This window comes from Peromyscus californicus, unplaced genomic scaffold (assembly GCF_007827085.1).
Source record: "Peromyscus californicus insignis strain IS unplaced genomic scaffold, ASM782708v3 Scaffold_13__1_contigs__length_99412109, whole genome shotgun sequence".
Lineage (NCBI taxonomy): Eukaryota > Metazoa > Chordata > Mammalia > Rodentia > Cricetidae > Peromyscus > Peromyscus californicus.
Window position 1 is genome coordinate 68544715 of NW_026294424.1, and position 144179 is coordinate 68688893.

The 144179-nt window shown below is 44.6% G+C and overlaps 3 protein-coding genes, 1 long non-coding RNA gene and 1 pseudogene across 9 annotated transcripts; 4 read left to right on the forward strand and 1 right to left on the reverse strand.

The window, feature by feature from the left end:
• The first annotated feature begins 25090 nt into the window (after window positions 1-25090).
• On the forward strand, window positions 25091-48932 carry LOC128108536 (uncharacterized). 6 transcript variants are annotated; one of them, XR_008217505.1, is made up of 6 exons: window positions 28123-28406; window positions 29042-29275; window positions 30636-30810; window positions 35601-35676; window positions 36046-36292; window positions 39754-48932. It is a non-coding gene; the product is annotated as an uncharacterized LOC128108536 (long non-coding RNA). The 6 variants fall into 6 exon arrangements; XR_008217503.1 differs by lacking the exon at window positions 39754-48932 and having other exon boundaries at window positions 28125-28406; window positions 36046-36469; XR_008217504.1 differs by lacking the exon at window positions 39754-48932 and having other exon boundaries at window positions 28125-28406; window positions 36049-36469.
• A 6930-nt stretch (window positions 48933-55862) lies between these two features.
• Window positions 55863-106358, reverse strand: Chic2 (cysteine rich hydrophobic domain 2). Its single transcript, XM_052735176.1, has 6 exons — window positions 106233-106358; window positions 85913-85967; window positions 85491-85646; window positions 68701-68757; window positions 68479-68538; window positions 55863-60636 (listed from the first exon to the last, which is right to left on the reverse strand). The coding sequence occupies exons 1-6, from the start codon at window positions 106349-106351 to the stop codon at window positions 60586-60588; spliced, it is 498 nt and encodes a 165-aa protein (XP_052591136.1). The 5' UTR covers window positions 106352-106358; the 3' UTR covers window positions 55863-60585.
• Window positions 92080-93362, forward strand: LOC128108534 (60S ribosomal protein L29-like). Its single transcript, XM_052735175.1, has one exon. The coding sequence runs from the start codon at window positions 92753-92755 to the stop codon at window positions 93299-93301; it is 549 nt and encodes a 182-aa protein (XP_052591135.1). The 5' UTR covers window positions 92080-92752; the 3' UTR covers window positions 93302-93362.
• A 201-nt stretch (window positions 106359-106559) lies between the features above and the next one.
• LOC128108767 (histone-binding protein RBBP4-like) lies at window positions 106560-112124 on the forward strand (annotated as a pseudogene).
• Window positions 112125-137010: 24886 nt separating this feature from the next.
• Gsx2 (GS homeobox 2) lies at window positions 137011-139061 on the forward strand. The gene is made up of 2 exons (XM_052735174.1): window positions 137011-137590; window positions 138235-139061. Exons 1-2 carry the CDS (start codon window positions 137011-137013, stop codon window positions 138573-138575), a joined length of 921 nt encoding a protein of 306 aa, XP_052591134.1. The 3' UTR covers window positions 138576-139061.
• The last annotated feature ends 5118 nt before the right edge of the window (window positions 139062-144179 follow it).

Below are 144179 nucleotides of genomic sequence, written 5' to 3' on the forward strand. Positions count from 1 at the left end.
TCACACCCACTCTTCGGAGCTCAGCACCGAGCAAGCGTCGGGAAAGGGTGTCTGGCGCAAAGGGGCAGCCTTGGATAAGTTCAGATATTTGTGACACCAAAATAAAAATGTTCCACGTCTCCGAGACCTGGTAGTGTCACAGAGAAACCAGGGAGATGGAAAGGCGTGCCAGGGCTCTCTCAGCGGCTCTAACCCTCCTCTGCCTGCCGGGACTGTGCAGAAGCCGCAGAGGCCCAAACGGACGAAAGAGGGCGGTGTTCGCTGTGGCTTTTGTCCTTCTCTTGGCTCTAACACAATGCAAGTGAGCCAAGAGAGAGCTATGCCCAGCATTTCATAACACAGGAAGTGGGGAGGAGATTAGATACCGGGCGCCGCGGTCCCCAGGAGGGAGCAGAGAGAGACTCTGTAAAAGTCACTCTTTTCCCCATACGAAAACCATTGCGGAGTTTTTCGTTTGGGTACCTCTTTTGGTCTGATTGGCTGAACTTCTCAGAGGACTTAATAAAATGAATAGTGTTTTCAAACCATCACAGGTCCAATGGATGGGCCCTTTAGTTGAAACCATTCCTTCTGCAGATGAGGGCCAGATTTCTCCATTTATCATCCGTTTCCCTTTGTGCTCAGATTTTATCGCTATGTGAGGAGGGAGAGGCAGATTTCCCTACAGAAGGTATTTAGAGAATTTGCAGTCATTTCAAAATAAGACACACACACACACACACACACACACACACACACACACACACACACACACCACAAGGTCCCAGCAAAGGAGCCCTAGCCCCGAACCCTGTGTGTCATCAAACTTTGAAAGATTTTATTCATGTTCTGTCTGGATGTATTCTATCAGGTTCTATCCATAACATCTGTCTGTGTCACTGTACACAATAAAGAACTGAAACCCGAGCAGCCGAGAGGTATCCATTTTGCCAAGGTACCTGTCTAGTCTGAGCTGCGATCTTCTCTGTTGAAGTAGAGAAGTAGAGACTAGCCAGCTTCAGAGTAATTCCTACCTACAAATGTTTGAACCCCAGCTCTGTAAGCTTATTTTGTTTTTGTTTTTGTTTTTTGAGGCATGGTCTAATACTCCCTGTGTAGCCCAAGCTGACCTCAAACTCCTGCGAGTCCTCCTGCCTCAGTTTCCCAAGTCCTGGGATTACAGGAGTCAGTCACCAACACTGGCTCAATGCACAGGACACAAAAAGCTGATGAGGACATAGTGTTAGCCTTGAGGAAAGGAAGCATCAGGTAAGACGTAGGGCTGGGTTATAACTCAGTAGTAGAGCTCAATCAAGGTCACCGGTTCCATCCCAAGCACAGCCAAGAGCTTTGTAAAAGAAAAACCAGACAAAACTATTAATGGTCACAGTACAAGGCAGAGCAGAGTCCCCTCGGGAAAATATTAACTGCAAGAGAAGAGATTGCCTGCATCTGGACTAGACAACTGAAGGAAGGAAGACACATGGAGGGAGACTTCTACTTGAGCTCTGAAGAACCAGAGGGCTTTAGGAGACTCACGCATGGTGGGGGAAGAGGTTCCAAGGCTGAGAGGAAGCCAGGTTTCAAAAGTCAAGCTCGATAATGACTCCTTATAAACCCAGCACTCCAGAAGCTAAGACGGGAAGATTCAAAGGTCAAGGCTAGCCTTGCCTGCACAGAGGGACCCTATCTCCAAAGGAAGTCAAGCTTTAGAAGAGTGTGGACTATTGAAGAGTCAGCAGGGAAGTGGAAATGTCTGTTGCTGGTGCTAAAGGGAGGTGAAGGGGCTGGAAAAGCTCGCTATGACTTCTCTCCAGACACTGCAACTGATCAGCGGATGTGATCCAAGAGCCACGGCTAGAAACGCATTGGGGTGTTTGGGGAGGGTTTGGGGGACAAGCGCCAAAGAAGACAGAGGAGAGGAGGAGGCACAGTGATTTGGCAGCCAAGTGAATGCTGAGAAGTGACAGTGGAGGGCAGGAAGTGTCACCAGTACAAGGCAAAGGGGAAGTAAGGGGAAGCAAGGCAGGGGTTCGGGCATTGAAGTGTTGACTTGGATGCTACCACAGAGGGTCAATATGGATTGGCCCAAAGGACAGCTGAGAACCAGGGCTGGCACTCCAGAAGGAAGGTCCGGAAAGGGAGGGACACGTTTGAGATGAAGCCTGATGCACCTGAAGATGACCCCTCAGGAGGGTCATCTTGCCTCCCAGTTCCCCATCCGTGCTCCAGGTCCTGGGCTGCAGAGCTGGGCATGTGGCTTGCCTGGACCTTGCTTGCTTGCCACTGATTTGACCCCTGACCCAAGAAGGCTGACATCAAAGTAAGGAGTGATGTGAAGGTGAGTGAGTCCTGGGAGGAGGGAGAGAGATTTCTCTTTTGCTGTGTACAGGGATTATTCTCGTAAAAACATTTCATCACAGAGCCCTGTTGAAGGCATACAAAGTTGAATGGGGTGCCGAGGGGCTCAGGATGCTGAGACAAGGAGATCTCAAGTTCAAGGTCAGCTATGGGCATGTGATTCCAGACCCTGTCTCAAGAAGTCGAAACACAGACTCCGAAGACATTTTTAAAAACATGATCTGGCTTATAGATAATCAGTTGAAACAGCTTTCTGCACAAACTTCTATTGAAGAACAAGGTATGGAAAGGAAGGAAGGAAGGAAGGAAGGAAGGAAGGAAGGAAGGAAGGAAGGAAGGAAGGAAGGAAGGAAGGAAGGAAGGGAGGGAAGGAGGGAGGGAGGGAGGAAGGAAGGAAGGAAAAGAAAAAAAAGGCATGTTTCAATACATAAGTCAATTGTTACTGCAAGAAAAAAAAATGGCAGAACTATGGAGTATTGGAAAGATCTGGAACGAAGTTTGAATCCAGTTGTACTCTAATAACCTGTGTGAGCACGGATCTGTCACTTCTGAGCCACAATTTCCGTGCCTGTACAAGAAAGTGATAGAATGTTCTTTCCAAAAATATCTTATGACAGAGTTTCGTGAATACTGCTCTACATGGCTCTCAGCACAGAGCAGCTTCTGGAGACCTCGGTTTCCCCACTGTGGGCCACTCTGGCCCTCTATGGTCTCTGATGAACCCCTCCACCTTGGCATCATCCTGTGTGAGTGGCAAGGGGCCCCCGTGTCCACAGGTCCTGGTCTGTTCTCACAGCTCTGTTCTCTGGCCAGTATTATTTATCCACAGCACATCTTGACCATCAGAAACATGGGCTCTTAACCAAAAGGCAAGCATTTCAGACTCCAGTCAACCCCACCACCTCCAGGCGATTCTGAGTCCCAGAGAATAACCCATCCTTCCTCCCAGCACTCCAGAACTAGATGGTGCCATTCCTGGCTCAGAGCCTCTTGGCTGTAGGGAAATGTCACACAGTCGTCCAATAATGACATCATTGAGCACAGTCCATCTGTATAGCACTCCTCCCTGTCCTTCTTTCTTTCATCCCCACCCCCCAAGACAAAGCTTTGGGTAAACGATGAGGCAGTTACAGGCACAGATCGAGCGGCTCCACATCTCAACTCCGTCACTCGGCAGCTGTGGCAGCTAGGCAATGACTCAGGCTCTCTGTGCCTCAGCTGCTTCCTCTGCAAAATGGGACAGCAGCACCAGCTTCCCAAATGCGATCCCAGAGCTCCCTTAATATGCCAGACTGTGAGGACTCCAAGAACGCGATGCACAGCTCTCAAGGGTTGCACGAATCCTAATTGGCCTTATAATAAAACCTGGACCTAGATATTGGGATAAACGCTGAAAGATCAGAGGAAACAAGCCACAGCCACTTCTCACCTCGCCAGCTTCTCAGCTGGCAGGATCTTGTCTCCACGAATCCTCAGACCGAATGCCCCTGCGTCCTCAGCCGAAAGGGCCGCCAAACTCCTGTCTCCTCCCGCCTTATACTCCTTTCTCTGCCCAGCCATACCACTTCCTGTCTCAACCTTCCCAGTGCTGGGATTAAAGGCATGTGACTCCCAAGTACTGGGATTAAAGATGTGTGTCACCACTCAAATATTTTTTTTCCTGGGATGGAACTCTGAACCTTGTGCATACTAAGCACACAGTCTCTCACAGGGCCACACGCACCCCACCCCGATCCACAAGCATCCCACCCCGATCCATAGCCAACACTTGAAATGTCCTCTACCTACCCATGCTCTTCTAATTGACACACTGAGGCTCAAAAGGGTGAGCTCAAGGGCACACACACCTCTGAAAAGACAGAGCAAGTGTTTAAATGGGGGACTAGATCCATGACCAGGTCACACATAAACAGATCAAGACAGCCTCCTTTTCCCTCCATAAAAAAAGAAAAAAAAATCGGGCTGGAGAGATGGCTCAGAGGTTAAGAGCACTGCTTGCTCTTCCAAAGGTCCTGAGTTCAATTCCCAGCAACCACATGGTGGCTCACAACCATCTGTAATGAGATCCGGCGCCCTCTTCTGGCCTGCAGGGATATGTGCAGACAGAACACTGTATACATAATAAATAAATCTTTAAAAAAAAAAATCCCCATGAAGACCACCACTGTCTAGTTCAGTCCACTCTTCCCTTTCACCTCACCAAAGGTTAAAGGTCAGGTCGTGTATTGGGTCAGTCTGGGGTTTCCTACCCTGCCCTGCTGAATCCCTGAGCTGAATCATTCTGTGCAGGACTCATTCCCCTTCAGCTAAGTGCCCTGATCTGTTTAGCAAATAGTGATGAGTCGACATCCTATCAGCAAACTAGATGAAAAGTAAGTCCCCTCCCCTCCCGGGAGGTCATGTGTCCATGCAGAGTAACTGAGTTGTCAAGGGAAATTACAGAAGGAGCTCCCCTTCAGAAACAGGAGGGCTTCTTCATCCTGCTCAGTCTGCCTAACGTACCTGCAAAACAAGAGAGAAGAGGTGTGAGGCACTCACATCTGCTGGGGAGGGAGGCTGCCCCCCCCAACCCCCCACTTCCCCCACCCTATAGTTTAGCTCCTGACCAAGAACAGAGCCCAGAAGTCTCTACCTCCTTCCAGATAAAGCGACCCACAGCAAGGCAGGGATGAGTCCAGGTCTGCAGCCCAGCTCTGCCCCATGGAGGGTGGGTGCAAAGTGGGTCATGTCCTTGGAACTCTCTGCTTCTGTGGACATGCAAAGGAGACTTGAGTTTGGATGCTGAAGGCCACAGTGGAGGACACTTAACACACAGTCTGCCATAGCAGAGACTTTCTCAGGGACATAACAGATTGAAGGTGCATTTGCCTCAGTTCCTGGGGAGGACTCCAGCAGGCCATGCCCACCTTTGTTGTTCTGAGGGAGCTCTGATGTGCTGAGGCACAGTTCCAGAAAGTTGGAGCCAGACTTGGAGATGCTTACTGGTCAACCCAGTCGTCCACCTCTAAATCGGCATTTGCAAGAACTTCCTGCCCTACTGATTTGCCCCCTACCGTCCAGTCCTCACACCATTTCAAAGAGAACTACAGATGCAGGTATCCTCAGCCCTGGGAATTCCAATGATCAATCACTGGTTCTCACAGAATAATTGAAAGCTATTAAATTCTAAAAGAGAGCTTGTCACTCACCTAAAAACATGCTCCCTCTCCAAGCAGATGAAATTCTGCATCAAGGATGCAAAGCTTGCTAAGCACAAGCATCCTTGTGCAGTGAGCAGTCTGCAACTGGACCCTTCCACATGGCCGCCTCATCTCTTCCTGCATCTCCATGTCCTTGCTGATCCAACTGCACTGGAGTTGTCTGTTCAACCCTCGGCAGCTTCTAGCTCAGGGCCTTTCCTCCTAACATCTCCAGTCTGGAAGTCTCGTCCCTGGTGACCCTTTTTCCTTCACTTCATTTTCCTCTCTGGTTTCCTATCATGTTTGAGTGACGGACTCACCCACCTCTGAGCTCAAAATTTCAGTACGTCCCATGGATGTGGCCATGGTGTTTTGCAGTTCTGGGAATTGAGCTCAAAGCTTTACAGGTGCTTAGACAAGTGGACTGTCTAAATGGGCTAAGCCGGCTCATCAGTCTTAGTTCATGCTCTCCACAGCACTTACCACCAACTAGCATAACACCCCGCGTGCATACATTGTGCTTATTTTACAGTCGGCAAACTGCAGAAGGCAGGAACATTACACTGTTGTTCCCTGATTCGTCCCTAGTGCCTGGCCACCGTAGCTGGGGAGAATTAGATAAGTGAATGAACTTCCCAGCAGCCACGGACACTCTCTGTCCAGTAGCTGTAGATGCCAGCTTTCTCCTTGTGAATAAAACCACACCCATGTGACAGCTAGCCGCTGTGAACACAGGAGAGATGGACCCTGCTGTGTCACTGAGACTCAAACATAAAGCTGGCGGTCCCCAGAAGCACCAGGCCAGAGAGGCTGTGCCTGGTTAGTAGGCCTCCAGCAGGCCCTGGCACATGGCAGGTGCTCAGAGGCCATGGGAATGATGTGTGGTCTTGTGTTCCTGTTGTTGACCACACAGACATCTGAATAACAGGAGGGGTCTCCAGGAACAGGGCAGCAGAAGGCGTGGTCTCAAGTCCACTGTCTGCTCCTCATTCCTAGTTCTTGTTGGTTGAATCACCTAACTGGAGTGCTAAGATTTCATGAATAAGATGGAAAGTGTTAGACCTAGAGTCCTGGTGTCACAAAGATTCTATTACAACACAGTGCCATGAGGAATCAGTGGCCACAATGCTTGATCTCTCTCAATAGTCAATCTCCACTTCTTCCATAATAGTACAGTTGTAAACTGGGCTTGGTAGTGCCCACCTGGAGTCCCAGAACTTGAGAAACAGAGGCTGGAGGTTCTCTACAAGTTGAAGATCACCCTGCTCTACATAGCAAGTTCCCGGCCAGTCAAGGATACTTGTCTAGACCTTTTCTCCAATTATCACCACCACCACCACCACCACCACCACCATCACCACCATCACCACCACCACCACCACCATCATATTAATAAAGCTGTAATCTGGATACACCACTCCTCTCAGTGGGAGTGTATTTCTCAGTCCCGTTGGCTTCAAGAAATGACTATATGACTAAGCTCTAGCCAATGGGACATCAGCTGAAGTGACCTAATTTCAAGTCCTACTCTTAAAAGAATTCCCGACTTCCTGGGTCCTGGAAAGCAGAAAAGCTAATGGGTCACCTCTAGCTACAGAAAAAGACACACACTTCATGAAGCCAAGTGCATATAAGTTGAGATTTAGATGTAAGGAAAAAATGACATTTCTGTTAATAACAGCCACTTTTATTTGGGGTCTTTGTCACATGTGGATAAAAGCAGATCTTCAAGACTGGAGATACACCCCAGCTGGTACACTGCTCACCTAGCATGCACAAGTCCTGGCCTAAGTCCCCATCACTGCATAAACTAAGCTACCACGGTCACCCCCGTAATCCCAACACTTGAGAGATGAAGACATAGGGCCCCGAAGTTAACAGTTATTCTCAGCTACATAGTTATAAAAGGGCAGCCTGGGATCCATGAGACTCTGACTCAGAAATAGAAAAGAAAGAGAGAGTGAGACATTTTCATCTTCATCTCCGTTCCTCATTGACACAAAGAGCATTTTATTGAGCATGTTTTGTATACTTGACAAATAGTAGATGTTGAAGGTAACATAGCAACTGGTTGTTGCCCTTGTGGAGGAGGACACAGCACATCTGAGTCATTCCAATATGATGAAGGCGCATACAAAGTACTCCAGGCCCCAGAGGAAAGTATAACTATGTAAGTTCAACATCCCACTGGCATTCATCTGGACATTTATTGAGCACTTCCCAGTACCAGACACTGTCCTAGACAGTGGGAATTCAATAGTGAAGAAGACACAGAAGATCTGCTCTCAAAGATCTCAAAAACCACACTCACCAAAAGAAATTAACTTCAAAGATCTTGATTGGCTTTATATTCAGCTCTAGACTCAGGCAACACTTCATTGCATAAAACAGTAGAACGTGTTTCTAATGGGGCAAGAAGAAGAGGTGGGTTTTATGTAGGGCTGGGAGGGGAATGCAAACAGATCCAGAAGTTCTTTCCTTGTAAGGCTGGGACAGAGGGGGGTGGAAAACGAACTGTTTGGTTGGTGTCCTTTCCGCACAGACAGAAGCATCATCACTGACATGCAGTTGAAGCAGGCCGCTACTGTACTGCTCTGACTTCTAGGAAGATCAGAGAACAGCTTCATGTGGTTGTAGAAACTTGTGGCCTCAGCATGAGTGACTCCCAGTCACTACTCTTGCTCCTCTTTCCTCAGAGCAGTGGCCACAGAGCAGTCACTGAAGTCAGTCGGAGTCCCAAATCTGACTGTGATAACTGTGTCATCTCCCTGCTGAGAGACATCCAGACATCCTCAGGGAAGAAACCTCATCATCCCTGACGAGAGCTCTCTCCTGACTTCATCTCATGTCCATCAGTACACTTCAGACTCGAGCCACACTGACCTTCAGACCACAGGGCCTTTGCATCACACATGGCTCTGCCCTCTACACAAACCACTATTCCTCCAGTATTTGCATTGCTTCAGTAGGATCCTAAAAGGTCTCCAGGCTTTGCAGGACTGTCTAGTCCAACACAGGTGCTTGTTCCCAGCAAACCCATCATTCCTTAGTTTCCAGACCATGTCACAAATTATTTTAGTTTTAGATACAAAGATGAGTCATTGACATCTTTGTTAATATATATGTCATGTTAAATAAAACTACAGGAAGCCATTGTTTTGGACTGAGTTCCTGTGCCTGGCCCCAACAAACCAGATTGAAAAACAAAATGGAGTCACTCATGCCAACTACATTACCAAACTGAAGAAACTGAGTTTCTGATCTGTCAAGACACCAGGCAATGAAGATTTAATAATGAAATTCCCTGAAAAGGCCAATTTTAGTTGGCATGATAATAACATTCCCTCTTCAATCCTCGTTTATTTAATTTTTTTAAAAAAAAATTTATTTGAGAAAGGAGTTGAGATAGGGTCTCACACTGTAGCTCCACTCTGGCTTTGAACTCACTATGTGTTCCAAACTGGCCTCAAACTCCAGGCAATCCACTTGTCTTCAGCTTCCAGAGTGCTGGGGTTACAGACACCATGCCCAATTATTTTTCTTTTATCTGTTTCCCTGATCTGATTTTTACCGGGAAAGGGACCCTTTGTTCTCTGTTTCTGCCCTCAGGGGGTCTTCCACAAAACCATCCCGGCCCATTCTTATGCTATTTAATGGGAGAAAGGGTTGCCAAATCCTAGAATCTCAAAATAAAACCAATTGAAATCTTTAGAAGAGCAGGGCATGATGGCACACATCTGTGATATCAGCACTCAGGGGGCTGAGGCAGGGGGTTGCTGCTAAGGTGGAAGCCTGCCTGTGATCCATAGAGAAACCTTATTTTGAAAGAAAAGGTCCTTGGAGGAAATCGCTGTAGGTTTGTCCTCCGATGCCTGAAGATGGGAATGGAGGGCATGTCTGACCTGTTTGGACTGGGCTTGAGATCCAGAGCTAGGGTTTCAACAAGATGGAAATTTGGGGAAACCAAGGGTGAGGACTTCTGCTATACTTCAAATATTCTAGGAAGCTTCTGGAAGCCTCTGTCACTCCCATCGAGCCCTCTAGCCCTGGCCTCTGCAGCCCAAGTCTTCCCCGTGGGGCTCCCCTTGCTCTCTGGTGGTACGCCTGCCGCTTCACAACACTTTCGGCCTGGCACCCACCTGGAAGTGGTCCACTGCCTACTCTCCATGGGTGGGGCCTGCTCACCACTCAGCATCTCCCCCTCCCCCTCCTTTCAGCTTCTTAAAGTTTTGACCAAATGTCCAGAAAAGACCTGTTACAAACGACTGAAGTCAGTAGTTGTGCTGGGGGTGTGGGTTAGTGGTAGAGCCCTTGCCTGTCATGTGGTAAGGCTGCAGGTTCGATCTCTAACGCCACCAAAAAGGTAATGTTGTACAGCTATTTCCTCAGAATTGAAACTTCTCCTTCTGGAAGGAGGCCATTAAGACTCAGGGGACCAATGGAGCTAACTGAATTTTATCCTGCCTTTCCACCACCGCTTTTGGAGATAGTGTCTCATGTAGCCAAGGCTGGCCTCAGCTACTACTATGTGGCCAGGGCTGTCCTTGAACCTCCCGCCTTTAATCTCCCTGATGCTGGAATTACAGGTGTGCGGCACAATCAACTCTTGGCTTCTTCTCATTTTATAGCTGATAATATTATAAGCATGTGCCGCAGGTTATCCATTCATCTGTTGCATCAGCCTGGCGGCTACCGTGAGTAGTGTGAAGTGCCCACTTCCTAAATGTGAGGGAAATAAAGGGACGTTCGGGATCCTATACTGATGACTAGACGTTTCCCTGCCTCCACAGGATCCCACGTAGAAGTTACAGTCTCAGGATGATTCAGCTTCCCAGATCTGTGCTCATCTAAGGTCCCGCCCCTACACACAGAAGAGACAAACACAATGGGCCTTGCCCTACCCTACTTGTGTGGCTGGCTAACGAGCTAGGCCCTCACTAGGTGAGTCTCTGTCTGCCCCACGTTCTCTCTAGGAAAACCAGGACACTACCAAGCCTCGCTGAATCTTGGGCTCTTACAAAGACTCAGTTTTCTCGGGGGTCAAATGGGGGGAGGGAGTAGGGGTGACTCACTGTCCTAGGTTACCTGGGATTCCAGGTATGTGTCACCCTGCCAGAACTTAGTTGTTCTCTTTAAAATGGTCTAGTTTATAACAGATAAATTTCATCTCAACCTTTTATTTTTTAAGCCCGTGAATGTGCTTGTTTGTGTGATCGTCACATGAATGTGTAAGGTGGATGCTGAGATTGCCTGCTTGCGGGATAACTGAGCCCAGAGATGCCAAGGGCCTGGCCAGAGCCACACAGCTATATATGAGACTCAAAGGGAGGCTCAAGTTGACCCCAAAGCCTTGTGGTCTCTGAGGCACCAGTCACTGGGCCCAGGAAGTCAGGTCTGAAGAACCTTGGAGTTCTGTTCCTCTGGGGACTGAGGGACAGTGAGGTTGCTAAAGAGTGAAGACGGGGGCGGGGACAAAGTCAAAGCGGAAAGCGTTTGCGCAGTTTCAGTATCCCACCTCAGTGTAAGCGCAACTCAGCCTGAAGCCTTTGGGCGGTCCTCCAGTCCTCCAGCGGGATCAACCTCTCCATCCCTTCTCTCCGAGAGCATCCAAAGACATGGATAAAGGGTGAGGGTAAATAGCAGGCATGCAAAGAGAGTCAGTAGGCCAGCCTTTAGTTCCAGCACTCAGGAGGCAGAGGCAGGCAGATCTCTGAGTTGGAGGCCAGCCTGGTCTACAGAGAGGGTTCTAGGACAGCCAGGACCTCACAGAGGAAATCTGGGGGGGAAAAAACAAAGAAGAAAGAAAGGGAGAAAGGGAGGGAGGGAGGGAGGGAGGGAGGGAGAGAGGGAGGGAGGGAGGGAGGAAGAAAAGAAAGGAAGGAAGAAAGGAAAGGGAAGGGGAGGGGAAGGGAGGGAAGGGGAGGGGAGGGGAGGGGAGGGGAGGGGAAGGGAGGGGAGGGGAGGGGAGGGGAGGGGAGGGGAAGGGAGGGAAGGGGAGGGGAGGGGAGGGGAGGGGAGGGGAGGGAAGGGAAGGGGAGGGAAGGGAAGGGAAGGGAAGAAAGGAAAGACAGTTGGAAAACCCCAGCATACCAGCCCACGGGCCCTCCAATACATAACCATCTCTTCCATTGCTTTGGCTTCGAAGCCCTGACTGACTTGAATGAAAACATGTTTTGAAGGAAGAGCCTGTTCTAGGGCGTGTCTCTGTGGAAGATGTGGAGGTGTCATCATTCAGCTTGAGGCAGGCACTGGTGGGCAGACAGAGACAGAGAAGGATGAGATCGAGGGCGGCAGGGTGACACAGGAGCAGCGTGATGCATTCAACATTTCAAAAGCTTGGCGGCTCCCAGGAGACAGGCTCCAGCAGCGGGAGGCAGAAGACATCCATCCACCCCTGCAGCTTCTGCTCTTCCATGGCATCCCATCTTTCCTTTCAAAGCTTAACACCTCTGGAAGATGTTGCCACCTTAGCGGGGACATGAGACCATGACAGAGAAGCCAGCAAACTGGGCTCCAGGGAGCTCAGCTGCCTAGAGGGTGCTGCTATGTTGCTAAAAAGCATCCCCGGATCCTCACATGCCAGAGCAACTGCACTCAAATGCTGCCACTCCCTTCCTGTCTGGCTGCTGCCTAGGTGAGCACACGTGGAAGCCATTCAGAGCTGTCCTCACCTATTGCCCGCTGAGGACCGAGCCTGTATTTCTAGCCCAGGCATGTGGAGCGCTCATTTCCACTCAGATAAGGAAGGCTGGGCCAAGGGAAGACGCGGAGCAAAAGGTCTCATTCTCTCTAGGCTCCGTAAACTCGGGGTGTCAGAGAAGATGAAAGAGGTCAAAGGGACCAGGGCCAAATGTGCCAGTCCCCCATGCTGGCAGCTTTAGATGAGGATCCGAAGTTGTCTGTGAAGGCTCCGAAGGCCCCGGTCTTGGTGCAGTTCCAACCGGCTCTGAACCTCTAAGAATCCACTCCCCAAGACACGGAGGCAACTGACATCTGGGGAGAAATTGCGTTCAGCTGTGAGATAAAGACATCGTACAGGGGTTTGCTTCAGAGATGTTCCGTGCATCGCCTTTGAAGGGCTTTCTGTGGCCTGGTGTTTTAAATACAGTATTAAATATGAGTAAAATATTTATTGGGGAAAAAAAAAGATAAAAAGAATTGGAATTACGTGGACCAGCAGCAGATGTGCCTGGAAGAAAGGATGATGGGGTGTGTGGAAAGTGGGTCATAAAGGAGGGGAAGGGTCTTTTGGATTCGCTGATGTCCTCCCGTCTGCCTTCCTGTGAGCTCTTTCCCAATCCGTGGTCAAAAGGTCTGGCAGTGGAGGTAAAGGTTCAAACTTCGACTCTGTCCTTACACTGAGTGACAGAGGACAAAGACGGAGCCTCTCTGAGTTTTACTGATCTCCTCAGTGAAAAGCGGATACTGTAATTATGCATTCGATACCAGCTTCAAAGGTTGGGCACCGACCTTGGCCAAGAAAACTGGCTATGTAGTCCAGGGCTCTCCAAGGGCTTTTGCTTGAATTTTTGTTCTTTAAAAATACAAAATACAGCCGGGCGGTGGTGGCGCACGCCTTTAATCCCAGTACTCGGGAGGCAGAGCCAGGCGGATCTCTGTGAGTTCGAGGCCAGCCTGGGCTACCAAGTGAGTCCCAGGAAAGGCGCAAAGCTACACAGAGAAACCCTGTCTCGAAAAACCAAAAAAAAAAACAAAACAAAACAAAAAAAAACAAAATACAAAATACATACATAAGTAAATATATAAATACATAAAAAATAAAAAATACTGCCAGCCTTGGTGCATATGCCAATAAACTCAGTACCCAAGAATGGCTGAGGTCGAAGGATCAGGAGTTCAAGCCCAACCTGGCTACATAGAGAGGCCTTATATAAAAAAAAGAAATGAACTAAAGTAATAAATTACTTCTCTCTAGGAAAGCTGTTTTATGCCTTGAATACCTAAGCACCTGCCTGGGTAGGTCTTTTCAGCCCTTCCTTAGACACTGACTGTTCCCCTACAGAAACAGTTGGCTCCTTCTGAGTCTTTGGGCTGCAGTAGAAAGGTAGCCATGGAGGCAAGCTTGGTGTTCCATACCTGTAGTCCTACCACTGGAGAGGTCATGAGTTCTAGGCCATACTGAGTCCCGATCCTAAAAAGAAAAGCATCCGCAGTGTTGTCCTTGTATTGTCTGTGACAGTTTACAGGCGATTGATTTTCACACAATTCCATGTTTAGTCCCAAATACTGACCTGGGAAAACCTGCTCATGTTTACGTAGAAGTGATAGATTCTGAAACCTCTTGCTAGTTTGTTACTCCCAGCAGGAAGGCACCGTACTACGTATCCTGAGATGAATCACCAGGAACCGCATGGCTGCTCTTTTCTAGGCCCAATTCACCACAGGCTCCACGCTACATTGGCTTACGTAAGTCTCCCCGCACACACCTCCACTCCTAGCATCCCTAGAGGTGTTTAACAGATGAGGAAATGGGCTCTGAGTCAAACTAGGGTCCCAGCCAGTATCATCTGGCTGCAGGGTAGCCATTCCATCCAGACCACAGGGTATCCAAATTTCCTTGCCTGTAATTTCGGAGACCTGCAGCCATGCTTTCGGGAACTTAACCATTTGTCAGGAAGTTCTCGGTAGTTCTAAATCTCAGCAGCTGCACCTTCCGCCTCTCCCTGCACACTCGACACCTCCCAACACCGTTGTGCTTGATCCCACAACGTATTCTTCGCCCTAAACCACTGTGGTTTAGATGTGTCTCCTAAAAAACTGGAAACAAGGAGACAGGGTTCAGTGTGCCTGTGCTCCCTGGAAATGCTGTCTGTACCTATGCTGCATGGAGGGCAGCAGAGCCTGCCAGGGTCTGTGGCTTTGAGCTATGTAGTATATCCACATCTGGTCGTGTGCAGAGAGGGAAGGGGAGAATAGCCCACCAATAGCCAGACTTGGTAAGTCCATCTTAGTGCAGGCCGCCAAGTGACCTCTTCCTGAAATGCCACCATTGTTCAAATTGTTCAGAGAAGCCACTCTCAGACCACAGAGGTCACACCGCCAAAGAAAAGCCCAAAGCTTCCAAGTCACATCTTGCACTCCACACCAGCCTCAGCAGGCTTGGGGGCTTCCCAGGTGTCCTGGGGAGCTCCTACCACAGGGGCACTCCAGTCAGGAACACAGCACAAGCGAAGTCCCTACACAGGACATCTAAAGACCACCCTGAAGGGCAGGTCATCCTGGGAACCCAGATAATCAGTCCAGAGACCCCAGGACTGCTAAGGAGAGAATTGCAGGTTCAATCTGCACCTGAAGGCAACCAGGAGGCTACCCACAGAACCATGCTCCGGAAACCTTGTAATTCTGCAAACCCGGAGGGAACTGGACCCATGGTAGGCCTCGTCCTTTCTCTTAGAGCACAGTTACAGGACATGGGTGAAAATCCTGAGCTCGTGAGGGACGTTAGGCTTGTCACCAAACTGTACGGAGCCTTTCTCATTGGTAAAGTTAACATGGTAACATGAGAGTGGTGTTTCTGCAGAGGGTTAAACAAACTGTTGTATGCAAAGCACTGGCAATAATACTTTCCATTGAAATTAGTGGGCACTGTTATTACTTTTTAATTCGTGTGTGTGTGTGTGTGTGTGTGTGTGTGTGTGTGAAGAGCAGGCACACATGTGCCACAGCACGCAGGTAGAGGCCAGGGGACGACTCTCGGGAGTCAGTTCTCTCTTCTGCCACGCAGTTCCTAGCCATCAAACTCAGACCATCAATCTTGTTGAGGAGTGACTTTCCCCAGCTCGTCTCCACGTTCTGAAATTGTGTTATTGTGATCAAAGCAGCACATTGACTGACATATCACAGAATTAGGGGCTGAGGGTATAGCTCAGTCTGTAGAATGTAAAAAGAAGGGGAAACAGGATTACCAAAGGATTGATAAATTGACCTGGGTTCAATTCCCAGCACCCATATGGCAGCTCACGACTGTCTGTCACTCCAGTTCCAGGGGATCTGACACCCTAACACAGACATGCATGTAGGCCCAAACACCAATGCACATAAAAAATTATACTTTAAAAAAGAGAAACAAGAAAAAAGAAAGGAAGAAAGGGAGAATGAACACGACTTGGCTCTAGGTTCGATTTGAAAATCTTAGGTGATCCTGTGGGACTCAAGATGCTGGGAGTCCTCCTACTGGGTCGGCTTGGGCTGGGGTGCAGCTCAGGATGCTGGAGAACATGCTTAATATATGCCAGGCCAGCTCGAAACAAAAAAACAAAAGCAGCAAAGGTTCCATTTTTTTAAAGATTTTTGTTTTTTATTTGCCTGTGTCTGGGGGTGGGGGCAGTCCCTGTGGAAGCCAGAAAGGGGCATTGAATCTCCTGGAGCTGGAGTTACAGACAGTTGTTAGACACCTAATGTGGGTTCTGGAAAGCAATTGATATCCTTTGGAAGAGGAAGAGCAGCAAGCACTCTTCATCAGTGGGCCACTTCACCAGCCCCAAAGATTTTAAAAAGCTACTAGTGAACAAGAGACATAAAAAAAAAAAAAAATCCAAACATTCTTCTTTTCAAAACAAGAGATAAGCATTTATTAAGCACCTACTATTTGCAAATGCATTGGTCATGCTCTCTTTAGAGACATTAGAGATTTTGGAGGCACACATTCCCTTGGAAATTTGAGCATTGTATTAACCCTTTAATGGAGGAATCAAGAGCGGGATCCCATTTGGGGGTGCTACTGCTCCTGGACTCCAGTTTCGGTGTATCCATCTAGGCTGTAACAGCAAAGCAGCCTGGGTATGAGCCACAAACATCATCTGGCTTGGCAGCCACACCCTCCCCCACTTAGGACCGCTTTCTAGCAGTGACCAAAGGCTTCTGATAAAGGGGGAGCTGCCCAACTATTAGACCTGCAGAGCTCCCAGGTAGATTTCCACAGGCAGAGGAGAGAGAGCGAGCCTGTTTTGTCTGTGTGGGAGAGAGCAAATGTAGCAAAGTGAAACATGAATCCAGCATCACAGCGGCGCCGGCTCCTCGTCGAGCCAGCTCTGAAGGGTCCTGGTGATGACTCTGTCTCGGCAGTTTGACCCCTCCCTACCTGGGAGCCTCTGCTCTTCCACCCTGGGCGGAATGGAAGGCAGAGGGGGTTTAGAAACCGAGACATTCAGCGCCACCTCCGCGGAACCAGTCTTCTTTTCTACATCTGCCTCTTCTCTCTTTGGTTTTTGATGATCTCATCCTGGGGTTTGTTCCCGCCATTCCTCTGTTACTAGGTAGCTGGTGAGCCGGGTCATCCTGGAGGCTCGTCCGTCTCTCCACCCTTCTTCCACATGGTCAGGGGCCTTCCTTAATGACCGCCCTTGAGAATCACCTGCCTGCTGCTTCACAAGACAGCCGGCGTTTGCTTTGTGCTCCCTGGAGTTGTGTTTCAAAACCTTAAACTGTCCCCTCGTCTGCAGACTTCCATCTCTTTACGTTACTAGGACACCCATCCCTTCTTAGCGAGCCCTGGCTTTTCAGTGGGTGTCTGTGGATACAGTCCTTGGGAGTGGCTCTCACACCACAGGCTTGCAGCTTCGCCTGACAGATCAAAGGACATTTCCCCCGATCCTGTTCAGCCATTATAAGCCGGGCGTTCACAGAACCACCCGGGGCACAGCTAGATGGCGCTCACGCCCACGCATTTCTGAGGAACGATGTGCCAAGAAAGATGTTTTCCATTAGTCTCCCATCTTGAGCTTACAGACTTGGGGGGAGGGGGGCTCGAGCACGTGAAATAGCTGCAAAGAAACCGCAATGCGTGCGTTTTCTAAACAAACTGATGTTTTAGTGGGCACAGCACGTTAGATGCAGTTCTAAGTCCCCAACAGTACCCCACCCCCTACCCCAGACAGGTACTAAAAAAAAAAAAAAAAAGCACTAACAGACTTGGTAAATTTGCCTAGGGCACAGGCAGAAGTCAACTCAGGCATCTTGTACCAAAACCACACTTAATAACAATGGACTGGTTGGAGGACAGGACCAAGAGAAGACACTGAAATGGACAGCTGGGATGAGGGTGTTGAGAAAGTATAATGCTGACCATCTCCACACATCTTTGTACTGCCTAAAATGATTTCACAGGCATAAACTACCAGGTGCATTTTGAATATTCAATCATTTTTTTCTAGGGGCACTAACTAAAGCTCTCGGTGGGAGAGTACTGGCCTGTACATGCAAGGCTCTTGTGTTCAAGCCCCTACACCATAAAACATTACAGTAATAATAGTTGTAATAGCTGGGTGTGGCAGTGAGCATTTGTAATCCCATCACACAAGAGTCAGGAGAATCAAGAGTTCAAGGTCAGCCTGGGCTACGCAGGGAGACAGTATCTCAAAACAATAATAGCAATAATTTTTATGAGACGGAGTGCATAGAACAAAGCGCAACGATGATCAAGGCTGGATTTGGCACACATGGGTCTCGAACTTTATATATGGGGGGGGGCGCTAAGAAAAAGACCTTAAAATAGCAATGTGAGAGTACAAAATCAAGCACGAACACAAAGTGTTTGGTGTTCTTTTCTGAAACAGAATGTTTCCCAGGTTGTCCTCAAACTCCTGGGCGACAATGGGTCTCTTGCCCCAGCTCCCTAGGAACCAGTGACAGTTAGCTGTATGTCACTGGACCCAGCTAGTAGATATTGTTTAGATTGAAAATGAAATCACAACAAATTACACCTTTTTAAAAATGTGGCAAATACCAAAGACATAAGATCCTGGAAATTTACATACTTACACCTGTGTTGTCCTATTTTCCCTATTTTATTTATTTATTTATTTATTGCTGCATAACTTTCGTTTGGTCATTTCTTCAATTTCATAATATAATTCTCATGGAGAGAAAAGAAAGCAATCTAAACATGTTTTTAAATGCCATGATACGAAAGCAATACAATAGTAAAGAAAATGATGTTATATAGGATTGAACTGTATAATTGTTCGGTGGAATTGCTCTTACTCTATCGATAGTAGCGTGCAGATGGGTATTTTGTCACATTCACTTACTTTGAATGTCAGTTTTTCCGGTATCACCAGATTCCATCAGGAGAAGGTGTATCAGATACACTGAGATTGATTCAGTACGTGAGAAGACATAACAAAGCAGTCTGGCATGTCAAAGAACACTACTTCACAGTTAACGGAATTGTTCTGGCTGTGGGCTCCACAAACACAAGGATTCTAGTCAATTCTATTTTTGCTTTGATTCCCATTTTTAAAGTACCACGGTGTGGTGTGTGGTGGTTGTGTACATTTACATGTTAAACAAACTAGGCCAGACTCAGAAAGACAAATATCATTTTCCCCTCATGTGCAGAATTTGCATTAAAAACAAAAAGAAGGAAAGGCATGAAAGTAGGAAGGGGGAAGAGGAGGTGAGCAGTAGGAGGAGAAAGTGAAGTGTATTCATGTAGGAAATGTCATAATGAATCCATTCTCTTATCCAATTAGTATATGCTAATAAAAGAAACTAAAAGTAATCATTTTATGCATTGAAATAGTGGATATTTTTTCAGAGATAATTTCTGTCTTGACATCAATGAGAGCTAAATAATCCACTCACAATTTCATGCAGTTGATGTATGAAAGAACAGCCATCGTTTTAACTCTTGTTTCCACCCCATTACCTGCCACTTCCAGAGTCAAGCTTTGTGAGACATACTGGACCCATAATAGGAGCCAGGATGCCACCGAGGATGCTGCTGAGGCCGTTTCTACCCTAAAAAGACTAGCAACTTATTTAGTATGAATGAAAGTAAGTGTGGACCGCATATGAAGAGCCTGCAGATCCCAAATAAATGAATCTTGGATTCCGCTCCTACTGGCTCCCCTGAAGGCCTCCTCGCCGCCTCTCCATCATCCCATGCCTCCTTAGGGGAAATACTAGAAAGGAACCCAGTGGGAAGAGACAATATCCCTACCCTATCTCAGGTAAAACCTAACTTCCAATGTTGCTAAAGGCTTATAGGTTAGGTGACCACTTATAAAGCCTCTTTCAGAACCTTAGACGCTGCCCTTACCGCTAACGAGTTCTGTCCTTCACTCTTCTTTACTGGAGTGCTCTGGCTGCAGTAAAGATGATCACTGCATGGTAGTGCCCATTCAAGCTCCTTATAGGAGACGGCACTGCGCTGCACCCTGAGGCATTGGAGGATCTAGTACGCAGAGATGTGGGAAGGGCCAAAGCCACTGCGTTTCTGCTGTCTGCCAAAAAGTAGACACGCATGCATGTAGATGCTGAATGTGTTCTCTTGCCAACAAAAACATTTCTACATCCCCAGCTTAGCTACTACTTCATGTGAGCCAATTGCAAGGCGTTTGCACATCACTAAAGAATGAGAAGGGGACTTTCTCCCCAGCCCCTTCCGCACAGCCCAATCAGCACAAAGTCTCTCCCAAGCCAGGACAGAGCAGAGCCACAGGCATGTGGAGCACATGTGTGCACTGCCTGCTTCCTTGCAACCTGAAGATCCAAGAATCGGGCACAAAGGCAGGGGGGTCAAGAAGTGGTCTGAAACTCAGTTATCTAGTAGACCAGGAAGTATAGCCCGGAGATAGCCTGCTCATCTGGTTGAACGGAGGAAGACCCACGTTCCATTCTCAACCCCTTTTTCTGTTGTAGCATTGAGAAGGAAATCTCTGCCAGAGGGAGCAGCCGCCCCCCATCTGGAAGCCTTAAAGTTGATCTTGGCTGTGTTCTTTTGCTGGTGTCTGACAAGCTACATTTGACCCTCAGTGTTCTGGAGTATCAGAGAAAGTCTCCCCTCCAGTGAGAGTGCTCTTAGAGGCTGCTTAAGGAACCCCAAGGTCAGAGCTGTGTCATGGACAACAGCCCTGGCCCATCATGAGTAGCAGCAATGTGTAAAGTCACTTTAGTCCTTCAGAATTCGTCAAGAACATTCTTCGAGCTAAAATAATGAGGAAGGTTGAGTTCCCAAATGACTTCTTTCCTTCCAGACCATGAATGTGACTGCTTCCTGTAACTTTGTATCTAAGCTGTTTGTAATCTATTGTTTACCCAAATTCCACATCAACCCTAGAACTCAGCCATACTAGTTCTAGGTGATTGGATGCGTTGGAGACGACTCCTGCCCACACTTGTCACTGGGCTGGCCTCCTGCTGAAGAAACAGTTGTGTGGGGCCTGAGCAGGACCCAGGGGGTGTGCAGGTGGAGAAAGGTGCACAAGGAGCGTTAACCCTGGCCAGACTGAATCCCTCGCTGGCTGTGGGGTGAAGGTTTAGCCACTGGACAGTTTCCCGAATCTTAACTGTTGCAGCGACACCACTAATTGACTAGCTCCTGCTCTCCTTTTGGGATACTCACAGGACCCGTGTTGGATCACGGCCCGCCCAGAGCTGGGGATGAAACTTGATGTTAAAGAATTTTTCTGTCATGTATGAGATCCTGCGTTGTGCCACATCATGCTGCTCTATAAAGAGTGGGATCCTAAATCCCACCGTAATCTCTCTCCACTTTGACCCTCTTCTCTGAAAAACAAAAGAAGGACATGATCCCACACTTCCTTGAGGAATTCATATTTTCATACTCTCCAGAGACAAGCTATATCTCTGCTCTCGGAATAGGTGAAGAGTTCTCAGCTAGGACTTGTTACAGTAACAAGTTCAAATAGAACGGAAAAGTTGTTACCAACCAAGTTCTCTATGAAAAGCTCCTGTTCTTTTAAATGGCTTTTATTAAAACGGCTTGAGCTTCTCCAGGGTGAGAGAAACAGACAGACAGAAAGAGAAAGACGCGCACACACACACACACACACACACACACACACACACACACACATACACACACATACACACACACACACACACACACACACACACATACACACACACACATGGGGTGGGGAGGGAGGGAGAGGGAGAGACAGAGCAGAGAGACAGAGAGAGAGACAGAGAGAGAGAGAGAGAGAGAGAGAGAGAGAGAGAGAGAGAGAGAGAGAGAAATTGTTTCATAATTCTTTTCTTCTTTTCAAGCTGGCCTAATTCAAATTGTGTCAAGTAAAACTCAACACTGGAGACTGGAGAAACAGCTCAGCAGTTAAGAGCTGGCTGTTCTTGCAGAGAGAACCCAAGTTCTTGCCAGCCACCACACCCTGCCAGATGTAATGGCTTTAGACACTGTGGTTGATATATTGTGCACCCCAATAAAATTATCTGGGGGTCAGAAAACAGAACAGCCACTGTATTAAACATAGGTTTAGGCAGTGGTAGCACATGACTTTAATCTTGGCATTCTGGAGGCAGAGATCTGTCTGGATCTCTGTGAGTTCAAAGCCATACTGGAAACAGCCAGGCATGGTGACACAGGCCTTTAATTCCAGGAAGTGATGGCAGGGAGCAAAAAGGTATATAAGGCATGAGGACCAGGAACTAGAGCCTTTTTTAAGCTTTTAGCTTTTAGCGGCAGTCCAGCTGAGATTCATTCAGATGAGGACACAGAGGCTTCCGGTTTGAGGAAACAGGATCAGCTGAGAAGTTGGCAAGGTGAGGTTGGATGTGGCTTGTTCTGTTTCTCTGATCATTCAGAGTTCACCCCAATACCTGGCTCCCAGTTATTTCATTTATAAGACCGTCTAGCAATTCGTGTTACAAGACACTATCTCAAATGTGTCATGGTTGACTGTACCAACACAGGCCTTCCTCTTGTAGTATAACAGGAGACGTGCTTGCTGAAGCACTCTGATAAGTGCGTTCCCTATTTACACTGATTAATCCTCACAAACCTCCATGAGATGGTTTCTGTTTTGCAGATGAAGAAACAGGCTGAGAGGTTCTTTCATTTGTCCAAGGTTCCAGAGTTGAGTGGCAAATCAAATGCATAAGTCCCACTTCAATTCTTTTCTGTTTTTTTTTTTTTTTTTTTTGGTTTTTCGAGACAGGGTTTCTCTGTGTAGCTTTGCGCCTTTCCTGGAACTTGCTTTGGAGACCAGGCTGGCCTCGAACTCACAGAGATCCGCCTGGCTCTGCCTCCCGAGTGCTGGGATTAAAGGCGTGCGCCACCACCGCCCGGCTCTGTTTATTTTTTTAACAGAATTAAATTATTTGTATTTTTTAATTAAACTAAAACAGAATTGATTATGTGTATGTGTGGGGGAGGTATACATGCCTGTGGGGATTCTCAAAGAGGCCAGAGACCCTCTCGAACTGGAGTTACAGGAGGATGTGAGCTGCCTGACATGGATACTGGGAACCAAATTTGGGTCCTCCCTTAACCATTGAGCCATCTCCCCAGCCTCTCACTCCCAATTCTTAATTTTGCTACCCTAGGAAGCAACTGAAATTTCAAAGACACAATTACCACTCTTTTTTCGAGACAGGGTTTCTCTGTGTACTTTTGGAGCCTTTCCTGGAACTCACTCTGTAGCCCAGGCTGGCCTCGAACTCACAGAGATCCGCCTGGCTCTGCCTCCCGAGTTCTGGGATTAAAGGCGTGCACCACCACCGCCTGGCTTACCACTCTTTAAGCACATGTATAAAACTCCACTGACCTGCAGAATAAAGCATTTCCCTGCTGGCCCTCCTCAAACCCTACCAGGACTCACCAGGGGACAGCAGCAATGTCCTAGAGATCTTCACAGGGACACACAGACCCTCTAGCTAACTCAGTCTACCTGAACAGGAATTTTCCGGAACCTGTCAAATTTTGATAAATTTATTGTGCATTTATTATTATCCTGGGTTCCCAAAGACACCCTCCAAAAACTCCCATTTCCTAGCTGGACTAGTTTGGTACTAACTCATCTACTTATCGAATGACATAACTTAAACTCTCTATCTGGTAGACGTCCTGCCGACTTTTTTCTCTGCTTTGGATAAAGTGGTGGGCATGAGTCTTGAGGTCTTTGTACAGGACACAGAAGGCCTGGTTCCCCAGAAGTGTTATGAAGAGCTAAAGAAACGCTCTGCAGACTTGGATGATGTCCAAGATCTTAACACAGATCTCCTCCTCTTGTTCTTGGGATGCCATCGTCTAAGAGGAGCTTAGGAATGTGTTAATAATTCTCTAGAGAAATCGGCCAGGATTACCTACTCATGCCTAATGAAGCTGTCATCCTCTGTTCCTCCCCGCTGTTCACTAAAGTCTCCCAAAGACTGGCTCATGAAGATGGATAGCGCTGTAAGCAGCACCCCAAAATTGGCACACCGTCAACCTAAGCAGACGCCAGCTTGTTCTGCATGCTACTCCACTTTTCATTATACTTCACAATAACGTGTTATTAAATGAAAATGAACTTGCCATTAAGGACCAGATACTACTTAATAAACATTCAGCAATGTCCCATGATTTAATTTTTAGTTTTTTGTTTTGTTTTTTTGTTTTTGTTTTGGGTTTTTTGTTTGTTTGGTTTTTGGTTTTTTGCTTTTATAGCTAGTACAGCAGCCATCTGAGTACATGTCACTCTGAATTAGATGGGATGGATTTTCTAGAACAGTCCTAAGTGGAATATATTCAGTAACACTTGATGTGTTTTAAAGTTCAATTTGAAAAATTCTGACTTTGAATTTATCTTTTGAAATTATCAATAAAATTAGGGACTGGGGATAGAGTGTCATTGGGAGACTGCCTAGCCAGCATGCAGGAGGACCTGAGGCAATCTCCAGCGCCACACGAATATTTATGCCAAATAAATGGGTGGTGGTACACACTGGTAATCCCAACACTCAGGAGGAGGAGGCAGCAGGAGGATTGGAAGTTCAAGGTCATCTTTGATACACAGTGAGTCTGAGGAAATTAGGTAAAATTGGAGTAGCCCCTCTCCTTTCCATAAGCTGAAGAATGAAATGAAATGGAAATTAAAGAGAGACTTGGGGTTGGTTTTTGCTATTCGTTTGTTGTTAGAGATTTGTTTTGCTTTTATTTATGTGTGTGTGCACCTATGTGTACAGGTGCCCTTGGAGGCCAGGAGGGGGCGCTGGATCCCCTATTTGGTGCTACAGGTGATTATGAGCTGTCTAATACAGGTGCTGGGAAGTGAATTCCAGTCCTCTGCAAGAGCAACAAGTGTTGACTGCTGAATCCTCTCACCAGCCCCCACTGGTTTATCTTTGTTTCAGTTTTTGAAAATGCATTCCTTTTTGATGTGTATGGGTGTTTTGCCTGCATGTCTGTCTGTGCACCGTGTGCATGCCTGGTGCTCTCAGAGACCAGATGTGCCAGATTCCCTGAGACTGCAGTTATAGAGGGTTGTGAGCTGCCATGTGGATGCTCGGAAATTGAATCTGGGTCCTCTGCAAGAACAGCCAGTGCTCTTTACCAACGAGCTTTCTCTCTGAGACATGGTCTTGCTGAGAAGCCAGCTCAGGCTGGTCTCAAACTCACAACCCACTTGCCTGGAATTACAGGTATGTGATACCCAACTCAACTGCTCTAGCGATTACTGATAATTCAAAATATCCCTCACTACAGTCTCTTGCTGTGGATATCGCTCTGTATAAATAAAATACTGATTGGCCAGTAGCCAGGCAGGAAGTATAGGTGGGACAAGCAGAGAAGAGAATTCTGGGAACAGGAAGGCTGAGTCAGAGAGACGCTGCCAGCCGCCGCCATGACAAGCGAGATGTAAGGTACCGGTAAGCCACAAGCCACATGGCAACTTATAGACTAATAGAAATGGGTTAATTTAAGATATAAGAACAGCTAGCAAGAAGCCTGCCACGGCCATACAGTTTGTAAATAATATAAGTCTCTGTGTGTTTACTTGGTTGGGTCCGAGCGGCTGCGGGACTGGCGGGTGAGAGATTTGTCCTGACCTTGGGCCAGGCAGGACCAGGAAAACTATAGCAACAGTCTCTTCATCTCCTTCTGTTTTCTTTTTGGAATAAAATAAAATAAAATATAAAATGAAGCCAGAAAACATACAGAAGAACATTTGTTACTATTAACCAAGACAGACATTGTAACATGGTTGCCTCTGCCTCAGATTGAGACGTAATAGAACAGATGGATGTCAAGTCTCTTATGGGTCCCCAGCCCACTCCACTCCGCCCACCCAGGGCTCGCCACCGACATGAATTTAACATGGAGAGTTCCAGGATACATTTTAAGACTGCTTCATCTGTTATTGTCTATAAATAATGTCTGGGTTTTCAGTCTTTTCGAGTCACTTACTACTCTCACAGATGAATTTAGAATCATCTTGTCCAAATCCCTGTAGAGTCCTTCCTCAGATTTTTATTGGAGATGCATTAAAGGAATGTATTACTTTGGGGAGAACTGACATCTTTATATTATTTGGTTTTCCCTCCAGGGACAAAGTATGTTTTTCATTTATGCAGGCTTTCATTATAGTGCATCCCTTTGTAAAATATTGTTACTTCTTTCTTGTAGATCCAGCACAAATTTTACTGTTATCTCTAGATAATTTATAGTTTGTGTTGATGTTGAAAAGAGGATTTCACTTTTGTATTGTATTATGATTTCTTTTGTTGTTATCATTACTTTTTTTGTTTAGCTTTTGAAACAAGTCTCATGTAGCATAGGCTAGCCTCAATGTCAATATGTAGCAGAGGATGGCCTTGAACTCCTGATCTTTCTGCCACTTCCCCAGTGTTAGGATCACAGATAAGCACTGCTATACCCAGCTCTACATTATAACTTGTGAGTCATTATTATTGATGTGCTAAAAAGACAGAAAAATTTAAAATACATATTCTGCATTTGGTCATATCACTAGATTCTTTCTATGTCTAAAATGAAAATTTTTCAATTGATTCCTTTCTGTTTTCTCTGTCTCTCTCAGTTTTATGAGACTGGGTTCCTCTGTGTAACAGCCCTGGCTGTCCTGGAACTCGCTCTGTAGCCGAGGCTAGCCTCTAACTCACAGAGATCTTTCCTATCAGGCCTCAGTTTTCTCATCTATAGAATGGGAAAACAGGGTTGGGCGGTGGTAGCACACACCTTTAATCTCAGCACTCGGGTGGCGGAGGCAGGTGGATCTCTGTGAGTTCAAGGCCAGCCTGGTCTACAGAGCGAGTTCCAGGACAGGCTCCAAAGCTACACAGAGAAACCCTCTCTCAGAAAGAAAGAAAGAAAGAAAGAAAGAAAGAAAGAAAGAAAGAAAGAAAGAAAGAAAGAAAGAAAGAAAGAAAGAAAGAAAGAAAGAAAGAAAGAAAGGAAGAAAGGAAGAAAGGAAGGAGAGAGAGAGAGAAGAACGGGAAAACAGATTATATTGACTTCATGGCATTGTTATAAGTAATGATGATTAGGTTGTATTATAAGTAAAGTGCTGTTTTTAGTACATCATGAATATTTGATAGGGAGTAACCATTGTTTTTAAGACTTTAGCCATGATATGTGCATGGTAGAGTATGTATGCCTGTAATCCAAGAAGTTGGGAGGCAGAGGCAGGCGGATCAAGGATTCAAGGTCCTTCTCAGTGCAAGAAACCCTGTCTCAAGAAAACAAAGCAGGAAGGGCTGGAGAGATGGCTTGGCCATTAAGAATGATGGCTGCTTTTCCAGAGGACCCAGGTTCAATTGCCAACACCCACATGGTAACTCACAGCTATTTGCAACTCCCGTTCCAAGGGATCCAAGCCACCTTTTGATGAGTGCATGCACATGGTATGCAGACATACATGCAGGTAAAACACTCCTACACACAGAATAACAAAGAAAACATGAAACAGACAAACAACCCTGACATTGCCAAGGCACTTGCCACACAAACCAGATGACCTAGAGCACTGGAATTACAGGCATGAGCCACCAGGCCTGACTTCAGCCTGGGCCTTTTTATTTATTTATTTGTTTGTTTGTTTGTTTTTCTGAGACAGCTTTTCTCTGTGTAGTTTTGGTGCCTGTCCTGGATCTCGCTCTGTAGCCCAGGCTGGCCTCGAACTCACAGAGATCCACGTGACTGCCTCTCCAGTGCTGGGATTAAAGGCATGCGCCGCCGCCCCCGCCTCCGCCGCCGCTGCCACCACCGCCACCACCACCACCACCTGGCAGGTTTTTAACTGTCTTTAGTCCTGTCCAGTTATTAGATGTGTCTGACTTTGTAAAACTAAGTAAATAATGTTTTCATTAAGATAGGGCTGGGTGTAGTGGTGCACACCTTCAATCCTGGCACTCAGAGGCAGAGGCAGGTGGATCCCTGTGAGTTTGAGGTCAGCCAGAGCTGCAAAGTGAGATCCTGTCTCCAAAAAAAAGCAGATTGATTTAGTCTTTATTGGTGGAAATATTAGGGCCACTCCACGTAGTTAAAAGGGAGGTTTATTTTGTAGGGTAACTTACAAGTGAAGGGACAGGTTACATGGTCCAGGAAAGACGTAGTACAGTCTGGCGGTGTTCTGGAAAACTCTGCTGGGTCTACCTCCAGAGTCCAGGGTCCAGGAACCAAGAGAGCCGGCACATCCAGATCTCGGATCTTCAGGGTTCTGTCTCGGCCCTGCCTCGTAGCCGTGACAGTTACCAGAAGCCTCAATGGAAGTAGTACTTCCAGGTCAAAGCTGGAACAGTTACCCACTACAAGTCTTAACAACACAAATCGATTTTTAGGAATAATCTTATCTTTTTTTTTTTTTTTCAAATTGCACATGTGTGGATGTTAGAAGACAACTTGCAAGAGTCAGTTTTCTCCTTCGGCCATGTGGGTCCTGGGATTCGAACTCAGGTCATTGGGCTTGGCAGTAAGCACCTTCACCTACTGACTCATCATCCCAATCCCTTTATTCTTTCCCTTTATCAGGAAGAAATACATTGTCTCTTCCAGCTCTAACACTCTATGACTACCATCGATCCAGAAAAAAAAATGTAAACTCCCATTATGAAAATCACCATCCAGCCATTCAGAGCCGGTTCCAGACCTAAAGCTAGCAGGACCAGGTCTCTCCCTTGGGGTAGTCCATTCGGCAGGGAGTTCTGTGGTGGGCAGGGAATCCAGGCGCTCCACAGAGAAGACATAACCCCGTGGAGCCTCATGTAAACAATGAGGCTAGGGATGGCATTGGGGTGGGTCCTCACGTTAGGGATAGGTAACAGCAGCCCTATTCAACACCATTAGGAAGTTGCTGAGCTGGCAAATCGAAAGGTTACAAAGCCTGCAGCTGCCACAGATCAAGCCAACCTTGAGGTCAGAAGACTGGAAAATTAGGGTGGGCCCATGGAGAATTCTGAGAGCAGAGGTCAGCCACAAGCCCGGGGTAGAAGTCAGAATGACTAGCCTGAGGCTAAGGAACCTACCATTCCTAAAGCTCTGGTGGGAAGGTGGACGCCTGAAAGCCTCCTCAGTGAAGAGACCGGGAAGGAGGGTCCAGTTGTTTAGGGCCGAGCTCCTCACCCGCTTGCCCTGGCTGCTCAGGCTCACCTTAAACTCCAGCACCCAGGGCTGGGGGCCTTGCCCTGTGTGAGAGGAAACTCAGAAATAGTTGTTGCCTCAAACTGACCTCAGTGAGTTAAAACCCCAGGGGTCATCACACAGAATAAACCTAGTCTCTGAACAGATGTTTCCCCGCCCCCAGGATACGCAGGAAGTGTCTCCAGAAGTGAGCAGAAGGGCGGTCTCCACAGGAGCAGCTCTGACTTAGTCAGATGGTGAACAGGGATGGAGAACTCGGACACGGATGCCTCCATGACTTGCTCTTCCCAGGCTGGCTGCTTTCCAAAATACCCGGTCAGCTCAATATGCTACCCTCACCACTCCCGATCTCTAACTGGCCCCTTCTAGCACAGAAGCTGACAAAACCCACCACGAGGTATGAAGACTGCCATCATACTTTGTCTCCCTTCCCAGACACTTTAGTCTTTTATAGGCAGAACAATGATGAGTTTGGGTCCTCAAGGAAACGCTGTGGAATAGTCACAGGGTAGTGGGATCTTACCTGAGGGGTGGCCAATTGGTCCTCAGTGTTTCCAAATTCCGTATTTTCAAACTCACTCGTACTAGTTTTTTTGTTTTGTTCTGTTGCTCTTGCTGCTGTGTCAAAACACCTGACAGACACAATGCAAGGAAGGAAGGGTGTATCGTGGCCCACACTTTGAGGGTAGAGTCCATCATGGCAGGGAAGGCATGCTGTCAGGAGCGTGAGGCAGCTGGTCATGTTGCATTCCCAGGCAGGGAGCAGAGAGAGATGAACACTGGTGTTCAGGGGTCGTCCTCCTTTTTATTCAGTCCAGGACCCCAGTCCATGGAACAGTGTCACCCAATTCAGGGTGGGTCTTTCCTCCTCAGTTGCCTTTCTGGAAATATCTTTATAGATACACCCAGAGTTACATTTCCATGGTGATTCCAAGTCTACTCAGTTGTCAATAAAGATGAACCACCAGAAATACTGAGTAAAATGTAACTCTGAACCCAACGCCTAGCAAGGACTTCATGGTTGTGCAAAGACCTACACAGAGTAGGTGTTTTTTGGTTTTTTTGGTTTTTTTTTATTCAACCAATGGGCACTCTTTTAACAGAGGCTGAGTAAGGGACACTCTTGCACCTCAGTTTCCTCTCCCATCCTCTGAACAAGCATCCTTTCTGCTGTCTAGACAGCGTCAGATCTTTACATTTCTGTGTTCTTCCTGCTTAACTGGCTCCCAGCCAGGCACAGGGCCACATCCACCTTTGATACCCGCAATCCAGAGGCAGAGGCAGATCACAAGAGCCAGGCCGGGATACATGGTGTGACCTTGTCTCAAAATAGTAACAATAATTAATAATAAAAATCAACAAAAATTAAAAATTAATGATTACTAATTAATAAGATAAAATGCACCACGGGCAGCACTCTAGTCCCACAAATCAGTGAGTCACAATATATATTAAATGTGTGTTTAAATAGAAACCCATCTAAAGTAAGATTATGTTCTGATTGGTGGATGAGAACTGTGACCAGAGGTGGGTGGGAAGTATTCCCAGGGTTCCCCGGGAGTGAATGTTGAGTTCTTCTTGTGCCTCTACAGCATGTGACTACCTGAATAATGGGAATTGACTGTCCAGGGCCTGTATCCAGATACTGACTCGTTCTAACACTATCCCTAGGAAATGTTGCAGGGGCCTATTGACTGTTGCAAAGAAAAATAAAAATCTCTGGAAACATTTTCAGGATCTTTATTTCATTTTTATAGGCACAGTCCCAGTTCTGCTTGACAAGTTCTGAATGTGATGGTCCACTTAGGACCGGATGTTCTGTTGCAGAAACAGATAAAAGGCAGCTGTGCAGCAATACTACCTCGCTGTTCTTACGGCACATCTCACTGTGGATTTCCTACGCGGCCGCCTACGCAGGAAGCCAGGGCAGAGGTGAGTGGACAGAGGTTCACGGAGGGGTCGTCAGCCCCACTCCAGTAGATTGCAGGGAGTTCACCAGGTCCTAGCAGAGCGAAACTTTTCTTTGGCATTTAGTGTGGACTTTTTCTGTCTCTGTTGTGAAACCATCAGACTGGACTTGGGACCTAACACCACAGTGACAAGTTTCGATTCAACAGCAGCAGGCGATGGAGGTGGGTGCCAGGCAAAGGCTCCTGCTGACTGAGTGGACGCAGCCGGGACACAAAGCCTGGGTGATGTGTAGACCTCTTCTCAAACTTCTCTTGCTGTGAGGATTTGCAGTCAAATGTTAGCGGATATACCGAGGCTTCAGTCACCTGAAATCTTTCCTCATGGCTATGGGCTATAGGCTGTAATGACTTCTAGGAAGCCATTCCAAGCCACAATGTCAGTCCCTTTAAGCTGGATTTTTCTTTTCAGTTCAGTTGAGGTAAATTTCTTTCCTTTGTGCTTAAATTTACGGGATAAATAACTGTTTTGTTCCCCAGGCTCTTAAATGCCACATGTTCTGAAGGCCACATCCCAGACACTCCTCTCTTAGAGAAAAGAGTTTCAAGGCCAGTCAGCTAGGCCTTCCTGTGGGGTGGAGGGGGAGCTTGCTGCCTGCCTCCCTCAGGGCCTCCCAAGCATCCTTCACATCCAGTTAGAGTGTTGGTGGCCATTCCCGGGAGGAATTCACAACTGGGGACCAGACCCGTGTCACACGCCTTCCGGTTTCCTACTTGCAGACACCCTTTCTCACACAGGGGTCAAGAGTGGGGCCTCACAAATGAGCGTTTGAGATGAGCCGTTAGAAATGTTTTCTTAGCAAGTCTTTTCTCTCCCCTGAGACTGAGAGAGTTTGGTCCCCAGACCTTTCAATCCTTCAGCAGATGTCATAAACCACAGCTATGTCCCATATTAAAGGACACAGAAGTGACTAACACTGTCCATTGGCCTCAGCTGGCCTGGGCAGTCTGCCAGGGCGGGGGAGGGGGGAGGAGAGGGGGAGGACTCTGCCTCCAGCCCTGAGAGCCTGGGAGAGCATAGAGGTCCTTCCTGGCTTGTATCCCCAACTAGTGCTCAGAGCAGGCAGAGGATCCAGGCACAGCCTTGTGCTGGACTCCAAAACCGACTAGTGGAGGTACATGTAGAATTAACACAGTCCGGGTTTTCTTCTTTTCAAGTTACTAATTGTTTCGCAAACATTTTCGGCATATATGCAAGTGTGCGCGCGCGTGTGTGTGTGTGTGTGTGTGTGTGTGTGTGTGTGTGTGTGTGTGTGTAAGAGTAGGGGGTTGGGACTTTGCAAGAAGGTATATGGATGAGGCTGGGTGCTCAGCTAAACAAGTGGGGAGCTTCCTGTCATCTCCCAGCCAGACCCTCCCTGCAGCATGCTCCAGGTCAGTGATGGACAGGCAGAGACGGCAAAGAGCAATGAAGGCCTGAGGAGAAACCACTCAGCGCGTTCCAGGGCCTTCTCTCCACGATCACCAGCCTTGCTGCACACTTGCCAATATTCCCAGTACAGCCCAGCCGTGCAGGGTTCGAGCCTCTTGGATCACACAGGGGTCCACAGGTGCGGCCAGATGGTACGGAATGGGCACAGTCTGGGGTGGCATCCCCAGCACTGAGAGGCCCTCCTCTCTGCTGCATCCTGCTCAGGCTTCTGCCACCTGACACTCTCTCTTCACAGCTTCTGCCTTTTGACTCTAAATTAGCAAGATTTGCATTCTTGCAAGATGCAAATGCTTTCAGGGTGAGCGAGTACTTTTATGTGGTGGGGAGAGATGGCTCAGTAGTTGAGAGCACTTGTTGTTCTTGCCGAGACCCAGGGCATGGTCCCCAGCAGCCACATGGTGGCCCACAGCCATCCAGGTGCGCGCACGCGCACACACACACACACACACACACACACACACACACACACACACACGGTGCACATAAAATAAATAAAATTTTAAACACAAATCAAGTGCTGCTTATGATTATGAATACAGAAAGCCCCAGATCCAAACACCAAATGGGAACATTCTACAAATCATTTGTTTTCTTTTCATTTGATGAATTTTATTTGCTGGAATTTTCATATAAAATGAATCAAGAGTGTTTTAAAAATATTTTAAACAATACTTTGAGAGGAAATTTTACCCCTTGGTACACATCTCTCCTCCCCATATACCGTCCAGCAAGCACAACCATGCTGGCGATGTGTGGCTGTCTTCGGGGCTCCTGTGTGCACACCATGTGTACATATGTGTTCACACTATGTGTACATGTGTATGCACACTTCTGCTTTAACAAAGACAGCACAGCTCTCCATGTACTGCTGTATAGCTTGCTTATTTTCCATCCCCTGCATTAGAAATCTCTTTTCTGATAAAACTTTTCTTAGTCTGTCCATATTACCTGAGTTTCAAAAGTTAAATTTGATTGGCTAGTCAGGGTGGTGACTAGCCTGAAATTTCAATACTTGGGAGACATAGACAGGAGGATTGAGGTGAGTTTAAGGCCAGTTTAGACTACATAGCAGAATGATGTCTCAAAACAAATCAAGAAACAGAGGCCAGCCAGAGGCTAAGAAGGTAAAGAAGCTTGCTGAGTAAACCTGGTGTCCTGAGTTTAATCCCTGGCACCCATATAATGGAGATAGAAAAGAACTTATTGCATGAAATTGTCTTCTAGCCTCCAACTTCACACCATGGCACACATGCACACATTTACACACACACACACACACACACACACACACACACACACACACACACGGCGGGGGGGGGGGGGGGGGGCATACCTTTAATCCCAGCATTCAAGAGGCAGAAGCAGGCAGATCTGTGACTTTGAGGCCAGGCTGATTAAGTTCCAGGCCAGCCAGAGTCATGTAGTGACAGGAGCGTACCACGTCTGTCTTAATTTTAACTAATTCCGATGCCAACGTCAATAGTTACAGATGGTTCCTGTCTTTTGTATTGGCAGATGTGTTTCTAGAAATTGTGGAATAGATCATCTATTACTAGAAGGGAGACAGAGACTTTGAAACCAGATTTTTGAACCCCATAATTCTTCCATTTTCTGGCCCATTACTTTGGACAAGCTACTCAAAGTGTCCAAGCCACAATTTGCTTATCTGGAAGGTGAGAATAATAACAGATAAACTTATTGGAGTGTTCACAAGGGTCAGTGAGTTAACATGTGTAAGTCAGTTGAACTAGGACTTAAGCAGGTAGCGGATCTCTGTTAGAAAGTGATTTATTTGTAGTCTGGCATGGTGTTGGCACACATTTTTGATTCCAGCATTAGGGAGGCAGAGGCAGACAGATTCCTGAGTTCAAGGCCAGCCTGGTCTACAGAGTAAGCTCCAGGACAGCCAGGACTACATAAGGAAACCCTGGCTCAAAAAAAAAAAAAAAGAAAGAAAGAAAACAAAAGAGAAAGAAAAAAAAGTAATTTGTTCTAAGACTAGGAATGGAGAGAAGAAAGCCCGGTGCTGAGCGGGGAGAGGCTGGGGGTGGGGGGATGGGGGAGTGGTGGGGGGGGGAAGTGGGGGGGGGGGTCAGCTGACTTGATGGAAGGACACTATCACGTCAGCAAAGGTGGGTCCTGAGTGCCGACAAGAGCCTCTCCATCCTGCTTACTTACACCTCACTCTGGCCAATAGTTCCAAGGTAGGGGAAAGGAAGGGCAGGCAAGGGACGTTCCGCCTCTTCACTTTTCCCTCCCTGGAGGACACGGGTCCCCTTAAGTCCAGGTCCAGCTTGATTCCCCTGCCTCGGGCCAGGCAGGACAAAGGCCTGCTTCAGGTCACCCCTCCCGTGCCTGCAGCAGGCATGGCGTTCCCAGCCCTCGGTGCCATCCTTGTGCTGAAGCGGCGCGAAGGCTAATTCCAATAAGGCTGGCCCAGAATGGCAACCTCACGCAGAAGCAGGAGCCCTCCTCCCGGGGAAACAGTCAGTACAGTGCAACCAATCCGTGAAACGTAGGAAACCTTTTTCTCGGGGGTTCTTTACCGACTTCCCGATTCCATCAGCCCACCTACCCACACGACACGGAGACCTGGAGCCTGGGGTACGTGTGCTTCTCTGGCTCTTGTCATGACCTATGACACCAGTTGGCCACATTTCTTGACTCACTTTCTCTCTAACCTCTGCCTGTGAGTGGTTCATCAAAGAATGAACGACAGGCGGCTGAACAGACCCTTGAGAGTTTGTATTTTTCTTCTTTTTCTAAGATTTATTTATTTGAATTATATGCATGAAGGTTTTTCCTGTATGTATGTATGTGCACCGCATGGGACCCTGAGAGGTCAGAGGAGGGAGCTGGTTCCCCCCGGAACTGGAATGATTGTAAGCCACCATGTGGGTGCTGGGAAGCGAACCCTGGGTCCTCTGCAAGAACAGTAAGTCCTCTTAATGGCGGAACCATCTTTCCAGCTTCAAAAATCCGTATTCTAATCTACATGTTCTCTAAGCGTATTAAGTTGCTCTACATTTTTAAGCAGGATTGAATCATCTATTTGTTTTGCAGTGCTGGGGACAGAACCCAAGCTCTCATTCATGCTAGGCAAGCACCTAATCACTGAGCTACATGGCCTCAGACCATGATCAAGGATTTACAATAGGAAAATGTGATCATCTTAGGCTTGAACTGGCACAGGTCGGGGAAAGTGCCCAGCAGTGCATGCTGTCTTAGGGAAAGGCACTATCTCCAGCCCTGGCCATCAAGACAAGCCCCCGACTTCAATGCCAAGCTCTAGCGTGAACCTTGACTTCCTTTTTATTTTCAAGGAATCAGAGAAAGGCCTACTTTAGGTTTCCAGGAACCTGGAAGAACGCATCCTGCCCACCGGCCAGGGCTCTTTTGGTAAGATGACCCCTTTTAGCCAGTGGCAATGGAGCAGCTAGGAGGCCACCAGACAGCCTATTTCCCAGCATGGCAAGATGCTGTTGCTCTTCCTGCAGCTTCCAGAAAGGCCTGCCCACAGAAAGGTCCCGAGCAGTCCTCTTCCTCAGCGCCAAACGCATCCCTCCGGGCCCTAGTGACAGTTCTGATCTCCTCCGCTGCCTTTGAGTGGGGATTTCCTTTCATGGCCCCCCTCCATTCAGAGGCTTTTTGGACGCCTTCTGTCCCGGTGCAGTGAAGCAGGGCTGCCTCTTTCCCACCCAGTGTCCCAAAGGGAAATGACATTCACCAAGAATTTGGACAAACTTTTTTTTTTTTTTTTTTTGGAAGAAGAAATGGTGTGAAAATTGCCCGGATCCTTGTTCCCTCAAAGCATCTCAGAAGCAAACTGCAGGAAGTGGTGGATTCCGACATAAAGGACATCGTTTGCCTGCCTTATTATCTCATTTTCCAGCAGGGCTGACAGGACAGCTGCCTGTTATTACCGAGCACACCAGGAAGTGATTTGCTGCCAAACAGAAAAGAGGAGGAGAGGGATTAGCGTGCTCACGCCACACAAACGGACCTCTTGCACCTGGTAGGCACGCAGCTCCAGTCCTCGTCTTCATAGGGTCCGGATCTTAAATCCCATTTACAAAGAAACAAAAACAACCCCAAAAGGCGCCTTAATGTCATTGTAATTATGATAAGCATCAGCAACCATTTTTCGGTTTTTGGTCTCGATTAAATGGACGGGCGGTAGCCCTCCGTCTCATCGCGCTAATCTCTTACTTGGGTTCTGTGATGTGGGGAGTTTACCCTTCCAAGTTGCGGACCTAATGGGTTCCGCGCGATGAAAGATCAGTGACAGCTTAACCCTCCTCCATCGCAATGGAGATCTCCCTGGAAGGTTGCCGAGCACCATCTGAAGTGACATTTCAAAGAAAAGAAGTGATTTCCTTCCGTTTCTCAATTTCTAATGCACGGGGGAAGGGGAGCATGCTCCTTGTGCGTTGGCGGCGGAGTCAGACATCACGGGCTCACAGCCAGAGAAGACACAGAAGGGTGACAGGACACCTTACATGGCCCTCTTGTTCACAGCAAAAGTCACTTCAGTTCCCTCAGGCTGATCCCCCGGGAAGCCTGCACAAGAGGAAGAGAGTCTTGGACCCTTTAGCACCACTGATAAGTTTTATTAAATGAATCTTTGAATTTAAAAAAAAGAGGAAATCTTGGGGGCTGGGGATGTAGCTCATTGGGTAGAGTGCTTGAAACCCTGGGGTTGATCCCCAGTACCACATAGAGCTGACATGCTGGACCTTGCCTTTAGTCCCAGTAGGAGGATCAGAAATTCAAGGTCATTTTTTAGTGAGCCCCCACAACCATCAAAATAGGCCCGTTAATTGAAACAGAATTTAGATACAGCCTTTTTACTCAATTGTCTGGTTACTCAAACTGATCGGTAACACAATTTTTGAATTTTTGAAAACCCAGCCAAGGGCACAGAGGGATCATGAAACATGGAGCAGAGAGGTGCTTAGAGAATTTCAGAGTCCTCTAATATCTAGAGTGGTGAAGGGATGCCCCAAGTTCATGAGGCTACATCTTAGGGTGACTCAGGGGCCCTCTCTCCTTACCTACTAACTGAAATACTGAGGACTGAACCTAAGCTGTGAGGCTAGGCTAGATGTTCTCTGACTGCACCTTTAAAATTTGTATTTCGAGGTAAGTTCTTGCTGAATTGTCCAGGCTGGCCTCCAATCTGCTGAGTAATCAAGACAAGTCTTGAACTGTCAATCCTCTTCAGTTCCCCAAGTAGCTGGGATTACAGGCATGCGACATGGTAACCAGCTTTGAAGTGTTTCCGAACACCAATGATGCTCACCTTTGTTTTTGTTTTTTAACATTCATTATTTATTTCGGGGGGGGGGGGGGGGGGAGAGGGGGTCACATGTGTACGATGACGTGGAGGTCAGAAGATAACTGGGACCCAGTTCTTCCTTCCATCATCTGGGTCTTGGGGATTGAACTCAGTTTAGAGGCAGGCACCTTGACCCACTGAGCCCTCAATTTTGAAATTTAAAGCCAGAAGTTACCAAATACCAGGCTACCTCTAATAAGGTACTGCATTCCACTTCATCCGGACATTGATATGTTTCAAGGAAGAGTTAATGTGCTTGATTATAGAAAGCACAGGGGGACCTTACTGGGTCATTTATATACACGGACCCTAGAGCCCTCCCACAATCTGGATTACACTTCTGGGTTACACCGGCACCTGGTTTCAGGGGGTTATATAAACCATTGAATCCCTAGCAACCACCACTAACTGTCAAACATTTGCGCCACACAAGAGCCCCCCTACAACTAGCCACCATCCCACCATGCCCACACATTCCACTCGGGCCCACCTCCATTTCCTCATCTCCCCAGTTTCTCCCATCCTCCTCCACTGTAGGTTCCCTTCCCTTGTTCCTGCCCCCTTCCCACAGGAAGTCACATCTTCTTGTACCTGGCTTCCTTCGGTTCTCGCTTCAGACCCTCCCAACTGTCCTACGTACTTAGGGAAGTTAGAGGCTAGGGAAAAGCCAAGCCTGCCTGTTTGCGGGTGCATGAAAACGTCTAGCAAAAAATTCAACTTACTAACTGGTCCCTGAGTTTCTGATCACGAGCCTTTACGATGCTGCTTAGCAACCCATCTTGCCCCAAATACTTGGACCATAGATGGTTCAGGTTTTTATTTGTGCTTTTTTAATACTTGCAGTTCTTACTGGCTGAGGATCCCTAATATGAAAATCTAAAGTCTGAACTTCTCGTGTGGGTGAAAAGGTTTTGAGTTTCAGAATATTCTGGACTTTGGATTTTCAGATCAGGGATGTTCAACTTGTGTGTTTTTGTGCATTCCCTCTCCGATTACGCCACAGTAGACGTTCACACTGCCTTCTCCCTGCCTAGACTCCCAACACCCTCCTCTCCCCTTGACTCTTAGCTCTTTGCTGCTTAGACCTCTGTTTCTGAGCCAAGGACTTCCACAGACTCCCACAGCTACATTTACCCGCTCACCACTCCCTTCATCCTCCCAGCCAGTCTGTGTTGGAGTGCTGTATGCACCCCCTCATTTACTCAAGCCAGTCTCCCCCACAGCTTTCCCCCCTCTTCCTGCACTGTCCATGACCACTCAACCAGACCCTTCATACACCTGGACCATCAGCAAACAGCCACTTGGTGCCCTTCAGATCTCCTCTTCCCGAAGTCTTTTCCATCTCACCCCAAGCTCTGCGGAGGGCCTCTGTCCCTGCTGCTCCCTTTGCCTTGGCCACTCTCGACACCCACAGGGTGGTCAGTCCCTTCTTGAGTTTTGAATCTTCATCCGGCGTCGGCTTTAGGTCTACCTTACCCTACTGCGGCTGCTTCCAGTCCCTCACACCCTTCCACACTGCAACTCGAATCCTGCAGCACTATTTTTTTTATGGCTTGTAAGTAATTAATTGTGCAGTTCTGGGGATCAAACCCAGGGCTCTGCACATGCTAGACAAGTGTTCCACCTTGAACTACATCCCCAGCCCTGCTCCACTGTGTTTAGCACATAGAACCTCTAACACAGCAAATGCTTACTTTCATTTATTTATTTATATTTATTTATGTATTTATTTATGGGGCAGGGTGTTTCCAGACAGGGTTTCTCTGTAGCCCTTGGCTGTCCTGGAACTCACTCTCTAGCCCAGGCTGGCCTTGCACTCACAGAGATCCACCTGCCTCTGCCTCAGGAATGCTAGGATTAAAGGCGTGCGCCGCCGCCGCCACCACCGCCCGGATCATTTATGTTTTGCTTTTTTTTTTTTATTGTTGTTGTTTTCGTTTGTCGGTTTCCACCTTATTTGGCCTCTTGCTCTCTCTTGAACTGTCACCACACAGGACCTTTATCCTGTTCGCCCTAAACGCCCCGACCAGTGCTTGCAACACACTGAGCACTCAATTCAAGCTGAAAGACTGTGATATGTTACAAAACAAGAAAACGAAACTATGCATTGCCTTTTATATTATCCTTATTTTACACAGGAAAAAACTGAGGGAGAGAGGAGTGTGAAAACCATGCCAGGAATCGAGTCACAAGCCACAGAGAGCCCCGCAAGCCGTCTTCCTGACTCCACAGGCTGCTAGCCCAACAGCCATCCCACAACTTGTGCAAGGCTTCCCTGAGGTGCTGCTGTGAGGTTTGGAATAAGCGTGTTGAATTAGATCCACCATAACTAAGCCACCATTCAATGCCACGATGTCTTACCATGTCCCCTTGGGAGACACGGCAGCATGGTTGTTTGGATCTAAGATCAAATGCTGCTCAATTTACTTACTCCACAGAATAATAGACCCCCAACCCTGCCTGTTTGCAAAGGGGTGGCTTTTCGTTCATTTACCCACTCATTCACCCCTTGAGGGAGCACAGGCCACTGAGGCTATTCTGTGGGCTTCTGAAATGGATGCAGGCAAAACCAGAGTTCCTTTTAAATGACCATGAAACAAAAAGATGGCCACATCATTTTTGGAACAAAACCTAGAGGGAGAAGATGATCTTTCCTTCCACTCCCTCAGCTTGCTGTCCCTGGGTCCCCATTCCCACAGAAGGAGCTGTGGGTTGCGGCTGCTAGCCTGCTAATTCCGAACACCCCTGCGCTGGAATTTGGAAGGAATGTGTGCAGTGCTCAATACAAAGCTCATTTGGCTTCAGGGACCATTTTAATTAAATTAATTATCTCTAGAAGAAACACTTAAAGCTGTTTAGGCCTAAACAATAGGTACTTGTTCTCAGTTCTAATATGAGCCCGTTGTTCAGAGCATCCTTTTGGCGAGTTGAGGACAATATCTTACCAGATACTTAAAAAGGCATACACCCCATGCTCTGTCGTGCACAGAGACATTTACAGACAGCTGACAGATGCCCTGCACACCTACAAACACACTCCCCTTGGCCGTTCATCCCACCCTTCTCAGTTGGTCTGTCTTGCATTCTCAATAGTCCCCAGGACTATCTTCCGCTTTTTGGGAAGGGAAAAAAAAAAAAAGGCAGAAGGGTGAATGCAGCATCCCTGAGGCATTGGAGAGCATCACCTCTGTGGCCTGTGCCCCTCCTGCCGCCTTCCCCCCTCACACACCCTTCAAGAGCACCAGGCTGATCGTCAACTGGATGGAGGCAAAAGAAAGGAGTGACGTGGCTCGCTCCTGTCATTCTAGGACCTTTTTTTTTGCAATGGCAAAGCAAGGAATTGAAATAAACTAGCATCCTTCATCCCACACCTCATTCCCTGGTCCTTGCAGCTGGCGACTGTCCCTGGGAACAAGCCAGCAGAAGAGCCTCCTTACCCCGAGAGGCATTTTTCAGAGCCATGCACTATCGGGGAGAGTTGCTTTTGTGAGGGCTTTCTGTGGATGTTTTCCTGAGTGGAGACCTTTCTGTGTAACTCCATCCTCATGCCTCAGCTCCCCAAATGGCTGAGATTACAGGCATGTCATTACAAGTCTGAATTATGCTGTTTTTGTTGCTGTAGAAGCTCACTCTTAAGCCCACACTGGACTGGAACTCATGATCTTCCTACCTCAGTCTCCCAAGTTTGGGAATGACAGGAAAAAAAATAGCTCTCTGCATCGTGTTTTATTAAGTTCTCCTTGAAGGGAGAATAGAATACAGCAACACTTCCTCCCGGGACCCTACATCCTTGATATAGTAAACTGCATCAAAGTCCCTGGACTCCTCAGCAGAGTTGTGAGTGGTCATGCTGGGCCGAGCTTTGGCCTCTGTTCTTTGGAGTCTTTTAATAAGTGACCAGAGAGCAGAGAGCAGTGAAGAGTCGAAGAGTTGATTGATGCTGGCAGGATTGGGTTTGCCAAGATGAGTGCAATGCTAAGGGGTGGAGCTTTTCTAATCAGGTTTCCATAATATTACTGTGCACTTGGTGTTGGGGTGATGGCCAAAGGCCAGGCTGGCCCCTTCTAGCTTCTACTGTTCATAGTTATCCCTCTACAAGTTGGATGTGGCCGGGCGGTGGTGGTGCATGACTTTAATTCCAGCACTTGGGAGGCAGAGTCAGGCGAATCTCTGTGAGTTCGAGGCCAGCCTGGTCTACACAGCGAGATCCAGGACAGGCACCAAAACAACACAGAGAAACCCTGTCTGAAACCCCCCCACCAAAAAAAGTCAGATGTGGTCTGCAGCATAGTGGTACCTCTAGGATGCTCTAACTAAAATGGTAAATAATAACAATCTCAGAATTATTTTAATTTGCTTTCAATATATTCTAATTCATTAATAACAGACAGATGTGTGAGTCAAAACCTTGTCACAGGGACAGAATGCCTAACATGCACAACTGGAGAGGAAAGATTTATCTTGGTTCCATCTCAAGGTTTTGGTCCATCCTGGCAGGGAAGGTATAATCAATGACCTTCTGATAGTGTGATAAAACACCATAACCAAAAGCCACATATGCGAGAAAACATTTATTTGGTCTTCCAGTTCCAGAGGGATAAAGAGTCCGTCATGGTTGAAGGCATGGCAGCCAGGGCATCTACTGAATGAATGGTGGTCACATCTGAGAGATCATCTCTTCAAATGCAAACATAAAACAGAGAGAAAACTGGAAGTAGGGTGAGGCTATTTCCTCTCAAAGCCCACCCTCAGTGACATAGTTTTACCAGCAAGGCCACACCCTCTCAACCTCCCCAAATGGTACCACCAATTGGGGACCGAGTGTTCGAATACCTGAGCCTGTAGGGACCCTTCTCGTTCAAAGCACCACAGGGGGGAACAGGAGACCAGCCAGGAAGCACTGGACCAAAGCAGAACCAAATCCAGCATGGCAGAAAATTGTGGAGCTTGTGGTATTGTGGTTGGGTCTGCAACATGTTTGGGCATGCGCTCTTACGGCCTTGTTTACAGCCCACGTGGCCTCTTCTTTTAGCTGGCTCCCCTCCTTGCCCGCAGCTTGACTTGACAGACAGTCCATGGACCTGGCATCTCTAACATCCCGGGGCCTCAATTCCTAGTTAGGCTTCACCCTCATAGCTTCACTGCTGTCTTGGGGGCTACCTGCAGAGTTTCTGACCCCATCACACATTACTTGGTTTTCACGGCTTTCCTTTGGAATCTGGTTGGAGACCCCTATGACTTTGCAAGGCGTGCATTCTGTATACCTGCAACACTAGCATCATATGGGTAATGCCCAAGTCTATCGTCAGACTCAACACTATCCAGACTGTGGTCATATTTTATTTGTGCTCTAACAAATAAAGCTTGCCTGCGGATCTGAGGACAAAGCCAGCCACTATATTAAACATAGAGGTCAGGCAGTGGTAGCACATGCCTTTAATCCTAGCATTTGGGAGGCAGAGATTTATCCGGATCTCTGTAAGTTCAAGGCCACACTGGGAACAGAGCAAGTTGTGGTGTCACACACCTTGAATCCCAGCACTAGTTACCTATAGAGGTCTGGAGGTCTGGACAGACAGGAAGTGATAGAGCTGGGCAGAAAGAGGAAGTGATGTAGCTGGGTAGAGAGAAGTATATAGGTGTGAGTATACAGGAAGTAGCTCTCTCTTGGGCTGAGGATTTCCTAGCGGTAAGAACTTGTTCTGTCCCTCTGACCTTTCAGCTTTCCCCCCAATATCTGGCTCTGGGTTTTTTATTAATAAGACCATTTAGCAATTCACTTTACACCAGACCCTTTGGGGTTCTTGGTGGTGGTGGTTGTAGTGGTGTTTTGTTCTGTTTTTGAGACACAGTCTTACCATGAAGCTCTGACTGGCCTGGAACTCACTATGTAGACCAGGCTGACCCTGGAACTCATGGAGATCCATTTGCCTTTGCCTCCTGGATGCTGGAATCAAATGTGTGTATACTGCCGCGAGTAGCTTTCCAGACCCTCTTGAACACAGCTGCAGCGGCCTCTGAGAGCAGAAGCTGAGCATGAGTCGTGTGGAAACAAATGTCTAGGCAGCCCTGTACAAACAGGTCACCTTGTAGGTCTTCTCTTCCCAAGGGCAAGCCTTCGACACACAGGGTCTGGCTAGCCCCTGAGATGCCCGTCGTCTTTCTTACTGTCCAAACGCCAAGTGTTTCCCTTCTATTTAGTCGTGCTAATCTCAACCCTGCCTCCCTTAGCCCCCAATGGACCCTGGCATTTCTGAAAATCTACAAGTGTTTCAACCCTATTTTGCGCCTCAAACCTGGCTAAAAGCAGCTAAAAATATCCACAGCACGGCTTAGATGCTGGCTTGCTTTGAAATGCCCACCAGACTAACCGGCTCATCACTTTAGACTCAAATGATCGTCTCAGCTCTGTGGCAATCCTGCCCCCCATCTTCTTTGTTTCTCCTTGGGGCATTAGAGGTTGAACCCAGGGCCTTGAGTAGTCTCAGCATATACTCTGCTGCTGAGCTACACACAACATCTTCTGCTCCTCGATTTTGGCCCTAGAAAAATGGGCCTTGTTTATCCTACCTCTCTGTGTGTTCGTTACATTCCTTATTCATTGTTCCTCATACACATTCCTTATTCATTGTTCACTGGAAGAAGCTGTGAAGCCTGGCAGGGTGACGTAAGCTCATCGTCCCAGTGCTTGGGAGGCCAAGGCAGGAGGGCCACCCAAACTACACAGTGAGTCTCAGAAAGCCAATAATAGTAACAACAGTAATAGTCTCCAAACCTTGTCAGAGAGGGCTCAGGGTGCAGCTCACCAGTGTTGGAGAACTCACTCTGCTTACACAAGGCCCTACATTCAATCCCAGCACTATTTTTTTTTTATTTTTTTATTTATTTTTTTTTTTTTGGTTTTTTGAGACAGGGTTTCTCTGTGTAGCTTTGCACCTTTTCCTGGAACTCACTTGGTAGGCCAGGCTGGCCTCGATCTCACAGAGATCCGCCTGGCTCTGCCTCCCGAGTGCTGGGATTAAAGGCGTGTGCTACCACCACCTGGCTATTTTTTTTTAAAAGCCAATTCCTTCAGGGTGAAAAGATGTTAATACATCACCATAGGCCAAAAGGAAAAAAATCAAGATAATGCCTTGCTATTGAAACCTCTTCCTTCATGTTGAGTATTTGATTTGACCCTTGATTTAAATGAATAAGTGTATTTCTCTCATGTGGCAAATAAAATGGGATATATGGCACACATGGGAAATGAAGGGAGGCGAGATGAAGGTGGATCCACCGTGCAAATGTGGAACTCTGTTGTGGGATATTTGTACACTGTGTGAAGATACATTGCTGTGACTGGTTTAATAGAGAGCTGAACAGCCAATAGCAGCAGGTATGGGTGGGACTTCGGAAGACAGAGAGGACTCTGGGAAGAAGAAGGGTGGAGTTGCCAGCCAGAGAGGAAACAGAAGGTACAAGATGAAAGAGAAGTAATGCCACGTAACAGAATGTTGATTAATATAAATGGGTTAATTTAAGTTATAAGAGCTAATTGAGACAAGCCTAAGCTAAAGGTCAAGCTTTTGTAATTAATAAGAAGCCCCTGTGTCATTATTTGGGGCTGGTAGTGGGAAAGAAAGTTGTCCAATATGCTGTCCAATGTGGAGACTCAAATATATGTTGGCAGAGAGGTTACACCTTTGTTTCCACAGGAAACAAAAACTTATGGTTTTCTTCAAAATTAATTAAGATCAGATTTGATCAGGGGAGACCTCCTGAAATCTTGACTACAGACATGAAAAAAGAAACCAAAAAAGGCTACAGGACAGGTGATATATATGCTGATCCTTCTCCTATGGGAACAGCTCTGAGACTGGATGAGACATGATTAATCTTGTTGGCTACAGAATCCTCATGACTTATTATTACATGCCACCCTTTCATATGGCATGGGTAGAGGTTTGGTTATATAGTCCAAACAGACTTATAAAGTTGACAAATACCTTTTACCTGCTCAAACATAAAACAAAAAAATCATCTTTAACTGACTCATGCACACTTGTATTAATGCAGATATATATGTTACCTTTAAAAGTGTATGTGTTTTTTTGGGGGGGGTGGGGGAGACCAGATACCAATAAAGACAAGTAGCCCAGGTGATCCAGCCTCTCAATGCCTCTGTTAAAGTTTTCTCAAAAGTCTACATCCAGAACAACTTCAAAGCTGCTAGCTGAAATGGTCCAGCCTTGGAGATTATTCAGCTAAGACTTCAGAGAAGCTCTATACTTTGCCATCACACAGAGATGGAAAATAAGCAAAAAAATAATACTGCTACTCTCCCAAGACTTGAGCATTATCCAAATTTTCTCAGGGTCCCCTAAAGAGCCCATCTCCCCCAGAGAAAAGGAAGCAGTCTAGAGAATATGACACCCACATTCCCAAGAGGTAGATGGTTTTTGATCATTTGGTGGGTTATGGATGATTGTCATTGTTTAGGGGAGGTTGGTTACAAGTTGTTACTGGTCATGGTCAGGAAAAAAGCTGAACAAAAGATACTAGATTAGATTCAGGGATCTCTTTTTGAAGGGAGAAAGGGGGGATATAGTATAGAAATGATGGGATAAAAGGGTGGATTGCTTAGTCTACTTTTGAACAACTTCAAATATTTTACATTGATATGAATTTTTGTATATTGATACAAATTTAAGGTTTTATTGTTAGAACATACTCTATATATGTTTCTACTCTTAAGATATTTATGTATAGTGACATAAATTTAAGGTTATTTTTGTTGTACTACACATGTTTCTATTCTTGTATAAGGTATTGTATCTATGCAGCTCATTTAAAAATGTAAAGTTCTAGTCCTTGTAAGCTATTTAGGATAATTAAGAAATACAGGTTAGTATTTAGTCATCTATAATAATCAAACTTGTAGTCATGTTAGATATGTTTTCAAAGTTAAACAGAAATATATTTTAGATAGATAAATGGATTTCTAACACTTCAGAAATCTACAGAATATGGCATTTAAAATATTTTAATAACATAAGGCTTTTCATGACAGTGAGATACATCTGCTCCCGGCAGCACCAATTTACTTCAAAGAAGATGAAGGGCATCAAAAAAACCCTCCATCTGGAGTTTGCATTCAATGTGACAAAGGTAGCCATTTGGGCAAGAAACTGCCCTTACCTCAACTGCTGACAGTATGCTGTCCATACTGGACAAGCAGAACACAAAAGAAAGTGACTGCTGAAATTTGCCAAGACAAGATAGGGCAGTCCTTCAAAATTCTTGCTTGACAGAAAAGCCTGTCAGACATTCTAGGCCTGTAGGGTGAAGAAAGATGCCCCAACACTACAGAGGAACCTTGGGTAACTGTCTAGGCAGCCAGTTGTTTCTGTCATTTCTATAATTTTTTTGGAAGTTGCTTGTTTACACTTCCTGTTTATTCAGGTAATATTATATCCTTCGTGGGTCTATTGATGGGATTGAAGATGAAATAGTTATAGTTACAATTTTTCATGTTACAAACGTCAGTAAAGAAACTCATAAAAGAGGTATAAAGTGTATAAGGTTGAGAGACATAAAAGCTTAAATCATTTATCTAAGAAAATGTTTTGAGGTCTAAAATGATAGTTTTAGGATGGTAATACAAGTTATGATAGAAAATGGTTTAGGTATAAAACTTTAAATTTATCAAAATAAGATAGATAATAGAGTATTTTCTCTGAATATGCCAAATACAAATGGACTGGACATTGTGGATGTAATTCTTACCTGACAGTTGTTCTTATTGTATATTAGTTTTACTATGTTAGAGTTAAAACCTTTCCTTTTAATTTAGACAAAAAGGGGGAAATGTGTGATATTTGTACACTGTGTGAAGATATATTGCTGTGATTGTTTTAATAAAGAATTGAATGGTCAGTAGCTAGGCGGGAGATATAGGTGAAACTTCCAAGTAGAGAGAGGAAGGAGGACATAATCAAGGCACAGAGGAGATGCCAACAAGACAAGGAGAGAGTCGGACATACAGAATGAAAGAAAGGTAAAAAGCCTGGCTACATAGTAAGACTCTGTCTCAAAGAAATCAAAACCATAATATGTATCTTTACATCCAGAACACACAACACACAGCTGAGCAATTATGCTCAGAATACTTCTATCATTAATTCCTTAAAATATAAGGAATATTTCCTGGAGTTTATGTGTGTAGATATTTAGTAGGGTCCATTTAACTTAATGTTTCAGTCGTATGTATAAATAAATTAATATCTGTAAAACATTGTTTTAAACTGTTAAAATTTCAAATCATAAAAGAACATGTTTTGGTCAAAAGACACTGAGTTCATAAAAATACTATTTTAGCACTGTAACTTCATGTCACTGAATAGTTAACATATTTATATTATACACAAAAGCTCTCAGAAAATATCTTATGTAGTCCTGGCCAATGGACATGTCATTGTTACTGATGACAATCCCTCTGGGGGACCTTCTCTGTCATTTCTCAGGCACCTGTTTATCAATGACCCTTGAACGGCAGCCCACTACACAACCAGTTCTCTATAGCTTTTGTTTGTTCTTCCAATGCCTGAGTCTCTTCCATTATTCAGCCTCTTCCAGCTCTACCAGGCATTCAGGAGCTGTATGTACTTTCACAGAACTTCCTTAAATATAACTTGTTTCAAAGAATAAGCTAGAACAGAACAGTTCCACCATAATATCCAGTGAATATGAATTGTTAAATGCTACATATTTTGGTACTGCCACCATTCCCAGGGTATTTCATTTCTATCCATGTGATACAAAACTAGAGGGTAAGTCTGTGGAGCACTGCTCTACCACCGGGCTGAGCAGCAACGCTCACAACACCCTTCTTTATTACCAAGCCTTTGTTACATATGGGTGTTTCATGGGGGTTCATGTGTGCAGATCATTAGTGGGGTTTGTTGGAATTAACATTTCAGTTAGCTTATACTTTAAAATAAAAATCATATTCAATGGTAAAGAAACAGGACATAGTTTGCACCACATTACTCACTTGGAGAACTCAATGAGCACACACACACACACCAATATCTATAGCTATCTTTATAATTTAAGATGTTAATGAAATGTTAATTTTTCAATACAAAATTCATGAGTGTTCATCCTTCAGCTGCATTGTGCCCAACTTTGTAGTAGTCCTTAGTGATTTCTATTAGCCCCCAAAGTCTCTCTTAGCGCCTTTAGCCTTTCGCTTGTCTCACTGACACCAAAGAAGACACTTTGTAACAACCATGAGAATGGAAGCAATGAAACAATTTCAATCTGGAAAACAACACACCCCTTGCACTTTTTTAAATAATGAACTGGGTTTTTTTTTGGGGGGGTGGGTGGGTGTCCAAGCTATTCATGGTGAAGAGAATGTGTTTAATCTGATGTGAAGTTGGCTACCCAGCCATCTAGTCAGGCTGCAGAATGTTTGACTCTGGGTCTGGTAGGCTGCCAGACATTCTAAATGTTTTCACACCATGAGCAATAAGTAATTGAATCTCTCAGTCACAGCTGATAGGGCTGTAGAGAGGGGTGATCTCACCACTCAGAGAGCTGAGCAAGCATCCTTCTAAGGGGAAAGCCACACTTTACCTCTTGGTGCTCCTGGTATGCAACACCCTTTCAGTCAACTGTGGCAAGGCTTCCTTGTGAATGAAAGAACCAATTAATTAATTAATTAATTGGAGCTGGCAAGACAGCTCAGCAGGTAAAGGCCAGCCTGAGCCACCAGCCTGACAACCAGAGTTTGATCCCTGGGACTCACTTAGTGGATGGGGAAGAGGTCCTCTGGTTTCTGATCTTCACTGTCATACACACACACAAATAAATGCGATTTTAACTATTATGCAATTATTATTATTATTATGGTATGTGTGAAGGCACATGTACACACACACACACACACACACACACACACACACACACACACACACACACACGAGTCCAGAGAACAACTCTGGCGTCAGTTCCCTTCCACCTTAACTTGTGGAGGTCAAATTCAGAATGCTAGGCCCTCACGGCAAGTGCCTTCACCCAGTCAGCCATCTTGTAGGTCCCACACAAAAGACATGGCCTCAAACTTGTAATCCTCCTGTCTCTGCCTCCTCAGCATAACCTACTACCATGTAGCGACTGGCAAGGCTTTCAGATGGTTTTTGTCTGTAGATTTTATAGTGGCTGGGCCTCTCACTTTTACCACAGAACAACTGTGGAGGCCACAGGACACCTTTGTGGAGTCAGTTCTCTCCCACTACCTTTATGGGGCTCGAGGGATCGACTCAGGCCACCAGGCCCGTGTGCCAAGCACCTTTATCTGAAGAGCCATCTCACTGGCCCAAGGCTTTACACAATTCCAAGAGATCACTTTCGTGATTTTTATCATTCCATTTGCAAAGATGGAGACGCTACCTACGGTAGAAGATAGCTCTAGGCCACGGGCGAAGTAGTCCGGTTCCTGGGTTTAGGCTGGCACTGTCACTAACAACTGACGGCCTTTAGTGAGCTAACTTCTGGGTCTAATGTTATAAAATTAGGTTAGAATGGGAGACAATTTTTTTTTTTTTTGGTTTTTTTTTTTTTTTTTTGGTTTTTTGAGACAGGGTTTCTCTGTGTAGCTTTGCGCCTTTCCTAGAACTCGCTTTGTAGACCAGGCTGGCCTCGAACTCACAGAGATCCGCCTGGCTCTGCCTCCCGAGTGCTGGGATTAAAGGCGTGCGCCACCACCGCCCGGCGAGACAATTTTTTTTTAATCATTCCTGAGGAAAATACACACGTTCTCCTCCCCACTCCTTAGTTTTCATGAGGTAGATGTGTACAAGCATGAGTATTCAAGACCAAAATGAACGAATAAAAGCTCCCTGGGTGGGTGGGGTTTGTTTTTGTCTTTCCCTTTGCCCTTTTTGGCTGAGGTGACACCTTGCCATGTGGCTCACGACAACGTCTGGCGTTCCTCCTCCTTCAGTCTCCTAGCTATTAAAACTTATCACTGTGTGGGTCACAAGTACAAGTGAGGAGATGCCATGGTGCACTGGTGATGACGACCTTCAAGAGTTGGTCCTCTCCTACCTCTGTGCATCCCGTGAAAAGGATTCTGGGACGTCAGGCTTGGTGGCAGAGGCCTTTACTCACTGAGCTATGTCACTGGGCTTTTTTAAAAAAGGAGGGCTATGACTGAAGACCCAATGTTGACAGAACCGGACAAGAAGGTAACACTTTCGCCACACATGCTTTCCCTAGAGTGATTTCAGGGTGCCACCTAATTATTACAAGTTCTGACTAAAGACATTAGATGGTCCACCTCATCTTTGCCCCTTATAAGCAATGCTACCTTTGGGATCCTGAGCATCCCACACAGTCCCCTGTTAGGTGTGTTTCCAGGGTGGTGCTATTGGGAGGCAGCAGACACTTTGAGGCCACGAGAGGGGTTTTAAGTCACTGAGGGCATGCACTTACAGAGGGCCATGGGCTCTGGTCTCTTCCTTTTTCTCCTCTTCTTTTCCAGAGCAAGCAGCTCTGCTCCACCATGTACTCTCCACCAAGATGTGTTTTCTCACCACGGACACAAAGCCATGGAGTCAACCTACTGTACCCTGGCACTTCCCTACTCTGAGCCTAAATAATTCTTTTCTCTAAGAGTATCTGCTATAGGGATACAAGGCTAAGACCGAGAAAAACAAAACATCCAAACAAACCAACACCAGCAAGACAATCAAGGCAGAGTGGGTGATTTATTCTTACATTCTTTCAGAAAATTTTCACCCAACAGGGTTGGAGGTCTATACCTTGGTGGTAGAGTACTCCTAGTTAGCATGCACGAGGGCCGAGGCTTGATCCCTCACGCTGCCTCCACCCAGAAAAATTATCAGGAGTATGCTTCAAACAGAAAGACTGAAAAATTGGCTTTGTAGAGCTCAAAAACCTGGGAATACTGTCTGTTAAATTCTACATGTCATTGTGACATGGGTGGTTTTTTGTGTCATTTGTTGTGCTGAATAAACCATGCACACACACCCTGGAGGAATGTTTCCCTATGCTCCCAGACTCTCCCAGTATAAGAATTTTAAAGTAAGACTTTCAGTCATTTTTTAAAGTTCTTAACACACATAAAATATCTTATTGTTTCACCTATAATTCCTACCTGTTTCCATCCTTAGAATTCTTAACTTTAGCTTTATTTTGAGATAGGGTCTCTAACTAGGCTGACCCTGAACTTCTGATCTTCCTGTCCCTATTTCCCAAGTGCTAGGATTACAGGCGGGCCAATGTGCCTGTTTTGAGAATTTTCATCTCTAAATAACTCAGTAAACACTTGAAGTGCTTCCTTTGTGATCAATTTTTAATTTTCTTAGACTGCTATAGCCATTTTTCGTGATGTTTCCATACGTTTTGTTTAAGTCTCGTGTATCCCAGGCTGGCCTTGAACTCACTATACAGTTGTAGATGACCTTGAACTTCTGATCCTCCTGCCTCTACCTCCCCAGTGCTGGGATTGTAAGCACCATGTACATGGTGCTGGTGATTGAACTAAGGGCTACCAAGTGAGCTACATAAAATTCTTCAAGTTACGTAGGTGTAGTTGACAAGAGGATCTGTGACACGTGAACAGGGTTGGAACAAGGTGAGGATACACACGCACTGCTTAAAGCAGCAGCTCAGGCTGGTGTCACTTGCTCAGAGCTCCTGGGCGTCGTCCTAGTAAAGAAAGGGTTTGGGCAGCTGAGCTGTGATACAAAGGAACAGAAGACTAAAACAAATGTGACCAGTTAAAATTTTTTTCCAAGGGGGTTTGAGTATGTCAGTCCTGAGAACCGGAATTGATTCATAGAGGACTTCATTAGCAACTTAAGGTCAAAAGGTGCATGAAGCCGGCCTGGCCTATGCCAAGCTCAGGATTCAAAGGGCTGAGGACCATCTCTTGCCTGCTTTGGAAGCCTGGCTCACTTTTAAGTAGGCCTGTATTGGTGAGGTAATCTATGGTGTGTCAGTCCCGGCTCCAAAAGTGGGTGGTCTTTGCAGAGGGAGGTGCTCACTCACTCTACCTCTGGCTGGAGCCAGTTCCTGCAGCTGGCCTGCAGGCAGCCCACAGACTGTACTTGCACATTTCTTCATTTCTCACTTGAGTGCCCTTCTTTGGGTCCCTTTCAACTGCCCACTTTAGATCGGCTTCATTACACCACCGCTCCATTTGTCATGTAAATTGGGGGACTCGGGGGAAGTTTTTCTTTTGGCCTTGTCTACGGAAGAATACCAAGAGGTATTCAAAACGTATTAACACAAATCAATGGCACCAATAAAAGCGAAATCTCCTTAGCAACATAGTCTTGATTGCAAAGGGGGAACGGAGAGCATTTAGTGGAACACTGGCCCACATGGAAGACGCATTTGTCTGGAAGAATCCAGCACAAAGCCTAAAAGAGAGATTTTGAAAAAATCCAAAATTAACTCACAGGGAACAGTTACTCTTTTTTTCAAAAGTCCACAATTGGCTACATTAAATCTATCGTGTGCTTTGGGCTCTGCAACATTGTATCTCAGAGCTTTGCAAACTGAAATTACAACACCCTGCATGCTTCACATGAGTTACAGGGTGTTTTTTGTTTGTTTTGTTTTTTGAGGTTTTTTTTTCCTCCGCTGATTTCTTTGGTAAAGCAAACAAAAAGTCTTAAGAAATATTCATCTCACACACAATGTGAAGAAAACTGAATGGCTATTTAACAATATCGAAGACTGTAGGTACAAAAGGTTGCGCTCTCTTTTAGGCTTCCTGCAATGGATTCTAGATGCTAACTACTGCAGGCAGCAGCGGCATTCTGCAGCAGTTTGCACTGGTGGAAAAAAGAAGTGGAACACAGTGCTGAGAATGCTCTCCGTTGTGTTAGAACGAAAACAGTGAAAAGAATGGAAGTTCAGAAAATCAGGTATCGACTCTTTAGAAAAAATTCTAATACTCAAATGATTCAAGAAAACACAAATTCAAAAATAAAGCTTCTCTCTTCAATTATTTCATGTAGCATCGCCATTTTGATCTTGAGTAAAACAATTCAGGCAATGGAGGAAAAAATATCTTCACTTGCATACTACAGAAAAATTCTGTTTTTGTTTTTTGAGACAGGATTTCTGTGTAACTTTGTACTGGAACTTGCTTTGTAGACCAGGCTGGCCTCAAACTCAGAGACGGGCCTGCCTCTGCCTTCAGAGCCCTGGGACTAAAGGCGTGCACTACCACACCTGGCCAGAGAAGGTCTTAAAGTGAACTGAGTCAGGTATTTGTGTCACAATGATACCTCTTTGTGCCTTTCCCTATGTCAAGCACACAAATGTACACCTGAAAACAAAAGACTGACTTTCTGTAAGGCTGTTAACAGACTAGACTGTGGAGGGGGTAGAACGCTGTCAGACAGAGCTGATTATAATTTATCTTGGGTTACCTGTATCATTAGCTGCTTGGTAGTCATTTCTTTCTCTTCTTTTTTTTTTTTGGGGGGGGGTATTTTTCAACACAGGGTTTCTCTGTGTAGTTTTGGTACCTGTCCTAGATCTCGCTCTGTAGACCAGGCTGGCCTCGAACTCACAGAGATCCACCTGGCTCTGCCTCCCAGTGCTGGGATTAAAGGCGTGCGCCACCACTGCCACCACCACCAGGCTCGGTAGCCATTTCTTACACCCTGGTCAAGCCTTTCAACTGTATTAACAGGCCCCTGGCTTCCACCAACTAAAAGGCTAAGAATGTCATCAGACAGCATCTGAGACACATAGCTGACTGCTGTAACTCACCTACCTGGTATATCCACCAAAGTGTGTGAAAAATGCCTTGATTGGCGACTTTTTCTGTTACTATAAAAATACGATGAAACATCTGCCACACTGAAACATGAAATTTAGGATAATCTCAATCTGTGCTTCCAGGCCATGGTTGCTTATATTTAGCTGCAGAATAAACTCTTATTTTTCTTGAGGTGAAAGTTGTTTTGCATTGACGTGTATATATCTACATGCCTTTTCCATGTTAACTAAACTGGAATCTGGGTCAAATATAACGGGACAAAACTCATGTGGTTAAGCCACTTGATACAATGCAACACACAGACCCTGCTCAATGTGTACTTACAGGGGTAACAGTCAGAATTATTTCTGCCTTCACCTGAGAACTTGAGAGCCTACCAGAGGAATTGATGATCTTCGCTAACCTACATTCATTTCAGAATTTAAGGACAACCTTTGGAGCAAAGGAGTCAGATAGAAGTTACACTTTTTCTTTTTTTCCCCACAGTATAAGCAAGAGCCTCAAGCATGCTAGGCAAGTGATCCACCACCAAGTGGAAAGTTCACAAATGCCTACCGCAAATTTTTCAAGTTTACCATGCCAAGTCCTAAATTCAAATTCTTAAGGGTGTCAATTTAATTGTTTTATTCCCAGACATCTGTGAGAACGCTGTCCACTGTGTGTGCATGGGTCTGCACTTCACTCAGTCATGACCACAGACCCTTCTCAGTCCGTGAGTTTCCTGTGATGTAATTTAGATGGCCTCAGTTTTACTTCGCCCATTACGTTCTACAAAAACAAAATGCTGTGCTTTAGTTTAATTTTGGCCACAGCATTATCGGTTGAAACCATGTTCTGCAATAGATTCTGCTAAAAAAATAAAGTAAAAAATCAACAAACAGAGGGAATGATCTTATTTAGTGCCTTCTAGATTTTCTGTGGGGGTTATGAAAACTTAAGTCAGGGTCTCACTATGGAGTCTTGGCTGGCTAGAACTCATTCTGTAGACCAGGCTGGCCCCCAAATCAGAAAACTTGCTTCTGCCTGCTGAGCTATGGGATTAAAAGGCATACCCAGCTTTCCTTCTAGACTTTAAGTTTAATGGTGTGTGTGTCGAGAGAAAGAACCGGACACAGTTTCCTGAAGCAGGAAGCAGGAGGATGCAGTCACGGCGGTCACCAGCGCTCTTCTCTCCTGTTGCTCTCCGAGACTGTCTAGCCTCTACATCTTGTCACAGCCTCCAGAGTGCTGGCACCCAGGTTTGCACCAGGCTCCGGGGGAAGGCATCTGCTGCTGAAGGCTGGTTGATGCTGTTTCTTTAAACCCAACAGCAGAGCAAGTGATAGCTAATTCATCAAAAACAAAATGTTTGGTGTTCAGTTCACTAAAATACTTCTGAGATACAAAGCTAAGAAGGCAATATGTTATTTTTCAAAAACAGAAAAAACAGTCAACTCCCAATTCAAGAGTATCGTGTTTAGAAATGCAAGGGAGAACATGGGTTGATGATCTCAGGTGTAACTAGGTTTTAAAAGATCACATTACTTTTTTCATTATAGTCAACATTTTCCCAATCTTTAAACACACAAAATATTTTAAGTACATATGGGGAATACCCCACCTCTAACTGTTCTAATTGTTTAACATTTTTATTCTTCTCTCATGTACTACATTCCGACCGCACTTCCCTTCCCTTCATTTCCTTGGTTCTTCCCCTAGTTCTCCATCCTCCAGGTCCCTTCCTCCCCCCCGCCCCAGAAAAGATCAAGCCTCCTAGGGACATTAACAAAACATGACACAAGATACAGTACGACCAGGCATAACCCTTCACATCAAGGCTGGGGAAGGCAACCCAGCAGGAGGAAAAGGGTTCCAAGAGAAGACAGAGTCAGGGACACCCCCAGCCCACTTTCAGGAGTCCCACAGAACCCCAATAATCATAACATACATGTAAAGAACCTAGTACAGACCCATACAGGCTCTGCGAATGCCACTTCAGTTTCTGTGACCCCCCGAAATGCCCATGAACCCTATTAGTTTGATTCGGTGGGCCATGCTCTCATGGAGTCTTCAACCCCTCTTGGTTCCCACAATCCTCCTCCACCTCTTCCTCAGACTTCCCGAGCTCCGAGGGAGGGATCTGGTGGACACCCATAACCTGGGACCTCTCTCTCCTCTCTCCCTCTCCCTCTCTCTCTCTCTCTCTCTCTCTCTCTCTCTCTCTCTCTCTCTCTCTGCCTAATGTTTGGCTGACCCCACCTCTAATTTTAAACACAAAATTTAACAAGAGCTCATTTATGCTGACATTCTACATCCAAATAATTACCATTAAACATCTAGGTACATTGCTCTCACATAAAACTTAATGAAAAGAAAAAATAAACAACAGCTAAACAAAGGTAACATCATGAGGTGGTCATATCATAACATCTTCTTTTGATAACGAAAGCAAAATAAAGAGACCAAATAATCTGATGACATTGTAAAACAACAGAAATGTCCTGAAATCAAGATGAGCATCTTGTGGCACCATAGCTAATGCCTGCAATCCTCAGTTGCACAAAAGGATTGAGGCCAGCCTGGGCTAGATGAGAACCCATCTCAAAACAAAACAACAGGATCAGCATCTTGAAATCTGTTTTCAGTACTATGAGAATGAAAATATTAGCCTGCTACAAGCCTGTAATCTTGGTACCTGTAGGCTAGGGAAGGGAACTGAGAGTTGAAGGCCACGCTAGTCCATCAGAAAACAAAACAGACCAGAACAAAACAAGGAGAAAGAATTATCATCTTCAATGGTTTCTTTGAGAAATGAAGATAAAAGGCAACTCTGAACTATTCCCAGGTATAGGTGGGAATACTGGACCACTGAGAGGGTAGCAGTGTTTGGGAACGTAGTTCAGTGGCAGAGTGCTGCCTATCATCCACCAGGCCTTAGGTGACATACCCAGCCCAAGGTCTGTCAGGACAGAAGGGCCCACAACCAGATGCTGGTGTAGTGTCAAAGACAATTTTAAACATACTTTACTTTTGATTCAGTACTAGTGTTCAACAGCAAGTCAAAGCAAATCTGTACAATTGAGATATCAGGCATGCAGCTAAACTTCACATGGTAAACTGTGAAGCCAAACATCATGGAAATTCCAACAGTCTGACTATGTACAGAACATGTAAAACTAGTGCATCTGAACTTGCAAACACGGGTCTCAACTGCACGTATCACCGTGGAGCATCCTCCCCGTGACTGCAGTGGAAACTGTCCAAAGGCTGTACAGCTAGCTTGTGTCTACAAGGAAACAATCAGGAGCGCTCCATCAACACCGTGAAAACAACTATGGGGAAGGTGCCGTTCTTCCCAACTGAAAACTGTTCACTTATAAAACTATGCTAATAATTAGTGGAAATCACTGTTTACTATTATTCAAGGTTGTGTTAAATTTAGTTTGTGGGTTTTAAGACACAATTACATGGTTTCTATTCTGAATAACTAGAATCTAGTCGTTAAAGACTCTTGGTGTAGTATCTGCTGCTAGTTTATATAGATACAGTGAACCCTTCATGAGAAAAGGGCAACATTCACCTCAAAGCTGAAAATGTCACATCAGTTTTACTACTGCTACTGGACTCTAGAATAGCTATTCTAATCCAAACAGTCACAGTTGTGTGTAAAATATAATAGTTTGCAAAATATATTGTTTGGGAAAGTTTCTGTATAGCAATAGTGGCTACCTGTAAAAAGCCAGTGATGTACAAAAAAGATCACAGGTAATTTATCAGCTTACATACAAACCTATACGTTGGATTTCCTGCTAATAATCTATTTTCTTGGCCAGTCTAAAAAGCACTGATGGTTCATGACTTACAAACTTAAGATCAGAAAACAGGAGCTGAGGAACAACTTCTGTTTAAAATATTTCCTTGGACTGATGTTCATGTAATAAGGGTGCCTCTGATATATAATTTCCAGTACATGGGCACTTAAATTTATTATTTAAGAAATAATAATACTGTAAGTCATTAATGAAAGCTCTAAATGCTTGAGGTATGATTAGTTTATGATAATGCACATACCATGGATCTTGGCTCTTCTCTGTGTACATCTGAAGTGTGGGAGTACACATTTCTAGGGATTTTTTCAGTAGGGAACACATTTCTAATTACAGTTATAAGAGCTTTTCAAATCCTATAGTTAATATTAATTGTGAAAATATTCTTACAACAATATAATTTTGACCAGCAATAGGAGACAAACAGCCTCTTAACTAGGCCCAAGCTTCCTCTGCAGCCCATCTCTGTGGCATTCTACAGAGCGACAGCTGTGTACAGGACACTGTGCACAGCCTGCATGGTCATCATGGTTAGCTGCTCTTTCTGAAGCCTGGGACGAATTCAGCACTGTGTGAATATACAATCAGTTCACACTGAAACACAGGAACACTGGAGTTTGGGACAGCATTATTTTGAACTGCACTAATTATGGTGGTAGGACATATCTACCCTGGCTAGATAAAGGTTAAAGAAAGGTGGGAACCATTTAAATCCTTTGTACTCTGCTCCACTTCACAGAAATGTTTTCTATGGATTCAAGTTGTTAAGTTCTCGTGTGTGTGTGTGTGTGTGTGTGTGTGTGTGTGTGTGTGTGAGAGAGAGAGAGAGAGAGAGAGAGAGAGAGAGAGAGAGAGAGAGAGAGAGACAGACAGACACGTTAGGACACTATCTTAAACCCAAGTTTTAAAGACAATTCCTAAAATCCCATATAGGATTTGAGATACTGGCATTTAGCTATTCAAATTTATATAGAAGCACAGTACTTTAGAGAAGTACAAAGAAACACTTTTTAAAAATACAGGTATATCAATTAACAAAACTGGTATTTAAAAGGTTTAATATGGGGTGGGGGGAGGGAGGTAGTGGTACTAATTCTTAATACAAATTATTAAACATAGTTTATATAATTTCAAACGTTATTCACATTATTGCTCGATACCACAATTATATGGAACAAGTTCTTGACAACACATTAAAATGTGTTTAATTTTAGGCTTATAAAAAAACAATGTCTACACATAGGCCATTCAGAAATCTATAGTGTGGAGATATGTACAACTAAACAGAAAAAATATATGTATGTCTATATTTAAAAGTAATAAGCTAAAAAAAAGTAATAAGCTAATCTGATCTGAACTTAAATATCCAATTTTCAATCAAAAAAGTATATAACTGGATTGAAAGTGAATGGGTAGATTGGAAATAGTATTAAACATACTCACCATTTCTTAGTGACTATCTACTCTATATAACAATACACTAGTGTTATATCAGATGATTTTTAATTCTAGAAGTTTGTTTTCTTTCCAAACTATCGAGAAACACATCCATTCCACAATTGTTAGATTGGAAACATTTGAATTTAGAAGGGGTAATTCTCTACTTCTGTATGTAAGATGTGCTGAGCAGTGAACATAACCGGATACAGATGCCTTTCTGCCTGTTGACTGGCACTGAGGACAGATGCTACTCTGCAGTGAGCTCACTGAGTCCCAGCAACCGCTGCTGCATGCACACCACTCGTGATGTGTCTATTCCAGGAAAACGACCTTTTGAAGAGAGATTTTTCAAAACCATTGCTAGTTCTTCATAAAGCTAAAGTATATCTGCTGAGACAGAGCATCAGGAACTGTGTGAGAAAGGTCAGCGCAGGCCCAAAAGGCTATGTGAGAAAATGTGCTGGTTTCAAATACTACTGTACAAATTCTAGTGGGAAGGGAAAAAACAAAACAGTACAAGAGTATGTCAGAACAGACAACAAGTATGTTTTTCTATGTTAAGGAACTGACAATGGACCGTGTGAACCTTGTTGACAAAATAACAAAGGCTGGCCATTTTTATGCTAAGTTCAAATGTATTTTTTTTTTTGAGAATACAAAAAGTAATCCTTGAAAATCAGAATACATAACAGAAAAGAGCACAATAACTTAAGTATTAAACATCTGTATGAAATAACTTGCAAAGTTTGACAAATATGCACACATAGAACATGCGGTTATTTAAAAACAAAACAAACAGAACCACCACCCGATTCTGTAGAACCAGCATCATGTCACCAGCAGGAGAGCACCAAGCAAGGCACCATTGGAAAGACAACACACTTGCAAAGTCTCTATAAATAAAGCAAATGCTAATCTGGTCGAAAAATCGGTGTCTTTGGTAAAAATTCTATGAGGATGACCTGTAAAAGGAGAAGAAAAGGGTTGTAAACAACTTAAAGCAGATTTTTTTCTTAATCTTAAAACATCAGTCATATTCTGTTGCTTAAATTTGTTTAAAAAAGATGTAAGACTGGGCAATGGTGGCACACGCCTTTAATCCCAGCACTCAGGAGGCAGAGGCAGGCGGATCTCTGTGAGTTTGAGGCCAGCCTGGTCTACAGAGTGAGTTCCAGGATAGTCAGAGGCTACACAGAGAAACCCCATCTTAGAAAACAAAAACAAAAAGATGTAAGAGTAGAAGAGGGACATACTGGGGAAGCGAGAAGGAAGGGGTTCAGTGAGAACAGGACAGGGACAAGAGAGACTACTGGAGGTATGAGTACAAACAGAACACACTACACATGTACGAAAATGTCATAATGAAGCTCACCAAGTATAATTAGCACATGCTAACAGAACTCAAAACTTGATTTTGAAAATACACACACATTTCAAAACTTTAATTTTATCTTTTTAAAGACAAGTCTGACTATGTGACCCTGGCTGGCCTGGAACCCTTTATGTAGACCAGGTTGGCCTTGAAATCATAGAAATCTGTGTCCTCACTTCCCAAGTGCTAGCATTAAAGGCATGCGCCACCATGTCCACCCTAATTTTTAAAACAGACATTTATTTGATAACTTTGAACCTCAACACTAAGTTTTCTTTTTATTTCTGGACCTTTACCAAGTGTGAAATATCCTTCAAGTCTATGGAAAAAAATGAATAAAATAATGGAAGTCTGTTGTGGGTACACTGTGAAGGTGTATTGCTGTGATTGGTGTAGTTAAAAGCTGAACAGCCAATAGCAAGGCAGGAGAGCAAGGCGGGACTTCCAGACAGAGAAAGAACACCAGGAAGAAGGCAGAGGAAGAAGGCGGAGTCACCAGCCAGACAGAAAGGAAACGGGATGGGAATATCGAATAAAGATAACCAAGTCACATTAAAAAAAAAAATGTAGACTAAAAGATAGGGGTTAATCTAAGTTATAAGAACTAGTTAAGAACAAGCCTAAGCTAAAGCTGAGTTTTCATAATGAATAATAAGTCTCCATGTCTTTTTTTTGTGAGCTGCTCCCTTCCCCTGCCCCAAAAGAAAATCCATCTACAGAAGTCCAAGAAGGTAATTAGAGGTAGGTAACATAGGTGTTCTACCTGATATATTGAAGTAGCATGAGTATATATGTATGCTTCAAAGAATGAGAAATACTGAGAACTGAACATAAGGGGTTTCAGTGTATGGCTCTATTTAAGCCCAACAACCTAAGCAAAGTATTACTGTCCTCACTAAAAGACAAGGAAACTAATGATCTAGACCAGACAGGTGTGGTGATATTGTGTTCCTCAAAATATTGTGCACCCTAATAAATTTATCTGGGATCAGAGAACAGAACAACCACTAGACAGACATAGAGTCTAGGAAAGGGTGGCATACACACCTTTAATCCTAGCAATCCAGAGGCAGAGATCCATCTGGATCTCTGTGAGTTCAAGGCCACACTAGAAACAGCCAGGCGTGGTAACAAGAGTCTTTAATCCCAGGAAGTGATGGCAGGAAGCAGAAAGGTATTTAAGGTGTGAGAACCAGGAACTAGAGCTGGTTAAGCTTTTAGGCTTTTGAGCAACAGTTCAGCTGAGATCCATTTGGATGAGGACTCAGAGGCTTCCAGTCTGAGGAAACAGATCAGCTGAGGAACTGGCGAGGTGAGGAAGCTGTGGCTTGTTCTGCTTCTCTGATCTTCCAGCATTCACCCCAATAACTGGACTTGGGTTTGTTTTTGTTAATAAGACCTTCTAACAATTTGTGCTACAGACAGGCACAATGATTTTGCAGAGAGGGCACTTGCCTCCAAGTCTGATGACCTGAGTTCAAGCCCAGGAACTCACATGGAGAAAGGAGAGAACTCCTCTAAGGTATCCTCTAACCTCCACCCCACCACACCCCCACACACACTCACACAGATACAAAGTAAGTAAATGTAAATAAAGTAGAAGAAAATGAATGATCTCATAACCTGTAAAATCGAAAACTATAAAGGAAGGAAAAGCAGACTGTGTAGGAGGCTTAAGAGAAGCTTAGAAGTTAACACGTGCTACTCCTCTAGAGGACGCAAGTTCAGATCCTAGCACCTACGTCAGGAAGCTCACAACTACCTTTTAACTCCAGCTCTGAGACCCAACACCCTCATCTGTCGTAGACACCTACTCACACATGTCCTACACACACACACACACACACACACACACACACACACACACACACACACACACACACACGCACGCGCGCAACATAAAGTATTTTTTAAAAGAGAAAGAAGCTGGACGTGGCACAAATCCCAGAATTTGGGAGGCAGAGGCAGGCATATCTCTGAGGCCAGTCAGGTCAATATAACCAGTTCTAGGACAGTTGGGGCTCATAGTGAAAGACTGTCTCAAAAGAACAAAAGATAACAATAACAAAAAAATAAATTCCAAAGCTTTGCCTTTTCTACCGTATAGTTTATAGTTAATCACTATTTGTATTAGTATTTCTTCTCTTTAATCAACCTAATCCCATAGTCTTCTCTATGTCCCAGAGTTGCTTACAGTTTACCACAGCAGGACAGATGAGCTCTGCATGAGTACTCCCTTCTTCCTCCCTCTGTAATTCTGAAGACAGGGTTTTTGGGATCAACTGGAATTCACGATATAATTCAGGCTGGCCTTGAACTCTCACCAATCCCCACAAGTGCTGGGGTGATAGTCAGGAGCACCCTGCCCAGCTCACATGCATGCACTCACTCACTCTCTCCCAGGAGTTATGCTCATTCTCTCTCTGCCTCTTCCCCAAACTACTTCTTTTTAGATCTGGGTACTGATTTCTTAGGGATGTCTGCTCTCAAACTAGCAGTCCTCTAGAGACCTTAGCCTCTAGAAAGGTGCAATCACAGGTGTGCACCTGCAACCCAACTGTTTCTTTTTCCCAAGCCCTTCTCTAAGGCACTTTTAGTAGTAAACCAAAGGAAACTGAAAATATTGTAACATAAATATCCAAGCTGACTACAGCTAAATTTATTCTGAACTTGAACTATACTGTTATATTAAATCTTTCCATGCTCCAATTCTAGATAGAATACATACAGGTCAAAAAACTGAGAGAGCTGGAGAGATGGCTCGGAAAAGGATTCATGTTCAGTTCCCTGCACTACTACAGCAGCTCACAATCATGTCTAACTCTAGTTTGAGGGGTTCCAATACCCTGTTCTGTATTCTCTGGGTACCAGACAGACACTTGGTGCAGAAACATACATGAAGACAAAATATTCATACACATAAAATAAAAACAAAATCTTTTAAAAATTATGTGAACAAAAAAGTCAAACTTTATAAAAATATCTTTGACAAATAGATACAGTAAAGCATTTTTTTTTTCTTTTTTGAGACAGGGTTTCGCTCTGTAGTTTTGGAGCCTTTCCTGGATCTCACTCTGTAGACCAGGCTGGCCTCAAACTCACAGAGATCTGCCTATCTCTGCCTCCCAAGTGCTGGGATTAAAGGCGTGCGCCACCACTGCCCGGCCAGTAAAGGATTTTTATTGTTAAAAAATTATTTGATGTGGATAATTTCTAAAGTTGGGACCTCGTTTTTCTCAGAAACTGTGTCTTGACATGGGAGGCTCTGATCGTGTACTTGATTAACCTTCTGGGCCAGGGAACTTTCATTTTCATTTTGAGTTTTACTGGCTTTTTGATTTCCTCAATAAAGAAAGTACTTCCCTTCTTGGTTCACAAACACTCCTTTCCCTTTCTAGTTACCCTCAGGAAGCCTTAGGGGTCACCCATGCCACTGTCCTGCCCTGTTACTTACATACAAGACATTCATTCACTAGCTTCCTAGAATATGTTCGCACTGAGGAGAAGTACTTGTTGAGTGCTCAGCTCTAGTCAAAGTATCTCTATTACTCATGCCAGGACAAAGGCTCAGATAACGTTAAGGAAGAGGGGGAGGAAAGAATCTAAGGAAAAGAGCACCAGGAAACTGTCTGCTGGACATGACATACTTATTGCATCATGAACTCACAGCAGCTGGAGCTACCTGCACAGATTTTGCAGGTCAAGATTCTAGGGTAGATGCATGAAGACTCATGCAACCTCACCCCTTAACTGAAAAGCAACTGGCAATTCCTAGCTGCTGGGAGAGGGAGAGTCATTTTCCTTCAGGGGTGTAGGCACTGGTCAGTTGCCCATGATCCAGTAAATAATTCTGTACCAATGCACATGCCAGCAACCCTAATTAAACTCAGCAGGTTACTTTAAAAAAGAGAGCGAGAAGCATGGGGTGTAGGAGGGGCTGTGTTGGGAAGAAGGGCTCCAGAGGAAGTGGAGAGTAGAAGTTAAGATATTGAGAAAGGAGGGGTGAACAAAATACATTCTACATGTTTGAAATTGTCCAAGTATAAATAAAACGTATGTTTAAAAAAAATTGTGGGGCTGGAAAGATAGCTTAGTGGTTAGGAGCACTGGCTGCTTTTGCAGAGGACCTGGATTCACTCCCCAGCACCCACACAGCAGCTCACAACTTCAGTTCCAAGGAATCCAACGACCTCTTCTGGCCTTCAAGGGCACCAGGCACAAACATGGTGCATAGACATACATGTAGGCAAAACACTCATACATATATAAAATAAAAATACTTTTTTTTTCAAAAAGTACTTTTTTTCTCCACCCAGCTCCTTTATTTGTGCTCGATTTTCCTGTTTCTCATGTTCCTCATCTATAAATAAATGGTTGGACTAGATGAAAAGGTTCTTTGTAGCTCTAAAAGTTCACGATTAAATATTCAAATGACTTGCAAGTTCACATTGAATAAATATTTCAGTATTCAAACACATCTTCCACTGTAGTGTTTTTAAATTTCAGGCCCCAGGGGTGAGTACACTATTTTACAGTCTATATGCAAAGTATAAAACAGTAGCTATTTTTGGCTGGGCGGCGGCGGCGGCGGTGGTGGTGGTGGTGGTGGTGGTGGTGGTGGTGGTGGTGGTGGTACACACCTTTAATCCCAGCACTTGGGAGGCAGAGCCAGACAAATCTCTGTGAGTTTGAGGCCAGCCTGGTCTACAGAGTGAGATCCAGGATGGGCCCCAAAACTACACAGAGAAACCCTGTCTTGAAGAAAACAAAACAAAACAAAACAGTGGCTATTTTTTTTATTTTTATTACTTTATGCACATTTATGTTTTGCTGAATGGATATACATGTACCATTCGTGTGTGTATATAAATATGCACCAGGTGTATGCCTGGTGCCTCAGAGGTTAGAGGAGAATGTCAAATCCTCTGAGAGAGGAGTTCCAGACAGCTATGAGCAGACATGGAGGAGCTAAGAATTAACCTGCATCCTCTGCAAGTATAACAAGGGCTCCTAACTGAGGAGCCAACTCTCCAGTCCAGGATGACTACTTTTCACTCTGAATCTGCCTTAGTTTTAAAAGAACAGTGCCCTGACAACGTTTTCCTTCCCAAACCCCATATGTACTTCATACCCGAGTGACAAACAACAAAACAAATAGTTTTGCATTGTTATTTATTTTCTAGATTATTTCTAATAGTCAAAATATAATTAAGGGGAAGTACTTCGCTTTAACAATCAGAGGTTGTATAAATTATAGGCAAAGGCATATATGCACAGCAGAAAGGCTCAAGTTCATTAAATAAGGAGGCCTTTTCTTCTTACTAGACTATGTGTGATTATGATGCTCAAATGCTTTTAAAGAGCTTCTGAAGCTTTGTTTACTCCTATTTTGAACTACCACAAATAGACATACTCTAAGAATATCTAAGGTGGTACAAGCCTTTAATCCCAACACTTGGGAGGCAGAGGCAGGAGCATCTCAGTGAGTTCAAGGCCAGCCTGGTCTACAAATCGAGTTCCAGGACAGCCAGGACTGTTACAGAGAGAAACCCTGTCTCAAAAAAACAAAACAAAAACAAACAAAGAATATCTAAAAATCACTTTAAAAGTAACTTTAAAAGTACTTTTTTTTTTTTTTAGGTTTTTTGAGACAGGGTTTCTCTGTGTAGCTTTGCGCCTTTCCTGGATCTCGCTCTGTAGACCAGGCTGGCCTCGAACTTATAGAGATCCGCCTGCCTCTGCCTCCCGAGTGCTGGGATTAAAGGCGTGTGCCACCACCGCCCGGCAAAAGTACTTTTTGTATACCTTCTATAATAATGTGAAATAGAATTCATTTAAAAGTACTTAATTATGTAAAAACTCAAGGGAAATTAAAATTTTTCATGAAGTATACAGTTTAGAATGTTTTAAAACAGTTTAGAATGTTTTAAAAAACTACTAATTTAATTGTAATGAAAGAATTTCTTAAAGATAAGAGAAAATAAGGTTCATATGCCATATGAATGAATGCTTTTCATAGAGCTCCTCTTGGAAATCACATAATCTAGATTTTTCTTTTCTCAATGCAGGAAATCCAACTCCTTGTGTGGCAGGCACGTGCTCTACCATGGGCTATTTCCAGTTTGTTATTAACTTTCATTTTTTCCTTCCCAAAGTAAATTCACAAACATGTAAAAAGTAATTAAAGCCTCAGGTTGAAGCGTGGTGTTCGGGTTTGTAAATGTCTAACAGCAATGAGTGTTTCCTGAAGCCCTTGAACTGTCCCCCAACGGGTAACAGAACTCTCCTATCCACAGTAAGATGGCTAGTACCTGTGCAGGCCAACCTCACAGGGTCGGTCACTCAAGTGTCCCTTTCCATGGCTGCCAAGAAGCAGCACAGGTCCTTCTCACCCTCAAAATGTAACCAAATTTAAAGTGAAGACCTATATGCTTAGTTTGTGAACAGAGATAGTCTGGGGGTTGGGGAAAGAACCCGTAAATTATCTTCACTGCTCAAGAAGAGCAAGGAGATATTCGGCTGTCTGATAACGAGAGAACTGGGAAATGGTTTTTAACCAATCTTTTATACATATACACAATGAGGATTATATTGTTTCAAAGAACAATGAAAATTCCTCAGAAATGTAACACCAGGTCCTTCACAAAGACTGGTTTTAGTTTCAACAATTACTTCCTTTCTTAAATCTTCTTCTTTTAATCTAATAACTTTTCCAGGTTTTGAAGTAAAACACTAAAGCTCAAGAAGAATTAATAAATTTATAACTTCTTAAAGTATTCTGAACTTTTCAAACAGAGAGCAATTATTCAAATAAATCAAGAGCATCAATAAGCTAAATTTCTAAAATGATTGTGTGTGGATACATTTTTGTAAGTGTATGCAAACTTAGCCATATTTTAAAGGACAAAGCAGGCCGGCCAACATCTGTTGACATTTAAGGTAACTGTACAAAGCAATGTTCTAGCAACACTTTGGAACCCTCTAAAGCCATGAGGTACACAGGCAGCCGAAGTCCATAAAGGCTTCTCAGGCTCCAACAGCTTGGCTGAAAGGTTCTCTTCCATACTTGGAAACTTGATTAGCATTATATAAAAACGCCATATCTGACGTGCTGCGTAACCAAGGTTGTGGTTATTCTTTATACAGCATCTAAAATTTCACACTCCATCAACACATGTTCAGGCCATTTTATCTTGGCAATTAATTTATTATTTTTCAGAACACAGTGAAGCCTTGTTTTCAAGTCATTCATAACTTTATAAATCAGTCTTGCAAATGAAACCCAGGCATCTGTGAACCGTAGAAAATCCTTGCACTCAGGAGATTAAGCTCCTGACACCTATGCTGATTAATAATCATGGAAAGAATAAGATCAGAAACAAAATAAATGATCATTTAATAGAGAAACTCACAAAACAGCCCTTTAACTTACATATTCCATCATGTTGTTCGTTTCACATTTCCTTTTGCTCAGTCTCCAGTGCAAGCACAGCTAGACACGAAGGAGGGTAAAAGAAGAGAAATGAGCTTCGTTTTCCTGGGCACAAGGCTCACCCATTCGTCCACCTTCCTATTTGCAGTCCAACCAAGCATCTGTTTCCATACTGTGCAATTCAGACCCCAGCAGTCCGAAGCTGCTCCCCGCAGCACTCACCTTGTGGTATAACCTATTGTTTTCCCATTCTAATAACTTCTCAATCGATCTTCGTGTCTGGAAGAAAAATGAGGGGAAAGTTTACTCTTGACTGGCTTTAGAAAAGCTGTTTTGCAGCTGCTTTTTGTGTGAAAAGGGAAGAAGTATAAAATGATGACAAGCAAGAGTGGTCTGTACTCTCCATGTTCCAGCACTAAGGAGCAACCTCATCAGAGACAGTAGTTTGCAAAGAAACATCCATTTTCTTTGAAATATATATGCTTAATTTTTAAAGTATTTTGAATTTACTAGTCTCTGATTTAAAACTATTAGTCTAAAAAGCAAATGTCGCCAGGCGGTGGTGGTGCACGCCTTTAATCCCAACAGTCGGGAGGCAGAGCCAGGCGGATCTCTGTGAGTTCGAGGCCAGCCTGGGCTACCAAGTAAGTTCCAGGAAAGGCGCAAAGCTACAAAGAGAAACCCTGTCTCGAAAAACCAAAAAAAAAAAAAAAAAAAGCAAATGTCATTTCATTTACTTAATTTAAACTTAAATCCCCACTTCTTTAGGAAACATTTTGCAGTATTTAAATAGTAATGAAGATTCCTTAATCTCTATTTTTAAAACAGTAATAATTCAAATATTAGTTAGCAAAATACAAACAGCCTTTAGGGTATATCTAAAAAAAACTACTAATTGAAAGTTAGTAAAGGGGGGAAATGAGTTATAAATCAAACTAATTTGAGGATTGTATGAGAAAATTCAGTTTGATGGTTACTGTAGTTTTCAAACAGAGCCCAATTTTTATTGAAGGCAACATGAAAGTGGTATCTGAGAGTCAAATTCGATTCTTAATCCAGGGGTACCGACCGGCTCAGGGCCTCCCTCAGCTGCTGCAACGCAGACTATGCAGCATGGACCACTTCTCGCTTGGGAGTGTGGATGAGGCAGCTACTGCGTGGAGCCAGGTGTCAGGAGGAGACTACCACTGCAGGTGCAGAAGTGACAGTACTGCTACACGACCGACTGCAACCTGACGCAGCTGCAGCTTTCTTGCGAAGGAAGAAGGCGTCTACCAATACTAACTGTGGCACAACTGTAAATAAGTATTGATAATCACATAAAAACCTGCATGCCAACCAAGACTGGGTGAGGTGAAAAACTGGTAGGAACAAGCTGGTTTGGAAGTCTGTTACATAAAAAATGTTAGGATTTATTGAAAGTATCTACTGTAATCTGGTGTTACATTTCAGCAGGCTGAACTGCTATAAAGACACTCAAGTCACATAGGTGCCAATTATAATTCATAGCTAGCAACAAATTACCACGAGTGCTTATATTTTCCAATTTTATGTCATAAAAATCAGAAAATCAACTATTTTCTGGCAATAATATGTCAATGACTAATTTATTACAATTTTTGAACAGTCTTTTTGGCAAGAATTTTAAAGAAAAAGTGCCCTTGTTAGCGATGATCAGCAGCCCTCACTTGTTTCTTTGTAAGATAGCCTTTTAGAGGCAGCTCTCCTTTTAAATGAAAATAGGGCAGCAGTTATGGTCACACTTTTTGTTAATTTAGTTGCCAGTCAGCCCCAAATCAAAAGAAAATAAGGCTGCAGAGTGTAATTAACATTCAGTTCAGTCGTTTGCTCCCTTGTCTAGCCCCCAAGCTTTGTTAAAATTGCCATCTGAATGCTGAAGGCTGTAGGGAAATCGATTTGATTCTAATCGCACCATGAAAAGAACATGATCTAACTGCTTTCAGCCCTCCGTAAATCTGTACTAGGTCTTTAGCACAATGCAACTTCCAATTTAAAAAGCACTGAATGTCTCGTCAATGACTTTGTGAAGAAAAAAGAACAAGGAGCAGACATAAAAATTCCAATAGTTGTTTAAGCATTAGAGTTCATTTGCATCACAGCGAACCTGAAAAGGGCTGACCTCTCAAACCGCCTCTCAGGTCTATGAAGTTGTAGCCTTGACAAGCTCACATTGACAGAGCTCATTGACTCTGAAAGGCTACTCTATCAATGGTGAAAAATGGCAATAGGTTCTACTCTGAGCAGGCATCTGCCTGCCCACCCGCTGCTAAACCAATGGCAAAACCGTTTCAAAACCTGAATCCACCTTGTAATCTTCCTTTCTAGGACCTTTTAATAATAGATTAAGATTACTATACAATTTGAGGTTTTACTTGTACTGATGGTTTAAAAGAAGATGGGGAAAATTAAAGAACTAGGGTAGGGAGAAGTAGCTTTTGAAGTCTGTCGTTTTATATTAAAATGATATAAAAGTAGTTCCTAAAAACTTAACACTACATTCTGCAAATATTTATTATTCAAAGAAAAGAGTGGTTTTTACCATATCAAGTTTCCAGAATGTATAAGCCATGCTATATACAATGAGAATAGCTCATTATCATACATATGTGTGTGTATATATATATATATGCACACATACACATGGCATTTACCAACTTAAAAATATTTACTTTTACTTAAGTCAAATACCAACATTTGTGTAAAAGATAATTACAAAGTATGAACCTAAAATTCTAAAATACTTAAGTAGGAACTTCGAATTTATTCTTTGCTTCTAATTAGGAGTTCAGTGATAGTGTTGGGTATAATTGTATCCCGTAATATTAAGAATTCTAAAGCAAACAAAGTTTGCTATGCCATATTCTGTATAATCATCTGAATATTCACTATTTCTCCACGGTTGAAGGCTGAAGTAAAGCTGTGAATCAGTACCATCTAATCTTGCTAGAAGACGTCTCTCCTGCTTGACAGGTGGAAAAAAGGCACTTGCACGTGCAGCCTAATTAATCACTGCACTTGACATCTCAATGATTTACAGCGAGGAGCAGGTGAGAACACACAAAACCAGAAAGAACCCTTGATTTGAGGAGAACATTTCTAGCACACTAAGGTGACAAGTAAGTGATTCCGGCAATGATTCGAAAAAAGAAAAAAGAAAAAGAAAAGTAAAGAAAGAAACTGTGCCACAAATTATTTGTTAGTAACAACAAAAGATCAAATTAAATGGAAGAAAAAAGGCTTAACCATGGAGAATGTTTAATACTATGCAATTATTTTTCGTTCACAAAATCAAAATATATTTTCAAGATAAAGTACAATACCAATTTGGCAGATAGTGGGGGAAATATGACATTCCAGCATTATAAAAGCTATTTCAAAGCTTTTAAACTTCAGTGAGAAGAAAGCACATTTTAATTACAGTCATCTAGAAATAAAAGTTAAGTGTTTATGTCCACAGGGTTGTCAGATTCTAATGAAATATTAAAATTCAACACAGCCAAACCTAACATCTATTAACTGGACAAGCAAATCTAATCCTATAAATACCTGTCATTAAATTTTAAGTGATTATACTGCCTTGCAAATTCAAAATATTCTAAGTTAATAGGATCAGAAAAAACATACATATCAAACATGACATACCAACAAAACAGTATCCTTCTAGGCCACTTTCTAAAAATAAGTCATATTATCTTTCTTAAAAGAATTTAGTGCTTGAGAAAAATACCAGATTGACAGTCATGGGAACTAAAAAATCTTCTGTTTCGCTTAAAGAACAGGAGAAAGGGAATGCAGCTTCAGTAAGTTCCCTACAGAGGGCCTTAATCCTTTTCAGTACTCACATGCTGGGGTGGAAAGACAGGTTAGTGGTTCTTTACCAATGAATCCTCAGTCCTGCCTAGGCTATCAGCAAGAAACCTACTTTTATCACATGGAGTCTTGAATTAGAAGAACCAAGACTACCAACTTACACCGTGTAAGCAAAACACGGCTTTGTGAGATGCTATCACGAAGTGAACCTGGATTAGAAAGGCAGCTCCCAGCACTATACCTCAGCAACCTTCCTCATCAAAGCTCATTATGAATGACAATGTTTTAAACAATAATATTAACATATTTTTCATTACAACATCTTTAGTTATATTCTTGCTGCCAGCTAGTTCTAATATAATTGCTTTATTAGAGTGAATAAAATTAAAAAACATTTCAATTACTGAACAGGCAGCATAGACTTAAACTAAGCATTTGTGTTTACTTTTATCTTCTTTGACACAATTTTTTGATAAAATCGTGGAAGAGTCAGAACAAAAAAAAGACAAGGAAAATTAAAACATTAGAATTCATAAAATTCTAATGGCTAAAGGATGATTAGTCAACAATTAATAGTAAACATGGCATACAGTTATAACTTCTTAAAGAAGAATCGAGAAGTAAAGTAAGCTTAAAACAGAAAACATAAACCACCAAAATCTTAACTACTCAAATGTAAAAGTTAGACTTCATCAACATTAAAATCTGATTTCCTCTAAGGCCTCTGTGTAACTGTAAGGAATAAAGTATTAATCCCATACACAAGTTCACATTATGAGCCACCAAACATCAACGAATCTCACAGGACATAGAGTCAGTTATAGCATCTTGATTTGTTACCACCATTACTTAAAATTCATCACTAGTGGTTAATTTATTCACAATCAGTTGTTTGAAACAATGGTTTTTCAAATTTTTACAACCATTTACTAAAGTTCAACAACTTAAACCTGCAATTAAAACTTACTTGAACTGGATTTGTTCATTGTATTAAGCAATGTCAAGGCAAATTTCAAATGTTCAATTTCTTATTTAAAACATTTTGAAATTCAAACTGCTAAATTTGTAATCTGTCAATTAAAATTTAACTAGAATAATACCACTAGTGCATTGATTATTTTTAACCCTTGTGTGTTTTTCAAATAAGGATTCATCCTTTCTTATTTATACAAATGGAACTTATGGAAATAAGTGAAACAATAACGGTTTTGAGGCTACTAGAAAGAAACTGTATAATTTAGAAAGAATTACTTTTAACTTAAGAGAAAATTACTTGAATCACTTCCATTTGTTCTGAATTAATGTTAAATCTCACATTCCAGTGGTGAGCTGAAAATTAAGTATATCTCAGTATCATTACAAATACAAAGCCTACAATTTGCCAAGATAAACCAAAATATGAATTGATTCCTTAAAAGGAGTTGTAAACAAATTTCCTTCCGGTATGTAAAAACCTCTTAAAATCTGCTATGAACACGGACTTTCAAAGTGTGGCTGCAGCAAGAAGGCCTGCCCAGCATTAGGACGCTGGGGTTTGTTACAAGGGAGCAGGTAGTTAGATGGCGAGACCTCAACAACTGCGGACATGTGCCCAACAGAAAGCCGCTTGTCCTGCCAGCGCTTGGGGGACGTGAAAGGGCTCAGGACGCACAAGTGCACGGCGTTCTGTCGTCAGGTTAGCAAGTGAATCTTACGTTCTTAAGGTTATAATGGTACTTTATGAATGATGAAGGTTTTGGACTTCTAGAAAAGTGCACATAAGCACATACATAAAATGCTGCACAAAATTATAAAGGGAATTGATATTTGAGAATATTTGAGAAAACTGTGATAAGATTTTTTAAAACTAAAATTTAATTTCATCTAGCAGCAGAAAATTAGAAAAACTTTGGGAGTGAATTAATTTTCATTAAGATAAAAATTCTATTAAGGAGTGATTCTCCTTAAGTATAATTCTGGGTTTTGTTTCTTATTTACAGATTTAAAAAAGAAAATTATGTAATTAGAAAAAGAATCAAAGCTTAGAACTGACAGTGAGAAAACATTGAAAAACTAAAAAGCACCCGATTACAACACAAAACGGGAGACGCGAGATTGGAAGCAACAAGCATGTGTGGCTTGTCACTCAGGGTCTGACCACGCTAGGAATTTTCCTTCAGCAAGACTGCTAGGCAGCCTGGCTAACTTTCATTTTACATACAAAAATGGAATCTTCCAGAGGACAAGAAACGTAAAGCTCCACTCAAGTGGTCCTGTGATCTAAAACCAAGGCTATATATTACAGAACATTCAACCTCATGTCGTTTCCACTGTAGGACAGAGCTATGAATATGTAAAGAATGTGTTTCTGAAGCTATCCTAACAGAAAGGTTAACTACTACATGCAAGTTACCCAAGCTACTAAATAGGAAAGCCACTTTAAATAACCAACTCACCCTAAAAGTATGATTAATATAGTTTAAAAAAAAAGAAAGAAAAAAGCTGGGCGGTGGTGGTGATGCACGCCTTTAATCCTAGCACTCGGGAGGCAGAGGTAGATGGATCTCTATGAGTTCAAGGCCAGCCTGGTCTATAGAGGAGATCCGGCACAGGCACCAAAAGTACGGAGAAACCCTGTCTCGAAAAACCAAAAAAAAAAAAAAGAAAAGAAAGAAAAAATGAATGAAAACAGAATTTCAGAAGAGAAATCTATTTAAAAAAATCATAAGGACATTCTAGGACAGTAAAACACAGCATCTGATGGTAAAAACTCACTGGTTAACAGCCAAGTGGGCATAAAAGAGACCACATCTTCCTACAAAGTACACATCAACAACACCATGTTCTACCTATTCTGAGACACGTTAATACTGTAAGTGTTGAGTGTGAGTCTGACATATTCAGTGGTGTTCCAGGGACCTTACAAATGTGTGTGAATCTGAGGCTGGGAAGATGGCTCAGTTGGTAAAGGGCTTGCTGTACGAGCACGAGAACCTGAGTTCAGATCCCCAGCACACACATAAAATATGACTGACGAATCTCATGCCTGTAATAGCAGTGCTGGGGAGGTGGAAACAAGAGGATCCCTGGATCTTGTTGGCTAGCTATGCCAATCAGCAAATTCAAGTAGGAAACAGTGTCTTAAAAAAATAGGTTGGAGCTGGGCAGTGGTGGTACATGCCTTTAATCCAAGCACTCGGGAGGCAGAGGCAGGCGGATCTCTGTGAGTTCGAGTCCAGCCTGGGCTACAGAGAGTTCCAGGACAGCCAGGGCTGATACAGAGAAACCATGTAATAATTAATTAATTAATTAAATTAATAAATAGAATAAAGTTAGTTGGGCACAGTTGAAGAAGGCATCACCTTTGATCTGTGGCCCACACAGGTATATGTGCGCATATGCACACACGCGCACACACATACACACACACAAAGAATCAGCTCTGGGCAAAACACATGTTCTAAGGATTCTAATGTGTGTCTCAGTCAGTCTCTCTGCTTGGAGTTCAGAACACAGTTTTCAGCTACTTCTCCAGCACTGTGCCTGCCAGCCACCATGCTCTTTGCAATGATGATAATGGACTAAGACCGTAAGCAGGGCTCAAACTGTAGGCAAACTCCCAATGAAATGTTTTCTTTCACAAGAGTTGCCTTGGTCATGGTGTCTCCTCACAGCAATAAAGCACTAACTAAGAAGAACCTAATAAATAAATTCTCCAAACTAAGTCTTATAAAGTAAACAAAGCCCGGTATAATGATACACATCTCTAATCCCAGCATTTAGGAAATAAAGACAGGAAGATTGGCAGTTCAAGGCTAACCTGCACTATTTGAACTGACCCAATGATTTATTTATTTAAAGTAAAACAAAAGAGCTAAGATGTACCTTAATGGAAGAATACTCATTTAGCATGTGCAAGGCCTTGGGTTCCATCTCAAGTCTTGCAAAAATTAAAAAAAAAAAAAAAAAAAAAGACATGAAAGGAAAAGCCAGGATTGATTCTTAGGTGGCCATAAACTCTCAGGTCCTACTCTATCACTGAAGGAAGTCAGGAACCTGGAAACAGGGACTGAAGCAAAAGCCTTGGAGGAGTCCTACCTTCTGGCTTACTCAGCCTGCTTTCTTATACTACCCAAGACCAACTGCCCAGTGATGGCACCACCCCTAGTGACCTGGACCCTTTCATATCAATCATCAGTCAAGAAAATGTTCCACAGACTTGCCAACAGACAAATCTTATAAAGACATTCTCATTTGGGTCCAAATGACTCTAGCTTGTGTCAAGTTGACAAAAAACTTTAACCAACATAATAGTAAAACTTTGTCTCCAAAAAGAAATAAAGTATCTGTAGATAGGGAAGGGCACTCCAGGTGGGAGCTGAGGGAGAGGACCCAGGAACAGACTTTCCACCTGAGAGACTGAGGTAGAAACCAGAAGGAGAAAGGGACTGTAGGCATGCTTTTGTCCTTCTGTTTTAAAAGCATCTTGGTATGAAGTACTGTGTCTGTGGGTGGGAGTGTGTTTTATTTCTTCCTGTTATTTAAAAATGATCTTTCCCCGAACACCTACTCTTTCTGGACTCCATCACTGCCAAACCTCCAAGTCCCTGGTTGTGATTACTAGTTTCTCATTGGCAAGTGTGCACAAAAACTGCTGTGTTGAGTTTGAGTACTGATCAGTGATACAAGAGAAGAGGCAGGAGAGAGATACATCTAGGTGGGTGGGTAACAGAGGTGGGAGAGGACCTAGAAGGAGCTGGAGGAGGGGGAAACAATCAAAATATATTGTATGAAAATGAAAAATATTTTAAAGATTTATTTTTAATTGTGGGGGGAAGGGGCATATGGATGTGCACACGCTGAATGCAGGTGCCAGTGAAGACCAGAAAAAGGCCATCAGAATCCCTGGAGCTTGAGGTACAAGTGATTGTGAGCTGCCTGACTCAGGTGCTGGGAACCAAATTCAGGTCCTCTGCTCTTAACAACTGAGCATCTCTCCAGCTCTTAAAAGTTGAGTTCTTCCTCAATGAAAAATGGCCCTATATTATTCTCTGTCTTTACATTGGGGACTTCAGTTCTAAACAAGCACCAATAAGGTTCAGGATCCTCACCCATCAGGAGTACTGACAATGTTACAGGGGACACTTCTCTTTGTAGGAGATGATGCACAGACATACACAGAGGCAAAACTTTACCCATACACATAAAATAAAATCTAAAAAAAAAAAAAAAAATCCAGTAGTTTTTGTAGCTGTTAACAAGCTGAGCTTAAAATATACATAGAAAAAGAAAAACAACAATCCAAAAAAAAAATTTAGAACAAAAATCCACAGGTAGGAATGTAGCTCAGCTGATACAGTCCTGCCTAGGCTTCAGGAAACAGAGTTGGTTTCCCAGCTCCTGATAAACCAGGTACGGCAAAACATACCTGTAATCCCTGCACTTGAGAGGTAGAGGCAAGATCAGAGGGTCATCTACTACAGAGCAAGCTCAAGGCTAGCCTGGGCCACATGAGACCCCATCTCAAAAAAGAGGAAGAGGACAAATTTGCAAGACTCACCCCACTGAACATTAAGCTAAAGTAAATAAGCTATAGTAAATAAGACAATGTGATATTAAAGTCAAGATCAACACAAATGGAACATAATGAAGTCCCCAAAAAGATTCATACAGTATGACTGATTGCCCACTAAATATTGAAAAGATAGTCTTTTTAACCAAAGGTCCTAGACAGTCATATGCCAAAACATGAACTTTGACCTCTTTGTCACAGCTATACACAAAATGCAGGACATCAAAATCTTTACAACTTTGGCTTAGGCAAAAATATTAAAGATGATAGTAAAGGCAATGTGGAGACCCATAGAGGTTTCCTAGTGAGACCTTACTCAAGGTCAGAGAATCTGGGCTTGTTTTTACCCAGAGGGCTGCATAATGGGATGATTTGGCCATGGGCATGTTTACCAGGTGTTTGGAAGGGTCCACACTTGGCTGTACAGTGTGCTTTGATCTTGAAAGGGGGAGGTCTTTTGCCTTTCCCCTTGGCATATTCTAAAAAGCCCTTTTCAATAAAGGATGAGGCTGCTGAATACTGACCCTGGCCCTCCCAAAGCTATCCTGTGTTTCTGTCTTTCTTCTCGTCGGCTAGGTCTCTCTTTCTACCTGATACTTTCTTATCCCTCTTTCTTCCTCCTCCTAAGAACCCTTCTAAAGGTGCGAGCTGGTCTCCCACAAGGAATTATATTTTTCTTTTCTTTTTTTTCCAGACAAAGTTTCACTAAGAAGCCCTGACTGTCCTGGAACTCACTATGTAGACCAGGCTGTCCTTGAACTCAGAGTTTTACCTGCCTCTGCCTCCTCAGGGCTGGGATATGTGTGCCTGGCATAAAAGCACATTTTTTTTAAACTGATGAACCAGACTTCACCAAAATCAAAACTTTGGCTCTGTCAAAGACAGTGTTAAGAGAATAGAAAAGACAGGTTATACACTAGAATAATAATACTGACATATATCTAACAAGGTACTTACATGAGGATTACATTAAATATCCTCAAGCCTGGCATAGTGGTGCGTGCTTTATACTTCCAACACTCGGAAGGCTGAAGCAAAAGAATCCTAAGTTCAAGCCTCAGTATGGGTTACATAATGAGACCTTATCTAAATTCAAAAACAATAACAAAACAACCATTTTAAAAAGTAAGACATTCAAGGTTGGAGAGATAGCTCAGAGGTTAAGAGCACTTGCTACTCTTGCAGAGGATTGGGGTTCAATTCCTAGTACCTACACGAGGATCACAACTATCTGTTAACTTTGGTTCCAGGAGATCTGACACCTTCATCTGGCTTCCATAGGCTCCTGCATGCATGTGTTACACATAAATTCACACAGGCACACATACAGACATACATAAACACACACACACACACACACACACACACACACACACACACACCTTTAAAAATTTTTAAATATTAACTTTCATATCCTCTGCTCTCTCTTCAGTGCTGGGGTTCAAAGCCAGGTTCTTCTAAATGCTAAGTGAGCACTTCATCACTAAAAAATAATCCCCATCCCAATAAATAAGCATTTTTAAGTAGCCAAGGTGTCCTTTCCTCTATCTTGGAGTCATGAAAGTCTGCTGAGAACAGGAATTGTAAAGGCAAATATGTCTAGAAGTCTGAGGCCATTCATATGTTGGCTATAGGTGGGCTCTCCAAAACCAAAGGGAGCATACAGCTAGTCTAGAAATAGTGTTTATGTGCAAAGTGAAATCAAACTCTACTTGTGTAAGAGATACGATTTGTTCAAAGCAAACAATAACATATTCTTCCTGGTGACAAAGTGAACAAAGTCAGTATAATTTGGGATAGTGGGGCCCATGGAAACAGTGGGATGATTTGTGTCAAATTCTAAAGTAAACTTCCTGCTAAAGCCGCTGGACAAGAATCTGTGTGATGCTATCTCTCTCAAAGATTGAAACTAATGACAAGTAGTTAAATAAAAGTGGGTCTGTGCTCTAAAAAAACAAATAAATAAAAAAGAAGGCTGGGCATAACAGCATGAGCCTTTAATCCCAGCACGCAGGAATCAAAAACAGGTAGATCTTTCTAAGTGTGAGGCCAGTCAGAGTTACACAGTAAGACACCATGTCAAAAACAGGGGGGAAGAGGGCAATTTGTTTCAACAAACTTTATCTTTTATTTCTTGCTCTGTTGTGTTTTTGCGGTGCTAGAGGCTGAAGGCTTGCACATACGGGAAGGCCCTCTACCACTGAGCTCCATCCCACAGCCCTCAATACTGCAAAAGGAAGACGTACAGTGGAAATAAACAGAGGATCATTACTTACAAGGGCAAGGCAAACTGAAGGATCATGACATAGCTACCAGAACGACTGGCATTTCTAAACATCACCAAGTCCTGGCAAGGACACTGAGTAACTGCAACTCCCACACAATGCTTGTTTGAATGCAAAATTATTTGTCCACTTTTGAAAAGAGTTTAAAAGTTTCTCATAAAATAAAGCATACAATTATACTACATGATCCAGTAATTCTACTCCTATATTCACATAAAAATAAAGCAAGCCTTTCTCAGAATCACCAAAACCACACACAATCCTATGATTTCCAAGCAATGCCTGGATAAACAAACCGTGAAGGTACATCCATACAACAATGGAGTGCATATAATGGAAAGTGCTTGTAATAAAAAAGGAATAAACTACTAACATATAAAACAAAATAGGTCAATTTCAAATGTGCTGAGCTAAAACAACAGTCAGAATAAATAAGACTACATAAATTGGATAATTCCACTGATACAATACTCCAGGACAGACAAAACTATAGGGATATATCAGTGACCACCAGTACAAGGAAGATTTTTGGAAAAAACTGTTACGTACCTTGATTATGGATAGCTTTGTAAATATATATATATATATATATATATATATATATATATATATATATATATATACACATACTATATTATATATAAAATATAAATTATAAAGCATTACACTAAAAAATGATTTTTTATCAAAGATAATTTTCAAAAACAAAGGAAGTCTTAAAAGAAAGAATCTAGAAGACATAAAACAGTAATACATAATAACAGTTTGTGGACATGGTCTCTGGAACAAAAGCTACATAAGGGGAAAACCAAGTTGATAATGTCTTTTATTTTGTTTTGTTTAGTTTGAGACAAATTCTCACAGTATAGCCCTAGCAGGCCACTTTCTATGTAGGCCAGGCTGGCTTCAAACTCAAAGATCTGCCTATCTACTTGTCTCTGCCTCTTGAGTGCTGGGATGAAAGGTGTGCATTACCAATGGACAATTGGCAATGAGGTTTATTGTTTTGGTTTTTGTTTTGTTTGGTCTGTTTTGTGTTTCAAGACAGGGTTCTCTGTATATCAGCCTTGACTATCCGGGAATTCACTTTGTAGATCAGGGTGCTAGCAAGGAATTTTTAAAGCAAGGCAGTTTAGTTACCTAAATCCACCTGGCTCTGCCTCCCGAGTGCTGGGATTAAAGGTATGCGCCATCACCACCCAGCCCAAGATTTCTTAATAAGGAATGTGGAGACAGAAGGGTCAGAGTCCACAAGACTGACAGGAATAAAATACATCTCGATTTTGAACCTCTAGTTGAGATGCACTGTATCTCTCTGAATGCTATGAATGTTTGCCTCTAACTCTAGTGACCAAACAGGAGTGGTGCTCTGATTGCTTTCAGAAATCAGTCTTCTCATCAGACCACATTATCATGGATCTGCTATCTTATTTGTATACACTAATAAAGAACAATCTGATAAATTTGTTTTAAAGCATTTCAGGTTTCCTGGGTTGTTTTGTGGGGTCTTGTTTTAGAACAAGCAAAGTGTATTTCTAGAATAAGGAAAGACAAAAGGTCAAGTGCCACCCCTGGGACCTGGGCCTATCATCTTGGTCTACCATCTGTCTTTATGGGTGGTCACTTTCCTGGAATAGGTGGAAGCTTTCACAGACATCATCCTTAACCACAATTCAGTGTTACAATTAGATGCATTAGATGCAGGACCACGTATAAAAGTGTAATTACTACACAGATGAGCTTGCAAGGGAAAGAGCAATGGTGCCTTACCATGCTCTTCAGGACGAGGCTCCACAGGAGCCAACTGGAACCTGCTGAGACCAGCTTTGTTTTTCTCAGAACTCTGGGCTGCTTCCTCTTATTTGGTTCCTTTGGCTGTCTCATATCCCACCGGTAAGCACTCTTATTTGTATTTCCCTAGCATTAGTTTTAACCCTATCATTTCCCCTCCAAACTCCAAGGACTTGAGACACAATCTACCGGGTAATGGGTGATGACTAAGACTGAGTTGCTTCTGTTAAAAGGGGGTTGTCACTTGGTTGGGTTCTTCTCCTTGAGTCTTGTTCTGAGGAGACAGGGAAATGGGACATCAGTCTGTCCAGGGGTCCAAGTGAAAAAGGTCATAATAGCAGTCAGGAGTTGACATCCTCTGACCAACATTTTTTGGAGTGTTATGGCCTGGAGTGCACTGTAGCTTCTGCCTTTCTTTTCTGAAATCCTCCTTTTCTGCCTTCGGTGAATTCACCCACAGCTTACACATCACCAGCCTGTTGTCACGGCTTTTCACTGAATAGCATTTTGGGATTTCTTCGAACAATCTTAAAATGGTCTCCAGTTTCATATCTTAGTTGTTTGATATATAATTGGTTTCTCTGTAGTCTAAAATATTTTATTAATTAAATACTTTAAATATATTAAATATTATACTAAGATAGTATTTACAGGCTTCTTTAGACCACCAAAGTGGTCTCTGACAAAGGGCCGGAAATTCCTAATATTCTGTCTCCATCTTACAAAGGTGCTCTAATATTCTCTTTACATCCATGACATGCAACAGAATAGTTTATACACAAGGCAGGGAAATGTATAGCTTCTTTTAAGCAATTTCTTTATGCTCACTAAACACTACATAAACGTTAAATACATCAAGCAGTTCATGTGCCTATACTCCTAGCACATGAGAGGTAGAGGCAGGAAGACCAGAGGTTCACAGTCATGCTTACCCAATGAGTTTGAAGCCAGCCTAGGCTACATGAGGCCCTCTCCAAATCCAAAACCCAAACAAAAAAGAAATTACATGCATGAAATAAATGTTCCACCTAGTCACATATACAGATAGAAATCTTGAACCAAACACTACGGACTGAACAGGTCACACTTCCTGAAGCAACAGATAAAGCCCATCAATCCTTTGGGTTACATGACAGCGAACAGCAACCGAATGAGCTGGGCAGCCACTCAAACAACAGCAAGGCCTCACCAGTGGAGGCAGTGAGAGAGGGCCTGAACTAAAAAGACAGCAAGTACAACTGTGTCCAAAGGCAGATTTTTGTGCCCTAGAGACAATCTGGCAAGAATTATGGGGGTAAAAACGTCTTAAAGAAAGCAGGGCCAGCAAAAAAAAGCCCCAGGCACACAAGTTCAATGACCCACTTAAAGGTAGGTGAGAACTGACTCCAATGTTCTCCTCTGACCTCTATGCACTCGCTGGAGTACCTGAACCTCCCTGGCTCAACACACTAATAATAAAAAGTTTTAGAGAAATGTAAATATTTCAAATATTAAAATAAATAATACAGAAGTAATTCTATTATAAAAGCATCATGTCCATTCTATCAATAAAATATATTAGCTCAAATTTTTCAGTAGAGTATATCCCTAATTTTATAATGGAAATCAAGTAATAAATTCTATGTGGTTTCTTTCATTTCCTTGCCATTATTTGCCACCAAAATGAAATGTTTCCATAGAAAATCATTCAAGGCAACTTGGTTGACTGGCCCTCCCATTCCCTGCCCCACTTTTGGTTTTCCAGGCTCGCCTTAACTTACTACATCATGGCATTCCAATCCTCCTGTCCCAGCCTCTTGAGTGCTGAGATTTCAGACGTGAGTTACCACATATGGCTAAATATTACTTCAATTTCATATGTGTAAGTATATGTATTTTTTAAGATAACAATAAGGGTGCTATGTTGGGCATGGTGGCACATGCCTAGAGCATTTGGGAGGCAAAGGCAGGCAGATCTCTTAGTTCAAGGCTAGCCTGATCTACATAGTGAGTTCCAGGCCAATCAAGTCTACAGAGTAAGACAATGTCTTAAAGAAATAAAAAAATAAACAACTCTTAATTTGCATTTTCTAAAGATTTATTTATTTATTATGTACACAGAAGAGGGTGCCAGATCTCATTATAGATGGTTGTGAGCTACCACGTGGGTGCTGGGAATTGAACTCAGGACCTCTGGAAGAGCAGTCGGTGCTCTTAATCTCTGAGCCATCTCTCCAGCCCCCCTAATTTGCATTATTTTGGCATATCTATAAACAACATCTTGGAATCTTTTCATTATAAGCAGTGAAAATCAAGTCTTTGGATTATTTTTCCTAATCAGAGTCAGTGTATATTCATTATAGAGAATCTATAAAGTACAAAATTAAAATGAGTTTCCTATTATCTTACCATAATCATCTTCTTTCCTCTATGGGTACTCTCATACTAAATCCTTTCTGACAACTTCTATTATGGGTTGAAGTATCCCGCCGAAAGTTCCTATGTTAGGGACTAGGGAGGTGACTTAATGGTTGGGAACACTGCTGCTCTTGCAGAGAACCAGGGTTCAATTTCCAGCACTCACATGGAGGCTCATGAGCACCTGTAACTCTAGCTCCAGGGAATCTGACAACCTCTTCTAATCTCCACAGACACCAGGACACACATGGTGCATATAATACATACAGCCAAAACACTCATATACATAAAATATAGAGCACTTGCTTGGGAGATCCTGTACACTGAAAGGTGATTTGGATCATAAGGAATATCACCTAATCAATGGATTAAACCACTCATGGATTCTTATTATGATGGCCTTTTGGGAGGTGTTTCAAATGTCTAGAGATGGGACCCAGTGGAATGGGTAGGGTCTGTTCTCAGGGACTACATCTTGTTCCAGTCCCTTTCTTCCCTCTCTGATACCTGGCAACTGTAAGGCAAGCAGCTCTGCTTGGCCACTGTGACATTTCTGCTTGGACAAGCAGAGAAGTAATAGAGCTAGCATGGCAGTCCATGGACTAAAATCTCTAAAACCATGAGCCAAAGTCTAGATTTCCTCCTTTAAACGGTTTCTCTTGAGTATTTGAAACAACACTGAAGCTGACATATACTGTTCTCATATACTGTTCAGCTAAGAGCTTTATAAATAAGATTTCATTGTATCCTTACAACAATTCTACTCAAATCATAGGTAGGTATCATCATTTTACAGTCGTCTCCACCAGATTGAAGAGGTTAAGAAATATGTCCACAGACACACAGCTAAGTGGTAGAGCTGAACCCAGTAGCCTTGCACACCGCACCACTCTAGTCCACAATCAATGCATACATAGACAGAGTGCATTCTTCTTTGACCATAATTTCTAATGCATACAAGTTATGAACACCTTCTACACAGCTATTGTATAACATTTGGATATATGATCATTTACTTAACTAATCTTGCTTTACCAGATAAGATTATTTTTGTATAATATTCAGAACAGTGTGGATCATTCAACAGAAAAAAAACAGGTAAAAATAAGACTTGTTTCACACTTCTATAATAAATTAAAAGATGTAATTCAACTTACTCTTTTACTGAGGCAAATAACTGGCCACATACTGCAGCCTAATGTGCAGCAGCAACACAGGCAGCCACAAAGCAACCACCGCACATTAACAGGAAGATTCTTCCTAAGACAGCTGTTAACTCTGTTGATGCTGGCTTTAAATTCTTCAGGAGCTACCTAAAGGAAAGTAAGAAATGTAACTGAGATGCTGAATGACGATAAATGAGTCTCAGCACACATTTTTCTAATTTCTAAGGAAAACTAATTTGAGATGTATAAACAGTAGGTCAATAAGAGAGACACTCGACAGGCTGTGGTAGTGCACACCTTTAATCCCAGCACTTGGGAGGCAGAAGTAGGCAATCTCTGAGTTCGAGGCCAGTCTGGGCTACACAGAGAAACCCTGTCTTGAAAACCCAAAAAAGAAAGAAAGAGACACTCACTTTTCCAGTTAATGAAGAAGGGAATTCTGATTCAAATTTGTTGCTCAGTCCAAATCTGTTCTCAAAAAAGAAAAGATATGTTATTATATGACACTGTGGGAACAGCATAAAAGCTTGAACTACCCAACTTAAAGGTTGGGGGAACAGAATGTGGACCCCCTCCACAGAGTGTCTAAGACAGAATGAAGGTCTAAGACAAAAATCATCAAAAATGAGCAACAAAATATAGCATGCAATGACTTTTCCAGTGGAATCAAAACTTATGTAATGAGGGACAATGTTAAATAACCAGCAATATATAAGTAAAAGAATAGATGGTTTACTTCATTTGAGCTATCACATATACCTTAAAAGCATCAAAGCATATTTTAATCAGACAGCAAATTTTCTAGCTTTCACTGTTTTGAACTCATAGTGCATTTTGTCTTTTAAATACCAATTACAAGAATCCAACTGCTTCAATTTATTTCACTCTTAACCAAAAATATTTATTCAATGTTTATTTTTCTTGTTTCCGAGTTGTAGTGCTATTTTTAAGAATGAAAATTGATAGAAGCGTTTTACAATATTAATTATACATCTAATAATGTATTACAGCTAAAACCACATACACTAGACAAGAAGCAAGCCCAGTACTTGTACAACTGACTAGGACCTCTGTACTCTGGACAGTGAGCACACAAATGGGCATTTGCTTTAAGATCACTTAAGCCCAGGACTGCCTAGGTAGGACCCAACAGGGCTGTGCAACCCAGACAGGTTTTCTTTTTCTCTTGTCATATCTGAATATAAGACATTATTAAATAGATGGTTTCATGGGTAAGGGCTGAAATACACAAAAAGGACTTGAGTTCAAGTCAAGATACAGTGAAATTGGGAAGCCAGATAGTCAAGAATAAACAGCAGACAGTAGAAAGCAGAAATTGTCAAGTGAAGCAGAAGTAGTCAGCAGTTCACACTACAACAGCAGAAGCTGGAATGATCAAGTAAACAAATCACCATGACAGGGCATTAGACCAGGGAGCAGAAGACAGTACAGAGAAAAACAGCAGAACCCTGAAGTCCGGCTGTATGATGGCAGAGCTCTGTCCCTCCTAGTCCCCAAAGCATTTTTTTTATTTATTTTTTAATTTTATGTGCATTGGTGGTTTTGCCTGTATGTATGTCTGTGTGAGCGTGTCAGATGCCCTGGAAGTTAGAGACAGCTTGAGCTGCCATGTTGAGGTGCTAGGAATTGAACCTGGGTCCTCTGAAGAGCAGCCAATGCTCCTAACTGCTGAGCCATCTCTCCAGCCCCATCCCCCAAATCATTCTTAAATAAAATCTTAAATTTACTGCTTAAATCCCCTTAAGTGTTTTTTTAATAATCTAATAAAGCCTCATCTTTCATATTTTTAAGATCCCATAATGATAGTGGCAAATGCTCCCAATATAATTCTTAATGAAAAAAAAAAAAAAACTAAAATACTATTGCCTAAATTTTAATGTAATTATTGACATATGAAAACAAAAATCAAATCCATCCAAATACTAATGGTAGTTAATCCCAGATAATGAAGATTATGGATGGCATTTTTTTACTTTCATGTTTTCCATGACTTCTCTAATAAAATCTGTTAGTATTTAAGACTAAATTGAAAGACTAGGGATAGGACATGAGCCTGAGTCTGGATCCCCAGAGCACACATAAAAAGCCAGGCCCAGCACCCGTAAACACAGCACTGGGGGAAGACAGGAGGAAGCTCATGAGCTTTGGTTCAGTGAGTTTCCAGCTCAGAAAATAAAGGCACAGTGAGAGCAATACAGGAGACAGCCCCTGAACCTCTTGCCTCAACATGTGTGTACATACATGCACTACATAAAAATGTACATATAACACACAAGCATGCACACAGACACTCAAAGGCACACTGTACACTCCATTTTAAAAGTACATACAACACACACAATACACAAAAACACACACCAAAAAAATAGAAAGAAAAAAAACAAAACCCAGGAACAATTACACAAAACATGAGCCCTTTTGTATCTTAATAATCCTAAGTTTCATTTTCTGCTTCATTGGGAAATACAACTTCCCGATTTTTAAGTAATCTGTATGCCTTTCTTTATAATTAGAAAAAAATAAAATATTAAGAAAAAATAGACGAGAGTTTTGTTTTTAAGACAGAATAAGGAAATGTATGTACAAGAGACATGCCTATATTTAGAGATAATTCTAGTAGCTTTAGAGTGTATTTCAGGGCTGAAAATGTAGCTCAGTTAGTAACATTCATGAAGTTGCCTAGCATACATTTAGCTCTGAGTTTAATCCCTAGCACTACATAAACTAGGTGTGGTGGCACACATCCGAATGCCAGAACTCAGGAAGTGGTGACAGAAAGACCAGGAATTCAAGGTCGCCTTCAGCTACAGAGGGAGTTCATTGTCTGCCCAAGCTACATGAGAACCTGTCTTAAAACAAACAACAACAACAAAACCCACCAACCAAAAACAAACAAATAAGTGTATTTTAAGTTTCTGTTTGACGGGGTCTCTGTCTCTCTCCCTCTCTCCCTCTCTCCTTCCTCTCTCCCTCTCTCCCTCCCCATCTCTTTCCTCCCCCCCCCCCTTTGGTTTGGGGGTTTTACTGCTTATTTGTATGTATGTGTCTCTGTGACTACCTATTCTTCTGAGGCAGCAGCGTCCTTCTTCCTGAACCCGGGGTTTGCTCTTTCTCTGCTAGTCTGGTGTAAGAAAGTTCCCCCGATTCTCCAGTCTTTGCTCCCCTTGCAGCCTGAGTCACAAGCATGCTCACACACAGATGCTGAAGTCCCATTTGTGTCCAATGATTACACGCAAGTGCTCTTTTTATGTTGCTGTTAAGTAAGCTAAGACCCTTCCACATCTCCCCATAGTTTTGTGTTTTTAGAAGATTTACTTATTTTATGTTTCTGAGTGTTTTGCCTGCATGTATGCCTGCACACCATGTATGTGCATGGTGCCCAAGGGGTTCTGAAGAGGGTCTCAGATCACCTGAACCGGGAGCTAGGGATGGTTGTGAGTCACCACGTGAATGCTGGGAACTGAACCCAGGTCCTCCGTAAAGAGCAACAAGTCCTCTTAACCGATGAGCCCTCCCTCCGGTCCTCCATCCCTAAAGCCCCTCGAGGTCAGGTAGACTGTAGGAAATGGGGTATGGAAAGCATGCTGATTTCAAGAAAGCCAAGCATTACCAGCAGGCTGACAACTGAAATGGTGAGCACTCAGCCAGCAATCCACTTAGGTAAGACTTGGTAACTGCCAAGTACAAAAAGCTAATGTGGCGCAGCTGGAAGAGTAACACAATGCAAAGGGAATGCCGGAATTCTAATCCTGGTTACAATATCAATTCATCATATTATCAGAGAAGTAAACGTTCCCTGCAATTTTATTTGTCTCAGATAAAAGCAGACCCAAGAGCTAATGTTGTGCTATCCTAAGTTTTTAGTTTGTACAGTGCTAAGGATGACATCCAGAGCCCTGGCAATCACTTTCATCCCAGTGCCATCTCTAGTTTTATTTTATTTATTAAAAAAAATATGGTGACTCACTATACAGGTCAGTATGGCATGGAACTAGTAAGCCTCCTATCTCAATCCCTCCCCCTCATTTTTAAACTTTATTATTGTGTGTGTGTACAGTGTGTGTGTGCTGGCTAGTTTTATGTCAACCTGATACAAGCTAGAATTATCTGAAATAATTATCTGAAAATTATTTCTCATTGAGAAAATGCCTCCGTAAGTGTTGGAGCCCACCAAGGTTTCTAGTGGCTTTACCCAGCAGGCCTGCATAAGAGGATGATTGGTCCACAGGCCTGAGTGCCAGGTGTTTGGAAGGGTCTACACTTGGCTGTATCTAGCAGGGGGAGGTCTTCTTGCCTCACCCCTTGGCATTGTTATAAAAAGCCCTTTGGAATAAAGTTCTGGGCTGGTGGGTTAGGATCCAGGCCCTCCCGAGGCTATCCTGAGTTTCTGTTTCTCTCCCATCTATCCTTCTATCCAAGTCTCTTATCTCTCTCTCCTTGAGAGTCCCTGGGGTAAATAAATGTGGGAGCTGGTCTCCCACATGTAAGATCTGGCTGTAGGGCATTTTCTTAATGATTGATGGGGAAAGGTCTAGCCCATAGTGGGTGGTGCCACCCCTGGGTTCTATAAGAAAGCAGGCTAAGCAAGCCATGAGGAACAAGCCAGTAAGCAGTATGCTTCTGCATCAGCTCCTGCCTCCAGGTCCCTGCCCTGTTTGAGTTTCTGTCCCAACTTCCTTCAATGATGAACTGTGATGTAGAAATGTAAGCTGAATAAACCCTTTCCTCTCCGGATTGCTTTGGTCACGGTGTTTCATCACAGCACTAGAAACTCTAACAAAGACAGTGTGTGTTCTTGGGCACAGATGTGCCACAGAGCTCATACGGAGAGAAGGGGACACCTTTGGGGTTTCTCCTTCCACCTTTACATGAGTTCCTTTACATGGGTTCCAGGGATCAAACTCAGGTTCTAGGCTTGGAAAACAATCATGTTTACACACTGAGCTATCTCATGGGCCCAACTCTCCCAATTTTATTTTGTTTTGTTGTTGTTGTTGTGTGTATGTTGTTTGTTTTGTTTTGTTTTGTTTTTGTGCACCTTGGCTGTCTTGGAGTTTCCTATGTAGACCAGATTTTGAACTCAGATTCTCCTGCCTCTGCTCCCTAAGTGCTGAGATTAAAGGCAAACACTGGGGGCTGGAGAGATGGCTCCGTGGTTAAGAGCACTGACTGTTCTTCCAGAGGACCCAGGTTCAATTCGCAGCACCCACCCACATGGCAGCTCACAACTATCTGTAATTCCAGTTCCAGGGGACCTGACATCAATGCACATAACACTAATGCACATAAAAATAAATAAGTAAAGGCGTACACCACCATACCCAGCTCCTCAAATTAAAAAAAAAAAAATGCAAGATTTAAGGGTTCAATTTACACTTAGAACAGTTGCTATAATGTGGGAAATGTTACTGAAGGTTTCTCTCTTTACAACAAGTTTATATTCTAGAGTGAGGTGTAGCGGTACATGCCTGCAGTAGGCCCAGAATTTAGACAGCTGAAGTGGGAGGACTTGAGGTGTGAGGCCAGCTACATAGCAAATCCTGGTTGCAAATAAATAAATTTATACTGTAGCATGTCCTGCTAATTCATGTTCTGACAGAAAACAATTATGAAAAAAGAAAAACGTAGCACAGGGTAAGGAGAAGATGAAATGTTCTGACTTTAAGCAGGAGGATACACCTCTAACTGACAGAGATTTGAGATGAGAAGGACCTAGGTTCTGGGTATTAGATGCAAGTATCCATAAAGAGGAGCCAGCCAGTACAAAGGGCATAGGTCAGAAACACACCTAGAATAATGGAAATGGAAAGGAAACTAGAATTCAGTGTAACTAGAATAGGGTAAGGGAGCAGAAGGAAGAGTCAGAGGCTATCCACAGGGTAGGCTAGGTCAGGGAGAGGCTTGCAGCCATAGAAAGGGCTCTGCTGTGTGTGGTAGTATTATGTTCCCCAAAAATATTGTGCACCCGAATAAACTTATCTGGGGTCAGAGAACAGGACAGCCACAATATTAAACATAGAGGATAGGCAGTGGTAGCACACGCCTTTAATCCTAGCATTCCAGAGGTAGAAATCCATGTGTTCAAGGATATAGCCAAGCATGGTGACTCACGCCTTTAATCCCAGAAAGCCAGCCTTTAATCCCAGGATAATAGCAGATAGCAGAAAGGTATATAAGGCATGAAGACCAGGAACTAGAAGCATTTGGCTGGCTAAGATTTTGGCTGGTTAAGCTTTTAGGCTTTTGAGCACCAGTTCAGCTGAGACCTATTTTGGATAAGGACTTAGAGGTTTCCAGTCTGAGGAAACAGGATCAGCTGAGGAACTGGCAAGGTGAGGTAGCTGTGGCTTGTTCTGCTTCTCTGATCTTCCAGCATTCACCCCAATACCTGGCCTCAGGTTTGTTTTTATTAATAAGAACTTTTAAGATTCATGCTACAGCCGGGCGGTGGTGGCGCACGCCTTTAATCCCAGCACTCGGGAGGCAGAGCCAGGCAGATCTCTGTGAGTTCGAGGCTAGCCTGGGCTACAGAGTGAGATCCAGGAAAGGCGCAAAGCTACACAGAGAAACCCTGTCTCGAAAAACCATAAATAAATAAACAAACAAACAAACAAATAAAATTTAAAAAAAAAGATTCATGCTACAGCTGTGGGATGTCTTTCTATCCGCTGTGAACATGCGCTGCTCTGACTGGTTGATAAATAAAGCTGTTAGGCCAATGGAGAGGCAGAACAAGGTGAGGCGGTACATTCCGACTGGAGAGAGAAGAAAAGGAGAGCGGGGCAGACTCTGCGAGCCGCCACCAGGAGAACGAAGATGTGAAAGCACTGGGAAGCCACGAAGCCACGTGGTAAAGCACAGATGCACAGAAATGGGCTGAGTTAAGTTGTAGGAGCGAGCCAGTGAGGAGCCTGAGCCAACAGGCCATACAGTTTGTAAATGATATAAGCCTCTGTGTGTTTACTTGGGACCAAGAAGCTGAGGGACACACGTGGGAGGGATTCGTCCGACCACAGAGCCGGGCAGGACCAGAGAAACTTCCAGCTACAGGACTGTAAAGGAGATGAGGTGCCAGGTAGCTGATAAGGAGAGACAGCTGAAATCTGTACTGTGATGCAACTATGATGCAGATGTGCCTGCCAGTGGGGCTGTAAAGGGGGAAAAGGCAAGGAGTGGAAAAGGAAAAAATAGGAAGTCTAAGGCACAAGAACAAGGGGAATACACAGAAAGTCATGTTTCAAAGACAGAACTACTCTCTTTCTCTTCCGGTCCCAGGCGCTTCGGGAGCCGCAGGTTACCATTCCGACATGGCCAAGTCCAAGAACCACACCACACACAACCAATCTCGAAAATGGCACAGAAATGGTATCAAGAAACCCCGGTCACAAAGATACGAATCTCTTACGGGGGTGGACCCCAAGTTCCTGAGGAACATGCACTTTGCCAAGAAGCACAACAAGAAAGGCCTGAAGAAGATGCAGGCCAACAACGCAAAGGCAGTGAGTGCGCGTGCAGAGGCCATCAAGGCCCTTGTGAAGCCCAAGTCGGTTAAGCCCAAGATGCCAAAGGGCCCCAGCCACAAGCTCAGCCATCTCGCTTTCATCGCTCACCCCAAGCTCGGGAAGCAGATTAGAAGCTACATGGCCAAGGGTCGTAGGCTCTGCCAGCCAAAGCCCAAGGCTCAAACCAAGGCAGAGGCCTCAGTTCCAGCTCAGGCTCCCAAAGGTACCCAGAAACCCATAGAAAAGGTTTCTGTCTGCCAGACAGATGGACTGGTGTGACACACCTACACACTATTTGCAGATGATCAGGACCCCATGCTGTTTTTACAAATAAACTTGAGGCAGGATCTGTTAAAAAAAAAAAAAAAAAAAAAAGACAGAACTAATGGGTTGCTTGACACAATGGATACAGAGAAAGACTTCTAAGGTGTCCAAATTTTTGTCTATAGGACACTGTGCTGGCTAGTTTCTGTAAATTTGACACAAGCTAGTGTCATCTGGGAAGAAGAAAGCTCAACTGAGAAAATGCCACCCATCAGATTGGTCTGTAGGCAAGCCTGTGGAGCATTTCTTCATTAATGATTAATGTGGGAGGGCTCAGTAGTGATGTGGGCAGTGCCATCCCTAGGCAGGTGGTCCTGGATTATGTAAGAGAGCAGGCTGAGCAAGCCAGTAAAGAGCATTCTTCCACGGTCTCTGTTTCAGTTTCTGCCTCCAGGTTCCTGCCTCAGCTTTCCTAGAAGATAGACTCTAACTTGTAAACCAAATAATTCTTTTCCCCTCTGAGTTGCTTCGGTCATGGTTTTTTGTTTTTTTTTTTTATCACAGCAACAAAGAACAAACTAGAATAAGCACCCACAGCCAGTGACTAATAACTGCCACTCCAGAGGATCCAACACCCTCTTCTAGCCTCTTCGGGTACACACATATTCATGGCAGACACTCATAGACACAGACAGACAGACAGACAGACAGACACACACACACACACACACACACACACACACACACACACACGCATGCACACACAATTAAATCTTGCAAAGATTTTTTTTTTATTTTAGTCTAAATAAAACCAATGCTGGGTCTATCATCAACTGAGAACAGGAAGCTGCTTTGAACAGAGTATTCTGAATTCAGTTTTGGATAAGGGAAACTAATCTGACACTCCTCTTAGACAGCCAAACTGTAGGAACCCAGAGTCACAGAATTTTACCTCCCATAGCTATGACAAGACCTGTGCACATAGGAACGAGAAATTTCAGACACAAACTAAACACATGGGTTATACAGACAGTAAATGAAGACAGAACATTTTTCCTAATGTTGCATTTTGAACTCAATGGAATCAGATTTTTAGCTATTTTTGGAGATGAAATCATAATTATGGAAGAAATTAACAGACCCTGCTGTCTATAAAACATGCTTTAATTTACCAGCCATCTCAATATGTGAGTATCAATACAGCTCAACAAGGACTGAAAGAAGATATAAACCCTTGCAGTCGGACATGGGGAAACACACACACACACACACACACACACACACACACACACACACACACACGAGAGAGAGAGAGAGAGAGAGAGAGAGAGAGAGAGAGAGAGAGAGAGAGAGAGAGAGAGAAACAGAGACAGATGGGGGGGGTAGACCTGACACTAACAGTGTACTCTACCAGAAGACACAAACCCCTGCAGTGGAGACAAGTCTAACAATTTTCACTCTGTGACCATATTCTGGACCATGTTTAGATTCGTTCAGGTCTATGGAGTTATAATCTCATTCACTAAACTAAAAGCAAAAGCTGGTTTTGGTAGTTTAGTTTAGGTGTATGGGTGCTTGGTCTGCACACAGTCTATGTACTGGGTGTGTGCCTGTTGTTTAGAGGCCAGAGACACTGCATTCCCTGAGACTGGAGTGCCATGCAGCCAGTTGTGAGCTGCCACGTGGGTGCTGGGAATCGAGCCACGTCCCCTAGAAGAGCAACAAGAGGACCGCTGGTAGAGAGCACACTTTTAGTATCAGTCCTTCCCTTCTCCTCCCTCTCCACACCCTCTGCATGGGTGAGTGTGCATGTACATGTAAGTGTGCATGAAATCTCAAAACTCTAGGCCAAAATAAAACTTTGTAAGTTAATTTACACTTACTAAGTTAATAACTCCAGGCATTTTGTTACAGTAATGGAAAGCTTACTAACACAATAGGCCACCAAAAACAGTAACTGTAAGTAACATTTCCTACTATAAAAAGGCAGAGAAAGAAGGCTGAATAATGTAAGAAATCCTTCACTGACCAAAGCCAGACTTCACCATAAATAACCACAATGCAAGTAAAAAGAAAACAGGAGGCACTTGGCAGGCAGAGTAGCCCACACCTACAATGCCAGCACTAAGGAGGCCGAGGCAGGAGGGTGCTGCAGGTTTAAGGCCAGTCGGAACCACAAAATGAATTCCAGCCCAGGGAAACTTTGTTATGTACCTGTGATCAACACAAGGGAAAAAGGAAAGTTATATCAAAGTCTAGCCAACTCTACCCTAAGTAAGCTACATGGAAGAACTTAAAAAATAAGAAGAACTTTTTTCAGGACCCATTAGAACATTTCAGCCCTTGGTACTCCCAAGTCAGCTTTAAACGTAGATCTTTTCCTGAAATCTAAGAAATGAATAGTTGTCAAACACCACACATATTGTAGTAAAGAATATCATTCCACAAATGTCATGAGGAAGCTCCTCTACAACCTGGCAAAGGCTGCTCTCTTGGCATATTAGCTGCCCATGGCAACAAGAGGTCCAGATATGTCATTAAAAATAGTCCCCAATCAGCTCAGCAAGGGCAGACCCAGTTCTTTGACCTCATCCATCACAGAGCCAAAATCACACCAAATCAACCAAAGGAACCACATTTACCAAGTAAAGATCAGTCGTTGCTCTGTTTTCCCATATCTTATGGGAAAGTTGTCAAATTTGATGTTTTAGACCTAGAACTGTAACACCTCTTTACCTAGGGACCACGAACCCAGCCAGGCCACTCTCATGCTTCACCTAGATGACTGCAACAGTCTCTTCAATTTCACTCTAACATTTTCCTCAGTAGTGGAGCCACCACGGCACACTGAGTGTGCTCCTGTAGACAGCCTTTTATTCACAACCCTGGAAGTAACCCCAACTGATTAAGCTCACTGGTCTCTCCATCAAACACGCACACACTCCTGTTTTCTGTATGGTCTAGCTGTAATATAACTCTTCTTCAGACTTATTTGGGTTTACATCTCCGAGTCTAGACTTGAAGTGTTCTTCCTAAGACTGTTTTATCCTTCCTCAACACCATCTTCCCGAATCACAGTACTGTCAATCACGGTACTCTTCACTGCTTTCGTTCTCATTTAGAACTCATGTACTAGCTGTGAAGACTCTTCGTGTCTTTCAGGACTTCATCTAACATCTGGCACTGAATGTAAGGAATACCTGTGAAGCTGGAGACACAGCCAAATTGGTCATTGTCATCCACAGTAAATGAAACCCAGGGCTGCTCCCCAGCGCCACATAAACCAGGTGTGGAAACAACAGAACAAACAAACAAAATATGCTAAATATAAGGTGTTGATAACTAGTTAGAGCCAGTCTTGCTAGTGCACACTTTTACCCCAGCACTTGGAAGGCAGAGGCCAGCCTAGTCTATAGGGCGAGTTCCAGAACATCCAGGGCTACACAGAGAAACCCTGTCTAGAAAAACAAACAAAACCAAAAATTAGTACCTAAATTCAGTATCTAGAATAAACTTTTTACTCTATGCAGTCTAAGATCGATTGTTTCACTTGAAGTACACCAGTTTAGGGAGGTGGAAGGAAGGTAATAGAAAGGAGCCGTCTACACATGAGACTGAAGAAAAGTGCCACTCAGGAGGGTGGGTCTCAAGCCAACACAACCAACCTCAGGGACCCTTCTGATAAGGCCTTCTTTTAGTAAACAGTCCTTTAGAAAATTTGACTATCTGATTTATGCTCAAGGTCTTGTTTTAAAGTAGAAAATACAGCCAGGCCTGCTGGCACACACCTAAACCACTACTCCCCCTTGGGGGGTGGGGGGTGGGGTGTCTGTCTACAGAGTTCCAAGAGAGCCAGAGCTACAGAGACCCTGCCTCAAAAACCCCAAAAGCAGCCGGGCGGTGGTGGCGCACGCCTTTAATCCCAGCACTCGGGAGGCAGAGCCAGGCGGATCTCTGTGAGTTCGAGGCCAGCCTGATCTCCAAAGCGAGTTCCAGGAAAGGCGCAAAGCTACACAGAGAAACCCTGTCTCGAAAAACCAAAAAAAAAAAAAAAAAAAAAAAAAACCCAAAAGCACAAATAAAGCAGGGAAGTAATGTATCACATTTTGGACTTATTTTTTCTTTTCAAATAGTAAAAATTAACCACAAAATGTGTACATAGGGATAAAAATCAAATCGTGATAAATAAGAATTTGTTGAATGCTTATGATGGGTCCAGGTCATAAAATTAAAGTTGTATTTCGGAGTCTCATACCTAACCTCCAAAGCAGGTATTATCTCCTTTTGCAGGTGAGAAAAGTGAAATTCAGAAAAGTTCATCTATGGTTAGTTAGAAGTATCCAAGAGTTGAAACCGTTATGACTGATGTCAAGAACCAGTCTTTCCACAGCACCACCCATTACATATGAAATATGTCTGATAGAAGAAACACCAAGTCTCATTAGAAAAGAAATGCTTAGAGAAGGGCATGATGGGATATGCCTACTCCCAACCACTGGGGAGGCTAAAGCTAAATGAGCATGCCCAGGCCAGGAGTTCAAGACCTGCCCATCAAGATCCTGCCTCATAAACACATGTAAGTGCCCTAGCCTTCCCTCCTGAGTCTGACTGGGTCAAGTGAGCAAAACAAGCTGACACAGGAAACAGCGGTGTACAGACACTCAGGAGTATCAGCTGTTCCAAGTTATAGTTAAGGCTTACCCTTGCTGAGAACAAAACCTCAGACAGCTATATATGTACCAAAAGCCTGCTAGGAGCAGTGGCTCAAGCAGCACTCTGGGGGCTGAGGCTGGAGGCTAGCTTGAGCTTCAAGTCAGAGTAGGCTACAAAAGGAGGCACACACGACCTAAACTAGCCACGCTACGGCTAGTTCAAACCTTTTTCCTCAGTCAGTACCTCTCTAGTCAGCTTCAAATCTCAGTGGTCTTCCTGCCTCCACTGGGATACATGCATAACAATATAAACTCCAGGAGTCTCTCCAATTCAAAAATGTATTTTTAGAGCGGTCTTAAGTTATTGTTTAGAATACCATTCATCAACATAAATAAGTAGGCACAATTTACTTTTCACTCTCTTGCCCCCGTTTTCTTCTTAGCCAGCCATGTAAAACTTAAATTAGTCAATTTCACATCTCTGAGTAAGCACAAAGCTAACTTCAAACTCTGATTCAAATCCTATGGAAATTTCCCAGTTCCGCTACAGTAAAACTCTGACGCCTCAGCTCATTACCGTATCACTCATTTGTTTTTTTATGGGGAAGGCACGCCACAGTGCATGTGTGGGGTCAGAGGACACTTCTGCGGAATCACGGTCAATTCCAGGCGCCAGGCTTGTGTGATAAGGGCCACCCCTCACTGAGCCCGCTAACTCCCATTTCTTCAAGCAAGTCTCCCCATCAAAATGTAGTTGTTGTCCTATTGAACACTTAGCTTCCCTCCCCTTCGAATCCTTCAGCCAGCTCACTGCCTGCGTAACTTATTTTGCTGAAGTTCTCTCTCTCTCTCTCTCTCTCTCTCTCTCTCTCTCTCTCTCTCTCTCTCTCTCTCTTTCCCCCAGAGCTAAGGACCCAACCCAGGGCCTTGCGCTTGCTAGGCTAGGCAAGCGCTCTACCACTGAGCTAAATCCCCAACCCTTCTTTCTTTTTATAAGACAGGATTTCTATAATTAGTCATGGCTGGCCTGGAACTCACTAGACAGACCAGCCTGGCCTCGATCTCATAGAGACCTGCCCGCTGGCCTCTGCCTGAGTACTGGGATTAAAGGCCTGTGCCACCACACCTGGCTTCTGAAGTTGACTTCTTAATGAACGGATAGCAGGACCTAAGTTAGAAATCAGAGCTGCGGCCCGCTCTAGGAAAGACTCGGCTTTGGTTCAGATACAGAATGAGTGTGGAATAAGACATAATAATGATGATAACTGGTAGGTTACCCAGCTAATACAAGCTTCGAATTACTTTTAAATTAGTTTCCTTAACTTTTAAAAATTCCTTTATACCAGCACATTCCATAAGAGTTATCTCCCTGGTCAGGTGGTGGTGGCGCACACCTTTAATCCCAGCACTCTGGAGGCAGAGGCAGGCAGATCTCTATGGGTTCGAGGCCAGCCTGGTCTATAGAGTGAGTTCCAGGACAGTCCCACAGAGAAACCTTGTCTCAAAGAACAAACAAAAAGAAGAGTTATCTTCCTTGTAACAAATCAAAGTTGGGCTGCAGAGATGGCTCAGCAGGCAAGCATGCCTGCTGCCAAGCTTGACGAGGACCCACACGGAAGGCATCCTCACTTCCACAAGAGCACATGTGCCCACACACATGCACACCAAGTCAATAACTGATTAAAAAAATAAAAGTCTCCAATAAATTAGCAATATATTTTATTTTGAGATAAAGAACTACAAAATTTAAAATTGTAAACCAGCGTCATCCAGGAAAGGACACCATTTGCATGTCCCTTTCACAGTTTCTGGGCCCAGCCCCTAGACCCTGCCTGGCTCCTAAGCTGCCCTTCAACACGGTCAGAGTGGCCACCAACCTGATTGGCTGGAAGATGGCTGACCCTGGGCACATGGCTTTCCTGTGGTTCTGTCCCATCAAGCAACCTAATGAAGGTGCTTCAGCGTGTAAAAGAAATGGGCTGGAGTAAACTGTCAACACTAATGTATTATGTGATACAGTGCTTCCTCGGGACTCACCCATCTGTTTAGCTGTGATGTGAGAAGAAGGCTGTATGGGAGCAGCAATCAGTCGTGTTAGGCTGCTTCCCACTACTAAAGAAATATACTTACGTCCTTCAAATAAAAAGGAATAGTAACAGGTCTGACCCACACTATCTAGTACGCTTGTCATTTTTCTCTTTATTTTCATTACATGATAAGAAGTCAAAGAAAAAAAGAAAATATACTTTTGTAATTCAAGTCTTCCAAATTACATGAATGTAAATACTATGAAACCATGGGAATTTTCATTTTCTTCTCCCATATATGATTTTCCTTCAAAATACGAGTCTACACAATTTTTCTTAAATGCTACATGCAAATCTAACAATGAAAAAAATCCTATTCACCTAATATGGTGATATTTTATTTGTATTAAAATATTATTTGTATGTTAATAAATAAAGTTGCCCGGGGGTCAGAGCTATTAGCAAGCCATAGGAAAGCAGGGCAGTGGTAGCGTACGCTTGTAATTCCAGCACTTGGTAGGCAGAGCTGGGTAAGTCTCTGTGTGTTCAGGGATACAGCCATTATTGGATACACATGCCTTTAATCTCAATACCAATCATGGAAAACCTGGAGGCCTATACAGACAGGCTGTGAGGAGGCGGTCATGTGGTTGGGTTTACAACCAATGAGAAGGCAGGACAGGAACTCTATATAAAGACTTTAACACAGGGGTAGCTCTGGTTCGGAGAGGTAGGACCACCGCAGGAGGAAGGGTAAGGTTTTAGCTCTTAGCTCTGACCTCTTGGCTTTCTTCTTTGCATTGGTTCTGTGTTTATTATTTAATAAGAAGGTTGGATACATCTACATTTGGCGTCCAACGTGGTGGCAAGAGTTTCCACCTAAAAACTGAGAAAAAAATCTTCTAAAACGGAGCTAAAAACAGTTCCTAATTGTCTCTCTCAAATGAGCGGCAGCTGCCGGTTTGAGTTACTGTGGCGGGAATGAGGCCTCTGCAAATGGCACATTAAGCTGCATGGTGGATTTAGCCTTTGCTGGTGCAGAGCAAAAGGGGAGGTTTCTGGACTACACGCTATTTGGATAAAAGCATAGACCCACATAGCTCCCAGAGCTGGTGGTAAACGTAGCCATGTTGGGAAGCTGAGGTGGGCGGAGCCAGCAGCCACAGCTGCTGCAGTTTAAAGCAACAGATTCACAATAAGACAGATTCAGATGTAATAGTTTACAGTGTGTGTAAAATATACGTAGGCTTGAAAGAGACAAAAAAGGTGATATATAAAGTTATATAAACAAATACATAGTTTTAAAAATAAAGTCTTTAAAGAGACAGTAATATTAATATAAAAAATAAGCCACGTAAAGATGAGTATTACACAGAGAATCTGGATTGTGTTGTCTTTGGGACTTTTAACTGCAGAAAAACATTAGATTGTAAAAGCTGTTGAGTTATGTCAAAATGTATACTTTAAAGGTACCTTGACTTCAAAATTTGGATATAAGGATATGTTGCTTTGGAAAAGAGTCTCTTTTGTTTCCACAGAAAGCCAGAGGCTATGGATTTGTTCAAGATTAAGATACATCAGGTTTGACCAGCCAAGACCCCCTGAAAGGTCTCCGATGAAACCATGGCCCAGATGATCCAACATCCAGAACGGTTTGAAGGCAACTGGCTCAGACGATACAGCCTCATGGACTATTCCATAATCCTAAAATTTTCTTTGTTTCCCCATAAGATACAGCGTCCCCCTCCAGCAGGAAGTAGTAAAAGAAGCTACGCCCAAATTCCCAAATTATATGTAATTTTACTTTGTTAAGGTTAAAACCTTCCTTTTTGAAAAAAAAAAGGGGGAAGTGCTGTGGGATGTTCTGTATGGCAAATGTGTTGCTGATCGGTCAGTAAATAAATCACTGATTGGTCAGTGGCCAGGCAGGAAGTGTAGGCGGGACAAGGAGGAGAATAAAGCTGGGAAGTGGAAGGCTGAGTCAGAGAGACACTGCCAGCCGCCATGATGAGAAACAGCATATGAAGATGCCGGTAAGCCACGAGTCATGTGGCAAGGTATAGATTTATAGAAATGGATTAATTTAAGCTGTAAGAACAGTTAGCAAGAAGCCTGCCATGGCCATACAGTTTGTAAGCAATATAAGTCTCTGTGTTTACTTGGTCGGGTTTGAGTGGCTGTGGGACTAGCAGGTGAGAGAGATTTGTCCTGACTGTGGGCCAGGCAGGAAAACTCAAGCTACAACCTAAAATATCAAGAAAAAAACATATCACAAGAAAATAAAGATTCCTAGGAGTAACAGTAAGCTTATTAACTTTAAAAAAATAGAAATAGGGGCTGGAGAGACAGCTCAGTGATTAAAAGCATTGGCTGCTTTTCCAGAAAACCTGGATTCAATTCCCAGCATCCACATGGCAGCTTACAACTGTCTGTAACTCCAGTTCTAGGGGACTTGACACCCTTACACAGACATATATGCAGGTAATTCAATGCATATAAAATAAAAATAAGTAATTTTAAAAACTGGAAATACTCAACTGCAAAAGCGAGCATACACGTAGATCTGAATCTTTTGAGTCTGGCCTGGATTAACAATGACACTGTAATCTGTTTAGAACACCATTTACTTTCCAAGTGACCAGGGAAGAGTGTTTTAACCAACTTCTCAGCTAAAACAGGGAGTAAGCTTGCATGTTTTACTGTGATTTTTAATTGTTTAAAGATTTATTTTATTTTTGTGTATGAGTGTTTTGCCTGCTTCTATGTCTGTGCCCCAAGGGTATGCCTAGTGCTCATGGGAGTCAGAAGAAGCTGTTGGATCCTTGTAACTGGAATACGGATGGTTGTAAGCTACCAAGTGGGTGCTGGGAACTAAACCCAGTCCTCTGTAAGAGCAACAAATGCCATCTCTCCAGCCCATGTTTTACTATAATTATTAATAGCTTTCCTGTTTATACTTATAAAGGAAAGGAAAATGAAACACATTCAACAGTTATAATAGCACATTAACACCAATTTCAAAAACCTTTGCAGGTGCTAACTTTGCTATACAATCTAGTATGCCTAATATTATGCACGATGGCCATATGTAAGTTTTATATTACTATACAAATCTATATCACCACAAAACAGGGTGAGGTTTTCACTGCACCAAGATTCTTAGATATACAAGCTGTTTCAGAATAAAAAAAAAGAATTAACTAAATGAATCACTGTTTGGTTTAAAAATGGCAATGCTGATTTCTTTTTCTTTAAAATAACTTATATATTTTTAATTCATGTGTATTGGTGTTTTGACTGCATGTATGTCTGTGTGAGGGTGTCAGGTCCCCTGGAACTGAAGTTACAGAAATTGTAAGTTGCCATGGGTGCTGGGAACTGAACCCAGGTCCTCTAGAAGAACAGCCAGTGCTCTTAACCATTGAGACATCTCTCCAGCTCCAATGCTGATTTTTGTTTGTTTATTTGTTTTGTTTTGTTTTTCGAGACAGGGTTTCTGTGTAGCTTTGCCCTTTTCCTGGAACTCACTCTGTAGCCCATGTCGGCCTTGAACTTACAGAGATCCCAATATGGGGATTGAAGGCATGCGCATCACCACCCAGCCCAATGCTGATTTCTTTTTTTTTTTTTTTTTTTTTGGGTTTTTCGAGACAGGGTTTCTCTGTGTAGCTTTGCGCCTTTCCTGGAACTCGCTTTGGAGACCAGGCTGGCCTCGAACTCACAGAGATCCACCTGGCTCTGCCTCCCGAGTGCTGGGATTAAAGGCGTGCGCCACCACCGCCCGGCTCCAATGCTGATTTCTTAATGCTGTATTTTACACATATCTTTCTCAAAGTAGAAAATTACCTAAGGAGGGTAATAATCAATGAAGGCTAATATTCCCTGAGCACAGTAGCACACTAGTGCATTCTTCACATTCATTAGCTCACTTCATCCTTAATCTAAAGAGGTCTGAACACAGCTATCATCATGCGAACTGAAGAGACATAGATGGGTAATTCATATAAAAAGTGGTGGAAGAAGGTTACAACCAAACTATCACAAACATATTAAGGCTTACTGCTACTGTGAGCAAACACCACCATCACCAGTGTCTGGAGCAGACGTCCTAGCTACAGATCAGAATCACCTGTAAGACTCTCCCCGACCTGATCACGTACCAGAGCCTCATCATATGTGGACCACTGGCCTAGAAAGGGAGTGGAGCAAATGTTGGGGCTCCCCAGATGATTTTAATGGGCAGATAAACTAGACTAAATGAATCACTGTTAGACTTGCAATTGGCAGTACTGATAATAATAAAGAGGCTAGTGTGTATTTGCGCACAATGCCAGGTGATTTTAACAGACAGATAAGATAAAAAACCATTAATAATTATTTCCCACTCTGTTAACCACTCCAAATAGTCAACTACAACCAAACCAACCATCTGAGCACTTTGCCTATTCTATTTCCCAACAAAGTGTTTAGCTTTTCTTCTTGAAAAGAGACATTACAACTATACTTGAATCTTTTCATTGTGCTGTTCTGAACCCAAGGCAAGCACTCTACAACTGAGCCTCATGCCCAGCCCTGGCTGAACCTCTGTAAATAAAATTCACCCAGCTTTGATTTGACGTGAGGATTTTAAGGACCATCACAGACAACATGAAAAAGTTTGGAAATCCTTTTGAGCCAGGGTCTCTCTATGTAGCCGTGACTGGCCTGTAACTCACAGATCCACCTGCCTCTGCCTCCTGAGTGCTGGGATTAGACAAACGCCACCACATCCATTTTTTGTTATTAATTGCTTCTTAAAGCACCCATAGTCCTTAAGTTTAAAACAAGAAGAAAAAAAGTCCTAAGAGTCAAACTAAAAATTAAATAGCAGGTTATGACACTAAAAATATTGTGATAGACATTTAAGTTGTATTATTCATAATCGGCTATATTCCTTAATTAAGCGTGTAATGATGGTTAAAACAGCTGTTATTATGGTGCAAGTCCCCTCTCCTTATCCATGTAATAGGGCAATGATTATGCAGTGTTTTTGCCCTGCTAAGTCACCTAAATACACACTTAACAGGTGCTAAGAAACCAAAGCATTACATAAGCATACCCAAACAACAACATGGCTAGTCAGTATGACTGCTCTCAGCAACACTGAGAAATGGAAGGACTCTGCTGACAATCGTATGAGTCTCACTGTTTCACTCACTGACTTATTCACAGCACATCCCACTCACCCTACATCAAAACACAATGAAAAGTGCTCCAGACATCTTCAGCCTCGCTGCCTTTTTATATCAGTGATGAAGCGATATGTAAGGACAGGAAGTTTGAGCTATGACTTTTAGCCAGAGATATCAGCTGCAAAAGAGTATCAAATAGCCTAAGCTGTACAAACTCCGGACTTTATCAGGGAAATGTTACAAAACTTAGAGAACTTCCTCCTTCCGGACAGCTCATTATTTGCTTCAAGTCTACACATTCCTTTATTAGTCATGACCTTTCAGGGTGCTTTCATCCCTTATTATCTGAATAATATTGGGCTTTTGATGTTGCTAATAAGCCTTACAGGAACCCTTATCAAACAAGAAGACAACCGAGAGTCCTGCCCCAAAGCAGAACGATTACAGGAAACTCAGTACTTGTAATTCGTTGCAAACATGTATCTTTCTGCCTAGTTTTATGTCCACCTGTATATTTCTATTATATATAATGGCAGAAACTTGAATTAGTTTTGCAAAAATTTACTCTTAGGGAACTGGGAAGCCCTGTGGCTATGTGTGACAGACACAACACGGTAAACCTCACCCGTACCCATTGGCCACTGGGGTCTTACATCCCAGATCTGACCTCTGAGACATATGTCAACAGACTGTATGGCACAGTCCCGAAGGATAACGGGGAGGGGGTGGTTTACCAAGGTGGATCCCATAAAATATATAGGCACTTCCATCCCTAGGCTGAAGGGATGGCCCATAAAGCAGTCCATCTTCCCTGCTGGGATCCCACACATCCCCCGGGCCGTGGGGCCTGCTCCAGGACCATGGGAGGGAGGGGAGGCAAGGCAGTGTCTGTCCCCATTTGGGAGTCCTAAACAAATGGAAACAGAGCAAGTTCTCACTTCCTGGTCGCCGGCCTTTCCAGAAGGCCCCCCCCCCCCCGTCCCGCGCCAGTCACCGGGGACGGGGGTTCAAGGAAAAGAGGACTCCGAGGGGGTACCGGGGCCCACCCAGCCCGCGCCTCCCGTCCTCGTCCTAGCCCTCGCAGGGCCTTCCTTACACGGTGACGTGACCGGAGCCGCGGACCACCACCGGGTCGGGCGAGTACTTCAGCAGCTGCTCCTCCAGGGCCCGCTCCTCGTCCTCCTCCTCCTCGTAGATCTCATCGAAATCCGCCATCCCGCGCCGGCGAGCCCCCCGCCCGGGGCCCTGGCTCTGGGGCGGCCGCGGGGGAGTGGGGGGGGGGGGGACGGCTGGCGAGGCTGCGGGCGCGGAGGCCGCGGAGCTGGCGCTCGGCAGTGTCGGCTCTGGCTACTGAGGAGACCCGGTCCCGGCCGCCGCCAGCGCCGCCGCCGCCGCCATTACCGTGGGCAGGAACAACAACACAATGTCAACATCCGCCGGGGCCGCCACCACCCCCGCCAGAGCCGCCGCCGCCGCCGCCGCCGCCGCCGCAACTCCGGCAACCACAGCAACAGCCAGAGCCACCCGCAAGCAGGAGCAGCCGGCTACCGCATCGCGAGACTTCCCGGGAGCGCGGGCGGAGGGGCGGGCGGGAGCGCGGGCGAGGGCGCGGGCGTGGGCGCGCGGGCGCGAGGGCGGGCGGGCGGGCGCGCGCACGCGGGAGGCCTCGCGCGCTCCCGGGACGCCGGCCTCTGCCTCCGCTTCCAGCCGCCGGCGCGGCCCCGCCCCCAGGCTCCAGGGTCACCGACCCGGAAGGCGGCGTCGGCGAGGACCCGGGCGATGACCCGCCCCACCCGACCCCACCCTCCACCCCCGACTCGACACCGAAAGCCAAGCTGAAGTCATCTCTAGCCCAAAACAATGACGGGCCCCGACGGACGGACGAAGCCCCTGGCTGGAAGAGAGAATCTCTGGCGTGGGGACCCAGCTGAATCATCTGATCTCAGTGTTGTTTTGTTTTGTTTTTTTTGTCAGTGTCTTTTTAGTACACGATGCCAACCAAAGTTGGTTGACTTCCCCAACTTGAGACCAACAACAGGAATAGTGCGTTCCTGTCCGCAGTTCTACCTGATTTCCCAAAAATCTCCAAAAGTCAAATATCTGGTCCTTTTAGCCTCTCAAGTACAGCCCCGGGTCTGTTTGTTTGGTGGCGGTGGTTGTTTTAAACAAGAAATCTCGCCATCATACTATCAAAAAGTTGACAAATTCTCCGGGTTCCAATTAAGAAAATGCAGTTCTATGCTTCAACTCCCTAACGGAAGATAATCTGTTCTTTTCCATTAAAACCTTACCAGTTTCCTCCACAAGAGAGGAAGAAGGGAGTGGGGAAGGGGACAGGAGAAAAGGGGGGAAAAGGGGAAGGAGGAGCAGTTGGCTTAATGGATGGGTCACCTTGGACTTGGTTTCATAATCGAGAGTCTGCCAGGCATACAAACAAGCCCAGGGACAGGACTCCTAAGGACAAAATGGACAGTGGAGTAAGGAGAGCTTATCATTGTACTGGGGAGGAGAGCATAGCTGTGCTGGACCCAGGCAGGGTCCTGCAGATGGTTCTCCACAGAGTGCTCACATCCTTGGAGTTCGTTTATGGGTCTTTGTCCAAGCAGAAAATGCACAAAGGTTAATGCGGGTGGTGAGAAACGCTGAGCAACTAAATGTTGGAAAGAGTTGAGGCAGTGAGCTAGGAAGGGAAAAATAGTTGGTGTGTCAGACCTACCTTCCCAGATTTATTCATTCAATAAACACTGAGCCAACTATGTGACAAGTTGTGCGTATGCGTATGTGTGTTAGAGTCCCTGGCAGTCACATCTGTCATTAAGCAATTGTGATTCTGTCAGGTGTTCAGAGGGTATGCGGAGGTCTCCAATGGAGCCCATACATAGGAGGCAGCTCAGTTTGGTAGTTCTGAAGCCTGGCCTTGAATCTCAGTCTACCACTTGTTATGGGACCCCGGACAAGCCATTTAACTTCTTGGTCTTTCCTATGTAACAGGAAAACAAAGGCGGGCCATGGTGGCACACATCTATAAAACCCTAGCAGTTGAGAGCTGGAAGCAGGAAAATCAGGAATTGAAAGTCACTCTACAAAGCCAGTTTGAGGCCAGTTTGGGCTGCAATAGACCCTTGTCTCTAAAATAAAATAAAGATAACAGTATCTACCCCTCTGGGCTACTTGACAGACTGTCTTGACACATGTGGAAGGCTTAGGAGAGAGCCTGGCACACAGTGAATATAGTCACAGGCAACATTCCTGATTCTCCCCAGCTTTTCTGCTGTGAAGATCACCACAATCCTTCCGCATTGTGTCATGTGTTGGTGTCTGTAAAGTATTGCTAGTTTCAGAGACCCTCTGTGACCTTTCTCTTGGTTCCATGTGCATTTAATGGTCTCACTCGGGACTTCAACTCCAACACATTAGCTGCAGGAAGCTCCTGAACTTCCTCCTTGGCCTTAACCAAGAGACCAGCGGCCGCACTCAAAGGAGTGGCTACAAAAAAGGAGGGGAAAATGGGAGTAAGGAGGAGAAAAATGGGCCTGTTCTGGTCAGGGCCCACACCCTTCATGCTGTGTGTGACCCAGAATTCTCCTTTCAGTAGAGACAGCAGCTGACCGCACAGCTGAGAGCGAGCTTTCCAGGGACTGACTGACCGGTGGAGAAAACCGTAACAGACCCCTTCCTTCTCCAGCACCCTCCACAGATCCCGCCTTAGGGGAAGATCATGTTTTCTGAATTGAGACGTCTCATGACCGGCATGATGGCCAAACATTGGGAGTTAATGAGGCATCAGCGGACTTGCAAGGACCTCACTCTCAACACGGGCGCTGTATGGGGAGAGCACTCTTGTCGGACCCCACAGAGAGGTCATTCTAACGCCCACTGCCTAGGTGTAAAGAGGAGCTGCTTTTTCTCTTTTTGACTCTTCTTCCCCTTCTGAAGAAGCTACCAGTGTCAGAAAAAGGGCGTGAGACCTGGGAATGAGGCCAAGAGGATGAAGAAAGATGAGTCAAGTGTTTCTCTGTAATAGTTGACATCATAATTCCAGGCTCCACCCCCAGCCTGCCAGGATTGTTTCTTGCCAAACTACTTCCTCCGCCTTTCCTGAGGATGAACCAACCTTTTTGGTATTTCCCCCTATACCTCAGGAGTTCTCCTGTGTTCACAGTACCCACCCTTGCATACATTTCTGTCCTTTCAAGTTCCTGTCCATACTCCTCATGTCTCCATTTACCTTCAGACCAAATGGCTCAAAACAACCAGGACACCTTCTCAGTGACCCCAGGAGGCAAGGTTCTAGTTGCTGTTTGGGGGGCGTGGGAGTGAGACAGCCCCTCACTTCATAGCCCAGCCCGGCCTGGAACGTGTCCTCAAACTTGTGGCAATCCTTCTGTCTCATCCTCCCGGATAGTGAGGAGTTTATTATTCCTAGATTTAAAGACCTCCAACTAGCCCAGTAGTGGTGGTATGGTGTAGTGGCACATGCCTTTAATCCCAGCGCTCAGGAGACAGAGGCAGGAGGATCTCTGAGTTGTAGGCCAGCCTGGTCTACAGAGTGATTTCCAAGACAGATAAGGCTACACAGAGAAACCCTGTAGTCAGGCTTTCTTGGGACCACCAACTCCCCAATAATGACGTGGAGACTTATTATTCATTATGAAAGCTTGGCCTTTAGCTTAGGCTTGTTCCCAGCTAGCTCTTATAACTTAAATTAACATGTTTCTATTAATCTATGTTCTGCCATGTGACTTTTACCTTTCTCAAAATGTGTCCATCCAACTTAATGTCTCACTAGCATCTCCGTACTTAGATTCATCCCGAGTGCCTCTCTCTCCATGGAAGTCCCACCTATTCACTTCTGTCTAGCTATTGGCCACTCAGCTCTTTATTAAACCAATCACAGTGACACATCTTCACACAATGTAAACAAATATCATGCAACAAAACCCTGCCTTGAAACCTCACCCCCAATCCCCTCAGAAAAGACCTCCAACTTTTGTCAGGACAGAGCTAAGTGGCCTTGGGCACATTTATGATATACATATATTACTTTTTTGTGTATTGGTGTTTTGCTTTCATGTATGTTTGTGTGAGGGTGTTGGATCCTCTGGAACAGAAGTTACAGACATCTGTGAGCTGCCATGTGGGTGCTGGGAATTGAACAAAGGTTCTCTGGAAGAGCAGCCAGTGCTCTTAACCTCTGAGCCATCTATCCAGTCCCCACATTTATCTTTCTAAGCTTCTTCACCCTAACTGGAACCTTTGTCATGGAGTTATGAAGGACCAAATGAGAAAATAAATGTGCTGTGGACTGCACTGTATCCTTCCTTAAAATTCATATGCTAAAACTTTAATCCTCAATGTGATGATGGTCTCAGGATATGGGGCTTTTGAGAGCTACATGGGTTTAAAATGATCCTAACAGCTGGGTTTCCAGAACAGGATGTCTACCTTGATAGAGACAGCAGAAACCCCACCCTCTTCCTCTCTGCCATGTGAGCAGATGGCTACCTGAAAGCCAGGAGAATGCTCTCCACACACTGGAGCCTTGGTCTTTGACCTCCTAGTCTCCAGACTAGAACTTTCTGATATTTAAGTCACTCATTCCAGGTGGGCAGCCTCCTCACCCCTCCCAAAACACACAGTCCCAGGATTTCTCCCACACCGTTCTGGGGCTCACCTGCCACCACAGTTGAATAGGAAGCAGCCTTTGATGATCAATAAGGAATATAAAATATAGAAAAAGAATACCCATTTCTTTATGATTTGATGGTGACCCATGGCCTGGAGTAATACAGGTTAACTGCCCAGTGGCTTCCAGATATAACAGATGTGAAGGGAATGATTTCAGCATTCATTGACTTGTCCTGGGGACACACACACATCAGATGAATGAACCCACCTTGTGATAGCCAGTGTCCGGCCCCCTAATGCTGATGTTCAGTTTGATGCATCACACCACAATAGTAAGGAAGGAGAATTTGGATGTTCTGGCTCCTTCAATGGGAAAACTGACATAGAACAACCATGAAGAAATAAACAGGGCTCCTTATACACCCCCCAATAGTGAGACAGGAGAATTTGGAAGTGTTGGTTCTGTCGGTGAGAAAACAAATTGGAATCAAGATCAACCATGAAGAAGTAAACAGCGCTTATTATATTCCCCAGAAGCCTGGCATCATTGCAACAAAATCTACATCCAGTGATATTCTTGATTTTGACTACACAAAGCATCCTTCTAAACCAGACACTTCTGGAGAGCGCAACATCTCAGCAGTCACTTAGTTCTTCAGATGACGTCAGCATCTGCCTATGGGACAGCAGTACAACTCCAAAGAAAGGAAAAGTGGTGGGTGCAAAGACCATCTCGACAGGACATACAGTTGTAGACATTTCTTGGCATCTGTTTTAGGCAGTTGTGGATGATCAGAAACTTAAGATTCGTGATAGCCATTCAAACCGCACTTCCAAACCAAGTCACTTAGAAGCTGCTCACACTACTGAAGTAGACTGCCTGTTTTTCAGTCCTCGTAATGAGCTCATTCTTGCCATAGCATCAGCTGACAAGACTGTTGCCTTGCAGGATCTGAGTAATCTGAAACTCAGGTTGCATTCCTTTGAATCACATAAGGATGAAATATTCCAGGTTCAGTGGTCACCTCACAATGAGACTAACTCTTGGCTTCTGGTGAGACCGATTGTAGATGGGGTGCCTGGGACTTAAGTAAAGTTGGAGAAGAACAGCCCAGAAGATGCAGAAGATGGCCCACCAGAGTTGGTGATTATTCATGGTGGTCACACTGCCAAGATCCCTGAATTCTCCTAGAAGCCTAGTGAACCTTGGTTGATTTGTTCTGTATCAAGATATAATATTGTACAAGTGAGGCAGATGGCAGAGAACAATTATAATAATGAATGCCTGAACATTTATAATGATGAATGCATGGACCCAGAGGATGAGGATCCTAGACATGTGTGCATTTGTGATTTTTAGACTCTCCCATTTTCCTCTGAACCTTTTTGTTTTGTTTGTTGTTGTTTTGGGGTGTTTTTTTTTTGGGGTTTTTTATTTTTGTTTTTCGAGACAGGGTTTCTCTGTGTAGCTTTGTGCCTTTCCTGGATTTCGCTTTGTAGACAAGTCTGGCCTCAAACTCACAACAGAGATTCACCTGCCTCTGCCTCCCAAGTGCTGGGATTAAAGGTGTGCGCCACCCACCCATGTCAGTTTTATTTTTCTTTAATTATATTTGAAGGGGTTAACACAGCGGCACTCATGGCTGGTGCTAGATGCTTCGGTGGCAGAAGAATCATGAGCCATGGTTACCTTTTTAGAGCTTTATTAGGAGAGAGAGAGAAAGAGAGAGAGAGAGAGAGAGAGAGAGAGAGAGAGAGAGAGAGAGAGAGACTATGCAGAGGACAGAGAGAATACAGAACAAGGGGGCCCCGCGGGAGGGCATGCCCCCTTTTTAGGCTGGGACATCATCGCAGACTAATGACGTAATAAGGACATAATCCTTACAATATTATTCCTTGATAAGAGTTTCTTTCTTTGGGAGGAGGGTAGTCTTTGATAACTTTGATACTCTCTCCATTTTGGTTGACTTATCTGACCATTGGACCTGTTATCTCCTTGACTAACTGTGTGCATGCTTATAAGGAGTAAATTGCTTTTCTACATAAAAAAAAGTCACCATCCCAAGGACTACATGTTTGTGTCCCCACAAAACTTATAGATAGGTCCACATGTGGTGTTTCACACCTGTAATCCCAGAATTTGGGAAGCTGAGGCAGGAAGATCAACAGTTCCAAACCATCCTGGGCTATGAAGTGAGACTGTCTCAAAAACCAACAGCAGCAGTAGCAAGCCTGTATATAGAAACCCCAACTGGAAAGGTGATAGCATTAGCGGGTGAGGCTGTCAGGAGATGTCTGGTCGAGGGGACAGAGCCCTCTGAATGGAATTTGTGCCCTTAGATCACAGCCCCCAGAGAAATGAGCTGTGCTTCCATTACATGCAGACACAACAAGAAGACAGATGTCTACAAATAAGAAAGATACCATGTGTCTGAGATACGTTTCTATTGGGTGACAGAACATCATGACCAAGGCAACTCATAAGAGTTTAATTTGGAGCTCATGGTCCCAGAGGATTAGAGTCCATGGCCGCCGTCACAGTGGAGAGCACGGCAGCAGGCAGGCAGTAGCCGAGAACTTGCATCTGAGCCACAAGCATGAGGCAGAAAGAGAGACTGAGAAATGGTGTGGGCTTTTTAAACCTCAAAGCTCACCTTTGGTAAAGGTGGTGGTGATGGAGGTGGTGGCAGCGGTGATGGTATGATGGTGGAGATGGTGTGGTGGAAGAGGTGGTGGAGCAGGAGGATGTGGTGGAGGAGGAGGATGATGTGGTGGAGGAGGATGTGGTGGTAGTAGTGGTAGAGGTGGAGGTGGTAGAGGTGGTGGTGGTGGTGGTGGTGTGGTGGTGGTAGAGGTGGTAGTAGTTTTGGTGGGGGAGAAAGAGGTGGTGGAGATGGTGGTGGAGATGGAGGAGGATGTGGTGGTAGTTATGGGGGGAAGGAAGTGGAGGTGGTTGGTGGTGGAGGACAGGGTGGGGGAGGATGTGGTGGAGAAGGAGGTGGTGGAGGTGGTTGGTGGCAGAGGATGTGGTCGGGGAGGAGGAGGTGATGGTGGTGGTGATGGTGGTGGTGACGGTGGAGGTGGTGGTGATGGTGTGGTGGTGGTGGTGGAGGAGGATGTGGTGGAGGAGGTGGTGGTGGTGGTGATGGTGGTGGTGGAGGTGGTGGTAGTGGTGGAGGAGGTGGTGGTGGTGATAGCAGGATTAGAACCAGGACTTGAATCTAAACAGACTGTTTCCTCACCATGTAGTCTAATCACCAGTAGAAGCTACGCATGTTGGTAGATATATGTAATTCCAGCACTTGGAAGACAGGGGCAGGAGGATTGCAGCAAGTTCTCAGCCAACCAGGGATGCATAGCAAGACTCTGTCTCAAAATAGCAAACAAGTGAAACACCAGACAAATATTTGGGTTACTTACACCTCTGTCTTTCCAACACCCGAAGGACAATTAAACTAGATTAATAAAATATAGAGTAGGCGGCTACGTGTATGGAACCATTTGCTTTCAGTTTTTTCTGGGTCATCTCACACTATGTATGCATATTTAATTCAAATCCTGTCTCCAAAATATTTTCATCATAAATTTAAAGAAAAATGGATTCTGTAAGATTCTCTTACATTCCTTCAATGGTGTCTAATTAAAATTTATCTTATTTAAATCAAACACTATAAACAAAAAATACAGATTGTATTCATTTTTCTTCTCTATCATCTTTTAACTCCACAGACTAATTTTGCAGATTATTCCTAGAGCCCTAGGCTCATAAAACAGAGGAGCCAGAAGCCGTACAGTCCACACTGTCCTTCCAAACCATATATTAGAGTTAGATGTAGCTACACCAGAGGCGGAGGCAGGAGGATCCCAAGTTTGAGGCGAGTCTGAGCTATAGAGCAAGAGTCCCCATTTCAAAACAGAAAACAAGAAGGGGGCGGGGTTGTAGCTCCAGCAGGAAGCTCCCTTGGCCTAGCATGCATGGAGCCACGGGTCCACCCCCAGCACTGCATAAACACAGCAGATAGTCCCAGTGCTCCAGAGGTGGGGACAGGGGCCTCAATTCAAGGTCATCCATAGCAAGTTCAAGGCCAGCCTGGGCTACAAGAAACTTGAAAAAAGAATGAGGAGGAAAAGAAGAAAATCAAGCATACATCTATCAGTCTGTATGAGTCTTCCTTCTCTAACCAAATGCACTCTAATTAGGAAGTTAAACATTCCTATCTAGTCGAGCATATGCAAAAATAGTCTCTGTTCTGCCACGTGAAAAGCTAGATTCTTGAAGGTGGAGACTGTGTCTTCCTTTTTCTTTTGATTATTCTAAGCCCTTGAGTAGTCCCTGGATCTAGGGTCACTCAATACTTGCACATCTATAACTTCTTACTACGATCTCTGAGATACAAAACCGTTGTGTATCTGTATGCGCCCAACAGTGTAAAGATATCCCCATCCAAAACTCTTCACTCTTTGAGCCTATTATGCCCATCTATTTCAACTGTCTTTCCTCCAAGAGAGCAGACTGAGGTGTTTGCCTCTTTGAGAGGCTGCATCTGACGGCCTCAGCCTGTCTGGTCAATAGCCTTCCGCATGTTTGGACTCCCAAGCAGACACACCTTGATTTAAGGAGTATGATGGACAGCCTCCAAGATGTTCTCTTACGACATCCTCCCAAGCGATGGGATTGTAGGCCTGTGATAGCAGGCCCAACCCCTGAATGAGACTTAAAATAAAGAGCTGGGGGCGAGAGGCACAACTGGGAAAGGTACTTGCTGCCAAGCCTGATAACCGTGGGCCCCACCTGATGGAGAATCAACTCCCACAGCTCTTGCTCTCTCTCTCTCTCTCTCTCTCTCTCTCTCTCTCTCTCTCTCTCTCTCTCTCTCTCTCACACACACACACACACACACACACACACACACACACACACACACGGGGAGGGGGGGGCTAAAGTACAACTAAAATCCAAAATTGCTAGTGTTTCTACGGTTTAAAATTTCTGTGAAAGGGGAGCTAGGAGAGAGATGGCTCAGCAGTTAAGAGCACTGGCTGCTCTTCCAGACGGACTAGGGTTCAATTCTCAGCACCCACATGGCAGCTCATGACTGTCTGTAACTTCAGGTCCGAGGGATTTGGCACCCTCTCACAGACATACATGCAGACCAAAGACCAATGCACACAAAATAAATCTTAAAAAAAAAAAATTTTCCATGAAAGAGAGAGAAAACAAACAGGAAGGGAAAATATATGCATTTAATGAGAAGAGGAAGTTAACTGTTTTTCCTCAGTCTACTGAAAAAATGTTAAGTAGTTATAACGGAATTCATACGCCTCCTTAAATACGTCACAATGTCAGGATGATATGTAAGACAATGGGGCCAAGTGTGGTGTGAATGTCTATAAACCCAGCACTCAGTACATGAAGCGAGGAGGGGCTGGCACTCAAGGTCATGCGTGGCCATCTGCTAAGGCCAAGCCTGGACTATAGGAGCTTTTGTTTCAATAACTGTTTTTTTAAAAACAGTTGTGAAAGCCAGGTGTGATGGAACAAGCCTTTAATTCTAGTACTCGGGAGACAGAGGCAGGTAGATCTCTGAGTTCAAGGCCAGTCTTGTCTATAAATCAAGTTCCAAGACAGCAAGGGCTACACAGAGACCCTGCCTTGAAGACAATAAAATAATATAAAATTTAAAAAATTTAAAACATATGAAAAAAAAAAAGCACCTGGAAAAGTTGTCACAATACCTGTTGTCCTCATCTGTACTTAGAGCTGATTGTATAGAACTCATGAAGTTGTTGTAAGGACTAAATGTGATAATTCATACAAGGAATGATAAGCACTGAATACATGTTAGTCACCATGGATGGTGTTTTCAATCTAGGTGAGTAGGATACTGGGGAGAGAGGAAGACATAAGTGTTTCCATGGTGACCATTCAACTCTGAGTCCCTTTCCTTCAATCCTCTCATCTAAGCAGTGAAGACAATATTACTGCCTCTTTCCCAGAAACAACTCACCATGATGGGTCCTGTTCCAAGCACCTACAAAGTTTTGTAGAAATGCAAGGTGCTGGGGCTGGAGAGATGGCTCAGTGGTTAAGAGTACTGGTTGCTCTTCCAAAGGACCTCGGCTCAATTTCCAGCACTCACATAGCAGCTCGCACAACTATCTGGAACTCCAATTCCAGGAGATCTGGCATCCTCACACAGGCAAAACACCAATGTACATAAAATAAATCTTTAAAAATAATAATAATAATAAAAGCAAGATGTCCGGCGGCAGTGATGGCTCAGCAGCTGAAAGCACTTGTTGCTTTTTTTTTTTTTGCCAGGTTCAGTTCCCAGCACCCACACGATGGCTGTGCCTCTCATGTGACGCAAGTTTCAAGGGTCTGATGCTTTCTTCTGACTTCTGTGGGTACCAGACAGGCACACGGTGCATGGACATACATAGAAGGAAACTTTCATATACCTAAAATAAATAAGTCTGAGAAGAGAATTTAATTTTTTAAAAAGGAACAAAATAAGTTTCTGCAACAGTGTCTCCCTTCCAGTCTTCCCTCTTCCTGTTCAGAGCAGAGCCACGCTGTGGGGCTGTAGGGACAGGATGAGCAGTCACCAGTTCGACCTACACCGTCGTCTGGCCGTCTAAGAATTCATGGCTGAAGAGGAAAGCATGGTGAACCTGGCTTCATCATTGTCCAGCAATCTAATAAGCAGCTCGCATCGTCTATAATAGCTTCATTCAGATAACAATGTCCTGGCCACCTGAGAAATCTCTAGAATGTTATTTAGCTGTGGGTTACCATGGTGATTAGCTTGTGAAAGAGTTCTCAGAGATGCATTCTCTCAATGTACTCCTAATTCTGATGAGGATGCTGCTTGCCCTGCCTATGATCCTAACGTGGCCCAAAGATCCCACTGTACTGGTGGTTCGTCCCATTGGAAACCCCCTTGATACCCCACTGCCAACACAAGTGCTTCAAGGGCACGTCATGTGAGTGGGTTAGTACCGCAGAGCAGCTGATCCTTTGTGATGAGAGTGTGATGCCAGCTAAATCAGGTACCACTGGGGCCCATCTACACCTTGTGACATCAGAATGTGGCTCTATCCTGTCCTGTCTGGTTTAAGATGCTTTAGGAATGACGTTATTTGGTAAATGAATCCTAAATCAAAACATTTTTGGAAGATAATCTTGGATTAACTCAGAGTGATGCCAATCTGTGTTTTTCCACATTGATTCATTTAGAGTAATGTTTGTTGTTGTTGTTGTTGTTGTTGTTGTTTGTTGTTGTTGTTTTAATTCCCATATTACTGAAATGAGTTGACAGACCTATTTCATCCTGGGTCCTATCACAAACAAGTGAGTTGTCTTTGTGATAAACACCAATGCCAAAGAGCAGACATTAATTTCTATTCTCATCACAAGGTGATCCAAACTACATTTTGATGGTTGGGCTGAGCAGGACAGCTGAGTCGGATTTCATTCACTCAGGTTAGTTTGCGCCATTAGGGATAATTCTATAATTATTTCAAATCCCTCATTTGTCTTGGAATTATAATGAAAATAATATAGAAAGAGTCTTATTAAATCTTGTTAACATAGTTTAAAATATTTATATTGAGATTTACATTTTACTCTCTAGCAAATCTTTTTTTTTTCTGTTCCTTTTTTTAATAAAGAGACTCATGTAGCCCCCACTGGCTTTAAATTGCTTAGTAGCTAAGGATGTCCTTGAACTTCTGCTTCTGCCTCCACAGTGCTAGGATTACAGGCATATGTCTCCACACTCATTTACCCACCCAACAGTAGGAGACCTTTTGTGACTTATTAATTACTGCTTTTATGTTTTTCCTATGTGACATCACAAGTCTCATGCTCTACCGACTGAGCTAGCTGGGTGACACCCTTGTGACATTAAATTATACAACCGTGAAAATTCGATTGTGTTTTTTCTTTTCCAGGAAGGTGTTTAAAACTTCCCCTTCTAGAAAACTGACTTTTATTTGTCCTTTTTAGGTTTTTCTCCTGTCTTTTCCTATATTTTCTTTCCTCTGATCTAGTTCTTCCCTTTGAGTATTATCGTGAGACCTTTTTTCTTTGTCTTCTTTTACTAATAATGCCAAAGGTGTTTTAATTGTTCACTGAAAATGGTCTTAAAACTTTAAACTACATGTCATTTCTGAGGATTAATATTTAAGAAGATTTCTTTTGCACAACAAAAGATATTAAAATATTTCTTTAAAAACAGGATAAAAAATGATCCTGGTGATTTGAGCACTTTTTATCTTTTCTAGGATATTAGTTGACAGTTATCAATTGTCAAAATTAATGTACGTGAGCTGACAGATGTGCTAATTAGCTTTACTGTGGTGATCATTTCATGCACACATATGCCAAATCCATATACTGTGGTTTAAGTGTCTCCCAAAGAGGCATAAATCAGAATCCTAACCCTTCTCTGGAGGTGTTATGCTGGTGGAACCTTCAAGACAGTGGTTCTCAACTTGTGGGTCGTGACCCCTACAGGATTCACAAACCAGATATTTACATTATGGCTCATAACAGTAGCAAAATTACAGTATGAAGTAGCAACAGAATAATTTTATGGTTACAGGTCACCACAACATGAGGAACTGAATTAAAGGGTCACAGCATTAGGAAGGTTGAGAACCACTGCTTTAAGAGGTGGAAGGTCATTGATGTTGCCACACTTGGAAGATAATGAGCATAATTAATGTAATTTTCCTGGGAGCCTGGAGGTCACCACACACACCAGGCCTTCCTACACATAGCTGTTTGGCTTCTTGCTTCTCAGCATGCTCTAAGTCAGTGTGTTGGTATCAGTGCCCTTTCCTAAGGACCTCCGGAGATGTAGGTCAAAATAAGCCTCTTTTTGATGGTGTGTTTTGAGACAGGGTCTCCCTATGTAGCCCTGGCTGGCCTAGAACTATGTAGATCAGGCTGGCCTCAAACTCACAGAGATTCCCCTAAAGGCACATGCCACCACACCCAGCTCGAAATAAGCCTCTTCACTTGATCTGTAGTCAAATATTCCACCCCTGAACAACCTCTCCTCTTTATGACATAGTCAGCTACAAGTATTGTTTGGTTTTGTATCACATTTGTATTCTTTAGGGTGGGGCATGTGGAAGCCAGAGGATAACTTTCAGAAGTCTGGCCTCTCCTTCCGCCATGTGAGTCCTGGAGACCGAACTCAGATTGTCAGGTGTGGCAGCAATCACCTTTACCCTCTCAGCCAAGGGGGCTGACCCAGCTTTGGGTATTTTGATTTGGCAGCATAAAATGAACTAATACACAGAAATTAACATATACCATTTTTGTCGCTTATCACTTAATAAAGCTAGGAAAAAAGCCATAAGCCTGAATCTGGTTTCTGCTTCTTAAACAAATGGTCTCTTCCAACTTCAGTTTCCTCATCCACAAAATAGAGGTGGGACCTCCCTCACTTCTGATTGTTTTTGTTTTTTGAGACAGGGTTTCACTGTGTAGCCTTGGCTGTAGCTCTGTAGAACAGCCCTGGCCTCGAACTTATGGAGACCTGCCTGCATTTGCCTCCAGAGTGCTGGGATAAAAAGTGTGTGCCACCACTGCCCGGCTAGCTTCCTCACGTTTGATGGTGGCAATCAAATGTAATAGCATAACAAAATGTTTAGTGAGGTGTCTGCCATAGCGGACACTCGATGAATTACAGTGCTTATCGCTGTTACTCTCATCTTAGAAACTTAATTTGGCATAGTCAAATGGCCCATCCCACTCCTCCATCTCTTTAAGTGAAGCTGAGGACTAGTCTGAAAGATTAAAGATATATCCCAGGAGGAGGTAGAGGCACGTTAAGTGGAGCAGGTGTCAATGAGATCATGGATGGGTAGGCAGCTGTGTGTGTGCAGCCAACACAACTGCCCATAGGAAGTAAGGGGTTGGTCTACACTTGATTTCATCTGAAGGCCAAGACGTGATGGAAGGATGATCCAGAATGTAATGAGCTGGAGGCAGTTACCCAGATGGCTCATGAAAAAAAAAAAAATCATCAGCTACAGCTGAGGATAAATAGTGACACTGTATTTAATCATCTGCAACATTTCTCTCTCTCTTTTTCTCATCTACATGGGATCTCACAGATGACTGATTTTTTTCTCTCCGGAAGTGGGACAGGACAGACCAATCAGCGAGCACTTCAACTTCCTCAGGAAACAGGAGCATGACCTTGAGCAGCAAACATCCTGTGACCTTGAATAGCCACCGAAGACTCAGACTCTGCTCCGGAATCCGAGTGATGTCATGATAACTAGCCAGGGGACAGCCCTAAACACCTGGGTGCTCCGCTCCATGGAGTCCTGGCTTGCTCAGTTGTCAATTGGAGCTTTGGATATAAAGTCGACTCCATCTGCAAATGTGTAAGGAATGCGTGGAAAGGAATCTTTGGAAAGAGAAGGAGGCAGAGACTGAACACTGTACTAGAATTTCCTTTCTTTGTGCTCTTTCTATAGGATGGGGTGAGGAAGAGGCCGCAGCCAACTTCCCAAGGCACCTGGAAGCTCTGAGGAACTAATCTGCTCACACCAGTGCTTTCTAACTCTAATCCCACATTCACACTAAACTGTCTTGTAACTTGGTGGATATCTCAGTCTATTCCAGGCCCCCTATCAAGTGGTAAATACTGAATTACCCCTAGACAGACTCACCAAAAGAACACACAATTCCTGGAATCAAGAAAGTGAGACTGGAATGGACTCAGTTTCCTTTCTTTCTTTTATAACTAAACATTTTAGTTAGCATACAAAACAATGGGTTTCGTTATGATATTTTCATATGAAAGTAATTGTATAATTCATATTCCTCCCCCAACCAAGTTCTCAATAAATATGTTATATACTATTTGTCAACTACTGAATAGGTCCTGAGCCATATAACTTTAAGGACTTTCCTAATCATCAACCTGACCCTGGGTAAATTTACCTCACCATCTCAGATATTACACAAAATTTAAACACTGTAGGCTGCTGTCATATTTAATGCCAATTCCAATTTCTCTTAAAGTCAAATCTCTATTTCCACTGCCAACATATAAATTAAGCGCTCTAACACTGAGCTAAATCCCCAACCCATCCTTAGCCCTTCTTTTTAAAAAATTATTATTTTTATAATTGTGTATCTATGTATATTTCTGTGTGCACTTATTTGTACACAGGAGTGCAGGTGTCCACAGAGGCCGAAGGCCTCGGATTCCCCAGGAGCTGGAGTTACAAATGGTTATGAGCCTCCTGACATGGGTACTAGAGGTAGAACTTGTGTCTTTTGCAAAAGCAGTATGCATTCTTAACCACCGAGCCACCTCTCCAGCCCTATCCTTGGCTGTTCTTAAAATTCCAAATACTTAAAACCAAATATTTGGGGACCAGCAAGATGGCTCAGGAGGTAAAGGCACTTACCACCAGGCCTGACAAACTGAGTTCAATCCCTGGAACCCATATGGAAGGAGAGAACAAAGTATTTTGGGTTGTCCTTTGACCTCCACACCCCTGCTGTGACACATTTGTGCTCTCCCACACCATGCATTAAGTAAAATCAATCAAACAAAAACCAAATACTGTGCCTTCTTCCTCTCCTACCAGCTCTACCTACAATCTCATCTGAAACGATGAAAACTTGCTCACCTTCTGTCCATAACGAGGGTGTTCAACACCAACGTGGTTCTTTGAGCTAAGAACTCCAAACTCCACTGCTCATATCCCTTTCTGTACTTCTGTTCATCCAGTTAGTCGCCAGTGCCCGCCCGCTGGTGCACACACCAGACTCTTGAATTTATCCCCACCGCTGATGGATGGCCATCTTCTCAAGTCTGGACCTCTGTATCGTTTCCATCCTTTACAATGACATACAGTGACAAAGGTGTATGGGTATGCCTCAACTTCAGTGATCTGATTTACCCTTTTAAATTATTGTTTATTTATTATGGGGGGGTACATGTAACAGAGTGCATGTAGAAGTCAGAAAAGAACTTGTGGAGTCCTTACTCTCTTTGTACTTTTTAAAGGAAGCATGGATTCTGACAATTAAAATGATGTCACCAGGCTTGCCCCTTTAAATGAACTTTTTAAGACTGTCTCACGTAGCCCCAGTTGGCTTCAGATACAGTATGTAACTGAAGATGACCTTGAACTCCTGATCCTCCTGCCTCCACCTCCTGAGTGCTAGTATTGCAGGCTTGTACCACATCCAGCTCGATTTCAAATGCTATCCACTTAATATGAAAAGTCTTCCTGTGCCACTCAAAGGCTTTGTTTCTGGCCACCAAATAGCTCTTCCGTCTTCCCTCTCCTGCATGCAAATGTTCTAGCATGATACACAGTCATCTGGGTCTGTGCTCACTCTAGACCTTTGGCCTAGAATCTTCTCCTGCTGTTTCACTGTTTTTTAATCTGAGCATTTTCTATGACTAGTTTAATCTGAGCATTTCCTATGAATGATGCCAGCAGGAAGAGAAACCGCTCTCTCCTCCGTGGTTCCATAAATTGATGTCTTCCATTAGCATTCCCAGTCAGAACCCATTGACAACTAAGGTTAAGTTGTAATCATCTGGCAAAACCTGGTGATTCCAGATACTTGGGAATCTGCGGTTGGAAGATCTCAAGTTCAAGACCTGCCTGGGTGTGGTGGTTTGAATGTAATTGACCCTATAAACTCATAGGGAGTGGCACTATTAGGAGCTGTGACTTGGTTGTAGTAGGTATGGCCTTGATGGAGGAAATGTATCACTGTGGGGGTGGGCTTTAAGGTTTCCTACTCTGAAGATATGGCCCAGTATCGGAGTCTATTTCCTGTTGCTTTCTGATCAAGACGTAACCAGCACCATGTCGGCCTGCACGCCACCATGCTCCCCATCATGATGATAACAGACTGAACTGATGAATGAAACTGTAAGCGAGCCACCCCAATTAAATGTTTCCCTTATAAGAGTTGTCATGGTCATGGTGTCTCCTCACACCAATAGAAACCCTAACTAAGACACCTGACTCCAGAGGAAGTTCAAGGCCAGCCTGCAACTCAGTGAGACCCTGTCTCGAAATAAACAAAGCAAAAGAGGTACTGGGGATGTAGCTCCGTGGTAAAGCGTTTGCCTTGCACACAGCAAGTCTAAGCTAGATCCCTTTTAAAAAAGTGTTAGTCATCTTTGCAGCCCCAGGGCCTACCATGTGTAGGAGCTGGGTAGCACAGTGCTGACTGAAGCTGAACTGGATTTCAGGAACAACTGCCTCCCATTCGCAGTTCCTCAAACAATCTGAGTCAGGCCTTACATCTGAAAGTGGGCATTCTTCTGAGATACTTTGTCTTTTGTTGACAACTAAACACACTTAAAGCACTGTTTGGACCAAAGTTATTCTCCAGCCAATATAAAGGGCACGGTGACAGTGTCAGCCACATTGTGTGGAACATCATTAACTTCTCTGATCTCAAACAAACAGATAGAAAAGAGAAAGTCCTGGGGGAAAGCCCTCTCCAGAACAGCGGCCATTCACTGCACTTCCTAGGCCATTGCTCTTTTCCTGAAACAAGCCTATTGTTCATTCATTATTGTTGTCGCTGAAGTATTAGAAGACACGAAACAGAAAAGCAGTGTATAAGTGAGATATAACCAGTACACTCTTTGTGGCAATAATCAATGACCAAACGTTGAGTAAAATTTCAAGAAACAATTGTCTTATCTTAAAATGTCCAAATGCTATATATACTTCCTGTTTCACATAAAAACAGTAATTTGGGATAGGGGTGTTGCTCAGTGACAGAGAGCCCAGAGTGAAAGGAGCCAAGCAAGTACCACCAAAAGGCAGAGAGACAATTTGTCATTTAAATGATAACAACAAAATAACTTTTTTATTTTGCTGCATATGAATATCCTTGAGCAAAAAAAAAAAATAGCACCTTGAAAACTTGTTCAGAAGCCTATGCAGATGGATTAGGGAAAGGTGCTTGCCACCCAAGCCTAATGACCCAAGTGAAGAGTCTCAGAGCCCCTGTAAAGGTGAACAGTGTGAACTCACCTCCACACATGTACTGTGGAATGCACAAGTGTGTGTGCACATGTACCCCCACACACACACCTGTACACACAATAATAATAAATCTTTAAAATTGTATTCATTCAGGCTGAGCAGGGGTGGCACACACCTTTAACCCCAGCACTCAAGAGACAGAAGCAGACAGATCTCTATGAGTTCGAGGCCAGCCTGGTCTATAGAGCGAGTTCCAGAACAGCCAGAGCTACACAGAGAAACCCTGTCTCAAGAAAACAAAAAACAAAAAAACAAAAACAACTGTGTTCAGAATTATTTTAAATTTACATTTGACTTTTGACTTACTTAAAAATGTGTTATTTTTAACTCTTTGTGGGTGTATATGCGCAGGTGTCTTGGAGGCCATAGGTATTAGAGCCCCTGCAGTTGGAGTTAGAGGTGGTTGTGAGCCCCTATTGTGGAAGATGGGAACTGAACTTGGGTCCTCTGCAAAATCAGTATAAGCTCTTAAGGGCCCTCTCTCCACCCCGACTTACTTTTAAAAACTCCCTTAGCAGTTTACTATATAAAATTCTTCCCTGTCAACAGCCATTGACTGATGTCTGTTGAGACACCAGTGCTCTCTGGAGGGGATGCCAAGGATCACCAAGCATCTGTAGGAGACAATGCTGCTGTGTGTGCTGGAGAATCAGGGCCATTGTCTTGCTCAATCAGTTTGCAGCCACTGAGTTCATCAGCTAAGTCCAATGGACTGACAGAGAACTCAAACATGAGGAAGGAATGGTAATGTAGTAAGCCAGGCCAGCGACTGGTTTGCCCAGAGCAGCCAGAGTCAGGGCAGCATCCAGCCAAGTTACAACACTCGGGGCAGACTCCAAGACAGCTCTGGAAAACAAAACAATGGCTCTTGTTTTCAATCTAGTGCAAATTATAGAAACAAGAAGATGTGGCTACCACACTGTTGTGCTTACTAGGCATCTACCATCAAGCGGTAGCTTAAACGGATGCATACTATGACAGGCAGACAGTGGATAGAAGATACCCACCGTGATCCCCAGGGGAAGCAGGCCCAGGAACCTAGCAGTTCTCTTCATCAGCCAAGAGATCTAGAAGCAAGTTGCTGTCTCCCACCCAAAATGATGCTCAGATCTGGTTCTGGATCAAGATAAGTCCTCTAACCTCTCAGTTCCTCTTGTGGAAATAACCATCCTAAGAAGGGCACTATCATAGATAAGGATGCAGAAAGGGACTGTAAGTGGGAAGAAATTCAAAGTGGGGAATGAGAGAGGAAAAGACAAACTATCACATATTTTCCCCCTATTTGCAATATAGGTGTGTGTGTGTCTGTGTGTGTGTGTGTGTGTGTGTGTGTGTGTGTGTGTAGACAGAGACAGAGAGAGAGAGAGAGAGAGAGAGAGAGAGAGAGAGAGAGAGAGAGAATGCTATGTGACAAAAAACGTTCCCTAGGGTGACACAGACATGACACACACATCTACTCATCCCAGATAGGGAACCCACGACAGACCAAAGTATGGATACCAGCGAAGTCCAACTTGGTGAGCCAGTGAGTTTTTCTGGGATTACTTATAGGAATATAGGTGAGAGGTTACTTACTGGGGCAGAAATGGCTCAAAGACAGCTGCATCACCAAGGTCCACCCCAGCATGAGTGACAGCTCCCAGAAGCTTGGAAACCTGGAAGCACACTGCACAGCCTGTTGGCAGCTCAATGGGTTGGAGAGTGTCCCTTCCAAGTTCTCCTTCTTCCGGGCAGCTAGTCTGCTCTCAGAGTCTTCTTAGCAGCTCAGCCTCCTGCTCTGAGAAGGACTTTATTGCATACTCTGACAGGGAGGGGTCTAGTGAATCTAGTTTGTTTCAGGGACTTCCTGAATACATTTTGAGTTATTTACCTGTCTGCATAAGGAGTTTCCCTGCAGGATGGAATGATTCAGTATCAGAGGAAACTGAGGTACAACAGTGTGTGTGTGTGTGTGTGTGTGTGTGTGTGTGTGTGTGTGTGTGTGTGTGTGTGATAGAAAGATAAAAGAGAAGATACCAATTATTGCTAAGCATCTTCAGAAGACAGTGCTCTTGTAAGTGTCTTGACTATCAGTTTGACATACACATACAATTGGAGCATGAAAGCATAAGTGGGACTATTTGGTGGAAGGAATTGGGACCAATGAGAAGGAGGAAGAAGGGCTAGGGGAGAGCAGCAGAGGGAGATATGAGCAAGATATATATATATAATAGTGTTAAGGCCAGCATTAAGAAAAAGTCCTACATAATTTATATAATCATGAAGATTTAATAACATAATTTTTATAAAGTCTTTGTACACTCCAAAGTTGCTGTACAGAGAGGTAAGGAGGAATTGCGCCTAGGCACAAGCTGTGGGGAACCCCCGTTCTTTCCCATCTGTCATCCAACACTGAGTACCCGCCCACTGAGCAGTGCTGTCTGCCGAGGTCTTAGTGGACCTTCATCTCTTCCCGAAGCTCTCACCCAGTAGGCAGATTCACACAAGAAACGAACCAACTTAGCACATTACAGAGTACAGATTGAAAGCAATAAATGCTTTAAGAAAAAAAAAAAAGACTACCCATACGACAAAGGATTGTAGTACAGAAGGTAGAGTAAGGACTTTGATCTTTAAAAAAAAAAAAAAAAGTGAAAGTGATGTCTGAAGCAGGAAGAAGATAGACAATGGACTTCTAGGTGAAGAGATGGCCAGGCCGGAAAGAAAGCTGAGGGGCCAGTAGGCCTACAGTTGGAATGGTTAGAGTAGTTGAAAGGGCCCTATCATGGAGGGTCCTTATGTAGATTCTCCGGTTCCTGCTCTGACTTGTTTTATCATATAAGCTACCTCATGCCCCTTTGCTTACAGGCGGAGGCTACCATTGGTGCTCATCACCGACATCCTGCAAAGCAGTCACACGGAAACCGGAAACCCAAAAGATCGGCAGAAGCAGATGAGGCATGAGACCTAAGCTAGTTCATTCTGGCTTCCCCAGCGCCTCACGCAGAGCCTGGCATCTATCTGTGGGCACACCATCAAAGCTCATCACGTTAATGAATGGCAAGATGACCTAAGAGCAAACCTGGGGCGTTGAAAGAGGTGACCCCCAAGGAGTCCCCTTCCACGTGGTGCGTCCGGGCTCTGACTGGAGGGGACTCCCTTTAGATGCCCAAGTGGCCAGCCTCTAAGGGATGCCCATGCCCTTGGCGCGCGAGCACACAGCTCCCCCATCACCCCCACCCTCCGCTCACAGTGCCCGCCTCGCACCCGTGTGTTCACACGCTCGGGTAGCATAAAGCGCCGTCTGTCCCCACGCACTCCACGCACACACAGTGCGGACACGCACACTCCCCTCACACACGCTGTGTCTCACCGTCACCCAGATTCTCAAGTCCCTGCACTCCCTCCCACCCCACCCCCAACCCCAGACACTGGCGCTCGCCCACAAGCTCAAGTTCTCCCGCCTCACACCCACGCATGCGCCCAGGCCGGGAGTGGGGTGGGGTAGGGTGGGGTGGGGTGCGGTGCCGTGGGGTGGAGGGCGGGGCTCATGCGCACCTGTGGCGGATCGGAGAGGTCGCGCAGCGCAGGGCAGGCTCTCAGGTGGGTTTGGGGTTGCTGATGTCATGTTTGGGAACTTTGGGTTGGTGGGACCGTGTGGATTCGCTTGTTTTGTCCCTCGAGCATGACTAGGAAGAGGGGAAGGGGACGAGGGGCGCGGGGAGCTGGAGGACCCGCAGGATCCCCTGCCGCTGTGTGCTCCTCTGCGCCCGGACTGGGACGAATGCGCAATGCGCGGACTTGGGACCCATGCTGCTGCACAGTCTGGGTGCTCACTTTCTGTCTGGGGACCCTGGCCGCTGGAGTGTGAATGTGGGGCAAAGAGAAGAGGGCCTTAGCTTGAAAGTTGCAGCACTTGGGAAGCTGAGGCCGGAGGATCGCAAGTCGAAGCCATTCTGGGCTGCAGTGTGAGACCCTCCCCCAAAAGAAGGAAGAACTAACAACCGTGATTGAATGCTCCATCTCTGCCCTCTCCAGGTGTTTGACAGGCTCCAGTTTCTTTGAGAAATAAGGAGCCAGGCATTCAGCACGTATGAATTCTCTTCTATGCAGACTATGGACTGGCTGTCTGACAAACACTGGGAATAAACAAAACAGACCCAGTTTCTGCTGAGGTGCAGCTTGAAGTCAGCTAGGAAAGATACCCAACCGGAAACTCAACCCACAGAAATCCAGATCACCAATTGTGATGGACTTTTGAAGTAAAACAATGAGGTTTGGGTTTCATTCAGAGCTTCCTGTGTTCTGGGCACAGGTGCATAGAAGAAATCAGGTTCCCTAGCCTCCTCTTTTGTCAGTCTGTCCTTTCTGTCACATGGGCCAAGTTTGGCCTAGCCTTGGAATCTTTAATATGTTGGAAAGCCACACTAATCAAGGGTTGGACTATTAAAAAAAAATGAGTACATAGTGACTGTACCTTCTTCACAGCATCATTATGAGAAATACTGTATGAAGTATTACCCTACCTCAGATGAGACTCTGAATCCTGGCTCTAGCTGTGTGACCTAGGTTAAGTCTCTGAATTTCCATAGTCTAGGGGTTCTGCTACACAAACAGCCATAATAATAGCACTTTTTCTAAGAAAGCTGCTGGGGATTGAATAAGTCATGTGGGCAAGGCTACGTTCCCCACCCACACACCCCCTCCCACACACAGAAAGCTCTTGGAGATGGTCGTTGTGGGGACTTTTGTACACTCAGATGGAGCCTGTTTCCTCCTTCATGAAGTGGGTGAGCGGGTAGCAGAGTTAGCTGTTTTCTCGGGGTCACAGGAAAGCTTTGAAGTTTAGGATACAGTCCCAGGTGGAGAAGGCAGGAATGGGACTTTGGGCTGGGTGGGGTGTGGGATGTGGTGAAGTATCCCCAGCACCTCAGATCCATAAGACTGTTGCCCAGAAATGGAAGAGTAAGGGAGCCAGCAAGTGTTAGCTCCTGGGTGAGTGCAAAAGCTTCAGAGTCTACAGGTGAGGTCTCTGAGAGAAGCCCTGGTCTGCAGGGTTCCTCACAGCCACACCTGAGCTTCTGATACCTCCTGTCTGAAGGATTTATACAGCTTCGGGTGCTGACAGTGATGATGGTGGTGGTGATGATGATGGTGACGATGGTCAAACTTTAGGCGTGGTGGTAGGCCTTAATTCCTCACATCGAGAATGGTGGCATTTTTTGTGTTTGACAGGTGCAGAAATTGGATTTCTTCTTTTCACTGTCTCTGGCTTCTTTTCAGTTCTCTCAATTAAAAAAGAGAAACTCGTGGCGGGGGTGGGGTGGGGTGGGGGCTGTACACACCTTTAATCCCAGCCAGCACTTAGGGGGCAGAAGCATGCAGATCTCTATGTCCAGCCTGGTCTACAAAGCAAGTTCCAGGATAGCCAAGGCTACACAGAGAAACCCTGTCTCGAAAAAACAAACTAACAAAGTAACTAACTAAATAAACAGAAACTCTTCAGGGCTCTTGTGTCCTGTCCCTAGGTTCTTAGATCTTTCATAGCCTGAAACTCACACCCCATGCCTCTGGCATTTTTTTTTTTTTCTAACCAACTCCCAGAGCTCCATGGGCTTTCTTTCATAGTCCCATGACCTTCTGCAACCTACTAGCTCTAAGTTGATTTGTTGATCCATTTAAGGTATTACAAATTCCCAGTGGGCGGGGCTTGTGCTACTGGATTCTCTGGCCCTGAGCCTAGTGTATAGTAGGCACTCAATCCACACTTACTTTTGGGGTTGGGAAATGATGCTGGGGGTTAAGCACGGCACCCCTTTGTCCACCAGGCAAATTCTTCACCACTAAACTACATCCCTAGGCCAATATACTCTTTCCATTTATCAGAGAATTCAGTGAGGTCTATGGGGCTAAGTCAGTCTCTTCAGGTTCCAGAACGGGAGGAGGCAGGAATAAGCTTTTCTCAGTGCTTGTTCGGCTTTCTCTCATGAAAATCTCTAGTGCTTTGGTGGGGGTTTTTGTTTGTTGTTTGTTTGTTGAGACAGGGTCTCACTATGTAGACCAGGCTGACCTGGAATTCACAGTGACCTACCTGCCTTAAAGGCATGCACCTCCATGCCCAGTAAAAACAGGTAACTTGGGGTGTTTTTGTACAAGCGTTCTAGGTGGTTTTTGTAGATGACCAAGGTAGAAAATAAGAAAGGCTGAATCGTTTTAAAAGTACTAGCGTTCACTCTCATTTGAGTAAAGTGAAAAATAAACACGAGGGCTAGGGACATGGCCCAGCTGTGGATTCCTTGTCTGGCATATGCAGTGCTCCGGATTCGTCCCCCAGAAGGAAAAGAAAAAAAAAAAATGAAAGATGGCGGGGAGGAGAGAAAGAAAAATGTTTTGATCCCCGTAATTAAGCAGCTATATCAGCCCAATGCTTGCAGCAAAGTAGAGGATTGGTATTGTGTGAATAACTCAGCTCTTCCCTGCCTTTCCGGCTCTGCGTATGCAAACGCATCATAGCTGAAAAGAGTAGGTGAGGCTGGGAAGGGCCGGAGGAGCTGGAGTCGGAGGGAGGGAGGGAGGTGGGGCATTTGCTTCAATTATCCGGATAATTGTCCCCCACCTCAGGCCATTGTTCCTGGAATGAAACAATATTCTATTGGATACTGTCTCGGCCTTTTCATCGGGCTCCCCGCGGTGCCTCGCACACGCTGGGCACAGAGTAGGCACTCAATAAATTTTATTCCGATGACAGACCAGAGCTTTGAGGGTGGGAGAGGGGTGATGGTTAGGATTTGGAGATGAGGGACTAGCCGTTAAGGTGAAGTGCAAAACCAAGGCTTGGGGGGTGGTGGTGGGGGTGGGGGTGTGGGTTGGCTGCCATCAAAATTCTGCTCCTAGGGCTAGAAGGCCGTGTAGATAGGCAGGCAGCTTTTCCTGAAATTCTGAGCCAAACCCCTGACTCCTTTCTCAGAAGATGCCCCCTCCCTTTCTCAGAAGGCTCCATTGAACTCCTGTAACTGTGGTGAGCACAAAGGGGAATTCAGGTTTCTCAAAGGCCCATCTACTCTGAATAAACACCAGGCCGAAGCAAAAGCACTTTTGGTACCGCCTCAGCATAGGGTCTGCAACCTGTTACCTCTCTGGATCGGCCGTGCCCTGATTTACATTAAAAGCAACATCCCTAGGGCCTTTCACTCAGCCAGTGCAGGAATGTGGGGACTAGCTCCCAACTGCCCCTTCCCCCCCGCCCCGGACCCACTGCTTTCAAGGTGGGGAGGGGAGAGAGAAAGCATTTGCTAATTGCGCCCTTGCCTTTAACGAGGTTCTTTTACTTCCGAGCTTGTTTGCAGGTTACAGCCTTATCTGGGGACCCACAGTTTTCCACTCTGGCTACACATCCTGCGAACAATCGCCTCTCCAGAGCCTGAATGGAAAGCGAGCGAGCGCCCCATTTCTGCTGAATGGCCGCCTCAGTTCATCTGAGGCTGGAGGGCTTTTGATGGCCACAATACAAGTTACGCCCAAAGAGTGTCTCTTTGGTCAGATCGACAACGCTTGGTTTCACGTTTGCAAGTTAAAGACCCAGCTGAAACTCCCACGCCAGACGCCAAGGACATTTCCCTCCACCCTGCTCCGAGCACTGCTAGGGAAAGGGTCTGGGCAGGCGGAAGGGGGTGGGGTGCTGACTGGGAGGAGGGGTAGAGGAGAATGGGGTCCTGATTCACAGCAGCCGTCTAGAAGTAGGTGAGGGGGGTTCATTTTCTTTGGCATTTCTTTCTTGCTTTTAATTTTTTTTTTAATTTTTAAAATTTTTCTTTGTTGACAGTTTTACCCAAACAAAAAAATAAAGCAAGAGCATTTTCTTCTTGTCTTCACCTAGGTAGCTGCTGCTTTTCCTCCAGCCCCTGAAAACGTGACTCCTTCATAAAATCAAAATTTATGATTATTCAAATGTTGGGGACTGTGAAAAGAGAGGAAGAAAGAGAGAAAATTAATATTGCAGCTGTTCTTCTGATTAATGAGAGATAATTGCTCATGAGAAGTCACCCCTGTGGCATTTTGTTGTCTCCTGGATCTTTGTTCTTTTCCACTATTATTGAGGACTTTCTTGAAGACTAAGCGGTTCTTTTCAATTTTTGGGTATTCAGAAAGGGTTGCCTGGTTACAGAGAATGGGGAAATCTCGGGCTATATCGGGTAAGATGTGCCACAGACAGCAATATCACAATGCCACTTGGAGAAAAGGATGGATACAAGTTAACGATGCGCTTTCAATAAAACATTCATAGACTTGTTCACGCTTTGATAATGACCTCATTAAAGGGAGCTGGGGGCAAGTAAGTCCTGTCTCCTGTTTGTGTTCGGCTAACAAAACCCAGCTTTGAGATCATTCATCGCTTTGGAAACTAATATGAAATCAATGTAAGGGGAGCAAATAAATCCGAGGCAGCCCCGCCAACTCCCCGGCTGTCCGGCTCTGCTTGCAGCCTCAGTTTGTAGCTGGAGAATTATAGAGGCAAATGCTAAACCAGAGGGGCAGGAAAACAACAAAAAGACTGAGGATGGGAGGGGGAGCCCTTGGGGGATAAAGGGTAGGTGCAAAGTGGGGGTTTTGCCTGAAAAATAAAAAAGAATGGTTAAGTACATCAACAGGTCAGAACTCTGGGGCCTGTTGAAAAGGCCATGCCACTTTGCCCATGAAAGGAAATTGGAAGAAAGAACAGTGGAAAAGGGATGTGAGGTTCGGGTCAGGTTCCATCACAGGCAAGAGGGAAAAGTACTACAAAACCATTGGAAACCTAGAATCCAAGCGTTCAAGGCTCAAGGCTGAGCTGGAAGGAACCCAATCTCAGAGCCCAGTGGCAAGAAGGCACGGTTGCTCTTTTTACAGCTGCTTCGATTTTTTTTTTTTTTTCCTAAGCTGAGGGCAGGGTGAGGGTGCTCTGTCTGGGAATGGGGAAAAGCAATTTTGTTACCTTTGCGTTTGTAACACTGCTTGCATTCAAGGAAGACAAAGCCAGCCAGCCTCTGCCAGCCTCAGCAAAAGAGAGGGGAAGCAAAGGGTTTCCCCCTCCCCTTAAAAGAACTAATTTTCTCCTTGAATTATGAAAGCAATGGCTAAGGTAACAGCCTGTACTCTGTACCCGACTGCTTAATACCGAATAAATCCTTCCACGTGGCTCCCCGAGTCCTGGCAATTAGAGCTCATTATAGGCTCATAAGAGCCCTCATTTTGGGGCTTACTTAATGGACGATGAAATTTTATCAGACAGAATCACTGAGAAATAAAATTGTGCGCTGGGGCAAGCACTATGGGCATGTGCTGCCTGTCTGCCAGCCTGCTTGGGAAAAGGCTCTGTATGGCATCCTCCTTTGCTCTGAGGTGCAAACTTGCGGTGCTGCTCCAGGGGCAATGGTAGCAGCTCTGCCCAGGATACAGAGGGTGGGCTTGTTGGAGCACGGGGCAGAGGTGGCACTGACTCCTAGGAAAAAAAAGGGGGGGGGAGACAGACACAGAGAGCTAGGGAAAAAAGAAAGAGCAAAGGTTATAAGAGGGGATACAACTCCCAAACACTTGCTCTGGGTGGGCCTACACAATTTGCAAAGGACTCTGGTGAACTGATTTCTCAGTCCAGCTCTCAGACTCAGCCTAGCCTGAAGCTTCTGCTCCCCTGCAGTCATCAGTACCACCCCCGCCTCCCTGGACCCCTCACCTCTCTCAAAATCCCTTGACAGTGGAAGCTGAATGCATCCACAGTTGGACATAAACCAAACAAGATGTAAGCCTCCTGCTTGATGGAGTCCCTAAAATGAATGGGTCCTGCACACAAACACCATTTGCAGAACATGAGCAGAGCAATTCTTGGGCGCACACCAGAAGCCACTGAGAATACTGGCATGCAAGCACCAGCCCCCAAAGGACTATAGATGACCTACCTCACCAGAGGAGGAAAGAGAAAAGGGCTATGTTCTCAAAGCACCAACCTATTGACCCCATCGAACAATCTAGGCCTTAAAAAAATACTCTGGGGCTGGAGAGATGGCTCAATTAAGGGCACTTGTTGCTCTTGCAGAGGACCTGGGTTTGGTTCCCAGTATCCAGATGATGGCTCACACCTATCAGTAACTCAGGATCCAGGGGGGATGTGATGCCTTCTGGCTTCTGAGAGCACCAGGCACAAGGGTGGTGTGCATACTTACATGCAGATGAAACACTCATATACATAAAAGTAATATCTTAAAAAATAATAATCTGCCGTCAAGCCTCTCAATTGTTGAATTCTAAATACATTTCCTAGTGTTAGAAGGATTTCAGGGACTGCTGGGCAGGAGAGAGTGGATTGGTTAGAGTTGGTCTTGACTGGGTGGGCTGGATGAGAGTAGCACCCTTCAAGGCTGTATAGGCAAACCTTACCATGCAAAAGTAGTTACAAGTGAGTGGCCCCATGCTCAGCCCCAGACTCCTTAATTGTTGTCACAAGATGTTGGATTAGCACATTTCTGGAATAGCTGTCTGTTTACACTCTGGAGACCCACCGTCCACTAACCACTTTCTAATTGAATTCTAATCACATTCAAATAGCTCAATAACCAGCCTCAGCTGCAATTCATAAAACTTTAATTGCCATCCATAAATCCTGGGCTCCCTAGAGCGGGGCATCCCTACAACCCAATTATACTCCTCCATCAGGCAAGAGAGAGGTGGTCACAGAGATGGGTAGGGGGAGAGAAAGAGAAAGCCAGAGGGCATAGAGAGAACCATGCCTCCAGCTGGGGTCTCCTGTCCTTGGGCACTTCTCAGGTTGAGGGAGTCCAGTCTTCAAGTTCCTTGTCCCTGTTGTGAACTTACACTTGAAGTTAGCCATTTTAGCAAAAGGACAGGGAAGAAACCGCTGTCATTTTTGCTGCCTTGACTCCCCCCTCCAAACCAAGAGCCTCAGTGGTGGCGGCCACCCTCTGTCACAAGGCTCACAAGTCTTCCTGAGCCACGGAAGGGAGTTCTGGTACCAAGCCACTCCTCACAGGTACAGGCAGGAATCCTCCATTAGCTCTACGCCCTTCTTTAGCTTTAGGACTTGATGCAAAGAGCATCAGTATTGAGGGTGCGGGGTGGGGGGGTATTAGCAAGAGAACACTCGACTTACACCAAAGGCCTCCTCCAGCTCCTACCCCAGTCTCTAGGAAGGCTGTTTTTGGTCATCTCCAAATATTTCGTAGTGGCGTTTGTAGGTTGAGCTTGTAAAACTATGTAACTGCTTGGAATAAGAAAAGGGCGACTCCTCAGCTCCCCTCCGAGGAAGGCTGAACTGCTGACTAGAAAGATGCTCAAGGAAGAAGGGTCGTTGGTCTGAGTGGCCTCAAGAGAAGCCCAAACACAAAGACATTTAGGACCTGATGTAGCACCGGCCTGGAGCGCTTGGTTTCTTAGCCGGGAAGTTGCCCATTCCTCCAGTTACTGGATTTGTCCAGTGCGAATGACCTTGGCCAAGTCTAAAAGCTTGAGAGCAAGGGCAGGTATGAGTGTGGTGAGGATTAGACCAGGCCGACCTCCCCTCCACGATCACACACCCTGCTCCAAGGCAGAAGAAGTCTCAGGCTCTACTGTGCAGCCAGGGTTGACACCGGGGAGTTTGGAAGCATTGGGTACCTCAGTTTAAATGGCCTGCAAGTCCCCACCTGGTGCGCTCTGCGTGGTCGCATCGCCGTGAAGAGTTGGACAGAGGATCAAGCAAGGGAGAGTGTAGGACGGAGGGTGTACGGCTAAGATTTTCTGCAGAAAAGGTGGAGAAGCGGGGACAGGAGGTCGATCACCCAGCAAAATTAACAAACCATACACTTTGCGAAGTCTCCCCCTCCCCCGCGTTCTTCCCTGCCCGCGTCCCCCCCCCCCCCCCCAACGCTTCTGTTGTGACTCGGGCAGCCTATCCCGAGGGTGGGGAGCTGCGGAGGAGCCTGAGCTGAGCGGTACTCCGCAGCATCACGTGCCGGGGTGGGGGCTATAAAATCCTGGAGCCGGGGCGCCGGGCGGGGGACGTGAGGACCAACCTTCTCCAAGGACCCCTTTGTTCGAATCCCAGACGCCCCAGACGCCGACACCTCCGTGTCCCCAAGGGCTTGACCGCCCCACGTCTGCCCAGCTCTCTAGGCAGTGAGAGGCCAGGAGAAGCCGCGGCCCGCAGGACAAGCCATCCATCCCCCGTCGACATGTCGCGCTCCTTCTATGTGGACTCGCTCATCATCAAGGACTCCTCGCGGCCCGCACCCTCGCTGCCGGAATCGCACCCAGGGCCGGATTTCTTCATCCCGCTAGGCATGCCGTCCCCGTTGGTGATGTCGGTGTCCGGGCCGGGCTGCCCGTCCCGCAAAAGCGGCTCTTTCTGCGTGTGCCCGCTTTGCGTCACCTCGCACCTGCACTCCTCTCGCCCGCCCGCAGGAGCCGGCGGCGGGGGCGCTACGGGGACCGCAGGGGCCGCGGTGGCGGGTGGCGGGGCGACTGGGGGCACCGGCGCCCTACCTCTGCTCAAGAGCCAGTTCTCTTCCGGTCCCGGGGACCCACAGTTTTGCCCACGGGTGAGCCACGCGCACCATCACCACCACCCGCCCCAGCACCACCATCACCATCACCAGCCCCAGCAGCCAGGCTCAGCGGCAGCGGCGGCGGCGGCGGCGGCGGCTGCAGCGGCGGCCGCAGCGGCCCTGGGACACCCTCAGCACCACGCACCTGTCTGCGCCGCCACCACCTATAACGTGTCGGACCCGCGGAGATTCCACTGCCTCACCATGGGTAGGGCGGGGGCCCTGGGGACCCGCGCGCGTCCCGGGAACAAACTTTGCGCCGCCAGGGGAGGAGGTGCGAGCCCGGGGGCGGGGTGTGGCGGGAGGTGGGAACTGTTGAGGTCGTCCTCAGCAATTCCACCGGAGGTGGGGGTTCACTTGTCAACCTCTAAGGTGAGGCCTTAGGCACTTCGCTCTATAGGTGCGCAAGTGTCGTGTGTTATCCGGGCTTTGGGGACCTGGATCCTGACTTCAGAGAAACTGGAGGTTGCCTGAGCGAGGTTTGGGGTGGGTGTGTTTGAACCTCAGTACGGCATTTTAGCATCCCGGCTGGTTAAAGGGTTTCTGTGCCTGTGGTTGAGTTGTGCCTGTGCTAGCAGTTTCTACTTCGCCAGGCAGACCGAAGGCAGCAGAGGAGGGCAAGCCCCAGCGCTCCTTAGTCCTTTAACTTAGAATCCAGCGCATACATACTGAAGGCCTTAATTCTCCTGGACGTCTCTCACCCTCCCAGACAGGCCACAGAATGCGAAAGTGGGGCGAGCATGGGTCTGTTGGGTTAGACTGGGTTCTGGAGACCCGTCCTTTCCAACGGTTGGCAAGTAGAGTAGGGGATACTTCCCTGCACCTCACCTCTGCTCTCTTTTGGGTCCGTAGGAGGCTCCGACGCCAGCCAGGTACCCAACGGCAAAAGGATGAGGACAGCATTTACCAGCACGCAGCTCCTGGAGCTGGAGCGAGAATTCTCTTCCAATATGTACCTGTCCCGGCTCCGGAGAATCGAGATCGCGACGTACCTGAACCTGTCCGAGAAGCAGGTGAAAATCTGGTTTCAGAACCGTCGCGTGAAGCACAAGAAGGAGGGGAAAGGCGCTTCGCGAAACAATCACGCCAGCTGCAAGTGCGTGGGTAGCCAGGCACACTATGCGCGCTCAGAGGACGAGGACTCCTTGTCCCCAGCCTCGGCTAACGAAGACAAGGACATTTCTCCCTTGTAAAGGAGGATGCTCCTCAGGCTACCTGCTCCCCGGCAGCCCCTGCTGAATCAGCATAGGGACCAAAGTTCTAGTTCATTGCCTTCACCCTTCCTGGAAAAGGAACTCACTCGGAGAAGTCCAGAGAGTTCAAAGCTGGGCCTGACTCTGAAGCTACTTCTTGACTCTTTATTTGGGACTCCACTCAGAGTTATGGATTTTTTTTAATGTAAATAATCTAGAATTCGAGTCAGTCTCATCTAACAGAAAAAAAAACAGGGTTTATTTAAGTTTAACACTGTATAGGGGAGTGGGTTGAAACCACGCATGTCATTTGCCAGCCTTGTCTTTCTCAGAACTTGATCAGGTAGGGCCTTCTTCATTAGTTTTGTTGCTGTTTTGAAAGGAAACCATTGAGGTTGCCATTAATATAGAGTTAAACTCCGTAGGTCTTGTTTTTCTGAAAATTTTCACGGGGCAGGGGAGAGTTTTAAATTCAAGTCTCTGGAAGTCCCTTTGTATGTGAATAGTTTTATATAAAATTTATATTTATATTTATTTAAATAAATGAAACAAAATAAATACTTTAAATTTGTGGTGCTTGCCCTCACCCCCCCCCCAAACATACACCATATCTAGAGACAGTCATGTGGGGAGTAAGGACTTAGAGGTAAGTCCTGGCTGCAATCATGTGGGTCACCCAGCTGATGGAACTTGGAACTTAAGGGTTTGTGTGTAACAGAGACTTCTTATCAAAAAGACACCTCAGTCCTCATTTGACTGCGACCAGGTAGTGCTCCTTTCACCAAAACGGGTGACCTCACAGCTGCCAGGACAGGGGACAGTCAGGGGACACTGACAAAGTCAAGGGGACCTTGGCAACTGGTGCTCAGCTGGCCTGATCTCTGTGACCCTCACAAGAAGGAAAGCAGGGTTTGTCCTGCTGGCTGGGAGGGGAGCAGGCTCAAACTCGCTGCATTTCCTACCTCCTAAAAACCAACCTCCTTTTTTCCTAGGAAATGGGCTTCTAGGCAACCAGGGCCAATGGCCAGTGGGAGGAATGATGTTTGCAAGGGCTAGGGGTGGGCCTTTCAAGAGGGTAATTTCTTTTCCTGGAAATAAGCAGGACAAAGACACCTCCGGTGCCCCCCTCCACCTTCCCCCCACCCCCACCCACGGTCCCCTCTGCCTCTTAGCCTACTCCAACCCAAAGCAAAGCCTCTTCTGCAGACGATTGCTCCATCCCCTTGCTATGTGCACACCCACCTACTCCCCACTGCCCTGCGCTTGGGTCTGGCTCACACTCAGTTCCGTTGCCAGTAAGGATCTCAGCCTCTACTGTAACCTTGCTGGGCCTTGTGGCCAGCTCTTGCCACGCAATTGCCAGGAGCTTACCACTTCTGGAGCTGTGTGTGTGGAGCATGGTTCTGCAGCAGGTGAAAGGAGAGCCAGCTAGCACTGCTATCCTGACCGAGGACTGCTACTGTGCAGGTTTTAAGAATCACGCTTCCAGGATCTAGGATCTGGCTACCCACATTAGGTTAAGAGCCTTTAAGTCAACTCTCAGACACTAGGCTCAAGTATGGAAATAGTCTACCAACAACCATCAGATCAAGCACTGCAAGCCACCGTGCCCTTGGGTGCATTGGAGAAGGTTTAAGACATTGGGAGCCAATGTGGACGGTGTCTACTAGGCAGTCTTAGACTCCGGCTTTCCTAGTGTCCCACTCGGGAACCCACCAAATGCTCTTTACCCAAAACACAAACTCTCAGAATCCTTAAACACAACCAGAAAACAGAAATGAAAATATTAGAAACCTGGATTACTTGACTAAAAAGAGGGGGTGAGGGAGAACCATTGAAGGTGTTGTATCCAACCTGGAGAACCCTAGGCAGCTAGGAGCTTCTGAACACAAGGAAGATGACCTTTCACCCCTGTACCCTGGCTCAACGCAGAGAGGAAAGGGGGAACAAAGGCCTTCCCCTTCTACTCCCCCATCCAGTGACCAACACATGCTCTAGGCCAAGGGTCTGACAGAGATTGTATCCCCAGGCAAGGCTTCTCAACTGTAAACCCTGGCAAAAGGGATCCAACAACTTATTCTTGGGGGTGTCAGTAGCCCAGGTAATGGAGACACTGGTGCCACTAGACCGATCTTCTCCGGAGTTCTTATTCTGAACCGGTTTGGTTTGAATTATGCATCAGAGCTCTGTTTCTTGCTACTTCCTTTCCCAAATAGAAACAAGATTTAGGGAAGGACAGTCCTCCGTTTGTAGCCTCCTCTGCCCCTCCCCACCCCTACTGCTGGCCACCATTTCCATCCAATTCTATCTGATTAGGATTGTGTCAGTTTGCTTGGGCCACACTGACTAGTCAGACGATTGCCAGAAAGGTGCTAAATGAAGTTGGTCACGGGTGGTAAAAGGAGTTGTGTGCCCACATCGATGCAGTACTGCAGATGTCAAGCATGCAGGCCTGTGTGCCAGAGAGAGAGACAGAGAGAGAGAGAGAGAGAGAGAGAGAGAGAGAGAGAGAGAGAGAGAGGCAGACACACACACACACACACACACACACACACACACACACACATACACACACACACACAGAGACCACCCACCCACACATACACAGACAGACAGACAGACAGACAGAGACACACACAGAGAAGGAGAGAGAGACGACAGGGAGAGAAAGAGAACTAAGTGGCAGTGGTGGTGTAAATGGAAAGCTAAGAACAAGTGGAAGAATACTAGGGTTTTTAATTTTCTTTTTTTTAATACAGCATCTGTAGTCCATGCTGACTACAAACTGTCTTGGTAGCTAAGGCTAACCTTTCCCCTCATCTTTCAGTGCTGACAGGACCTGATTTATGTGGTGCAGGGGCTTGAATCCAGCGGGGCTCTGTACAAGCTCGCACCAGCACCCTAACTAAGCTCTAGATTCAGCTCTTTAAGAAAAAAAAAAAATCCTTCCTTTTTTGCAGGCCCCCTTCCTTGAGAGATGCCCTTGAGGAAGGTGGGAAGGTGCTCAGGGAAAGCTAAGGCTTGAGAAAAGCTGGTGAACACTGAGGTGAGAGGGAGGAGAATTCTGGGAAGGGAGCTTCAGCCCAGCCTTCAGGACGGAGGAGGAAGAGAATGACACTTGCAATTGAACCCATTTGCTGGAGGAAATTGGGTTTAAAGGAGCAATCACTTCTTTAAAAGGAGCTCCTCCCACCTTCCCCAAACAGAAAGCTGTCCCAGAGGATGAATGCAGCTCTGTGCATCAGAGCAATTGTTCCTATTTTCATTATTCACAGAGAATCTTTGAATGTACCTGTTAAGGTGACAGACCTTTTAAAAAGGAACATTTTTTCCATGCAATTAATTGGTGCATTTACTAGGCTTCTATTAACATAATTTAATATAAATCTATTTTATAAATCTTTAGGCTCACATTACTGAAATTGAGCTCTTTTTAGAAAAAAAAAAAGTGCCCACAGATGCCTCTTTCTTAAATTAGATAGAATGAAATCCAAAAACTTAACTATTCTAAGCCAGCTAGAAATAAGACGGGCAGAGGAGTCTTTTGTATTGTCTTTGTTAATGGGGGAGGAGTGGAGAAAGCCTGAGCTCACATCACAGGAGACAAGAAACTCCAGCCCCGCCGGAGCTCTGCAGCTCAGGGGCAGATTCTTGAAGAGGCTAAGTCAAGCTGAGTTTGAGCCAGGCCAGAAGAGAGTGGGAACTGAAAGATGTGTCTTAGGAACAGAGCTGAATGAGAGTTCAGATGAAAATCAGACGGCAAAGACAAGTAGAAACAGCAACAATCCGACTTTGGAAGAAACCTGAAAGTAAGTTTCTCCTGTTTGGAGAAAGGAGACCCAAAGCACATGAGACCTCAAGTTCCCAATGGCGCTCTAGGGTAGATTCAGAACCTTAGCTCCTTAGGTTCAAGTGCATTCTCCAAAATTCTGGGGGTCCCATTGTCTCTAAAAACAGGGCTTCCTTGGTCTACTGATTTCAGGAAGCCCCCTTTCCACCGTGTTTTATTATTCTTGCACCTGAGCCCTGTTTTCTCCAACCCAATTGTATTTTGGTGAGGTTTCCCAACCCCAAACACCGGAAGGCCCCAGGGGCTCCCCTCAGAGAATCTGGACAGATCGGAAGTGTGTGCTCTGTGCCTACGAAAGTAACTAGTTTCAGATTAATGAAGCACTGACAATTTCAATCTGCTTAAAGGCGGGGGTTGGCACTGCCCAGGCCCAGCGTGGGGAGCTCGCCAGGCTGGGCTTTATATTGTCCCCATTTCTGAAGAGCAGACAAAGATGGATAGAGAGACATTGAAAAGGAGGGAGAGTATTTAAAACAGCCCCATAAAGCAAGCTGTCACTTTAAGACAAGAACCATAGCGCTTTGATGACTTTGTATTAGCGGCACCATTTCAAATAAGGAACTCCAGTCTCCAGAAAGAGGGAGAAAATGAGAGGGGGAGAGAGGGAGAGGAGAGGGAGGGGGGAAGGAGGAGAGAAGGAGAGGCAGGGGAGGAGGAGGGAGAGAAAGAGACAGAAGACAGAGAGACAGAGACAGACAGAGATACACACAGAGAGCGAGAGATGACTAACTCGTGAGCACTGTAGCGAGACTAATTCTTGGGCAGCTACTTGATTTCTGAAGTTCTGGGAGAAACAATCCACAGCAGGTGCAGGCAGAGGGGTGGGGGGAAGACAGGTGGGAGTTGCCGGGATGGGAAAGAGCTCCGGGCTGGACCCAGTGCAGCCGGCAGCTCCCGGAGCCGGGGCCAGCTTGGCCTCAGTTTGCTGGGAAGTGCGAGGGAGCGCGCACCGGCCCGCCCCGCACCACCGTTGGGGATTATAATGGAAATTTTTGACCGCTTCAAAGAAAAAGAATAGGAAGGAGGGAGGGAGAGGGCTGCCTTAAGAGACCACCTCCACAAAGCCTAATTTAAATTGTTTGGGGTCAAGCAGCAGCAAGCCATCTCCCCCTTTTCCTTCCTAATTAATGACCACGATTAATTATTAGGCATCTCGAGGTTTCCACAGGCTTTGAGTAGCTTAAGGTTGGAGCTGGTTTTAACTTGGGAGAAGGGAGTTGGAGTTAGGTTTCCTGTTGCTTTAAGAAAGGGTCCCATTCTGAGACCTGGGCTGACCTGAAATTATCTTTGGAGCCCAGGCCAGAGTAATCCTCCTGCCTGCCTGCTGAGATTACACTTGGGGCGGGGAGAAGGGAGTTTAGACTGGACTGTGTGTGTTTATTGTCTGTCTGTCTGTCTGCTCCCCTCCAGTTCTCTTTTAGCTTGCCTTTTTCACTGTCTTTATCCCCCTTCTTCCTCTTCCTCCACTACAGAGGTGTCCCTGTCTCTCTCTCTGTCTCCGCGTGTCTCTGTCTCTGTCTGTCTCTCTGTCTCTCTCTGCTCCTCCTCCCTTCTTCCCTCCCCCCCCCCCCCAGCTTTCTCTTCCCACTGTTTCTCTCCCATCCCTCTCCCCTTTCTTCCCATTGAATCCACCCTGGCTTTAGCTCAAGTATCCTAGCCCTGGTACCCAGTCCTCCACGGCCCGCCTGAAAGTACAGACGCAGATGCTGCGGACCCCAGACGAGGCGGAGGCATTTCGGAATCCCGCTACGCCG

What these genes read in the sequence shown, in the direction of transcription:
- LOC128108534 (XM_052735175.1), top strand. Translation starts at nt 92,753, where the DNA reads ATGTTTCAAAGACAGAACTACTCTCTTTCTCTTCCGGTCCCAGGCGCT.
- Chic2 (XM_052735176.1), bottom strand. Translation starts at nt 106,351, where the DNA reads ATGGCGGATTTCGATGAGATCTACGAGGAGGAGGAGGACGAGGAGCGG. An exon ending in ACAATAGGTTATACCACAAG is followed by an intron (nt 68,539 to 68,700) that starts GTGAGTGCTGCG and finishes CTTCGTGTCTAG; the next exon opens with CTGTGCTTGCACTGGAGACT. An exon ending in CGAACAACATGATGGAATAT is followed by an intron (nt 60,637 to 68,478) that starts GTAAGTTAAAGG and finishes CTCCTTTTACAG; the next exon opens with GTCATCCTCATAGAATTTTT.
- Gsx2 (XM_052735174.1), top strand. Translation starts at nt 137,011, where the DNA reads ATGTCGCGCTCCTTCTATGTGGACTCGCTCATCATCAAGGACTCCTCG. An exon ending in ATTCCACTGCCTCACCATGG is followed by an intron (nt 137,591 to 138,234) that starts GTAGGGCGGGGG and finishes TTGGGTCCGTAG; the next exon opens with GAGGCTCCGACGCCAGCCAG.